The 118,036-nt window shown below is 40.7% G+C and overlaps 1 protein-coding gene across 2 annotated transcripts; it reads left to right on the forward strand.

Annotated features, from left to right (window-relative positions):
• The first annotated feature begins 40,807 nt into the window (after window positions 1–40,807).
• On the forward strand, window positions 40,808–103,062 carry SH3BGRL2 (SH3 domain binding glutamate rich protein like 2). Of its 2 annotated transcripts, none has more exons than XM_047733886.1 (4): window positions 40,808–41,091; window positions 80,565–80,750; window positions 95,684–95,764; window positions 98,538–103,062. In XM_047733886.1, exons 1-4 carry the CDS (start codon window positions 41,047–41,049, stop codon window positions 98,547–98,549), a joined length of 324 nt encoding a protein of 107 aa, XP_047589842.1. In that variant the 5' UTR covers window positions 40,808–41,046; the 3' UTR covers window positions 98,550–103,062. The 2 variants fall into 2 exon arrangements, with proteins under 2 accessions (XP_047589842.1, XP_047589843.1); XM_047733887.1 differs by lacking the exon at window positions 40,808–41,091 and adding an exon at window positions 79,953–80,003.
• Window positions 103,063–118,036: the final 14,974 nt, after the last annotated feature.

Genomic DNA, 118,036 nt, shown 5'->3' on the forward strand with positions numbered 1-118,036 from the left:
AGAACAAATAATCCAATCAAGAAATGAGAAGAAGATATGAACAGACATTTCTGCAAAGAATACATCCAGATGGCCAACAGACACATGGCAAATGCTCCAACTGCACTATTAGATATTTACCCAAAGGATATAAAAATAGTGATTCAGTGGGGGCACATGGAATCCAATGTTTATAGCAACATTAAATATGAAAGACTAACTATTGAAAGAGCCCCAATATCCATCAAGTAAGGAATGGATAAGGAAGATGTGGTATACTAGTACAATGGAATATTATCCTGCCATCTAAAAGAATAAATGAAATCTTGCTGTTTGCAAGATAGAACTAGAAAGTATATGCTAACTGAAATAAGTCAGTCAATGAAAAATACCATATGATTTCACTCATATGTGGAATTAAGAAACAAAACAGATAAACTAGGGGAAGGGAAAAAAAGAGGGAGGCAAACCATGAGGGACTCAACTGTAGAGAACGCACTGAAGATTTCTGGAGAGGAGGTGGGCAGAGGATGGGCTAAATGGGTGATGGATATTAAGGAGGGACTTGTTGTGATGAACATTGAGTGTTCTATGTAAGGGATGAATTATGTCCTGAAGCCAATATTACACTACGTGTCAACTACCTAGAAATTAAATAAAAAATTTTGTTTAAAAAAAAAAAGTGCTCCACATCACTCAGCATCAGGGAAATACAAATCAAAACCACAATGAGATACCACCTCACACCAGTTAGAATGGCTAAAATTAACAAATCAGGAAATGATAGATGTTGGAGAGGACGCGGAGAAAGGGGAACCCTCCTACACTGTTGGTGGGAATGCAAGCTGCACTCTGGAAAACAACATGGAGGTTCCTCAAAAAGTTGAAAATAGAGCTACCCTATGACCCAAGCAATTGCACTACTGGGTATTTACCCTAAAGATACAAATGTAGTGATCTGAAGGGGCACATGCACCCAAATGTTTATAGCAGCAATGTCCCCAATAGCCAAACTATGAAAGAACCTAGATGTCCATCAACAGATGAATGGATAATGAAGATGTTGTGTATATATATATATATATATATACACACACACACACACATACACAATGGAATACTATGCAGCCATCAAAAGAAATGAAATCTTGTCATTAGCAATAATGTGGATGGAACTAGAGGGTATTATGCTGAGCAAAATAAGTCAAGCAGAGAAAGACAATTATCACATGATCTCTCTGATATGAGGAATTTGAGAGGCAGGGTGGGGGATTGTAGGCGGTAGGGAAGGAAAAAGTGAAACAAAATGGAATCAGGAGGGAGACAAACCTTAAGAGACTCAATCTCACAAAACAAACTGAGAGGGTTGCTGGGGGTGTGGTGGGGTAGGGATAGGGTGGTTGGGTTTGGACACTGGGGAGGGTATGTGCTATGGTGAGTGCTATGAAATGTACAAGCCTGATGATTCACAGACCTGTACCCCTGGGGCAAATAATACGTTATATGTTAATAAAAAATTTAAAAAAAGAATAACTTAACAGAAGTGCAAAACTTATACTCTGAAAATTATAACATATTGTTGAAAGAAAATTAAAGAAGACCTAAAATAAATGGAAAGACATTCAGTGTTCACAGATCGAATGACTTAGTACTGTAAAGATGGCAATACTCTCCAAACTGATCTACACAAATAATGCAATCCCTATTAAAATCAAAGCTAGCTTCCTTGCAAAAATCAACAAGATGAACCTAAAATTCACCTGGAAATCCCAGGACCCAGAATAGCCAAAACAATCTTAAAAAAGAACAGACTTGGAAGGCTCATATTTCTCAAATACAGAATTTACTATGGTGTTGCAGTAATCAAAAAAATGTGGTACTGACATAAGAAAAGACATAGAATCATTAGAATAGAATCGAATTTATTTCTAGCCCTCACATTTAGGGCCATCTGATTGTCAACAAGACAATTTAACAGGGGAAAGAAAAGTCTTTCAAGAAATGGTGCCAGGACAAGTGGATAGCCAAATGCAAAACAATGAAGTTAGACCCATACCTTCCACCATTTACAAAATTTAACTCAAAGTGGATCAATCTAAATGTGAGATCTAAACTCTAAAAGAACGTACAGACAGAAATTGAAATCTTTATGACCTTGAACTAGTCAAATGGTTTTAGATATGATAACAAAAGCAAAAGAAACAACTAGAAAAACATGATAAAATGGACATCATTAAAATGGAAAAGTTTTGTGTTTCAAGAGACACCGTGAAGAAAGTGAAAAGACAAAAGTTGTTGTTGAAAAGACAACAACTAAAATTGGTTGAAGATTTTTGCTATTTCTCTATCTGATGATGGACTTATTTATGAAACATGTAATGACCTCTTACTACTCGATAATAAAAAGACTGTTAAACCGATTTTTAAAATAAGCAAATACTCTGAATAGACATTTCTCCAAAGAAGATGCATACACAAATGGTCTGAGAGCAAATAAATAGATGTTCAACATCACTAGTTGTCAGGGAAATGTCAATCAACACCAAGCTGAGATACCACTTGGCATCAACTGGGATGACTATAATCAAAAGATAGATAATATATTGGTGAAGATATGGGGCAATTGGAACCCTCATACCCTACTGGTGGGAATGCAAAATGGTGCAGCTACTATGGAACTGCAGCCACTAGCATTTACTCAAAGGATTAGACATAAAGTTAACCATATGATCCATCAATTCCACTCCTGGGTGTATATGCCAAGAGAAATGCAAATATATATCCACATAAAATGTGTACACAATGTTCAAAAATGGAAACAACTCATATGTTGTATTTCTATACAACATTCAACGGGTAAATGGATAAATAAAATGTTGTATATGGCTAAAATGGACTAATATTACTTGGCAATAAAAAGGAATGAAATACTGATAATGGTACACACTACGATGTGGACGAAAGTTAAAATCTTTATGCTAAGTGGAGGAAGTTACTCACAAAGAATCAGACACTATATAATTTCACTTAATGGGAAATGTCCAGAGTAGGTAAATCAATAGAGGCAAAAAAAAAACTGCCTCTATTGATGGATTTGGGTGGGGGAAATGGGAAATGGCTGTTAATGGACACAGAATTTCTTTAGGCCATGATGAAAGTGTTCTAAAATTGCTTGCGGTGATGGTTGTACAACTCTGTATATGAACTAAAAAGTTTTGAATGTACACTTCAAGTGAGTGAATTGTAAGGTATGTGAATTACCTGTCAATGAAGTTGTTAAGAAGATTAAAAAGTGCTCCACCTCATTCAGTATCAGATAGATCCAAATTAAAACCACAGTGATCCATTATTCTATTTAAAACAAGTGGGGAAATTTTAAAGTTTGGAACGTGTCAAGTGTTAGCATGGCCAGAGAACAGTGAGAACTGCCATTTGCTGCTTATGAGGTTGCGAACTAGAAGCACCACTTTGGAAAATGCTTTGGCAATAACATGTACACACCCTATGACATAGCAAATCCATTCTTTTCACACAAACAAAGGGAGACCTGAGCAATAATGTTCATAGCAGCTTCTGTTGTGAGAACAAAAGACTGGTACAACCCAGACACGCAACTCTGAGATGGATTCAGTTGGCCAGGACCCAGCAGGCTCTTGATCAGTGGTCCCACAGAAATCACCCACAATGGGGGAGAAGATATTCTGTAAATGTCATTTGGGTACTATTACAAAGGGGGAATAGCCAAAAACAACAACCACCCTCACAAAACAAATACTCTTTAACACCAGGATTTGTTTGTTTGTTTGTTTTCCTTTTACAATTGGTTCAGAACCCACAGGGGATATGGGCGCGATTACCTAACTCCCTGAAACTCCTGAAAAGCAAAGCACCTTATTGTTAGCCAGGTGTGAGTGTGGAATCTTAGAAATGATATGAGGGTCGAGAAATGAGGGCTTGGCAACTAAATGTTTTCCAAGGTCCAAGATGGGACTTTGGGGTGACAGACCCTGTCTCTAGTTCTGAATAGAGGAAAAGTAACAGGCAGAAGGCAAATTACTCTCCATATGTCCCCTGGCCTAGAGAATCAGGAACAGGGACAGAGCAATCCCGTGGACCCTTCATTCCTGAGCTGGTTCAAAAGTTGCATTACCCACATTAACCATTCCTCCACTCTCCACCCACTCACGGGGGGCCAGGGAGAAAATCAAACTGATGCTCCTTGTTTCCCTTCCTGCCCCCTCAGGCACAGAGGTAGATACTTATTGCTGGACAAAAGTACTTCTTTCTTTCATCTGAAGTGGGTTCCCAGCTTCTCTTGCCACTAATCATTTCCTTTCTGAGTGTGACATTTTCCCATACTTGTCCTTTCTGTTAATAAATCCTCACTAATCATTTATTTTCTAAGCATGACATTTTCCCACATTGTCCTTTCTATTAATAAATCCTCACTTGTCGTACCATCTTCCCAGGTAACACCGATGTCATTGATTTGCTCCCCCCGCACAGCTTCCTTTTCTGGCCACAGATTCTTAAAAGCATCTCAGGAGTCCCTCCTCAGGTTCCCTCTCCTCCCCCTCCACCATAGGTAAACAAATCTCAGTGTCAGCTGAAGGATTTCATGCCCTGAATCTGCAAACCAGGGTCATCTGTCAACACCATTTACTGAAGGTGGTAAAACCTGTGCATTATGATTTTTAGACAGGTTTTGTTTCTGTAGAAAAAACAGAAAGAAAAAAAGCAGGGAATCTTACAGGCCCCAGAGGGAGAGTTTTAAGTGGATCTGCAAGGACATATACGTATCTGCACATTTTTTTATGTCTATACATACTATATATATAAATATAATACATATAAATAATGCAGTAATGTTTCAGCAATTCAAGTGGATTTTACCTTTTAAAAGTTCAGCTATTTTGCTGATAAATATGACAAGATTCACATATAATGTTTGCTTGTTTTCACCTAATACCTAATAACATAACTAAAGAGTAAAAAGGCCTTTTCAATTTTCTATTTAAAATTTCCTTAGTTAGGAGCACCTGGGTGGCTCAGTCAGCTAAGCCTTCGACTGTTGATTTTAACTCAACTGTCATTAGATTGAGCCCTACGTTGGGCTCTGTGCTTAGCAGAGTCTGCTTGAAATTCTCTCTCTACCTATCCTTCTGCCTCTTCTCCCCTCTAAAATAAACAAATCTTTAAAAAATATATAAAGTTTCGTTGGTTATGGTCCATGTCATTACTTAACAGAGTTAACCATTCACAGTACACATCATTCTCTCTAGGAGATTCTTGGAAAATCCTTTTATTACAAAGTATATTACATTTACTGTATCTATTATTATTATATGATTCTTGCTTTCAAGAAGTATTTGAGGGGATGCCTGGGTGTCTCAGTTGGCTGAGCGTCTGCCTTCGGCTTGGCTCATGGTCCCAGGGCCCTGGGATTGAGCCCTGCATGGGGCTCCTTGCCGAGCAGGGAGTCTGCTTCTTCTTCCGCCTCTCTCCCCTGGTTTGTGCTCTCTCTCTCTCAAAAAAAATCTTTTTTTTTTGAAGGAAGTATTTGAGGTGAATCATAATAAAAAAAAAACTTTAAAATAATAAAACTATAATAGTAGAAAATAAATGCCATGCAAAAGAAAGAAGGAAAATATGCTTAGCTCATTAGCAAATAAAACTATGATTGAACATTAACCTGAGCTTTCTAGCAGCCAAAGTAAAGGGGGAAACAGAAAATATACCAGCTCTTCAAATTTGACAAACAGGTTTGGATTTGTTCTGCAACCAGATCTAATAGGCGTATTCAAAAGGAAACATTGATTCCTTCATTCATTTGAAAAGGATTTACTTAATACTTCCAAGGAACCAAATCCTATATAACATACTGGGAATACAATGTTAAACATTTCAAAAATGGTCTCTGATCTATAGAGTTTAGAGTCTATTGTGAAGGACAATAAACAACTAATCCAGAAAATAAATATAAATCAGAATTGAAGTGTACAGGGACTAGGAAAATAGCCAAAGTTCAGGAAAGCCTTCCTGAGGGGGTGATGTTTAAAAAACAAAAAGAGAGGAGATGTAATTTCTGCCCAGAGATGTTTCTGGGAAGTTCAGAGCCCTGAAATAATCCTACAGATTTGATTTTTGAGGTGTAGAAACTCAACGTGTATTTGCCTAAACTCCAAGGATTAAAAACACCCTTATTTTGCTAACTTGTGGTCATGTCATTGCATTCCCTTCCCTTTTTTTTTTTAGGCAGATTTTTAAAAAGATTTTATTTATTTATTTGACAGAGAAAGAGACAGTGAGAGAGGGAACACAAGGAGGGAGAGAGGAAGAGGAAGAAGCAGGCTTCCTACCAAGCAGGGAGCCGGATGGAATGGGATCCAGCTCAGGACCTGAGCTGAAGAAGGCAGTCGCTTAAGCACTGAACCACCCAGGGGCCCCTGCATTCCCCTCCATATCTCCTATTCAAGTAAAAGAGAGACAAATAAGAAATGTAGTTTATGATGGGAACATTTTAATTCAAACTCGTATCTGAGGTTGAATAATTTAGTGATTGAATAAACAGGAGGAAGTTCTATGAAACTGTTTTGTTCTTTTTCAGTTTGCCAAGAGTGAGTGGTCAGAGGAGAGTGCAAGGAAAGAGGGGGAAAGGAGGAAGGAATGCAGAGAGGGGGAGAGAAGGAGAAAGAGTCAGAGGAAGTGAGCGTGAATGAAAGAGAGAGCCTCTGCTTTAAAAGGAATATGATGTTGAAAAAGGCTGACAGGCAGAAAACAAGCCAAAGTGTTGTTGCTATGGTTACTGGACCATCTGTGTTCTGGCCTACCATACACCAAAGGGTTATATAACCTTGTAGCCAGCTAAATATTAAAACGGACCTGACAGTGACATGAGTTATTTTTGTCATTTTTTAAGAGGGTGATTCTAAATCAAATTGCAACATTACACAACTGCTCTTCATGTCTACTCCCACGTGAAGCGCTCTAGAATACTAGTAAAATTCCCCTTGAGGGCATCAAGAAATATCTGAAGTATTGCAATGGCTCTGATTTTCAATCCTTCAGAGACCATTGTTCCTATTAATTTTTTCGTTTAAAGTAGGCTCCGCGTGGAGCCCAGTGCCCAGCTTGAACTCACATCCCTGAGATCAAGACCTGAGCGGACATCAGGAATCGGACGCTTAACCAACAGAGCCACCCCGGCGCCCCTTATTAAATTTATACTTAGGCAATGTCTCAGCAATTGATACATTCATATGTTACATTCATATGTTTTCAATTGCAATTGATTTAAAATTAGACCAGAAGTAGACTAAAACACAAGAACTATCCTCTACAAGGAAATGAGACTCTCCATTGACCAAAACTCGAATTTTCCTCAAATGTGGGGCATGCAAAGAATATATTCTCCCCAGGAGAGAGAGAAATGAATATTCTAAATCCATCTCTCACTAGAAATAGAGCTTTCTTGTGCAAGTTCAAGGGAACTGTGGTGAGAATTCTATCACTACTGGCAGAAAAACCAGCCCTGAACCATCCCACCTACCCAAGCCCCCACAGCATGATTTATAAGAAATGCCAGCCACATAGAAGCCACTTTTAGCCCTAACAAGCTTGCATTGAGCAGGTGTTAGATTTTACCACTGTTGTCACCAGCTGTATCCCCAAATTGCTTTCCCCTCCATACCTCTCATTTAAGTAAAGGAGAGACAAGTAAGAAATGCAGTTTTATGCTGGAAACACCGTAACTCAGACTTGTATTGAAGGTTTTAATAAGTTTGAATAAGAGGTGGAGACATCTCTAAAGAAGGCCAGTCACTGCTAAGCGTGTATTTCCGGCCCTTAGTTCTTCCCCGCGGGTATCTTGCAGGCACCTCAAAATCCACATGTCCAAAGATTAATTTAACTTTTCCACTTGCCTATCCCAGTTAATATCCAAGCTAGAAAGTTCAAAGCTACCTTCAGTCTTCCCACCTCCAGCCACATTAGCCACGGGGATTAGGTGACTTAGTTCACTAACCGTGTCCGAGCCCGGGTTTTCCTCAACTGCCAGATGGATTCCTTTCTTCTCAAATTAGTGATGAACGTTAAATGAGAAAGTGTGTGGAGAATGCTCAGAACAGTGTCTGGTATAGTAAATGTTCAGGAAATTATGGTGATTCCATGATTATCTCTCATCAGAGGACTGCGAGGGCTCCTCATCCATCTTTCCGAGGGCGGTCAGCAACTTCCCACTTTTTCCATGCTCACCTCTGCTTCCTTTAGGATCCCCATGGTGCACCACATATAATCATTTGTCTGTGGCAGTTTCCCTGTCCTTGTGTCATCATTGGGTGTTGGGTGTGTGGGGAGCAGAAACTTGCCTTTTGGTTCACAAGTTTTCAGTTGGAGAGAAGCATGTCTGAGCAACTGCCCATGAGGGAGCTCACCCTTCTGCATTTGAACCTGATGGAGATGAATAAATCCCAAACTGGAAGCAGGAGCCATCATGGTTTGAGCCATGGGGGTGGTGGTGATTAGCGCATTGATTTAGTCAGGTGGGGTATAGTAAAGGGTTTTGCAGAAATGGCTTGCCTCCATATGTCCCATCCCACAAGCTTGTTGTAACGTGGCTTTGCCACTTGAATCGGGGCTGGTTTTGTGACTGGTTTTGACCAATAAAATGTGGCAGAGTTGACACAAGTCTTATAGCTTCTGTTTAAATGGTTTTCTAACTCTCTCCTCACACTCTGGGGATGCTCCTTCTGAGAACTCCGCCGTGAGACCACTATGCTGTTAAGAAAGCTCAGGGTGGTTCTATGGGAAGCCTACATGATGTAAGATCAATGTGCCGTGGCCAACAGCCCCTCTCTGAGTTCCCCCCACCGCAACCCCCGACCCCAACTGCCACATGGTTCAGCCCCAGAAAGGATGCCAGGAGAGATCAGCCAAACAGTCAGGCAGGCGACCCACAGAATTTTGGGAGAAAAATAAGTTGTTGAACTATACTAATCATATGAACGAATACCTTCATAATCTTGTTCCAATCTTCCATTACAGTTTAATTTCCCATTCTCTGCCCTTAAAGTAGCATGAGGAATCCTTCAGACAAGTATTAAGATCATAACTTTCTTCACAAACCACCTTGAATGTTCGATGTTGTGGTATAAAGCTACAATATTCAGTCAATTTTAAGATGCGGGAAATTAGTTCAATGAGTGCCTCAGTTCAAATGTTAGTACGAATATGAAACGTGTGGCACAGGAATTCGAGCAGCTGAACAAGCATTGTTATTATCTAGCAACTGCCGGTGCAGCCAAAATGCAAGTTTTGTGAAGAGAACTTGGAAGATGTGTGGTTATTATAGTCAGTTTGTTTAAACACATTCAAAAGAGAAATCATTCCTGCTGAGCAAATCAGGAAATGAAAACAGTGTCTGAAAGCATTATAATAGAGTTGGTCACTCGGAAGCAAATCTCATCTGGAAATAGAATCGTGGTGGGAAATTTTTGCTATGGTTAATTCTCCTGGATATTAGATTACCGCCTTAATCATATTAATCCCCAAAGGAACAAGCCAGAGGCTGCTCGTTTAAAAGAAGCAGTAAGGTAATGAAACTTTAGAGTGCCATTAGATTAGTCTTCCAAACCTAACTTTGCAAATTGGGAAACTGAGGCAGAGGGCTAGAAAGGGCCTTTCCAGCGGTGAGAGATGGTTGGGTAGAGCAGCTGGCTGCGGGAAGCTCACAAACCCACCTGGCATCCTATTGATCCCAAGTGGGGATTGCAAAGAGTCCTTTCTCCTGAAGGAAAGGTCGAGTGTGCCTGTTTACGTCATGGGGTCAGCTTGAAATCTCAGGAGGATCCATACACACAATGTTTCAGTGTTAGGTGGTGGGGCTTCTATTTTGTTTTTTCCAACTCCTTCTAGTCATATACACATCTACAGCTATATTTGTATTCATAGGTCTCTGAAAACTTGTTCATGCCCAGCATTAGCTACCCTTGCTGGAAGAGTTCAGAAGTTTCCGCTTTCACGATTCTGGTTACACCGCATTATACATGCATACAACTACACAGCCTAGTTATAACAAACCGACATTGGCGGGTCACAGAAAAACCCTCTGACCCTTAGTACCTGGCTTGCTGGCAGACCCTTCAGAAGCCATTTGCTTTTTGTTTAAAATGTCACAGGTTACCTTGTCAAGGAAATTGGATATTTGGCTTTTTAGAAATCAGAAACCCACCTTCCTCCTTCTTTTTACCAAATACCGTACTTTTTTTGTTGTTTAGAACTAGAATAATTTCCTTATTCAGATGAGTTTATATAAATTAACAATTTTTGTCATTTATTTGTGCAATTAAATCTGAATGGAAAGTTCTACCAGTTGTACACATCGTATGAGTAACGCCACTGTTACCTACAACCACACTTTTCTTTTTCTTTATTTTTTTTTTAAAGAAAACTATTTTGGTTTTGGATGTTCATTATTTTCAGAACTCCACTTCGGGCTCCAGTTTTGAGATAGACATAAGTATTTTTTTTTCTAGTTGTTTAAAAGGAAAACACACTTGGCTTCTTTATCAGAGTAGAGGAGATACCCCTCTATGGTACATTTTTAGAATTCTTGAGACATTTAAAAGGGACTTCATGGCTGGCTTTACTACCAGAACCATCCATCTTTTCCCCCAGCACTCTTTTTTTAGAACGTAAATAACTTCATTTCACAACATACCCATACACACACAGGCCTTGATTGCTCCCAGTCTCAGTGTGATCTCTGTTGATGTTGTTCGGTTCAGCTGGTCTTAAAATTTTCTGTAGTGTGGAGCTTCCTACCCCAGCTGATTCCCTGTAGCTTCCAAACCACAACAGGGGAACTCTAGCCTTGCAAGAGAGCATGCGTAAGTGAGAAAGCCCACAGTCTGGCGGACAAATCCAGAGATGGAGAGCAGAGCACTGGAATATGAGGCTCAGAATGCACAGCTGGAAAAAAAAGCACCTGCTGGCCTCCCAGTGTACCCGGCAGAAGGAAGAATTCCTGGCTCTTCTTATCTCTTCTTATCTTCATTATCATCGTTTACCTCCCTTCTTTAAATCCACAGTCCTGTTGAGTACTTACCCCATAGATCTACAGCCTTCCTGGATGTTCCAGCCTTTCCTGAGTTCTTCCCTTAGAAGCTGGGAGGTGCTTCTCTACTGCTTGGTCCTCCCCTACTGGTCCAGTCGGATTCAGCCCAGATGCACAGCAACTGTGGGTGTTTCATCAATCACAAGAGAAGTAATGTGGGACTGGATGAGGGTACCCATGGCCTCCTAGGAGGACAGTTACCAACATCACCCGGATCAAGGTGTATCAGACTCATCCCTTCAGTACCTCCTACTCTTTTAGTCTCCAGATTCTCATCTGATTTTTCATGTATGACAGGCTTATTCTCCCCAGTCTAGACTCAGTGTTAGCTTCCAGCAGATAGGAAACATGTTTAACCTATTTTGTTGCCCGAAGGTTTTGGCACATAGTAACTGCTCGAGAGGCTCTGACTTAAGAGGATCCAGAACCTCCTCCAAAAAGATTACAATTCAAGCCGAGGAACACTAACGTAGTAACATGGGGGCACTATGACAATGGTTTTGTAAAGATCCCAAGAGTGTCTCAGCATATCTGAGCATATACAGTGGGAAAATTCTGTCCACGACCTACAAAATCTCCCCCAAATTCAATCTCAGAATCTGGCTTCCTATCTCAGATCAGAGATCTGTAGATCAGAGCTTCCTGGAGTCCTTGCTGAAACCCACCCCCACTCGCCTTACCTTCAGTTTTGATTCATTGGATATGGGGAACAATTGAAAAACATCTATTTATTTTAAGTTGCCTAGGTGATTGTCTGATGCCTAGCAAGGTTGGGGTACTCTGCCCCCGGGGAAGGTTGAAATGCAGAGTCCTGTGCTAAGAGACTAATCTTCCATACCCTGCAAAATTTCTGGGGAAACTGAGGGTGTAGCACTCCATGGACCTAACAATCTGCTTCTTATCAGGGTTAGAACAGGGAGGAGTGGAGAGTCAAGTTGATCATTTACACCAAAACATACATTCATGGTTGGTAGGAGAGGTGCCTTCTTATTGGCAAGCAATAGGATTTCCCATTGTGTGATAAGCTCCTTTTCATTCATGACATTGGACTTTGGGATATGAATTTGAGATCGGTGTGCTGATAGTAAGGAGGTAGCATTGTTTTATAAGGGGCAAATGTATATAGAGGGCAGAAAGCATGTACTGTTTGAAAAATCTATTTGTCTACCAAGGACATTGCTTAGACACATCCAGACGAGTTTGACTAGTTGAGAAGGAATGGCCATACCTGATACTGGCTTTGATTCAAGAATGGGCCCTGCCCCTCCAGGTTCAGGGTTCCACCTACACCACCCCTGTTCTCCTCCCTCTGACAGCTTTCCCAAGGGGAGAATTCTCTTTCTTTCATTCCTCATGTTTCTGTCCAGGCTTATCCATTTCCAGGCCTACCATATGGTTAAGTCAACAGAGCCAAATGAGTTGGCACAATCCTTTTTTTCTATGGCAATTATTAAGAATTCATTCTTACACAATTGATCTAATAGCCACATTGATCCAAGCAGTCAGTCACATAGCTATATTTCCATTAGTTTTCAGGATTCCAAAACACTGAATCAGCCATGTTTCAGCCTGGCTGCCTTTATTATAAAGACGGTCTTAATATCCACTAATGGAGCAAATATGCCTGTTGACACAGAATTAAAAGAGACTGGCTAGAATCTTCTCATCCATTTATCTGACCAAAGAAGGCAAGCTATTCAAGTCTCATTTCTCGTGTAACCCAGCAAATGGAATTATTATTACATTTATGCACACAGAAGGCACATTTCCAGTGTCAAATTAGAGAATTTTAGAAATGTCATTATGCAACTTGTTACAGGTTTTAGAGATATGCCGCCTGAGATAATGTCTGCCTTTCCATACATTAACTTTACACTTACTTGTTCAAAGATTGCAAGACATTTTGCTGACATTCTTACTCTAGAGCAAAAGAAGGCACAATATTACCATTCTTCTTCCTTTTTTTTTGATAGTGTTGAAAGATTCCAAAGAAGCAAATTGGAAGAGTGAAATACAAATTAGATGGAGGCTTCAAGTCCAAGATTGATGTTAATTAGTTATATAACCTTGGATTGTCACTTAACTCGTGGAGCTCACTTTTTATTTATTTTTATTTTATTTTATTTTATTTATTATTTATATACATTTGTATATATTATATATAATATATATTATTTTATATTTATAAATAAATATTTATTTATTTTGTTTATTTCTTTTTCTGTCACACATTTTTATCATTCAACATACATTTCTTAAATTATATGTAAATATTTAGAGTAAAAAGCGTCTCATAAACAAAGTGCTTCAGGAGTTCATGTTTTCAGCTTAGAGAGACAGAGACAGAGTCATGCCCTTGAAGCCAATGGGGAAGCTGTGCCCTATGTTGCCTTGTGCACAGTAGAGCCACTCTTATCTTCATAAATGCCCTCACAGTTCACAAGTTGTGAACTTGATGAATATGGCCTTTGTTACCGAAACAGATGTTTTCCGTAATTCTTATTAACTGTATTAAAAGAAATCATCCGGTGAGGATCTAATCAAAAGTCTTGGCTTTTATTTCATGCTAGACAAGTTATTTCGAAAGTAACTCAGAGCAGTATTTTTTTGACATTCACGTTTAGGATCACGTTGTGACTGATGCTCCAGCTCTGATCCCTCCCCTCTGCCTTCAGGGAAGGTTGAAAGTTTTTCTCACTAATTGTTGTCAGTCCCATGACTAAGATCTCAGGTCCTGGACACATGACCTTCTACGCAAGGTCTGACACATCCTAACTTCTACACGAGGTCCAACAGCGTCGAGGAATTTCATGCGTGTCTGTCATATTTCACAGCGGTGCCTGGCACACAAATAGACCCTCACTAGAGGTGTATCATATGAATGGGCAGGAAGCAAAGGAACGGATACAGCTCCCTCATCAAGCCCTGTCACACCTATTTTCTTTACTCTTCAGGCCCCAGGCTCATCCCCTGCAGAACTAGGGGTGAGCTGCATGATCTCAGGCCTTATTTTGCCTTCTACATGAAGTCTGAAGAAAAAAGTCCTTGATCCTGAAGATAGGAGACCTGGTCATGTGAGGCACAGAGGAGGCACTCAAATCAAAATTAATTAATTGAATTGAATCTGTATCCTAGTCTTGGATTTACAACTAGATGATGTGGAATTTTTTTTTTTTTTTTTGGTAAGGTTCTAAACCTAGGTTTTCTCACATACAAAATAAAGGAATTAGACTAGGCCACCTTGACTATCTCTCTCAGCTCCAAGTTTCTGTGATTTTATAATTTTATATCCTAGCTTTACTTACAACTTGGGTCCATAGCCTAATCCTTCTGCATGGAGCCTGAGAGACCCTGAACTGATCCTTAAAAGGTTGCTAGGTAACCAGGTAACCTCTTTATCATTATCTTCACCTACAAAGGTGGGTAACAATCCTAGAGTTATTTTGTGGCTTAAATAAAATAAGGGATATGAGATACAGGGAAACATTCCTGACACACAGAAGGTACCAACATCCATTTTGCATTTATTTTTGTGTATGGTGTAAGTAGGTGGTCTGGTTTCATTCTTCTGGATGTGGCTGTCCAGTTTTCCCAATACCAATTGTTGAAGACACTGTCTTTTTTCCATTGAATATTCTTTCTTACTTTGTCAAAGACTAGCTGACCATAGTGTTGAGGGTCCATTTCTGAGTTTTCTGTGATGAACAGTTAAAGAAGATATGGAAGATAGATGTATGATATATATATAATAATCTATAAGCATTATAAAATATACAAATGGAGTATTACTTGGCCATCAAAAAGAAGGAAATCTTTCCATTTACAATGACATGGACAGAAATAATAGAGGGTATTATGCTAAGTGAAATAAGTCAGTCAGAGAAAGACAAATATCATATGATTTCACTCATACAAGGAATTTAAGAAACAAAATAAATGAACATAGGGGAACGGAAGGAAAAATAAAATAAGATGAAAATTGAGAGAGAGGCAAACCGTAAGAGATGCTGAACTCTAGGAAACAAACTGAAGGTTGTGGAGGGGAGGAAGGTGGGGAGAAGGGATAATTGGGAGATGGGCATTAAGGAGAGCCTTCGATGTAATGAGCACTGGTTGTTATATGCAACTGATGAAACACTAAATTCTACCTCTGAAACTAACAAAAAATAAATCAAATAAATAAATAAGAAGGTGCCCAAAAAATGATAGTGGTAGCTGCTTTTATTATCAAATAACAGCTTTTTCTTTTTTTAGCTAATAGAGCTTTGCTAAATCAATTGGCCTTAATTAACTACAGTGTATAACTCAAGTCTCCAGTTTGAAAATATTCAGTCATGGACTCCAGTGTTGGGCAAATCCAGATTCTAATTATAGCTGAGCCAGTTAATAGCTGTGTAACCTCAGACAAGTGATTCAACCACTCACAGCTTCAATCTCTTCATCTATAAAATATGAATCATTATGCTTCTTTTGCTGATTTTCTGGGAGGATTCATTGCTTGTGAAGAATCTGGTATGGGGAGGCGCCTGGGTGGTTCAATGGGTTAAGCATCTGTCTTTGGCTCAGGTCATGATCCCAGGGTTCTGGGATCCAGCCTGAGAGGGTCTCCCTACTCAGTGGAGAGTCTGCGTATCCCTCTCCCTGTGCCCCTCCCCCTGCTCATGCTTGTTCACTCGCTCTCTTTCTCAAATAAATAAATAAAATCTTAAAAAAAAAAAACACAAAAAAAAGAGAAACTGGCATGGGAATTGTTCCCAAAATATCAGCTATAAGCAAGTCCATGTTGTTAAGCAAGGTTGGGCTCTGGGTTTTTTATAACTTCTCCATCCACGCAAGAGAACAGGTATATGCAGTCTGTTACAAATTCCACTGCCCAGTTGCAGCCTATAATAATTTCTGGCAGCATTCCCCATGATTGTTTTTGTTCCCCTAACCCTACCTTGTCTAGGAATTTCTAGATGATTATCAAGGATCTTTTTTTTTTAAAAGATTTTATTTATTTATTTGACAGACAGAGATCACAAGTAGGCAGAGAGGCAGGCGGGGGGGGGGGGGGGGGGAGGAAACAGGCTCCCTGCTGAGCAGAGAGCCCATGCCGGGCTCCATCCCAGGGTCCTGGGATCATGACCTGAGCTGAAGGCAGAGGCTTTAACCCACTGAGCCACCCAGGCACTCCAATTATCAAGGATCTGATATTAAGTGAGTGAAAAAATTTAACTGATTTCAAACTGCAACCTGTTGTCTGTTACAGTGCTGCTGTAATATCTAAGTACTAGTGCTGCTGAAATATCTAAGTAATACAGTGCTGCTTGGAATATCTAAGTAATCTGAACCATGGAATAATACAAAAATAATTTTGATTTGACTTTGAAATGAAGCTTGGGATGTTGCAGAAACGAAATGTCCTCTCTCATTACGTTCTACCTAGGATAAAATCAATTCCCATTTCCTGAGCTCTCCTCAACTGAAAGCAGGAAGAGACAGCTCAAAACCTACCTGGTTTCAGAGAAGCCCAACTTGCTCAATGTTAAATATTTGCGACAGAAGTCCTCTAGCAATCCACAAAATCCATAGAACCAAATTTGTGTACTCATCAAGTTGGAAACGTCCATTGATTCTATGAATTCAGCTGGCACAGGCCAGTCCCTCTCACATCTATCTGTGTCCTTCCTGGCCATCTAAGGGCCTGGGGATGGCCAGCAAGGACATCCCGCCACTGATCCTGCTGTCAGTGGCTATGTCCAGGGGACCTCAGGCTCCCCACTGAGGAGGGCCAGTCTTACTGGAACTATTATCACCTGAGTCTTACAGGAACTTTCATTACCCAAGGGTCAGGCGTGAAGATACCTCTGGGAGGCCCTGTTAACCTCGAAGGCAAACAGCACTCTGTTTATACCATGGCTAATAAAGTAATCCACCAGCCTATCCTTCTCAGAATCAGAAATGAAAACAATCTGTAACCTAGGGAAGGAAAGCGCAACATTCACTCCAGTGAAATGGACTAATTTTTGAACATTTTATTTCAATTTATAGTATACTGTACTATTATCTATAGTTTCTGGGGTCTTTGGGGGAAAATAAGAGAGGAGTAGAGAAGGAGAGAAGGAGTTATAGTCTTCCTAGACACCTGAGAGCATTTGTGCTTAGAGATAAGGCTCTGTATAAATGTTACCAACAGTGTATGAACTTTGGAATTCCTACCTGTCAGATAACTCACTGATCAGAAGTAATAATAGATGGGACTCTTCTCTATTTTTTGTATTTTATTAAAAAAAAATAAAAAGCCACTTTCATCTGGAGCCAGTGCCCATGGAACAAAGGGATTGCTTTCCTGCTTTCTGCTCTGCCTCTTGAGGTCAGGGAGTTTATTCGACCTCCTTCACCTGCAGTTTTCATCTGCAATATGGAGAAGGCACTCACTGAGTTGACAAGAGCTATGCACAAAACAAGGTATTGATAGTCTCTGGCTGGTCCACTTTTGGTCTCCGTGGTTGTGCTACCCACGAATTAGGGTTTTTACCCATGTCTAAGCAATGCTGGGTGAACAGTGGGTACTTGGCAAGCAAATGATGATGAAGAAACTGCGTGTGAATAATAATGGCCCTGGACATAGGTCAACTGTTGGTGGTTCACAAGGCAGGGCCAAATATTTAATACGATTTGCTACTTTTAGCAATTCCATCAAGTAGGTATTGTTATGCCCCTTTTGCAGATAAAGAAACCCAGAGAGGTCAAGGTGAAGGCGTCCAGCTCATTACCTGTGATGGCAGGAGCTCCATCAGAGTCTGGGCTGTTCTTAGGTTGACACAGACTCTAGCCCCTATCTTCATACTCTAAGTCCTGCCTCTTTCCTTGATGACAAAGCCACACTTTTAAATAAGAATGGAAGATGTGTCATTTTCCTCATTTTGCTTCATAATAGACACCATGTAATGTGTCTGGTTCCTCCACTCTCTCACTAAGGCTAATGATGGAAAACACTAAAATACAGAATATTTGTATTCAGCATCTCCAGGCTTCCTCCTCAGTTCATTTCCTGCTCTCTGTCCAGTCTTCCCACTTCCCTCTTCTCTTGTGCTCCTTTAGTTTCTTTTATTGACCTGAGAGACTGGTTGGTGCGGTTGTCCCAGGTGGGGAGAGTGGAGCCATGTTGCCTAGTCTATGGCTCTGCCACTCACTAACTTCATGACCAGGTCAAGTTCTTCAACTCAGACATCTCCCTTTTAAGTACGGATAGCACTCGATTCATAATGTGACTGTCATTCAATACGAGTTCACAGAAGGAAGCTCACATAGTGCTTGGCTGCTAGAAAGTGTGCTGTGAATATGAGGTGCTGCTGTGGTTACTCAGAAAAGTCATCTACCTCATCAACTCATCCTGAATCAAGTGTGGGGAGTAGAGGGGGAGGTGGGGGGGGGGGTCCTAAGCTCTTTTACATCTTTGTTTAGTGCTGTGGTCCTCAAGCTTTGGGACTCACCAGAATCATCTGAGAGGCTATCAACCTTACTATGAGTCAGTAAGCTTGGGTAAGGCAAGGGCCACTGCCCCCAAGCAGGTGTGAGAGGACCAATGTTTAAAAACCACTAGTATATAAAAGGCTTCAGAGGCAAAGACCATAGTTGGCTTCTAGTCACATGACCTGGGACCTGTCACTTAACCCTCCACACCACATCCAAAAACTGGGAATAAAAATAACTGTCGCAAGGTTATTGGGAGAAAAAAGTAAAAAGTTTATAAAGGCATCAGAGTGAGATCCACTCACTTGAGTCCTGGATATGAAAGGAAACTCAGAAAAGTTATAATTAATTGTCTTTGCATTAGAAAAGGGAAAAAAATGGGACTTAACAAGATTAAATTTATAGGTGCTCAAAAAACATTCATTGAAAGCTGACCTAGACCTTGAACTTCAGAGCTGGGACTTGAACTTGTGTTTCCTGTGACTCAAACTCAGGATCTCAACAGAATTCCAGGCTCTAACACTTTCCTGTACAGCTCACTCTCATATGTTACCTTATTAGGGTGGAGTCCTCTCAGAATCTTTAGGAGGAATCGTGCTTACCACACAGCACTAGATGGGTAATGGTGGCATTTTACGAATCAGGGAGAGAAACACTACATCATTGTCCTGTGATTTGGGAGAAGGAAGTATTAACTTCTCTTCTTCCTCTTCCTCCTCCTTTTGGCTCTTCCTTCTTCTCCCTCTCATCCTTTGGCAGATACACTGTGTTCATTCTGTAACTGCCACCAAAGGAAAGCCTGATTCTGAAGGCCCCAGAGGGCTTCCTCCCACTCCCACCCCTCCGTGAGAAACTTTGAGCTAGATACTCTGTTACCGCAGAAATCTGGTACCTGTCACTGAGCTATCATGAAAAATTTCTCGAATTAAAGAAACATAGGATAACTGCCTCATTAGCACAACCTGAAGTTGTTGGTTGTTGGCATGAGTAATTTTTCCTTAAAAACACATATTTCCCCCTGCTCATTTCCACCTTCAGAGTTGCAAAGAAAAGTTGGAACTATTCTATACATCTTAAATTTTAAAGCCAGAAGGATCTAAAGAGGAGTGTTTTCAATCTTTTTTTTACCATCATTCATAGTAAGAAATGTATTTACATATGGCCCAGCATATACATACACACATGCACACATTCTATCTAATATATATTCTATTTTATTTCATATTACTGTCTGTTTTTTGTTCTATTTCCTATGTTAATGTTTGGCTCATTAAATCAGTTTCTTGATCCATTAATGAGTTTTGACTTGAAGTTTTAAAAATACTGCTGTAGAGATTACAGTTCTACTTTTCTATGTTATATCAGAAAATGCAAAAGCCCAGAAAATAAAGCTGACTCGTCCAAGGTCACATAGCAAATACTGATACAGATCAGCATTCCAAAGCAAGGAGGACTGAAATATGATAGAGTGGAGACGGGCAGAGATGAGGGAGTGGAAGGTAGTGAGATCAGTAGGGCCAAAACATGAAGCTCTCTGTGTGCTAACATACCCATACACTTGTGTTCACACATACAAACTACAAGCTAGGAAAGCCAGGGAAGGGTGTTGAATAAGCAATTAACCAACAAAATTTATGTTTTCAACATAAAGGATATAATGGGAATGGAGAACAGGAGAGAGGCAATCTCTCCTCTTCTCAGTGCCATGCTTCCTCTCCTCTGTTGCAGCAACATCTTCCAACTCTTGCAAGCATCACATCCCATCTGACACAAGCATCACATCCCTGGATTTCCTGTTTTCCCAGGATATCCCTGTACTTCCTTTATCCAGCCTTGTTGATCAAAAAACCCATCTGAATAATCCCTCTGACATCAGGATGCATCAGTCCATGCTTCCTCACCTCTGATGACCTCCATTCTACCTTCATCACATGACACCAAGTTATGCCTTAGACCATGCCAAGTGCTATTCTCTGGTCTTATCCTGTGGACCTGCCCACATTCATCTTACTTCTCTACCCACCACCCCCAATTCCAGCAAGTATGTATTAAATGCTATTATGTGCTGGGAAATGTATGAAGCGTAGAAGATACCAAGTTGCATAACACACAGTCCTTGTGCTCAAGAAGATCTTGTCATAGTATCAAACAGACAAAAAATTGCAATCCAGAATGACATATGCTATGCTGCTGCTGGTGGCACTAATAGTAGTAGAATGTTCTTGGTGATTTCTGTAACTGGACACTATTCTAAGTACTCTGTGGGGATGAATTCAGTCCTCTTAACAAGTAAAGGTAATTTAGCTGATAGATGTCAGAGCCATGATTCACAGACAGACATTCTGGCTCTAGAAGCCTTGCTAATAATCACCCCATACTACCAAGGACAGAGAGACACATGTTGCTATGAAAGTCCATTAGGGGTTCCCACATAGAAAGCATTCTGGAGAAGGTGACGTGTGCCATGAGTCTTGGGGAGGTAATTTAGATTTAGCCAATTGGAGACCGTGGGTTAAAAGGAAGCTATTCAGGGAGAAAGAGCCAAGTTGAAGGTAAAAAGTGGTAGAGAACATTACGGATAGAACAAATTATTTAGCCTGGGTGGAATCTAGAATGCTTACATAGGACGGCAAGAGCTAAGATGGGCAAGAGAGGAATTTTATTTGTTTTTTTTTTTTTTAAGATTTTATTTATTTATTTGACAGACAGAGATCACAAGTAGGCAGAGAGGCAGGCAGAGAGAGGGAGGAAGCAGGCTCCCCGCTGAGCAGAGAGCCCGATGCGGGGCTCGATCCCAGGACCCCGGGATCATGACCCGAGCCGAAAGCAGAGGCTTTAACCCACTGAGCCACCCAGGCGCCCCTTATTTGTCTTTTCCCCCTGACATATAATACTTAGGGCTCAAAAATGTTGTAAAATGCCATGGCCTCCTTGAAATTTTTCTTTATCTCTGATGACCAGAGATTCTCCTTCTTTTTAAAATTTTATTATTTTTTAAAATTTAAATTCTAGTTAGCATACAGTGTAGTATTGGTTTCTGGAGTAGAATTCAGTGATTTGTCACTTACATGCATTACCCAGTGCTCATCATAACCAGTGCCCTCTTTAATACCCATCACCCATCTAGCCCACCCACCACCTTTTCCCCCTCCATCAACCCTCAATTTGCTCTCTATCCTTAATAGTCTTTTATGGCTTGTTTCCCTCTCTCCTTTTCTTCTTCACCCTCTCCTCCTCCTCTTTATTCTTCTTCTTTAATTCTTTTTTTTACTTTTAATTTTCTTTTTGGTGGGCAACAAAACATTTATTGAGTGATGGTAGTAAAGTGATAGTACAGTGCTCCCAAAGAGGAAGGGGACCCAAGAGGGTTGCCCTATTCTTCCTCTTCTTTTTAAAACCCAAATAACATTTTGATTGGTTTTTGTTTGTTTGTTTGTTTTTTGGTATTGTTCTTATCATTTGCTTTGGGCCTCATACCACAACTACCTCTGCCTTTGTCTTACCCTCCGCTGGAATTTAGGCATCCCTCTCTCAACCTAGAGCAAAGCTTTGCACATAGTAGACACACATTTATTTACTTACCCAACTAGTTCCAGGAAGTATTCAAGGGAACTTATGAGTACGGATTTGGCACATTGTAGAAACTGCTGTTATTCAAACAGACTATTCCTGAATCAGGTCTTTTGGTGGAAACAAAGTATGCATTTTGTGGGTCATGGAGGTCAGTGGCCACAGGAGAGGAAAAGAGTAGTTTTTGGTTTGTTTGTTTTTTAAGATTTTATTTATTTACTTGAGAGAGAGAGAAAGCATGAGAGAGTGAGCGAGAGCACAGTCAGGGGGAGGGGCAGAGGGAGAAGCCGGCTCCCCACTGAGCAAGGAGCCTGATCCCTCTACCCTGGGGTCATGACTAGAGAGAAAGCAGATGTTTAACTGACTGAGCCATCCAGGTGACCCATGGAAAGGGGTAGTTTTATGAAGGACTGGGACAGTAACCCAGGACAGACAACAGCACAGAAGATGAAAAGGGCTGAAAACCACTTTCTGATTTGGTGGGTTTCTGGGAGCAGAAACAGAAAGAACCGTAGACATGAAGGAAGGTGGCTTGGTAGGAGATTCTTCTCCAAGTAAGCCACTTCTGGCTCCCCTCCAGGGCTCAACCCAGAGGCTACTTCCATTAAGGACTGACGTAGGTAGACACTGCCAGAGGCAGCCCAGAGGACTCACTGTTAACCTCTGCAGTGGACAGTGGCCTAAAGCGCCAGCACTCAGACCCTCTTGCATTGGTTAGGGACCATCCTTCTACTTGGGAGCCCATAAGACCCCCTGATTGCTTGAAGTTTGGAAATCCCACAGCAGGGACCACACGCTGCTGGAATAAAAGCCAGAGGCTCAAATAGAGCTTGGGTTTCAGTCAGTCAGCAGGCGATATCATGAGTTTACACCTTGACTCTAATTTCTGGCTGATGTCCAGCTGAATGGACATTCCCAAGTGACCTCTGTGAGGCCACATCTGTGCACATAACTCTACAGCCTGGTACACCTTATGGGGTCATAAAAATGCAGACTTTAGAACGGGACCCAGTTGTAAACATGGCTCTGCTGCTTCATAGACAAGTGGCTTCATCTCCCTGAGGCTTGGCTCCCTCATCTGTAAGGGGAGGAATATCTCCTTCAAAGAGCTGCTCTGAGGACTGAGAGTGACAGCACCTGTTGAGTACCTAAGGCAACACCTGATCGAACTGAACACTCCACGGTCATGCTCGTTTATCTTTCAGGCGCTGCTAGCCCCTCCTGTGTGTGACTTATAGCACACAGTGAACTGTGCCAATCTCAATGACAAATGATTTCTGGATTTATAACTCTATTAATATTTTGTATTTCTTCTTAAAAAAAAAAAAAAGTCTTCTTTTTTTAAACCACCCCTGATTTCTTCCAGGTTTCATTCCGAAAGAACATGGGCTGAAGCCACCTTCTTCTGTCAGGCTGGGGAGACAGAAGGCCCTGAACTGCTCTGAAGGACTTCCCTCAGCAGGAAGACACAGCACAGCTCACATCAGATGGCTGGGCTGCAACACCCCCAAGGAGAAGCAGGAACCCCTTTGAATTATGATCCTGCAGCCAGCCTTCCCCTGAAAGCCCAAGCGACATGGCCGCTCAATGGGGCAACTGTAGGAAAAGCTGGGGGCAGCAGAAAACTGGAGGGTGGGGAGCAGCTGTAGGCAGAAGTAATAATACCAGCATTTACTGGGATTCTGAGCTATGTGGCACTTTTGTTCTAGGCTCTTCTTGCCTATTTTTCTGCTACATCCTCTTAGTGACTATCCTGTTAGGAGGATATAGGAAGAAGATACATTGCAGCTATGTTAAGTGACTTACCTGAGATCACACAGGTACTTTGCGTGCATGTCTTCCTGATTCCAGAGCACATTCTCTTACCGGGAAAAACCACATAGCCTCAAGGAGGCTAGTCCTGAATCTGCACCAGCCACTGTGTTCAAAGACCAGACCTCCTCTTCCTATGATTACATGAGGGGGTGGTGCACAGATGACCTCCGGGGTCCTGTCCACCTCTTTCATCCTGTTCCTGTCATATTGGGAAGCTCTGTTTACTGCAAATGCACAGAGTACCTATTTACTAAGTGCCAGATATTTTGTCTTACTCTATTTAATTCATATTTGAATTCTCAGCCAATTTTTTTTAAAGATGTTATTTTTAAGTAATCTCTATACCCAACGTGCGGCTCGAACTTCTAATCCCGAGATCAAGAATCCCATTCTCTACCAACTGTGCCAGCTGAGCACCCCTCAGCCAACTTTCGATTATGAAAAACATCAAAAACCTTGATTCGACAACTGTTAAAGTTTCACCATATTTAATACTTCCATGTCTTTCTCTGTATCTATCTGTTTTATGCCATCTATTTGAATTTTTGAGATTAAGTAGTGGACATCTTGAGATTTCACCCCTAACTACTTAGTCCTGCATCTCCTAAGAATAAGGATATTTTCTTGCATAACCACAAATCATGTTCATACTTAAGCAAATTAATAATAGTTCCCCATTTATATCCTAGTTTAACAGCCAATCCAGATAAAAATTTCCTTCTCTCCAAAAGCTGTCACAGTTTTCTTTGTTTTCTGCATTATGATCCTGCACCCAGCCTTAGTCCTGAAAGCCCAAGCGATATGGCTGCTCATTGGAGCAACTGGTGTTTTGGAACCAAGAGCCAATCAAGTTTTACTCCTTATATTTGGTTAAGCAAGGTAAACAAAGAGTCCCTTGAGCTTTGGTATGTTTGTTTTGTTTCATGATGTTGACTTTAAGAGGAGCCCAGACCAAAGTTTGGTAGAATAACCCATACTCTGGATTTGTCTGTTTTCCTTGTGGTATTCATGTAAATACCCACCCCCATTATTCCTGTAAACTAGAAGATGGGTCTAAAGGTTGGATTGGAATGAGGTTAAGCATTTTTGGCCTGAGTACCAAGTGAGTACACACTGAGTAGGTGATTTGTACTTCATATCATTCAATCAGGAGACAGAACACCAGGTTGTCCAACAACAGTGATACCATATACTATCACTTGACTAAAGTGACAATCCACATGTCATTCTGATGTGGGAAACAAGGGCAAAAGAAAAATTAAATTTCCTACTACTTACAGCTCATTCATAAGTCCTTAAAACAGGCAGAGTGACATTCCTCTAGGAACTCAGCTGCCTCGATGTTAATACTTTGCTGAGGGCAAAAGGCAATCTTAGCCTGAATGCCCGGGATGCTGTGAGTCTGCTTTAACATATAATAATTCCTTTGGAAACTTCCTTATCTGTAACCCTCAGGATACATGCTGGCAATTCATCCCTTAAGCGTCTGACCCACCGATATACATCTGGAGGGTCTCATGACTGAGGTTTTATTAGACAGTAATAAATGACTTTTCCCAACAATAGTAGCTCCCTCAAGGTCCTGGAAACCTTGCTTCCAAAATTCCTTAGGGACCTATGCTATCTCTAATCCCCTCCCAGCTTGAAAGTATATAATCAGCCACTCCTCATGACCACAGTGCAGCTCTTTCTGTCCACAGGCCCTGACCCCATGCTTTAATAAAACCACCTTTATGCACCAAAGACTTCTCAAGAATTCTCTCTTGGCCGTGGGGTTCAAACCCTAACATTTTTGCTACATCACTACAATTGCAAAGGTGTGGGAATTCCTTGAAAATCTGTTTTACAAGGTATGGATAATCTGTTCCACAACATCTTTGTACTTAAGGCATAAACATCATTGATTGATTGATTGATTGATTTTTAGATTTTATTCATTTATTTGAGAGAGAGGGCAAACATGAGCGGGGGGTAGGGGCAGAGGGAGGGGGAGAAGCAAATTTCCCACTGAGCAGGGAGCTCAACATGGGACTTGATCCCAGGACTCTGGGATCATGACCTGAGTTGAAGGCAGACACTTAACTCTGAGCCGCCCAGGCATCCCAACATCATCGATACTTGCTTAATTGTATATATTATCTAACTAGTGATTGCAAAATGGTGACTTCTGATTGTCATTTCTTATTCATTTATTTGCAGACATGCATTTGTAAACAAGAGCTTTTCTTTACGTATGGAGGTGAATTATATCATTCCTTTCAAAGGCAGGGTAAATGTCTCTTTCTCTCGTATTGCTAACTTTCAGAGTAAGGAATTGCTACAAGTTGTTTTCAGTGGTGGCAAATTGGTTTTTCCCTCTTCTTTAAACAGGTCAATGGACTTGTGGCTTTTTATTTCTCTAACTTTTATGATCAGTTGCAGTCATTTTGGGTGCTCAAATTGCCTCAAATTTGGATAGAGGGAGCGCTTTCAAGCTGGCTGGCTCCTGTGACCTTTGAGATGTCCGCGTTATTCTTTGGGCACTTCCCTGGTTTTTGGCACAAGAAAATGTCCTGGGCTCACCTTGTACTTTCCATGCTCCAGATTCAGAATCAGCCATTTCTCCAAGGACCCCGGAAACTCTTATTGAGAATAGTGTTTAAAACCCAAGATTTCGGGGCGCCTGGGTGGCTCGGTGGGTTGGGCCGCTGCCTTCGGCTCAGGTCATGATCCCAGGTCCTGGGTTCGAGCCCCACATCGGGCTTTCTGCTCAGCAGGGAGCCTGCTTCCTCCTCTCTCTCTGCCTGCCTCTCTGTTTACTTGTGATTTCTCTCTGTCAAATAAATAAATAAAAATCTTTAAAAAAAAAAAAAACCCAAGATTTCTCTACTTGGTGAGCTCATTGTCATTGGAGTGTCATTGCTTCTAAACTGTTTCAGTGGCTAAAACAGAAGTGTATTTATCGAGATCATGAGTTCATATTGATATTTCCAATTCAAATTAAGTATTACACATGTTTTTAATTTTCCTTTTATTTTATATTTGTACCTCTTTTCTTTTACTTAGAAAATCTCAGTTCCTAATACCCTAACTTATTTACTTACTTGCCATAGTCTACAATATATATAAAGTAGATTTAAAGTAGAAATACCAAAAAAATTACATGGCAAATTTTGGATTTTTCTCGGAGGGAATTTCTTATTTGTCCTTAGAATACATTCAGTTAAAGACGGACAGCAAGTGTTGTGTTCCAAAGTCACTTGGATGAATTTTCTGTGTATGTCACCCATATGATATATAGTAACTTTGTTTCAGTTTGATTCCCAATTTGGTTTGCTTTTACTTTTCTTTGTCATTAAATTTTATTTTTGAATAGGTAAAAACATGTTTGAGCATTTATATGGCTCAAATTAAAAATTATATAAAAGCATAGAGAAATCAGCTATGTTCATCCAAATAGCCCCTCTACGCTGCCTCCTTTCCTCCCCACTTCTTGGCCTCTTTCAGTAACCAATTATTTTATTTTTGTTGGTTTGATATTTTATGTCTGTGTCTGTAATTTCGTCTACTTCTTTTTTTTTTTTTTAAAGATTGTTTATTTATTTATTTGACAGAGAGAGACTGAGAGAGGAACACAAGCAGGGGGATTGGGGATTAGCAGAGGGAGAAGCTGATTCCCTGAAGAGCAGAGAGCCAGATGAGGGGCTCCATCCCAGAGCATGGGACCATGATCTGAGCCAAAGGCAGATGCCCAGTGACTTTGGGCCACACAGGAGCCCCAAAGTAAATGATATTCACTGCTCTGTACTTTGGTTTTTTTCCTTTTCTCACAATATTAACATACATCCTGGAGAATCCATATAAGTACATATATATCTTCCTCATTCTTTTTATATTACTGCATACCTTATTCAACAATCCTACATTATTGTTGTTGCTATGTAATCCAAAACAAGCAGTTCAGCTTATATTATCTTAATTGTGGCTCTTTTTGCCTTTGTTTATACCCTTCTGGTTCTCATTGGCATCTGAGGTTTTGACCTCTACTAAGGTTTTCCAGCTGGGTGGAGGCAGGGAACACCAGGTACAGCAGACTCCCGAAGATTCCTCCCCTCGGTCCACTTGCCTTTGCTGGAGAGGAGGGTAAATAGGAACCAAAGCGCTGGTGTTTTCCCACAGATCCTGCCACAGGCTTCTTCCTGTTTGGATGGAGAGCTAGGGAGCGATGAGTGAGGAAAGGGAGTGGCTTTAGAGCAGTTTGGTTTTAACTTCTCCATCTATTCCCTCTCCCTTCTCTAGAAGGCACAAACGGGAACCATCACCCTCTTGTGCTAATTTAAAGGCAATTTAAAAAAACAAAGAAACACAGGATTTTACTAAGATTCAGAAGTCCTATTAATCAGTTGAAGAAAGATTGTATTGCACACTGAAGCTGGAACTTCCATTTTCAAAAATGAATGTTTTGGATTTCTCAGAATAGTTTAATTTTATTTTTTTAGTGTTCCAAGATTCATTGTTTATACCCCACACCCAGTGCTCCATGCAATAGGTGTCCTCCTTTAATACCCACCACCAGGCTCACCTAACTCCCCAACCTCCCCTCCAAAACCCTGTTTGCTTCTCAGTGTCCACAGTCTCTCATGGTTCCTCTCCCCCTCCGATTTCCCCCAATTCACTTTTCCTTTCTTTCTCCTAATGTCCTCCATGTTATTCCTTATGCTCCAGAAATAAGTGAAACCATATGATAATTGACTCTCTCTGCTTGACTTACTTCACTCAGCATAATCTCTTCCAGTCCCATCATGTTGATACAAAAGTTGGGTATTCATCCTTTCTGATGGAGGCATAATACTCCATAGTATACATGGACCATATCTTCTTTATGTTTGGGGTAAAGAGCCATGAAAAAGTGTTCAACATCATTAGCCATCAGGGAAATTCAAATCAAAACCACACTGAGATACCACCTTACACCAGTTAGAATGGCCAAAATTAACAAGAGAGGAAACAACAAGTGTTGGAGAGGATGTGGAGAAAGGGGAGCCCACTTAGACTGTTGGTGGGAATGCAAGTTGGCTCAGCCACTTTGGAAAACAGTGTGGAGATTCCTTAAGAAATTAAATATAGAGCTAACCTGCGACCCAACAATTGCTCTCAGAGTATTTTTAAATAGATAGTTTCATGCTGGTGTCCCCCCCCACACCACTGGTCTCCAAAGCTCGCAACACCCACATTTATTTAGTTTTCTTTTATTCCTGCGGTATCACACTCATCATTCTTATAGAATCAGGTTCTGTTTTTTTGTTTTTGTTTTGTTTTTGAAATGAGAAACAAAAAAATTTTTTTCTTGCTGGGTAGTTCTTTTTGCAAATTTGTTCTTTCAAAGTTCACTTCTTAAGTTATTTGTCCTATTTCTGCCCTACTCTTTTAGAAAAAGGTGAGTAGACCAATTTGGTTAAATTAAAAAGGTCTTGCCTCTTCCTAAGATTTTCTTCTGGCCTTTAGGAGTGTGATACGGCAAAAAGAAACTCATGCAGTGAAGTGTAGTTTGCATGAGTCCCCCATACCAGATGCATGACTGTCACCCGGCCTGTGAGTTACTTATGCTTTACATACGCAGAATGAATTAACTCAGCTCCGAATATATCACCTGTTAGAGGATAACAGTGTCAGGACTCAGAAGAGCCCTGCATGAGGGTCAGCATTTTTTTTAGCCTTGAAGCCAGGAGCAGGGTGAAGCCCTGATCATTTCCTGGTCTGAAAGATGGGGGTGGGGTGGGGTGGGGGGGATCATGAGAGAGAAAAGGAGCATGTGTGGGAAGAGAAGATGGAAGAGTAGATGTGAGAGAGCAGAAAGGGAGAGAAGGGAAGGAAAGAAAGAAGAATGAGCGACATTATAGGGAAAGCAGAGAAAGGGTCCAAACTATATACCACAGACATAGGTCTTATGGGAAGAACTCTCCCTGGAGGGTTGAAATGTTCATGTTCTCCAGATCTATATCTTCTGCACACGGTGCTATGCAGGAAATTTGAGGAATTTGGTTGTAAATCAAGTACCTTGGAAAATACAGTGCCTCTTTCTTTTAGTAACCAATATTTACGAGTGCTTACCATGTTCTAGCACTTATTTAAGCATTTGGCATGGATTAGGTCATTTAACCCTCACCCCAAGGCTAGGAATTAGGTCTTACTATTATCTCCATTGTGGAGTGGATGTGGAAACTAAGGTGATGTGGAAACTGAGGCACGGATGCTCAATAATTTACTCAAGGTCCCACTAAGCAAATGTCTGTAGCAGTCACTGTTGTGCTCAGCCCCCATTGTCTTCCTTGCCAGCAGAATCTCAGTAGTTTGGCGTTTAGTATGCCCACCCTGCATCTTACCCCCACTGGATGAATGATAACAGACCTAAGCCCATCTTAGCTCTCACATTCTCCTTACTCACACACATTTCCCTGGCTTCCTTAGCAGGTGACTCCATGACCGAGTTCTGACCAATGAGGCTGAAGGAGAAGTCCACTAGGGGACTTCTGGGAAAGCTTTTCTTCTGTGAGAAGAGGAAAGCATATTTTCTGCTTGCCTTCTTTCTTTCTACTTGATGATGGTATGAAGATTCTCTACTTGCAGCTGTGGCAGCCACTGGCAACACGAAGCCCCAAGCCCAAGGAAGAATGTCATTGTGCTAAGGATGGCGAAATGAAAAGGGAAAAGGGTCCTGGATTTTGAGGACATTGTTACAAGAAATCTAGGTTCACCTCCCAGTATTCTTCTTGTTAAGTGAAATAATTAAATGTCACTCGGGTTCCCGAAAATTTGTCAGGTTTAGCCAAGCATACAGCTGCATGTATGTCAACTCAGATGGGAACAGAAGTAGATTTTGGACATGGGAAGCCCATCTCTGTTTTAGGCTCCCAGGCTTCTATTCAGGACGGCAGAGTTGTTTTCTCCAGCATCTCCCCGCTTCAACCTCGATTCCCAGTATACAGTTGTTACTCTTCCCCCAGGAACAAAGGTAAAATGTAGCAAATCACAGGAAAATAGACACTGATGAGATTTTAACTACCTAAGATGTTACTCTACTATCTAAAACAGGAACAAAAGTGATACACATGGCAAATAAACTTCAGATCACACTACAAAGATTCCATTCAAAGGACCCACCATATTCCATGTGTCTGCATTGTTCTCACACAACCACTCACTGACCTTTGTTTGTGTTTCTACCCAGAACTTCAGTTTGGGCAAAAACATTTCACCCTACCCCCAACACACACTCTCTGTTTTATGAATCTTCATATTCTCAGCATCCAGTAGTGCCTAATGCCCAGTGCCTAGTGCCTAGTAGGACCTTGATAAATGGTCATGGTATGGATGGAATTAGAATTGCTTAGTACCCCTCCTGTTATAAGCTATAAGTATCGGTTATAAGAATTATGAGACATGTTAATATTTTTCTGGTTTTGAGAGATGATTTATCAATAATTACTAAATTTTAAAGAAATGCAAATTGCTGAAGAGGTGAAGTTTAGTAAGTTACTCAGAGAGCAGATATTCAACAAGTAAGTTGAACTGAATGGATTGTGCTTTTAAAAAGCTGTATGTTTGGGGCAAATGTAAACTGTGGTTAAAGTAAAATAAGACTTTCCATTACATTGTTCTCAGAGCAAGAAAAATTTAATGAATTTTTTCAAATAAGTCTGGTTTACAACCAGGAAGCAAGGAAGGAGCAGAATTCCATTATTAAGTACTTTGTTTTGTCACAAACTTAGTAATATCTGGCCAGATCATGGCTTCTGAGTTATAGTGAGTTGGCTTCATAGGGAAGTCTCGCTCCCTGAATGTCAGTGTTAAAAGGAATTCTGCTTAATGCAAAAATGCCTTCCTTCTGGAAAAATGGTATTGAGACCCACAGGCTCTTACGGTAGGTCGAGACCAAAGTAGAGTGATATCCACAATTGAAGTTGTTCCTAAAGGAACGAGATAGGGATGGCTGCGAGGAAATGAGGAAACAAAGTGGCAACCTGACGTTAAAGTGTTCTGTATATTTTATACTCACCCTTTGGTTTTACTTTTAAGGAAAGAGTCAAGAAATTTAAAGGTAAAGTCCTCATTTTTCTTTTGGAAATCATTATGCCTCAAGGTATTAAAATGTACTAAAAGCGAATGTTCATAATTTCCATTCAGCAAGCCCTTCAAAAATCACAGGAAACAAACACTAAAAATAATTGCTACAACAATAATAACACTTTATGTTTGTTTAACCTCACTTTTCCATTTTCTTTAATTGTAGCTATATATAAACATTTTCTTATACTTCCTCCATTGCAATTATTCTAAACGGCCTTTATGCCTAGAATAAGAAATTATAATGAACTGAAATCTCATTAGCAATATATTCATGAAGAATCAAAGTAATTTCAGAATTCAACAATAACCTAAATGTAAATTTTTGTTTATTATAATATGGTAATCATTTATAAAGGCAGTGAACTAACAACCAAAATATTGTAGAGTATTGGAAGTTCTCCTACCTTGCGTTGCCTACAACTATCTAAGTAATATCCACTTTTAATCTTTATTTTGTTATGGTGATATCATCTTCTGACCTGCAATGTAATCTTGGAGTGGTGGAGAGAATTTTATAGATATCTCTCTCCAAAAATAGTTGATTAGGAAAGGTCTTCAAGATGAAGAAAACAACAGCAAAAAGCAACACAATTGTTGTGTTGTCATTTCCTTCAAGTAGATACATTCTTGTTCATCTTTCATCCTCTGGATTAGCCATAATTTCCGTGAGGGTAGGGACTGGGTTTGATTTCCCAGCACCTAGCATAGCATCTGGCACATACGGAATGAATATAGCTGAAAGAAATCAACTGCACATAGGGTTTTGAGTTCTTCCTGTGGTGACCAGCAGATCTCAAATCCTCCTTGTTACAGTTCCAAGATGGTGGCTTATGCCATTTGCTTTTCTTCCCATACCTTTTTCCAATTTCTAGGGGAATCAAGGCATTGAAGAGATGAACGTGTTTTCTCCTGAAAGACAAGATAGTGAACCCTCTGGGGAATATGTACAGATTCAAGAATATGTTGGTTTCAAGGCTTATTCCTTACTTTATGATTTTCCTTCATTCCTTAAACATGAGCGCGGGAAATTCCATCCAATTCAGGGACTGGTAGTGTATTCCTGTTTACTAAGATTTTATTTTATTAAAAATAGAATGAGCCTGATGAGGCAACATAAAAGCAGAGGGTGAATTCTCTTCTGGAATTCAAGCTCCTGTTCTTTGACTTTATTACTGCTTCATTTCACCAATATCCCTTTTATCTTAAGTACAGCCTCCTCTAAACTTCATTAACATCAAAAAGATTTTGTTAAGTACTTTAACTGAACATGGCACTGTACAAAGAGGCTCATACAAACTGTATCTTTGTTATTTAGATAGTTAAACTCACAGACATAAAACAGAAATATTTATGAAATCTAGGGGCACCTGGGTGGCTCTGTCAGTTGAGAATCAGACTCTTGATTTACCAGCTCAGGTCATGATCTCAGGTTGTGAGATCAAGTCCCTTATCAAGTTCGTGCTCAGCACAGAAGCTGCTTGTCCCTCTCCCTCGACTCCTCCCTCCCAACACCCAAACCCTCCAGCCCCGCTGGCACTTTCTCTAAGATAAATAAAATCTTTTTTTTTTTTTTTAAGATTTTATTTGGTTATTTGACAGACAGAGATCACAAGTAGGCAGAGAGGCAGGCAGAGAGAGAGAGGAAGGGAAGCAGGCTCCCTGCTGAGCAGAGAGCCCGATGTGGGGCTCCATCCCAGGACCCTGAGACCATGACCTGAGCCGAAGGCAGAGGCTTAACCCACTGAGCCACCCAGGCGCCCCAAAGATAAATAAAATCTTAAGAAAAGGAAATATTTATGAAATTTATATTCTTTATGCAAATGAAGGCCGTTCTCTGATTTACTTTACATGATTAGTAATAGCTAATACTTACTGAGTCCTAACTATGTCCAAGGCACTGTGTAATAAAGCACTTAACATGCATCTTCTCCATTAAGCCCCCAACAACGAGGAAGGTGAGGTGTCCCAAGTTAAGTAAATTACCTAAAGACGGTGCATACAGCTGTGACAGGTCTCGCCCTGAGACCAGTTCCCTTACCACTCTGATCTACCCCTGCCCTCTGGCTTCTAACCTCCTCTCCCACAGATCTGTCACCCACTAACAGCCAAATGTGCCAACTCAGCTTTCAGAGGAGCAACTGCCTGAAGCAGGGCAGGGATTTGTGATGGGCACGGTGTGGTGACTGAAGTGCCTTGAGTGAACTCCTTGGGGAGCTAGGTAGTGTTGGATTAAGTGCTGTTAAAAAGAGGGCAGCTCTGACAGTGAAGAATTATCAATCAGATTCAATTCCATTCTAAAAATAAAATCTGGACAATTGAGTCACCTGACTGTTTAAAAGAGCTCTTTAGGGGCGCCTGGGTGGCTCAGTGGGTTAAAGCCTCTGCCTTCGCTCGGGTCATGATCTCGGGGTCCTAGGATCAAGCCCTGCATCAGGCTCTCTGCTCATCGGGGAGCCTGCTCTCCCCAGCCCCCCTCCCCACCTACTTGTGATCTTTCTCTCTCTGTCAAATAAATAAATAAAATCTTAAATAAAATAAAAATAAAATAAAATAAAAGAGCTCTTTATTTAGTCGTTACATAAACCTTCCTGAAGAATGTTTATGCTCCCTGATGCCCCTTCAAGTTTCTGTCATCATTCCCCAACTTTTAATCAGAAAAGACTAAAACAGTTGTTTCTAGGGCCCCATCCATCCTCAAGCCACTGCTGTCAGGGGAATGCCTCCATCCTCTGCTGGGAGTGCCCTCGCAAAGGCCAGCAATGATAACAAACCATCATTATAATAACATCTAGTGCTACTTGTGGCTTTAGTGGGCACCAACCCTGGCCTCAGAGTTGTACTGACATTGGAGGGAGAAACTTGGAGAACCACAGGATTGCACAGGACTTGCAGAAGTTTTGGCTTAGTTGACTCAAAAAATTGAGTCGACATTGAAATATCAGAATATTTCAGACAAAACCCCAAAGTTTTTGAGCAGGGTGGTCCCATTTGCTATAGTCTGCATGGTGAAGCCTGTGTCCCTGGACCTTCCTCATGACTGCTGTGGGCACGTGATTCACTACCCACATGTCACATGGAGGTTCTGGTCAGGATTTTAGAGGTGTCAGGAAAAGACCCCCACTTACACAAGCCCAAGATAAAAGTTGGAGGTGTTTTTTTGTTTGTTTGTTTGTTTTTAAAGATTTATTTATTTATTTATTTGACAGACAGAGATCACAAGTAGGCAGAGAGGCAGGCAGAGAGAGAGAGGAGGAAGCGGGCTCCCTGCTTGAGCAGAGAGCCCGATGCAGGGCTTGATCCCAGGACCCTGAGATCATGACCTGAGCCAAAGGCAGAGTCTTTAACCCACTCAGCCACCCAGGCGCCCCAAAAAGATGGAGGTGTTTAAACAGCAACCCAAGGCAGGAATTGTGGCACGGTTGGATTTGTGGAAACTGAGTCTGGATGTAGGACAGCCGCCAGCCTCTTCATTAGTGTTTGTTTTTCAGTCCACGGGGGCTCCACTCTCCTGTCACAGACTTCCTCTTAGTCTTCATTTTTGTTTCCTCATTCCTTCACTTGCTCAAAGTGTCTCAACCCCACTCCATGCTCCCTTGCAGCATCCTCCTTTATGCTCCTACTGCTAATTGCCTTAGTCTTTCGATTTTCCAACTGTGAATTCCGGAGAGAGGACTGGCATGTATTTTCAAGCCTGGTCATAATTGTCATAAATTGCTTTCAGGCTGCAATGGGTCCCACTGAGGGAAATACACAGATTTGGTCCAAACATCTGCAGCCAGGTGGAGCAAACAGATACCCTCAGGCATAATTTAGAGATTATCCTAAGCATAATAAACACTCATAACAATTGTGAATGAGAGTCATTATTTATACTTACTTTATTGATGTGAAAGCGGAGGCTTAGAGAGGTGGCAAAATTTGTCCATGAAATTAAGTGGCAAAGCTGGAATGTGAACACAGCCTGCCCAACTAACAGACTTCAAGCCTCCTTTTTTATTATCTTCCCCGACTTCCATGCTGAGCAGTGTTCTTGCTATTCTCTACTTCTTAAAGCTTAGAACACGTCTCGTGGGTTCTGTGACACTGTAGTCTTTTCGTTTTGTATTTTTCTGATAGTTCCTCCATTCCTTTTAATTCTTTGTTCTCTTTCCAACTTTTGAACGGAAGAGTTCTCCAAGGGATTCTTCATGGCTCCTTCTTGTTTCTTTCTGTACTTTCTTTTTAGGTAAATTCCTAGGCTTTTACACAGTTGGATACTGTCAGACTATGGTTTCTTAAACTGGGGTTCTTGGACACAACTGCCTACCCACCCTACCCAAGGGACTTGTGGATAGAAGTTACAGAGTTCATGAGCTTGAATTGAGAAAAAATTAACATATTTATACTTTCATTAAACTGTAACAGAAATTTACTTTACTAATCCTGAGGCGCCTAGCTGGCTCATTCAGTTAGGCATCCGACTCTTGATTTTGGCTCAGGTCATGATCTCAGGGTTGTGACATCCAGCCCAGTGTTGGGCTCTGAGCTCAATGGGGAGTCTGCTTGAGATTCTTTCTCCCTCTCCCTCTGCCCCCTCCACCCTCACGTGCCCAAGTGCCTTCTCTCTCTCTCTTTCTAAAATGAACAGATAAATCTTTTCAAAAAATTTACTAATTCCTTCAATTATGAATGCAGGCAACAAGCCGCTGTAATAGCAGCAAACATCTACGACTTTGTTAACAATAGAAATCATAGGTATTTTAATATTTTCCAACAGTTGCAAATATTTAAAAATTTTATTTTTTTCCCTTTATACTTCAAAATCATAGTGGCTCACTCACACCTGTCAGGATGGCTGAAATCCAAAACACAAGAAATAACAAGTGTTGGCAAGGATGTGGAGAAAAAGGAACCATCTTGCTCTGTTGGTGAGAATGAAAACTGGTGCAGCCACCATGGAAAACAGTCTGGAGGTTACTCAGAATGTTAAAAGTAGAACTACCATATGATCCAGTAATCAAGTTACTGGATATTTAGCCCCAAAATATAAAAACACTAATTCAAAGACATGTGTACCCCTATGTTTATAGCAGTATTAGTTACATTAGCCAAATTATGGAAGCAGCCCAAGTGTCACTGATAGATGAATGGATAAAGAAGATGTGGTGTATACATACAGTGGATTATTATTCAGCCATAAAAGAGTGAAATCTTGTCATTTGTAACAGCATAGATGGAGCTAGAGAGTATAGCGCCAAATGAAATAAGTCAGTCAGAGAAAGACAAATACCCTATGATTCCACTCATATGTGGAATTTAAGAAACAAAACAAATGAGCAAGGGAAGAAAAAAGAGAAAGCTAAGCCAAGAAAACAGTCCCTTAACTACTGTGAACAAATTAATGATTATCAGAAAGGAGGTGGGTGGGGAAATGGGTGAAATAGGTAATTTATACAATTATATCTCAATAAAGCTAAGAAAAAACCTATCCTAAACCTATCCTAAAAAACCTAACCTAAGAAACTCTATCGTGACTTCTGAAGGGGCTCAAGTCTTAGGTAATGCAAGAGCAGCTTTCCTGAAGCCTTACTGACCTACTCAATTTTTGGAGTTCTGTCTTTCAGTTTTGGCTGCCTGCCTTATCTGCAGACTTTACTTGTCAGATGGGTGTGGTATGATACCCTGTGGAGTTGATCTTGGACCTCTAGTTTATATTCCAGATTGCTTTCTACTCTCATTCGCTCTTCCATGTTGTTTATTAACTCTGGGTCTCAACTCCACACGTGCTATTGTGGGTTCCTGGACTTCTAACACTTTGTCCTGCATACAAGTTCTAGAGATAAACTTTTTCACCAGCAGAGAATAAAAATTACCCCACGCCAGAATGATCTTAATTTATAGCTCCGATCATAACCTTGTCTTCCTTGGAAAGCTTAACAAATTCACTGTAAACTTCTTGGTGATTGCGTGAAACAGAAACCTATTTCAGGTTGCTTAAGTAAAATGAGGTATTTATGATATGGATACAGGGATGTTATGTAGGCCTTAAAAGTAGGGATGTAGGAACATTTTGAGCCATAAACAAGGACTGGCAAACTTTCTATAAAGGGCCAAATAATAAATGTATTAGGTTTTGCAAGCCATATGGTTTCTGTCACTCTGCCGTAGACAATATGAAAATTAATGTGTTCCAATAAAACTTTATTTATAAAACACACAATTTGCTACACAGGTCATAGTTTTAGGACCCCCGGACAAAAACATTATCAGGATTCTCTGAAATTAATTTCCTTTTGTGTGCTTCGTTGTTCTCTTCCTACTGACTAGCTTCTTCAGCTTTTCTGGTTCTCATGTTGAAACATGGCTTCTGAAAAGCTCCCAGCTTCCATGTCACAAGTTAAAGCTTTTACTCTCTATTTCTTTCCCAGTGCTAATTCCAAATCTTTAGGGTACGGGTGTTGCCTAGCCAAGCTTGGGTCAGGTGTTCACCCCTAGACCAATTAGTTGTGGCTAACTGAGCTCTGGTCTTGCTGTACGAACAGGGATTTGGTATGCCACCCCTACAACCTCTTAGATCGGAGCTGAGGAACAGATTTCACAAAAGAGCGAGGAGCTAGGCAGACAACCAGGGAGAGTCTCCTGCTGCATCCATTCAAACCTACATTTTCCACACTGTTCCTATTAGTCCCCTCATAACCCTTTCTTTCTTTCTTTTTTTTTTTTTTAAAGATTTTATTTATTTATTTGACAGAGAGAGATCACAAGTAGATGGAGAGGCAGGCAGAGAGAGAGGGAAGCAGGCTCCCCGCTGAGCAGAGAGCCCGATGCGGGACTCGATCCCAGGACCCTGAGATCATGACCTGAGCCGAAGGCAGCGGCTTAACCCACTGAGCCACCCAGGCGCCCCTCATAACCCTTTCTTGAAGCAAAACCAACTGCTTGTTGATCTCATAAACTCTGCATAGACTCACCCAGCATTCCCCTCATCTGCCAGCAGATATTCTACTCATCTTCAAAGTCTCTTCTAAAAAGCCACCCTTTCTTTTTATACCCACACAACAATCTATTGGTACAGTGTGTCTTGTTCTGTTGCTATTTCTGTACCTGTCTTTTTGTTTTGCAGACAATAGGTGCTCCGCTGAGTGAGGAAATGACTTATTCAACTTTTCATCCACTTTGGTACCTTTCAGAGAATAGGCTCTAAGTTTCTATTAGCCATATCGTCACAGCTCAATAATTCCAAACTGAAGAAAATGTTGACTTTTAACAGTGGCAGTTATATAGGAAATGTAGTACCTACTGTTAAGAAATTATTTTAAATTTTATAAATATTCATTTCCACATGTATGGTAGGCAAATTAACGTGCCTATGCAGAGAGATATTAATTACAGCAAAGGTCACATTTAGCTATTGTTTATAAGAAGAAATAAAGTCATATAAGGATTGAATCTTCTGTTAACATGCTAAATTAAAAAAGAGTACTACAGGAATGACATAAGATAATAGAAAAGGTTATAAACTTAAAATATTAAAAACTGCTTTAAAAAGCAAATGTTCCGGGACGCCTGGGTGGCTCAGTTGGTTGAGCCGCTGCCTTCGGCTCGGGTCGTGATCCCAGAGTCCTGGGATTGAGTCCCGCATTGGGCTCCTTGCTCGGTGGGGAGCCTGCTTCTCTCTCTGCCTCTGCCTGCCGCTCTGCCTGCTTGTGTTCTCCCGTGCTCTCTCTCTCTGACAAATAAATAAGTAAAATCTTAAAAAAAAAAAAAAAAAAAAAAGCAAATGCTCCAAGATGGTTAGTATCTGTGCAAGAAATTAACCAAAGAGCTAGAGGCTTCATTATCTAATTTCTTTCTTTCTAGAACTATTAATTAACATTGTTCCCAGAACTCTGCTAAACTCCCCTGCTGAAACGCAGAAAGTAAATACAGTAACTGCAGAGAAAACTGGTTCCTTTCCACCAAACTGTAAGAGGCTTGGGCTTTTGTGAAACAGAAAACTCTTGCTAAATAACTATTCCTAAACTATTAGCAACTACCTAAAAGCTTCTTATCTAACAGCATCCTCCTGGGAGATTGCGCTTGGAATGTGCATCGGTTCTGAAAAAAGGCCAGATCTGGCTCCGTTGTAAATATAAGGGGCACAGAGGCGAAGCCATTGTGTTGAGCAGCGGGTGGGGCGGGTGGGGTCCTGATGCCCAACGTTGATAGGAGGATTCTAATTTCGCTTGGTATTTATTTTTTCTACTACAATTACAGTTTTGCAAAGAAAAATAAAATATTGGTTGTGCTCTCAGCTGGCTTCTAATTTGAAGTGTTTACAGAAGAAAGAGACGTCTCATTTAACTAGAAGAATCACCTTTCTGCAATCTCGAGAGCCGCTGGGAGCACACAGGAGCGCCCAGCCCCACAGCACCTACCACCGCCCGGCCGCTGAGAGCCCCACCCCGCCCCACCCGCCCGCCGCAGGTTCGGGCTTGCCCCGCACGCCAGCGGCCTCAAGACCTCAGGTCGCGGAGGCTCGATCCCTCCTGTCGGCGTTTCTGGGTGGGGATGCTCCAAATCAGTAAACCACAACATACAACCCAAGGTTGGACTCTGAACCAAGCCCTCTTGCCTAGTTTTCTTTTTCTCGTTCTCGCCGGGATCCTCGCTACCCCTTGTCACAGCGTCTGCCTAGCCTCTCCCCTCCAACCACCTGCGCGGGTAAGCGATTATCACGCAGTAAGGAGGGGCTGGAAAGAGCTCAGTCCACTAGGCACTCCAGACAGAGAACGAAACTACAACTCCCATCACGCCCCGCAGCCTGTTCCCTCCTCCTTCTCCCCTCCCCATCCTTCCTCGGCCAGCGGCCGGGAGGCTCTGGGCTTTTATCTGCTGACCCGCGGGAGAGAGTCAGGTCCCTGCGATCTTTCCCCACCCGAGCGCTCTGCCCCGCGGCGGCGGCGGCTCTTAGCTGAGTTTTGCCTCCGCGTCCCCGCCAGCCCTGAGCCCGCGGGGGCAGACTGCCCGTCCCGGCGTGCGAGAGGATGGTGGTCCGCGTGTTCATCGCCTCCTCCTCGGGTTTCGTGGCGGTGAGCACTGCGGGGGCTGGCAGCGGGCCGGGATCGGGTCTCCGGGGGTCGTGGGCACTAGGCGCGGGTCCTGCGGGAGGCGCGCCCCGCTCGCCCCTGCGCGTCTCGGTGCGCAGCGCGTCCGGACGCGGGAACCCGCACCGGGCAGGTGATCCTTCACACTTGCACAACAATGAAAAGGGCGGGGAGCAAAGGTGGGTGGGGGACCCCAGCTCACCCACAGGCCCTGAGAGGGAGACAGCGCTGCGGGAAAATGGAGTCCGCGGGCAGCCCCCAGCTCCAGTAGTGTGGCTCGGGAATTTGGGGAAGGGGGAGTCTGAGAGCCCCGGGGGTCCCGTTTCCCTTAGTGTTAGTTCTTCCCGATTTGGGACGTTCAGCCTGGTTATATTTTGTATAAACAGCTTTTATCTAGGCTGCTTAGCTACCTAGCTCCTGAATGAAACAAGTTTAAGTAGTAATTGCTCTCCCCCCTCCCTTCCTCGCCACCCAGTACATTTCTTTAGTTTTATACCTGCGCAAATAGAACTGTGGACGGGGTTTGTCCTGTCGTGCTAGGATTTTGTTTTGTCTTTTTTTTTTTTCCTGCCTTGGATGCTATGAATATTTTTACATCTTTATGTAAATGTGTGTGTTTGGTTTCTTTACCCTTGTAGTGCCATGGTCAATTTCATCTTGAGGATGTATAAATTGTGGTCTCTCTAATTATTTTAAGCTGTTTTGCTTAGTCGATATTGTTGATTTTTTTTTTTTTTTGAAGGAGTGAAGTTAAATAGCGAGGTGTCCGACTGTAAGGGAAAAATCAGTAATATATACTTGATAGCCCACAGAGGAAGACATGTTTTACGTGATTATTAAGACTTGGTTTCCTTAGAGTTAAACTATAGATTTAAGGGGTTCCTTGGTGAGATACATAATCAAATACATCAAAAGTGCCATATTGATTGTTTAAATTTGATCTGGTTAGTTGTCTGCCCAGCAACAACCAGATTGTCCCCAAGTTTGTTTCTGAAGCAGGTGGGATGGAGGATGGAATAAAATATTATTTGTAAATCCTTAAAAACCACTTTTTATTTAAAAAGAAGAGACTTTTTATTTAAAAAGAAGTCAACACTGTAGTACAAAAAAGACCTATTTTTCATTAGGAACAATAGATGGGAAACTCCACCTTATCTTTATATGCAGGCATGTGGTGTCCCCATACTCCTGATAGTTTTGGTATTTCTGGTTATTTGTGGTTGCTTAGTCATACCTGTCCTTTACAGATTTCTCCATTGAACTACACTTCATGTGTCAGGAAACCCATATTACTTTGTGGATAGATTTTTTTCAAATGCACTTCTTCATAGGAATGCTCCAAAGCTTTTGGTTTCACCACCAACTTGTACGCTTCAATAATTGTTGTAATAGCATTTTATTGATTATGGAAGGGCTGATCTGTAGTATTAAGAAGCCTAGGTTATGATGGACAAGTCAAAGTCAAAACTTTAGGTAATTACTTGGCTTATCCTGTGAGCAGGTAATATACCAAGATAGTTCTGGAATTGTGGATCTCTATTTCCTCAAATCCATTAACAAGTGTTTATTGTCTGCCTATGACCTTTTTTAATTTTTAAATTTACCGTTACGTGTTTTGCACATGAATCTGGAGTTCAGAGACCTAAGTTTGGAGAAGGGGCTCCATCCCTGCCTGAGTTTCTCTTCTGTAGAATGAAGGGTTATGATGTAAACTCAGAATTACATTCTAGCTTTAACCTGTTCTGATTTAATCAGTTGCGTAAATATGGATAAATCCTTGTAACAGCGTTTGTTTGTTTTTTTTTTTTTTTCCACTTTAAATGTATTCATATTAGCCTCAAAATGAGTTTATTCTTGTCCTTTGGTGTTTTACTGTGATGTCTCAGCTTCCCTCACTGCCCTGCCTGGTAGTGTGTGTTCTGACAGGGTTTGATTTGAGCTGGAAGACATAATTTGTTCTGTCCATAAATAGTAATTGTCTATTTTAATGGGCCTCACTTTTTTAGTTCTCAATCCTCTGTCAGTAAGTCCCTCCAATTACCATATTATCTCTTACCTTAATACATAGTTTTTCTGTAACAGTGTAATGTTGATACTTTTGGTGGTGATAAGTATATGCTTATATGCAAGAGTAATGCTTTCTAAGAGATAATGAAGTTGTTTAGGTTAAGTGTTGGCCTGGGGACGTTGATGGGGCTTATAGAATTAAGCTACATTAAGCTTTGATGGCATAGCCATAATGTTTTCCCTCCAGCAGAGTTGTGTTGACCATTGGTGCTGTTTTATTTGGTGACCAACTGTGACTAGCAAGTGCATAGGAGAACAAATAATTTGATTTCCAAATCAGTTTGGTTCTAGCTGAAGTTTATTAAACCACAAGGAAGGAACATAACTAGAAATTGACTTTGCTAAGTGAGTTGATGGTATTTCCAAAAAGGTGTTCTGCCCCAATCAGCAGGAGATTTAAACAACGTATTTAGAGAAAAATCCTCATATCTTGTCTGACTTCCCTGAATTTTCCAGCTTCAACACATAACAGTGATATTTGGAATAATTAACACCAAGGGATTATCCTCCCCCCCCCCCCCCCCCCCCCCCCCGCTCCAGGTAAAATCTGCTTTTACTAGGAAATAAGAGACATGCCACATTATTATGCTATGGATACCTAAAAAGCAGATTTCTTATACAGCTGATAATGTTTGCTCTTGTTCATATTGTAGTGAAGGACATTTATTTCAGTCCTCAGAAAATAGTATATTTCTAAAGTGCCATTTTAAAATTTTATTTATTCTGTAGTTGCGGTTGTATACCCGGAAAGGGGTGTCCTGGTAACTTTATTCAGGAAGTATATTAATATGACTTTAAATTTGAAAAATTGAAGTCCATCAATGATTTCATTCATTCATTATTTTATTTATGCAACAAGTATTTTCTAGGGATCTGCTGCTTGCCCAGCTCTGTCCTTGTTCTTGTGGGGAACTGGAGCAGAATAGAGGATGTGGCCTCTGCCCTCAAGAAATTTAGGTGAGGACCGAGTGGGGAGATAAGATAGGAAAGCCAAAACCACCAGTAATAAAGTACACCTCAAGGACACTTGCCTCTTTCAGAAATAGAAATAATATAGGGGCAGAGGGATATATTGCAGGATGTTAGATAAGGAGGAAATGTGCCAGAAATCATAAAATATGCATGTGGGAGCCTTAGGCAGATGGCAGAGAAAGGACTTGAGTTAGATTTGGAGCCCGGAAGCGAGTGCAGGGCCCACCTTGTTCAGGCTGGAAAGGGAGGAGTTTTGGGTAGAAGAGGGCAGGCCACCAATGTCCCTGTGGACCTCATTTGAGGACAGGGTAGACTTTCAGTTCCTGCAAGAAGCCCATGATAACAAACTCTGCAGTGCTCAGCATCTCAGAGATGTCTTCAGTATCTGCAGCCTGTATGCTGTCTGGAGCCTTTTTTTTTTTTTAATAAAGATTTTTATTTATTTATTTGACAGAGATCACAAGTAGGCAGAGAGGCAGGCAGAGAGAGAGGAAGGGAAGCAGGCTCCCCGCTGAGCAGAGAACCCGATGTGGGGCTCAATCCCAGGACCCCGGGATCATGACCTGAGCCGAAGGCAGAGGCTTAACCCACTGAGCCACCCAGGCGCCCCTGTCTGGAGCCTTTTGTCCCCAGGTAACAAGGGACTCTCTGGCAGGGAGGGATCCCTGGTATGTGATTTTAGAAAAATCTTTACCCCTGTGCTTGCCTTGACTAAAATGTCTCAGAAAAAGAAATAACAATCTTTCACTCTTTGTTAAAGTTTCTGTGCTCAGTTGAGCTGGAAGAAAACCTAAAGTGGTTTTCTTGCGACATCCAACCACCTAAAAATCACAGAGATGGAAATCTGGGCATAGAGATCAAGTGGCTTACCCTGGAGTCATTTATGTTAGTCGCTGTAGAGCTAAGGAAGGGTTAAATGGACACCAGACCTCCTGACTCCTGAACGTATTCATTCCTCTGTTCATTCAGCAATGCATTCATTTATCCCCTGATTGACTCTTGTACTCATTAGTCACTGAAAACCTGCTATGTACCAGGCTCTGTGTTAGGTGCTATCAGGTGGTAGGTGTATGTAAGGGCTGGGGAAAGACTTAAACGCCAGCCTTATGGAACAAATCAGTGCTACTCGCTACAGATCAAAGACCTGGGACACAAACCATTTAAAAAGGAGAATGAAGGGCTTATATGAGCTTGGGCAGTGTTAACATGGAGCACGGTGAAATGAATGGTATATCCTTGGTTATTAGAGAGGGACCATCACTGGGAGGAAAAGATACAAAGAAATTGGAAGCAAAGTTGGAAAACGTAGAGCTTTGCCCAGGGCTGCTGCTCTATTTTCAAGTGGGGATGAGAGTAGCCAGTGGAACTCATAGAGACTATGCCCAAAGTTGTCTGGATCTTTGCAGCTGTAGAAGGCATACCCTACTAGTTGGCATGATGCAACTATTTTAAACATGTAATAACCAGTGAAGCTGTTACAGCTTCACAGAATGTACTCAGTGAAGCTTCGCTGTGTGAGGAGGCCCTGGCAAGGAGTTCCACGGCAGCTAAAGTCAGGATATGACCATGTAGAATGGAGTAATAGGCAGTAATTCCCTATGTGATTCTAATGCCAGAAGAAGCTGGTGAGGGTAAGCCTGCGTCATCAGCCTGTTTATTTATTTATTAAGATTTTATTTATTTGAGAGAGTGCACAGGCATGTGCATGAGTCAGCAAGCATGAGCCAAGGGGAGGGGCAGAGGGCAAGGGAGCTGGACAAGCAGACTTGCTACTGGGCACAGCCTGGGCTCCATCCCAGGACACCAAGATCATGACCCAAGCCGGCATTTAATGAGCCACCTAGGCGTACCTGCTTAGCCTCTTTAACTTACTGAAGCTTCAGAGTCACAGGGCAAGGTGGTTATTTGTTCCCATTTTACAGATGGAGAAGCTGAAGTTAACTGCCCTGTAGAGATCAGACACAGTAGATGGTGGGAGACTGAGTCAGACTCCAGCTGGCAGGTTCCAGAGCAGTTCTCTGTGGGCACCGTGATACCCTGGGGGAATGAGAGTACCAGGGATGCTTGACATCCTGTAGTGTGCTGGACAGTTCCCCATGAGAATGGCGGAGGTACCCTTGATGAGAAACGATGCTGAAGAGCATTGGCGAGTGAGGGTGTGAAGTGAGGTTTAGGGAGGTGAGAGCATATAAGAAATCACCAGGAGAAGCAAGAGTAAGTTGGGGGTGTAAGAACAAGGATGTGATCGTAAGGGAAGGCAAGTGCATTAATTTCCTAAGGCTGCATTAACAAAGTTCCAAAATTGGGGGGTTAACTGGAATTTGTCTCACAGTTCTGGAAGCTAGATCAGGGTGTTGGCAGGGTTGCCTCCTCCTTAGGGCTGGGAGGGAGACTGTTCTATGCCTCCTACCTTCTGATAGTTTGGTGACAAGCTTTGACATTCCTTGCCATGTAGATACATCATTTTTGACATCTACCTTTATGTTCACATGGTGTTCTCCTTGGGTCTGTGTCTATCACAGTGCACAGATTTCTCCTTTTTATAAGGACACAGCCCTGTTGAAAAGAGCCTACCCTAATGACTTCATCTTGATTGATCATCTGCAAAGATCCTATTTCCAAATAAAGCCACATTCATAGGTACTGGGGATTAGGATTTCAACATTTTGGGGGACGCACAATTCAACTCATAACAACACGGAATATGAGGGTTGAAATAGAAACACTAATTAATGGAATTTCCCCCTTTAATTGGAAAGACTGCAGGCACATTTTTTGAATCTCAAAGTTAGCTCCTGGATATGGAATTGTATGGAATTGCAGTTAATGTGTAAGTTCTGTTGTTAGGAAGGGAGATTTAGCACTATCCCAACTGAAGACCTGACCTCAGTTTTTCTAGTTCATTTTATTATTTCCCAAATTTGATATTTTCTCATTCTACCATAATATTTTAAACTTAAAAATATTAATCAAGGGCATGGACTCTTACAAAACTAAGGGCTTTTTATCCATTTGTATTGGGATACTTTTAGTAAACATTTCTGTTTATTTGAGAAAATGAAATTTTGGTAAGTATTTATAATATGGAATATAATGTGGTTTCCACATTGCAGGAATTTAAGACTATTTGAATCTCGTCTTTTTTTGTGTTTTTCATTTTTTTTTGTCAAAACAAAAGGAAAACAACTATAGTGAAGAAAAAAAAAACAGTCTAATATGCAGCAGTATGAGATACCAAATTAAATAAGACTTCTTTAGATTTTTTCATGATTTATTTATTTATTTAAGATTTTAATTTATTTGAGAGAGATTGCACAGGAGCGGGGGAGGGAAAAAAGGAGAGGGAGCAGCAGACTCCTTGCTCCGCAGGGAGCCACATGGGGCTCTATTCCAGGACAAGGGCCAGAGGCAGGCAACTAACCCTAACCAACTGAGCCACCTAGGTGCCCTTTTGTGTTTAATTTATAAAAAATTCTGAAATGAATTGTGGTTGGTTGTTTGTTTTCTCAGTGAAGTTAGAAGTAGATGACAGAATAGAAAAAGTCTAGCTTCTTAGTGAGTGTTTCACTTTTAAAATGTTTCATTTTTAATGTTATACTTTAAAATGTTTCACTTATGGGGCGCCTGGGTGGCTCCGTGGGTTAAGCCGCTGCCTTCGACTCAGGTCATGATCTCAGGGTCCTGGGATTGAGCCCCGCATTGGGCTCTCTGCTCAGCGGGGAGACTGCTTCCCTTCCTCTCTCTCTGCCTGCCTCTCTGCCTACTTGTGATCTCTGTCTGTCAAATAAATAAATAAAATCTTCAAAAAAAAAAAAATGTTTCACTTTTAAAAATAAAAATTAGTGTGAATTATGGTCATTATACATGAAAGTTTAAAATACTTTATTTTGAAATGCAGATTTAAAAAATGGGATCAAGAAGTTATTACTTTAATTGCTAATTCAGTTTTTTTAAAAGTCACCCTCTAAACTCTAACTTCAAAAGGAGACCCTTTCGGGTTTCAGCAAATTTTCAGTAGGAATTGCTTTAATGGGGGCTACAGTAGCTGCATAGTTAGCTAGCAGCAGGTTATTCTGATTCAAATTACATTCCTATATACTTTCTTTTTCTGTGATTAGCTTTCGTTACGCTGTCTAATTCAGTATGTGAAAAAGGACCTTAGCTTTCCAAATTAGAAACTTAATGAAAAGAACTTTTTTCCCTATGAAATAGGGACATGGCAAATGCTTATTAATATTTCATGGAAAAGATCCACTTCTGATTATATACAATTGTTTTTTTGGTGGTCCTTTTTCTAGTTGTTTAAAACCATGTCACTGAGGAGCACCTGAATGGCTCAGCTGGTTAAGTGTGGGACCGATTTCCTCTCAGTGTTCAGCAGGGTCTACTTGAGATTCTCTCACTCTCTGTCAAATAAATAAAATCTAAAAAAAAAAAAAAAAGAAAGAAAAGAAAGAAAGCATGTCATTGAGCCTTTCTGTTGAGTGATTGCCCAGTAGCAATCAATATTGCTTGGAATGGGGGGTGGTTGTGGGGCCGGGAGAAGTAGGTTTGGAGATCAGAAGTCAACAAGCAGCTGCAGCCCAGCAATGTCTTTTGAGGCCCTGCAGCCTCCCTTTTATCTGTCCTCTTTTAAAAATAGGCTTATCTGAGTTTATCTGCCAGCACTGACTAATTACTGAGGAACTGAACTATGGTGACTGAAAGTGTTGTTATTTGTTTTACGTTTGATTATTTTTTTCTGAACTCTAAAGAAAATCAACCTAGGAAAGTGCCTTCTGGGCTCTTGACGCAGCTTTGTGGTAGGACTGATAGCTGAACTAGATGCTGGCAGGTAGGCAGCCCCCTACCAACAAGCCCAGGTCCTTTCAGGCTGGGGCCGCCCCTGGAGACTAGAACAATGTGGTTGGTCCCCTGGGTCTGGTTCCCTCTGTTACCACTGACAGTTTATTTATTCCTGAAGGGATTGAACTCTTCTGGGCTGTTCAGTACTTGGAAAAACCCCAAAGGGTATTTCCTGGAACTGACCCCTGAAAGTGGAAGGGCAGGGTGTGGTGTGCATCAGGGTGTGCCTGCCTCCTTGCTGGACCTTTGGACCTTCGTGGGCTCTCTGCCAACATGGCTTCAGAGCTCCTGAAGCCGGAAATGAAATGCTGGCTGTGACTGAGGGCAAAGGGTTTTCGGTACTTCAAGATGTGTTTTCTGTTTCCTACCAGCGATAGCTCGGATCTGGAATTGGCATTTCGTCAGCTTGGGCCTAGTGGATTTGGGAGTAGAAGGCTGAGAAGAGAGACCCAATTAAGTGACTTGCTTAACAGGTCAGTGGGTGGTATTTGGTAAATGCAAGTATAGTTAAAGTCAGCAACTATTACTGCATACCAATCCTATGTTGAAAACAAAACCAAACAAAACAGAAAACCCAAAGCAACATAACCAATGTAAGCTCTTGAGTTCTTTTGTTTTCATTTTGGTGCTACAAAAGGAGTGGGAGTATGGTCTTCTTCATTCATGACATTCCCATGTGATTTGAAGCTTACTAGTTCTCTGCTTTAGTAATTACATTCATTAGGATAGTTCTTTGAATGGGAATTGGCCACTTCCACAAGCCTGGATCCCCTATTGATGAGAGTTTTGGGTTGCACTGACCTTTTATGATAAATAAACTACTTAGAAGCCAAAGTATTTGGGTTGAACATTTGCTGGTTTATTTAATTCTGGAGTTAGCTTATGTTGAAGCCAAGCACCTACTTTTGCCCCATCCGGGGATTATTTCTCACTGGAAGGCAGTATAGTCTCACATTTAAGGGAGGGGCTGTCCAGATTTTAGCTTTGCCCCTGCTGAAGGACATGGCCTTAGGCAAGTAACCTGAGACTCTTCATTTGTACAAATGGGATGGGAACAGTACCTTCTGTATGTGACTGCTTTGAGAACTGAATGAATAGGTCTTCCATACGAGGTATTAAGCAGAGTGCCAGGTACATAGTAAGAACTCAGTGCATATTACCTGTTGTTTCTGATATATCCTTATCAACAGCAGCAAGTAGTAATAACAGTAAAAAATATATATATATGTATAGTATATAGTACTTCCTAAGCCAAGGAAGCATGCTGACATAATTTTCAAATTTTTAGTAAATTTAAGGATAAAGAATTTTTTTTTTACTGAAGTTTGAAGTTTGAATTGAATAAATAATAAGAGCATTACAATTTGAGGTCATTCACCCAAACAAGTCACTTAGAGCTCTGTAACTCTAATTAATTAATTAATTATAATTAATTTTTGAACCTTTTATAGGTACACAGAATGTCATGCACGAGGCCCTAAGCCATATTTTATTCATTACGTACAGAATGCTTACTACCATGCAGTTAAATTGGTCACTATTCTTTGCTGTACCTAGTACATGAATTTAGAGTCCTGGTTTGATTTCAGGCTTCCTATGCTTAGCAAGTAGATTTCATCCCAAATGACAATTTTGACTGATGGATGGTGAAGCTGGGAGAGGGGTTTTGGAGCTCTGGCTGGGATGAGCTGGGAAACAAACAGTGTGATTGACTGTTGATGTCTGACCTGGCTCCAGAGCAGGGAGGACCAGGGTTTATGCCATGTATTTGCCAGCCCTGTAGTAGACTCTTTCAGAGTTGCATAACTAAACATAGAGTATTTTGAGTCTGGGAGCAAAAGGGAAAAGAAATGGGAGACACCAAGTTGAATTAATGGGTGGACAGTATCCTCTGCAAACATCTAACCCCAGATCTAGGGGGAGGGCGGTAGAGAAGGGCCAGGATCTCTGTGTTTAACGAAGGTGAGTGAAGAAAGTGATTATTGTGACTGTGAAGCTGAACACTGAATTTTGATGCTTGCTAAACATTTGTGGGAAGCTTTCCTAGGTGGCAAAAGAGGTTGGGGCTTTGTGGGAGAAGTTGGTAGAAAGAGAAGGGGAGAAAGATGCTGGGGTAGGTGGACTGTCAGGTATGACTGTCTCCCTTGCTGAGCCTTGAGCCTTGAGCCTGTCTACCTTGAGCCTTGCTCAGCCTTGCTGAGCTTTAGAGCCCTGGAAGGTCAGGTGAACAGTTAGTGTTTTGCTGTGCCCAGAATGTGGTAGGGTTTTTCCTACAAGTTATTAATCATAAGGAAGCCTCTACAAACTGTTTATTATATCCATTTTTCAGATGAGAATATTGAGGTACAGGGTGATTGAGTACCATGCCTAGGATCATTCAATTCAAAGACTCCAGATTTGAACTCCTCCCTGTCTTACTTAAAATTTTGTGTCCAGTACTTTTATCTCATGTTATTCACAAGAAAAGCCCCTGCTTGGAGGCCAGCGAGAAGCTGGGTCTTGCAGACTCAGAAACAGACTTGGATAACAGGGTGTGAGCTCAAGTGAAGGAGAGAGGAGCAGTTCCAGGGGTCCCCACTCAGTTGTTGAGCAGGTGACTGTAGCTGCAGTGTCCTTGGCATGTGAAAGCAATGCTTTGCTCCTGCAGAGACTGGTAAGAGATATAAGAAATATGGGTTGAAATGGAAAGCTAATATTTCATAAGGATTATGACAGTAATGGAAACGACAACTCTCATTCACACTGTGTGCAGGACATACTCAAGGCTTTATGTTTGTTTTTTGTATTCCTCAAAGGAACTTGGCTTGGTAGCCATTCATATTCATTCCCACCCTCCTTTACTCTCTGTAGCAGAATAGGAAAATGAAACTCAGAAATTTCAAATACCTTGCCTTGTCATAGAATCCAGAAGGTATAGACACTACATCTGTGTCATCCATTTTCCCAATGGCCATGTCCCAGAAGGAGTCAGAGGTTAGAGAGAAACGGAGACGGTCTTTGAAGACACTGTCAAATGTTTTGTTGGGTGTCCTGAAACCAAATGTATGATTTACCTCAAATGCAGTTGTCTTGGTTTGTGTGATAGAGTAGAACTGACTTGATGTGTTGAGCTGGAGGGAGCAGGATGGGATGGGAAATTCATGGGGTAATATGGGAGAAGGAAAGGTTGGCCGGGATGAGGTCCAGGACAGATATTTAATCCCTTGGGATCTTTTGGTCAGCATGAGATCTACTGGGACAAATGGTGGTGGTAGTGGTAGAAGTGTGTTCTCTCATTCTTTCCATTCGGGATCCTCTGTTCTTGGGAGACATTTTCTCCACAGGCTCATCATTCCCTGTTTTCTACCCTGTAAAGAATGTGTCCTTTTGGGTGGAAAGAGTTTATCAGTATATTGCAGCCTACCGTGGGAGTTCAGTGCAAGAGTGGGTAGAAAATGGGAGACCAGAGGCAGGGCTGTTAGTGGTTTTAGGGGAGGGACAGAGGGCCTATAGTAGGAGTGCAGACTTTCACTGTGTGTAGAGGGAAAGATGCAGTCAACGTGCACAGGAAGGCAGGAGGGGCCCATAGAAGTAGGAGGACATTCATTCACCTCATCTGCCCTGTTTAATAATTGTAATTTTTGTGCTTTCCATATTATCAGCCATCTCTCTCTCTAAGATCAGATTCTTTACATGTAATTTACTGAGAGAGCCTTGTAGCTATGCTTTGTAGAAGACATTTATGTGATATGAATAAGATGATAAGTGGAAAGAAGGTGAACTTTAGGAATATAATGACCTGGGTTCAAATTATGGCTCCGGTGTTTTCAGTGGCAAGATGGCATAGCAAGTCTTTGAACTTCTCTGGATCTCAGTATCCCCATTTGTAAAGTTGTTGGAACTTAATGACAAGGCAGCCATTAATAGTATTATGAATTTCATTTATATTTAAGCCTCTACTAATTCTCTGATCTTTGTGAATTTTCAACTCTAAATAAGCTATTCAGATTTAATTAAGGAAAAAAAATTATTGTTCTAGTCAGAGAATGGGTCCCAAGTTAAATGGAACACATCTGTGTTTATTAGGGTCCGTGTAGGCTAGAGGTCATAGTCTAGTTGCAGAGGCTAGAACCCCTTCTTTTTTGAGTTAACACAGTGTTTTAAAATGTTTTGAGCAAAGATTTTAAATTCTGGAAATGTTTTTCTCACACATATACAATCTAGAATTCCTCCTCTTCTTGAGACATCTGTAAATCTCTTTGACCCCAGTGCCTTACTCCATCATGGCCTGGCTGCATCAGAGTCGATTAGTGGTGGTCCCTTCACCAGGGCATGTGCTCTTGGGGGTCTCCACACCCCCTACCATTCCCGCTGTCTTCCCATCTCTGAGCTTCTTGTTACTGAGCTTGTGCGTTCTTTTTCCTATAGTACGAAGTATTTCTTCGCCTGTATGTTTATCAAAAGTGGGAAACTACAAGATTATATTGAGAGGATTCTATGTGTTTCATGAAGAATGGAAGCCAGTGAAAGTTTCTTTGTGGAAAGGTGGAAATAATAGTCCTAAATAGTTATTCGGTGATTTTTTGCTTCATTACTTTATGTTAACTATCTGACTCCTACGGGCATTTGAATGATTCTGTGGAAACTAATTGTTATGGGAAGTAAAAAGTGTCTATTTCCTGTCTGTGCTTGGTGCTGGCCTCTCAGTCACTCTGATATCTGACCTGCTGCTTGGAGTCATTATACTCCAGGACAGAACTTCCTGGAAAACCTTAAAAATGAACTTGATCTTACCCTAAGCGAGGTTGCATCAGCAGCATCACTAGTCGATTTGGTGTGGATAAATCTTTATTGTGGGGTTGTCCTGTGCATTGCAGACGCTGAGCACCATGCCTGGTCTCTACTCACTGGGTGTTTGTAGTACGCTCTGCCCGCAGCTGTGGCAATGAAAAATGTCTCCAGATATTCCCAGATGTCTTTTAGGGGCCAAAATCGTACCTTGTTGGGAACCCCTGCTCTAATCTATAGTAGCAGAGAGGAAATGCTCACAAAGATTGCCTTAAAACCAGAAGGAACTAAAGAGATCATTTGATTCATCTTTCCCTTCTGATGAGGTGTGAGCTGTTAAATTACTAGTTCAAGTCTGCACTGACTGCCCTTGTATTTCTAGAACAGTGCATTGTGGACCTAGAATATTGCACTGGGAGTTGGGAGACTGAGTCTGGTTCTGGTGATGACATTTTTTTTTTCTTTTTTGTTAATTCTGTGCCTGACATGGGGTTTGAACTCATAACCCAGAGATGAAGGGTCATATGCTCTACCGACTGAGCCAGCCAGGTGCTCTCCCCCCACCCTTTTTGCTGCCATTTAATCAGCTTTCTGTTTTTAGACAAGAAACTAAGCTTTTCTGGGCTCCAGGTTTCTCCTCAGGCTATTATTGTTGTTTTTAATTGAGATATAATTCACGTACCATAAAATTCATCCCTTCCGGTTGTACCTTTCGTTGGGTTCTAATACACTTCCTCTGTTATCACCATATCTAATTCCAGAACCTTACCTCACTTCAAAAAGCTTATGTCCATTAGCAGTCACCCTCCATTCCCTCCTTCCCTCAGCCCCTGGCAACCACTGATCTCCTTTCTCTATGGATTTGCCTGTTCTGGACTTCTCACGTAAATGGAATCCCACAATATATAGCTTTTTGTGTCTGGCTTCTTTTATTTAGCATAATGTTTTCAGAGTCCGTGTACGTTATTGTATGTATCAGTACTTCATTTCTTTTTATGGTTGAATAATATTCCATTGTATCAATATACCACATTTTGTTCATTCATTCATCAGTTGATGGACTTTTAGATTGTGCCGACTTTGGGTCTATTATGAATAATGCTACTGTGAACATTAGTGTGATCATGTTTTCAATTCCCTGGGATATAGACCAGGAGAAGAATTGGTGGTTCATATGGTAACTCTGTGTCTAACTTTGTAAAGAATTGCCAAGCTGTCTTCCTGAATGGTTGTTCCATTTCTATAACAAAATGGTTCTTCCATTTTGTTAGCAGACCCATTTTGTTAGCAAGGTTTGAGGGTTCCAGTTCCTCCACATCCCCCCCAACACTTGTTATTGTCTGTCTTCTCGTTTCTAGGCATTTTAGTAGGTGTGAGGTGGTATTTCCGTGTAGCTTTGCTTTGCATCTCCCTAATGACTAATGTTGATGCTTTTTAAGAACCAGTTGAGAGCCATCCTTTGAAGAGCTCTTCTAGCTTTGAGTTTTTAAGTTTTTTCTTCTAGTCTACATATGAACCAATATGATTAACACAGAATTGGGTCTTTGGGGATATCTATTTTGGAAATTGATCGGGTTAATCTGTTTTCCCATGTTTACGAGTACTTTTTATTTCACAGTGTTTAGCCATATTCAGGATGCAGAATGGGTACATGGCATGATCCTTTCCCCTCCCACACAACTCCTATTCTGAGGAGAAACGGTAAACATGGAAAACAGAGGGTAATACAGAGTCCCATGGAATGTAATGCTAAAATGATCTATCTTGTAGGTAAGTCTCAGGGGCAGATGTGTTTATTTGAATGAGGACAAAGTCATACCAGAGCTAGATGGAAAAATAGCATCCTCTTGGGAAGGTGGCTGTTCTAGAAAATTTCACTAAAATACAAGTGGCCAGTGGAAGAGAGTTTATTTTTTTCCCCAAAATATTTTATATGAGCTTGTGGCCTGGAATAGATGTCACCCTTCCTATTATTTTTCATCAAAAGAATGAATTTGCTTTGTATGTCTGTGCTGCCCTTTGTTTTAGACTAGATGACTCCTTTTCTACGGATATGTAGTTCCCATAGTGTGAGAGCTAGACAAATGGAGGCTCTCTAGTTAGTTCCATGGGGCTGTTTTAATAGCGAGCTTGGTTTTTAAGAGATAATTAACAGGGAGGAGATGATTAATAATTGACTTTTTGAATTCCTTTTCTATTAAAGGGGAGAAAAAGGCTTCATCCTTTTAACAAGATTAAGTCTGTGTGTTCGGTTCAGGGAGCTTAGAAGAACTTCATTGGCTCCTAACGCTTACAGCTTCAAGGCCTAACTTTTTGGCCTGGCATTTGGGGCCCTCTGTGATCTGAATCTGACCTACCTTTGCAGTTTTCTCTCTTTCTGTTCCTTTGACTACTATATAAATACACCAGGCTTTTTTTTACCTTCTGCCTTCTATGCCTTTTCTCCTAACATCCCCTCTGCCTGTGCTCACCCTACATTGTGACCAGATTCCCCTCCTTTCTTTGAAGCCTGTACCATTTCCCAGTGAAGTCTTCCCCACGGCCCTCCCTTTCTCCTCTTCCCTCCAAACTGGGAGGACTCTGCTTCTCCAGGCCAACATGGTGCAGCCAATGGAACTGCTATCCTGGGGCCTCCACACATTCCACCCTTGGTTTTAATGATTTTGTACCCAGGTTGTTTGAACTGCAAGTTCTAAGTTCTTTGAGGTTACAGCTGTTGCATTCATCTTTCTATACCTCTACATTTCCTTTAAAGAACTTGGCATGTAGCATTTGCTGAATGAATGAAAAAGAGATATTGTTTCTACAGCTTCCACATCACAAATATTGAGCTTATCAAGAGTTCAGGACCATGCCAGAGTGGGACCGGCGTGGAGCCCATACACGGAAGTCTGCCCTGGAAAGCATAAAAGGCTGCGAGGGACATGATTTATAGGTTTCCCCTGCTACCCAGAAGTAGAACATTCCTATGAAACTTTTCATAAGCCAAAATGCCATCAAGCAAAGAAGCAATTACCGTTCATTTATATGAAAACAATGTTGAGTGTTCCCAAACCCAAGAAGATAACCTCTCTTAGGCTTTTTTGATACCTGAAGACACATCTTGCTAACAGATGCCTACAATGAATAGAGATAAAGCACAGATGCTCAGAGACACAGTTCAAAGCTACGGAGGCTTGAAGCTGAGCTGCTGAGTGTAGTTCCGGGGAAGGAGCTTGGGGGCGCCACTCCCGCTGCTGGGGAGCGCTCTACTTCCATTAAGGCTTGCTGCCAAACAAATGCTGAATGCTATTTTTGCTTTTTGCCTTTTACATCAAGGTGAAAATCCTCTTTGGATTTTTTTCAGTTAGTGAAAATAGGTACTAATGTAGGCCTTTTATATAAAAGTGAAGCGGCATACTGTGAACTTTGAAAAAGCGGCAATACCTGTATTTTCCTGCTTCTTAAATAAGTTGCATGAAGAATGCATGTTATGAGAGGTGATTGTATTATACTATTCCTTCTCTTGCGCAGATATAAGAATTCTAGAACGCCTGTGTGGAATGACGCTGGAGACCTGGAAGGAAGCAGAGGGGCCTCTGAGGGGCAGTTGGCTATTCCACGTACTGGGGGGCTGGGCGGGGGGCTGGCCTTCAGAGCCTTACCTCAGACAGCTGAGTGAAACTGGCCACAGTCGTCTTCTGCTCCACTGAGGGCAAAGGGAAGCTCTGAGAAGTACCAGCTTTCTCCTGGAGGCAGAACGAGAGACTTCCAGAAGCCAGTTTGAGGCTGTAGTTGGTATAGGGTAAAACAGCAGACTTTTACACATAAGTGACTCTGAGAATGCCAGTGCACCACATCAAAGTACAAAAATGGATTATAATGATGATTCTTCATCCAGAACAGATTGAATCAGGTTGGGCATGTTTTGCTCTGATGTGCTCTGCTGAACAATGCAGGAACACATGGAGTGCATTTTAGAAAGATTTCTAAACTAAAATTAGTTTAAAATAAAGTAAAAATATATTTGTGTTTGAAGGGATGTGCTTCAGTTATACAGAAAACCACAATCTCCAGTTCCAGGAGAAGGTAACTTACTTGCTCCTGCCTCTGTCCCCCTTGTTACAACTCCTCTTTTGCCTTCCATCTTCTTTCTCCCTACCGTAAGGTATAATACCTACCTGTAGGCGCCTTTCCCCCATTATCCTCAGAGCTGTTTGATTTATTATATTCCTTCTTTTTATATTTCTGGCATTGTGCTTTTGTTCTTTGCTTACACGTCCCTGAGCTTCATAGCCCCCCTCCTCCCACACTTCCCCACAGAGTCCTGCCTAGCCCTATAGGCACCCCTCTGTGACTGCCAGTTTCATATGGAAGTTCATGGTTGGCAAGCCCTGTCTCTCTCCCCCCCACCCCGTTAGACTATGCACTGCATCAAATTAGAGGCCTTGTTTTGTCACCTGTGTTCCTGTAGTTCCTAGGACAGCCTAGCACATTGCAAGGTCTCCACAAGGTCTCATAAAAACCTGTGAGTAAACAATTACTCCTTGACCTTTTAAAGAGACTTTAATTTTTCTTTGTGCTGGCTCCCAGTGTATTCTCTCTCTCTCTCTCTCCTTTGTTAATTTCTCCACTTAACTCTTGAATCTAGATGGAATGGAGAATTATATGGCTGAAAATACAGAGAGATTTGAGGTGGAAGCACCAGAAGTTGGAGGTATTCCTCAAGGTTTCATTTTATCTGACAGTTGTGTGAGACTCAAACAGAACCAAGTGTCTAGCTGAAGCTGGGTGAGAGTTTTTAGCAGACAAGGCACGTAGATTTGCTCAGAAGCCCAAGGTCGGAAGATTAAGCTGATGATGTGGCCAGGCCAAGACAGAATGGGTCCATAGAATGCTGGTAAGGGCATCCAGACTTTCAGGGGCACCTGGTGGCTCAGTCGATTATGTGTTTGCCGTCGGCTCAGGTCATGACCCCCGAGCCCTGGAATTGAGCCCCCACATCAGGCTCCTTGCAGGTAGTCTGCTTTCCCTCTGCCTGCCGCTCCCCCTACTTGTGCTCAATCTCTCTGACAGATGAATGAATGGATGAATGAATGAAATCTTAAAAAATAAATAAATAAAAGAGCATCCAGACTTTCTCTTAGAGATATCAGTTTGTCCCTACAAAGGAAATGTGTACTAATTATATGATGCCTCATAAAATGTAATTGTGAAAATGATCTGCTGTCCCTCAAATTACTTTTCAAATGTAAGTAGAAGTAGTTTCCAGATCATCTCTTAGGATCACTTTCCACACAATTGAGGATTAACTGATGCAGAAATGGGAACAACATATTCAAAAACACACTATGTACAGAGTAGCATCTCCAGCCATTGTTAAAGGCATGGCCTTTGGATGAAGGCCAGTAATTCTTGCCTGTGGAAAATACTGTCCTCAGCAGGATTTTCTCCTTACTGCAGAGGATTTTGACTATTACAGAAAGTTTTGCTAGACCAGCTTTTCTGCAAAGTATTATCTCATTAACAGGCGGCACGTGTATGAGCCATTGTGTAAAACTTTCATTTATAGTCTTGTAAAATCGTGGCATCCTAAATTCATATTTTATACTTGACTGACTTTTTTCTTTAAGGAAGTAAACATGTAGTCTTGACAAAAAATGTAAAAACAATAAAATCAAATCAACCACATCTTTCATTCCATTTGCTAATGTTTTATTATGGCCTCACATTGGTTAAGTAATACAAGTTGTTGTTTTTTAAATTAAATTAATTAATTAGTTAATTAATTTTTATTTTTATTTTATTTATTTATTTTTTAAAGATTTTATTTATTTATTTGACAGAGAGAAATCACAAGTAGGCAGAGAGGCAGGCAGAGAGAGAGGAGGAAGCAGGCTCCCTGCTGAGCAGAAAGCCCGATGTGGGGCTCGAACCCAGGACCTGGGATCATGACCTGAGCCGAAGGCAGCGGCTTAACCCACTGAGCCACCCAGGCGCCCCAGTTAATTAATTTTTAAAGTAAGCTCTATGCCCAACGTGGGGCTTGAACTCATGACCCTGAGATCAAGAATTGCATGTGTATTGGCTGAAGCAATCAGGTGCTCCTGTTCTTTTTTTGTTGTTGTTTTTAATGCAAACAAGTTTTTTTTAAATGCAGATGAAAAGTAGTTTAATACTTGTGTTGGTGGTGAAAAGAGCCGTTTACCTTGCATCAGGCAGGTGGGGAAGGAGACAGATAAGCTGACAGGTCTGTGAGGAGCAGCTCCCCCGAAGAGACCCCACCAAATCCCACTGGGAATGCAGATGTGATGCTCTCTCGCGGGTCTTCAGCCTTCAGAGGAATTATGGTTGCGTTGGGGAACATGGCAGATACGTGCAACTGTTACGAAACCGTGCCAGGCTGTGTGTCTTTCTTTGCTGGGTTGGCAGTGACTAGGAGTATGGTGGGACTCTGATGAAGGAGATGCTCCGGGAAGGCAGTGGTTGGTGCAAGTCAGGCTTGCTCAGCCTTGGTACTGTTGACTGTTGCGCACGGCTTTCTGTGCCTTGTAGGATGATTCACAGCATCTCTGGCCACTGCCCACTAAATGCCAGTAATACCATCCGGTGGTGAGAACCGAAAATGTCTGTAGACATTAACGAATGTCCCTGATGGGAGACAAAGTTATTCCCCCTTGAGAACCACTGGGTGGGCATGGTTGAGCACAGTGTGCATTTGGAGCTAGGCTGTGAAGAATAAATAGAACTTGTATAGGAAGTGTGGATAGTGTGGGAGTGGAGGAAGCGTTTACATAAAGACCCAGTCAGTTTCTCCAAATGCCAGTCTTGGAGTAGAGCTACTCAGAGTATGACTTATGGACCAAACTTTGTTGCTGATATTAGCGCTGCAATTGAAGGTAAACATTTAGGAACTTTTATAGTAAGTTTACACAGTAATTTATGAGTTTGGGGTTTTTTTTATGTTATAGTAATAAAAACTTTAGGCTTCTCTCTCTTTTTTCTTTTTTTAAAGTAAACTCTACACCCAGTCTGGGGCTTGAACTCATGACCCTTAGATCAAGAGTCCCATGTTCTACTGAGTGAGGCAGCCAGGCACCCCTAACCTTCTCTTTCTATGTCTTTGTTAATTTGTTTCTCTAGAAATTTATTTTCTGCAAGTATCAGTCTGTGACAGATTGGAACATTAACATGAGAACAACAGCAAACTGATCCTTTACCACTGATGCTTGAAGAAGCACCAAGGCTGTGATTAGACTGAATTTAGTGTGCGTGGTGGGGAAGTAGATGGACTAGGCATGGTTCAGATGGAATGTGAAGGCAGACTGGTTTGTGAGATCTTGCAGGGAGTCTGACACATCTTGGACCTCATTCTCAAATCTTTTCACGATGCATGCATGAATGAAAGTCTCCAGGTAGAGCAGAATGGACTGGGAAGTCAGGAGAGGAGAGGCGGTCCAGTGGATATTTTTGAGATGGGAGCAACTTTCAGAGGAGGTGTTAATGTCATTTAGCTTGTTTCTATACTTTTTGTCTTTCAGTTGCCTGTTTATCTCCAGTTAGAAACCTTTTCTAGTTACTTGCCCTTGAGCCATGATTTTGAACTGGTTAATTGCCCCTTTGAAACTTTAATTTAATGTATACATTTTAAACCTCGAGTGTCAGATTGTGGATGTCCTTTCCTTTTGGGGTTTGTAAACACTTCAGTGTTTTTGGCCCAAAGTAGCTTTTGTGATAATCAGGCAGTGCCTATACCTGTACCTGAAGGAAAGGAAGGAGAGTACATATGGTCCCTTTGCATTTTCTGTGAGTGGAAAAGGTCTGTCTCCTTTGTGGTTTTGTCCTGGTGTTGGTGACCTTATAATATGGAGTCTTATTTGGACTTTGGACAGCATTGATGTGTGGTTATGGAGGCTGACTCATGCCCTCTCTAGAAGCCTTGGAAAGTGTTAGTTGGCTGAGACTCCCATCTGCCACTAACTTTTCTTTTATTGGACTTACTAAATATACTTATTTTATAATTTATATCCGATGATTTCGATATCTGAAGTGTTCATGGTTTTTTTTTTTTTCCCCCTCCCTTTTGTTTTTGTAGCTCTGGTTCATGATTGTATTGTGTTTCTTGGTATGCTTAATTCTTGAATTTTAGCTGTTGCCTTGCTAATACCTTAAAACTAATTGCTGGAAATAATATGTAGAGCTTAAAGCTTTGTAATTTCACTCAGGATGATATAATGGGACAAGAGTTCTTGGTGTCTCAAATCCTAAATGTCGGTCATTTAGCAGAATGGAGAAGTGGGTGGTGAGCTGCTCGTTGGGAAATCCGGGTTCCAGCCCTGACTTGTGCTACTTACATAGTGAATTATTTTGGGTTAGTTACTTAACTGACTTCTCTGTGGCCAGTTTTACCATTTTGCAAAAGACTAGATTGACAGGCCATTGAATGATTGTAGGACAAATGACTGATTCCAGGATCATGGTCCAGGCATCGGCAATTTCACATCGTTGTTTCTACAACTTCATTGTTTGCTGACATAGTATGCAAGGTCCTTGAACGTCAAAGAGGTGTAGCGTATGTTCCTGCCCTCCAGAATTTAAAATTATGTCTAAAATTCTTGTCTACTCGACTAGGCAAACAAAATCCACTAGCTCTTAGAAACAGAAGGAATTTGAGTAGCATGTTCTCCCCAAGTTCAGAGGAAGTGGAAGATACTCCGGACGTGGGATGGGACTGTGAGTAGTGGGCTCTAAGTTGGGCCTTGTTAGGAAGAGTAGGACTTACATGTTTTTTGTTGTTGTTGAGTTTTTTGTTTGTTTGTTTAGGACTTAAATGTTGAGAAGGCAAGAGGACATTCCTGGTGAGGGAAACAGGTTCGGTCGCTGTGGGGAGGAAGTAAATGTAGGCAAAGGAGAGGTGGGAGATGGCATGAGGAAGTTGGGACCTCAGATGCCAATCCCATACACCTTAGCCCTTCCCCGTGCCTCCCGCCCACCTCACTCCAGCAGTAGGCACCCACTTGTACTTTCTGTCTATAGAATGGCCCATTCTAGACATTTTATATAAAGGGAATCAGGTAGTATATGCTCCTTTATGACTAGCTTCTTTCACTGAACATGTTTTCAAGGTTGGGCCATGTTGTGGCCTGTATCAGTACTTCATTCATATTTATAGCCGGATAATGCTCAATTCTATGGATATATAATGCAAATTCTTGAGCCCCACCAAGCCTTACTGACTGAGAAACTTTGAGGTTGACCTCCTTTCTACAGTCTGTTTTGATTAGCCCTCTAGGTGATCTGGCTGTATTGTGGGTGGAGAGCCATTGCTTCAGGGTGAGTGGGGGAGGGGCAGGAGGCTGGGCAAGGATTTTTTTTTTTTTTTATCTGAAGGATAATGGGAAGTTACTGAGAGGTTTTTTTTTTTTTTTTTTTGAAGAGAGGTTTTTAAACAGACAAATGAAGCCATTAGGTTTATGCTTTAATAAAAATATTTTAGCTGCTCAGTGAAAAGTAGTTTGGGGGAATCTGGTTAGAAGAAGACACAGAAAAACTGTAGACGAGAGACAATGGCTTGGCAAAGGCTAATGGGAGTGAAAATGGAGAAATGTGAATGGGTTTAAGAAAAATTTGAAAAGCAGAAAGGCCATGACTTGATTAATTGTACCATCTGGGAGAGTCAAAAAGATGAAGCCCAGGTTTCTGGGTTGGGCAAGTAAGTGGGTGGTAGTACCATTTCGAAGATCTGAATTTTCTGGTTTTCTTATATGTGACTAAAATTTTTTTAAAAATATTTTATTTATTAGAGAGGGAGAAAGACTGCATGTGCACGTGCACAAGGGAGTGAGGGGTAGGGGGAGGGAGAAGCAGACTCCCTGCTGAGCAGGGAACACCATATGGGGCTGGATCTCAGGATCCTGGGACCATTACCTGAGCAGGGCAGACACTTAACCTACTAAGCCACCCAAGTGCAGCCGATGACCAAGAAAGAATTCTTGAGACATCTTTGGTGCAAAATGGTGGTTTATTAAAGCACGCGGACAAGACCTGTAGGCAGAAAGAGTTGCCGCCCCGGGGCTGTGAGGCGTGGTCAATTATATACTTGCAAGTTGCGGAGGGGGTTAGGGATCGCTTAAGTCTCTAAGGAATTTTGGAAGCAAGGTTTCCAGGACTTTGAGGGGCTATCTGTTGTTGGGAAAAAGGTTATTCATTACCAGTAATAAGACCTTTTCTTAAGACCTTTTCTTGAGATGTGTATCAGTGGGCCATATGTTATGGAATGATTGTCAACCTGTATCTTGGAGGGTTTAGAGATAGAGTTTCCAAAGGAATTGTTAAAATAGACTTAAGGATGGTTGGGGGTAGGGGTCCGTCAGGCTAGGATTGCCCTTTGCCCTTAGCAAAGACTCCAGGTGGAGGTAATTGAGTCCCTAGAGGAATGTCATTCTGCCTGTTTTAAGGGCTTTTCAGTGGGTAAGGAAATTTAATAATTTTTTTCTGCTTCTGTTTCCCACATCACAAATGCCCCATGTGTGAGTAAATCTTAAGCACTCATTCCTCTTCCAAGAATCTGTACTTTCTGACAAACTCCAGAGACAACAATGTGAGTATATACTATCTAGAAAATTCTCTTGGGATATGTGCCACATACATCTAGAACCCTAAGTGACATTAATATGTACCAATACTGTGTAAGCTCTACAAAAAATATAAAATGTCAGGGAATGTAAGTAAGTAAAGATGTAATCAAGGTGTTTGGGCTCCAGTGTGTGTAGAAGTCTAGCCAAACAAGGTAAATTTGCATAATTTAGAGAAAAGAGATGATGGGGTGTTCTGTTGAGAGGAGAGATGAGATTTTAAGCCTCATTCAGTTCTCAACAGGCCTAGGGTGTGAGCTGAGGTGCTCTGGCTGGATGGCGATGTGTGTGACAGTGTACATCAGGATTCCACAATTCCGGAAATCTAAGAACATGAGACCATGTAGCTGTCTTTCTACGATGTTTATGAAGCGTCAACGAGAAGTTGTAAACTTCTGAAAAGATCGTGATGTGTGCTTGAGAAGAACATTCTTGTCTGCCTTTAGAAGGGAGTGGGTAGGACAGTAAATTTCTGAGCGGTATGGCCAGCAGCACAATAGGGACTTTAGAAATGGGGAGAAATGGACAAGAGAGGAGAAGTAGCAGTTTCAGGACTTGGCAGCTGAAGGAAAGAAAGGAGGAGATGACCTCATGGTTACTAGGAAATTGGAGGAAGATCTGGCTGTTGGAACCTCTGATGGAGCAGTTGGGAGAGAGGGGGCTGCTGGGAGAGATGCTGGCCTTAGGTTTTCACATGAACAGGGAATCATGTGGGATCAAACATGTAAGTGTGGTTTTGAAAAATATAGTTACTAAGCTCGGGGCAGATTTTAGAGATTCTTCCATCTTTTAAATTTTAATTCAATTCTGGTACTGTCCTACTTAGTTATCTTTTAAAATTATGCCAAGAATTAGAAACAAATAATGTCTCACTAACCTATGATCTGGAATGTGAAAGGAGTTGACTAAGCTGCTCTGAAAATACTTGTTCCCAGTCAGGAAGTACATACAGGTAGCATTTTCATTAATGGTGGTTAGATCTGAGTTCATGGGAAGAATTGTTGGGCCAGTGGTGGGGCAGTAGCACCCTCTCTCTGATTGGTTCTGAATTATTTCTTTAAGCTCAAGAGCAATAGACCATAAACTCAGACACCTGCCCGAGTTTCAGTTAGGGAACTAAATGAACTGACTGGACCTAATTACATATAAAGCGTCTTGGTCTTAATCTGTATTTCCAAAAGAGAGACAGCTGTGACTCACAATAACAAAGGTGTTTAAATCGACATCGGCTCTGGGTGTTAAAATAAATACACCAGTAGTGACGTTAAGTCTGAGGGCAAAGCATGGGGACATTTGTTAATTCCTCTTTTCCTTGACTGATATCCCTTGTTCTCCCTGTTCCACTTTCTGGTTTTAACCTTTGCATTCCTTTTCTCAGTTCCTGTATGCGGCAGAGAATGGAGAGTCGAAAGGTTATTCTTGTGAACACACAGCAAGGACTAGTGTCTGTTTGCCCAACCCCGTTCTGCTCTGGACAAGCCTCGGTTCAGAGGTCGGCTCTGCTCGCTCTCCAGCTGCTTCAGCCCGATGCCCTGGGAAGACGGGAGCGTGTGCGGGAGCACTAGCCTGGGTGCAGAGTAACCCCTCAGGGAATAATATGTGCTCCTAGTGAGAAAGGGTTATGGTAGTATTTAAAGGGAAACTCAGTCTTACTAAAATGTACAGTCCCAAAAAGAGTGGGTCCTACGTTTAAGTCAAGTAGTAAAGTCTGGGCGCGGTCGGTGCTTGAATATTGGCTCCCCGTAACTCACTGCTCACTTGGGAAGTGAGCTGAAGTAAGGCAGAGGTGAGCGTTTACCCCTCTGCTGGGTACAGTGCCTGACACCTGCGAGACCTTCAGAATGTCCTGGCGGAATGAACGAATGAGTGAATCAAGGAGTGAATGGAGAAAGAGAAGCCAGGTGACTGGAATTGTACCGGGTCCGGGTATCCCCAGTGACTAGCAGAACACTCTTGCTAAAGAAAAGAACAGAGGATGAGGTTAGTGGCCTTAGGATAAAAATTATAGGGAGGTTCCTGGATGGCTTAGTCAGTTAAGCATCTGCCTTCAGCTCAGGTCATGTTTCCGGGGTCCTGGGATCGAGCCCCATGTTGGGCTGCCTGCCCAGTGGGGAGCCTGCTTCTCCCTCTTCCTTGCCTGCCACTCCCCCTGCTTATGCCTGTGCTCTCGTGCTCTTTCCCTCTGTCAAATAAATAAATAAAATCTTAAAAAAAAATACAATAAAATCAAAATTATAATAATAGTAAACGTGTATTGAGTTCTTTCATTGGGCCAGGTACAACTCTGGGAGCATTATGTCATTTAATTTTCATCACTGCCCTCTGAGCTGAATTATGATTTATAAATTCTCACAGATGGAGACACTGAGGCTTTGATGGAATAAGGAACTTGTCTGGGGTGATCCTGCTCTTTCTGCCTGGCCAGGACTAGAACATGACTCAGAGTTATGTGGCCCATATGAGGATCAGGCCATTGCCCCTAGCATCATTATCACAGTGTTCCAGCCAGCACAAGCAAAGTGCCACATGAACCAGGGCCCTGCACAGACCTCAAGGCCAGGCTTGCTGTGGTCAGGTTTACCTCCCCACCTTCTTTATTCTTTATACTGCCCCTGTTTTTAGTGCTCCCAAGCTGAGTATGAGAGGCGCCCTTCATCTAGTTTAATCACAAGTGTGTGGTTTTCATTTAGGTGTTATCTTTGTAACAATGGTGAGTTTTGGACTTGTAGGTGGTTCTCTTGTCATACTGGGTCATCAACAAAGTTGTATGTTGTTAATAGAAACAGGAAAGTTAGGGGAAGGAAGTGGATTGGTAGATTGACATTGTGACAGCATTGTTTTTGTTGTTTTGTTTTAGCCGCCAAGTTTGAGGTGATGTTGGGACATTCAAGCATAAATTTCCAGAAAGGCTTTGGAACCGTGGGATTGACCCTGTGCAAAAGGCCAGTTTTGAAATGCAGATTTTTAGATATCTTTTCATAAAGGTGATAGTTGAAGCTGTGGAAGTGTGTCTAATAAGAAGAGAAAACATTATAAAAGATGTTGCCCAGACCTTAAGATGTCTCTGTTTTGCCAGATTCAGGTGCTGTAAGTGTATGCTAATATTCCTGTCTTTTCTGACTCTAGTTTTAGTACTATGTCTCATTTATGTTAACCCATAGAAAATATATTAGCAGTATAACATGCTGCTATATTTACAGTGAAGCAAGATTAGATTTTTAGGATCTCTTTATCAGTCTGGTGGTAACTTTTCCACTCCCAGGCATGCTAGAATGCTTCTAGGCAAAGGATGTTAAGATTTAACCCATAGTTTTAGAAAATATGGTGGATTTTGTTCCTTCCATCTTTGCTGGTTTTGAAGGATAGGAATTTGCAAACTTAACTTTTAAAACCTAGTATAAGAAAAAAGGTACTAAAAAATTAGATTAATAGAATTTAATGTTTCTCATGTTTGGAGTAGAGATCTGCCTTCTGACTTGAAAATTATTTAGACTCAAGCATTATAAAGACTTAAACATTATAATCTTGTGTGCATGCACACGCGTGTTTCCTCTGGTCCCCATGGCTTTTTTAGTGTAGTCATCTCTGGAGTTTTTTGATCACATACTCTAATCCTAATAATAATTTAAAAATTCCTTGAGCACATATCCCCAATATGTGTATGCTTTAAATAAGTGCAGTCTATATACTACCATGCTAATAAAAGGTGTGCGTCATAAAATGTCCACAGAATAGCAGTAAAAGTCATGGGATGCAGTTCAAACAATATTGTTGATTGTGTTTTTTAATGATCAAAATTTTCTCTCATCAAAAACAGTTTTTCTTAGTGAGAATAGTGTGAGCTAACAATACTACAATTTGAAGGTTGCCTTTAACAGTTGTCATTGTTGAAAAGGTAATTCCCCAAGAATCCATAGATTTAGATGGAGGATGAACATCATTAAAGAACAGAGGTAATCATTTGTCTGATCCCATTCATTAGTCATGCAAAAGCTGTTAAACTTTGATAGCTGAAATTATACTGTCTTCCCTGATGTCAGTAAGTTCCTGAAAACCAGTTGAAGAATTTTACATTTTTACACTGAGAAATTTAAAAATTCTTGTGAAATTTTCCATTTGAAACACTTTAAATTAGAAAGTTTTGTTTATAGGTTTTCATACTGACAGTTTTTATAGATGTCAAGCATTGTTTCTAGTAACAAAATAATAATATCAAACATTTCCTCAAATCCATTCTGTAAAATAGTTACTTGATAAAGTATATTTACCTTGAATGGATGAGTCAAGAAAGAAGAGGGTGTGTGTCTGTATGTGTGAGAAAGGGTCTGATATATGTTAGTATGTTAGGTAGCTTACTGCTGATACACTTGTCATCATGAAAAAGTCCGCACATTTGGAGGAGTTTTCTTTCTTAATTAAAAAAAAATAATCCTTAGAACATACTTAAGTTTCTAATGGTAGAATAAAGTTCTAAACATTAGTACTTAATAGAATTCATGCATGCAATAAGATAACTCTGAAGATTATAAAAACAAAATTTTTGATATAACCAAAATAATCCTACCTCAAATGTGTATGTTAAGACAACTGTATTAAATATGTTTCTAAATCTTGTATCCTTGGAAGATAGTATAAAATCTTGTATCCTTGGAAGAGAGTATAAAAAATACTTGCTTCAGGCTGAAATCATGGGAGTTATTTAAAATAAAAAATTATTAAATTGCGAAGATGACTTACAAAAATGGAAAAAAGAAACCAATACAAATTGTTTAAGAAAACAGGACAAAAAATGTGGACTGATTCAAAAGAAAACATTAAAAGTATTTATTCAAACTGAGTAATATTTATATGGTTAACATAAACATATTGAGTGCCTGTTAAATAGTAGGGACCGTGCTAATAAAACACAGATGAAAAAGCACAATTTTTTCCATTATTAAAATTTTATTGCTTTAATTTATACCATATAATACTGGCTGTTTCAGAAATCGTCATGTATTTCATAATCCATCTCTATCTGACACTCTGATTCCTTAAAACTCAAGTTTCAATCTCTTGCTAGACAGCCTCTCTCATTGTTATCTTTGACTTGGTAGCCTGGTATTTGCTTTCTGGTAAGATAACGTGCAACAGACACCAGACACTTTGAACTTGGTGTGTGACCTCATGTTTAGTTAAACAGTGTGAGAACGGTGACAGCCGATGGCTTCTAGGGGTTTAGTCTCCAGCCTGCCCTACTCCCCAGCAATGAAGCTTATTGGTGAGTGTCTGAGTGAGGAGTGTGTTCACCTGGCGCTAAGGGAGAACCTGGCTAACGCGAGCTTAAAAGAACGGAAGTGTTGGTCTCTCACTAAGTCTGCAGGCTGATTTGTTCAGGGCCTGTGTTTCTAGGATTCTCTTGGTCTTTTCCTGATGTTTACCGGCTTAGGGTGGAAAAGTTGCCTCCATACCTCTCGCCCTCACATTGAGGTTCCAAGCAGGAGGGAGGAGGAAGGGCGAGGATGAAGGGCCTGGCAGCTGAATCCCTCTGCTTGATCAGGAGAGCAAAGCCTTGTTCAGAAGCTCAGCAGACGTGGGCTCACACCTCAGGGGCCAGAGCTGGGTCATAGGGCTACCCAGGTGCCAGGGTGCCTGGGCAAACTGGAACTTTGGTTTTCCAGTCTTCACAGACTGAAAGAAGGTAACTAGTCTAGTGTCTGCCACTACTTCCTGCCGTCTGCATCCTCTTTCTGACAGTATAGTGCCTAGTGAGTCCACCAGAGAGGTATTAGTTAAAGAATTTGCCATGTGGGGTGCCTGGGTGGCTCAGTCAGTTAAGCATCTGACTTTGGCTCAGGCCATGATTCCCCAGTCCTGGGATCAAGTCCCATGTTGCTCTCTGCTCAGCGGGGAGTCTGCTTTGCCGGCTCCCTTGGCCAGAAGCTTTTGCCTGCTTGTTCTCTCTCTGTCAAATAAACAAAATCTTCAGAAAAAAATAATTTGCCATGAAATTATGTTTCTTCGAGATACTTTGCTCAATTGCTGGGAAGTTCCTAGGGCCTTTGACAAGGGAAAGATCACGGGTCCTTTCCTCCCTTTGTGGTGGAAAGTTGTCTTAGGGCCCTCTCCTTCTCCTTAGTTCAGTCCAGCCCCTCCATGGTAAGTTTTGTCAAGTTACTAGAAAATACATACTTTGTGTTTTCTTTCCTCTGCCTTTCACTTTTTCCATGGGAGGTATATAAAAGGTCTTAATCAGTCCTACATCTACCTCAAGTCAGAAAAAAGAAAACTGTATTTGAAGTGTGAAAGTAAGTGAAATAAAGAACTGTTACATCAAATACCTAAAGCCTTTGAAAGTACCCAGAAGGCACTTTGTATATATTTTTGCAGAGGGTCCCATCTAGGGCAAAGAAAGGAAAATTCATGCTTTTGAAGGAATGAGACAGTTGAGCAAGATCCTGGTATTGCTCAGCTCTTTTTGTATTTAATCCTCTCAGTGAATCTATGAAAAAAAAAAAATGGGTCCATTTCACACAAAAGTGGCAACCAATGTTGAGAGAGAAGCTTTGTAATTGCCCCAAGGCTACCCAGGTGACAGGGCCAGGATTACACTCAAGAGAGTCTCACTCAAAAATACACACTCCCCGTCTTCCCTGCAGTTTTCCTTGTTGTCTCCCATCATTTCTCTTTAAACTTGCTCTCCCACAATTATGCACATTAAATCTCTATTAAAAACAACAACAACAACTATCTTATTTAAATTGATTATTTCTCTTTATTTGCTAGTGGCTCCCAAAGTCCAGAGGTGCAGCATCAGCTGTGTGTACCCCAGAGTTGACACATGACTAGACATGTCTAGAAGCCTATGGAAGGATTCTAGCAGGGGCTCCTTAATTACTTAACATAACCGTCAGCCTTCTGGGAAAGAACTAATCCTGGGAGAAGAGAGAGTGGAGGAGTGCAAGTTTACTTAAAAGTGCCTCCGAGTAGGGGTTAATCTGACTCAAGTGCAGTGTAATTTATTTAGCCGGTCCTCTCATCCAATCCCGAGGGACTCCTGGAGCCAGGAGGTTGCCCAGCGAAAGAGCTACAGACATCTTCACTGCGATTTTCACGGGTCGTTGAGTGTTCATGCCAGGTCAGCCCATTCAGCAGCACCAGCCCAGACAGTTTATCGCCCAGGCGCCGGTGGGGGTGGGTCACCAGGGCTTGGGTAGGTCTTGCTTGACAGGGTATGGAGTTGTAAGGGTAAACATTCTTTGTCTTTGGGCTGTGATAACAAAATTGGGTATCTTAGAAACAGTATAAATTTATTTCGTACAGTTTGAAGGCTGGACATTCAAGATCAGGGTGCCAGCATGGTTAGGTTCTGGAAAAAGCCCTTTGCTGCTTGCAGACAGCCGACTCCTGGCTGTGTCCTCATATGGTGGAAGGGGGCAGGGATGCTCTTAGGTCTCTTTCATAAGGACACTAATCCCATTCATGAGGGTCTGTCCTCATAAAATAATCACCTTCCATAGGCCCCCACCTTCTAAGATCACCACCTTGGGGGTTAGGTTTCAACATATGAATTTTGAGGGGAATACAGATCATTTATTGATACAGGGCCTCTTAAAAGCTTGGCTCAGAGCTTTGGAAATACTGGGGGAAGTGGATGGGAGTGTGAGAACCCCATGGTAGCTGTTGGAAGCGGAGACAGGGAAATATTGGTATATTTATTTGCTTCTTTCGCAATTTCCATCAATTTGCAGATATACCAACAATTAAAACATTTGGGCCAAACAAAATACGACATTATACACTTGCAGTTTTTAAAATTAACTGACAATAGCATTTATTCAAATATATAGTCACGTACAACTTTCTTCTTCAGTATCATTGTCAGTGTTAAAAGCAAAGCCTTTTTCACATTCAGGGTCTACAGACCGTTATGAATTATTTAGGTAATTTACAGTTAAATGTAGCGTCCTAGACACACTGCTTTTAAAAATCATACAGCTTTAGCATTAATTGAGAAATACTGACGTTTGATCTACATTCCTTTTTGGCTAAACTTCAGTTACATTTGTTCCTAAATTAAATTACCAACTCCGTTTGATCTCTAGAACATCACCTGGAAATCTTTGATGTTCAGGGCTGGAGTGATAATTCTTTAATCATCCGTTCAGTTAATATTTACTGAGGGCCTCCTTTTTTTTTTTTTTTTTTTTGTCAGCATAGTGTCTGTGCTGACAGAAGTGATGTTGTGGAGAGAGGTGAGCCTAAAGTCAAGTACAGAGGCTAATAAATAAAATTTTAATAAATTTAGACAATAGAACTTGAGCAAAGGTGGTTAGGGAGGACTCTCCGTGGTAGAGCATCCTAAAGGACAAGAGAACCAACACTGCTGAGAGTCAGGATGAAGCCTTTCTGTCACCTTGGCCCTTTCATGTGTGAAAATCCTGTCTGTTCGTTAACAACCATGTAGTGAGTGTTTGCCACATGCCAGACGTGCTTCGAGGCCCTGGGGGTACAGCATTGAACAAAACAGGAGACAAAATCCCTGGCCTGGTGGAATTTATATTCTATTAGGGGAGATAGGGAAATAAATATGGAAAACGTACAGTATGTCAGATGCTAAGTGCTGTGGTAACAAATGGAGCCTTGAAGGAAGTAGGGAGTTGGGGGGTGGGGTGCTGGAAAAATGTAAAACCTGGTTGTCAGGGAAGGCCTCATTAAGAAATTGAACTTTGAACCAGAAATGGGGATCTTTGGTCTAGTTCAGGGCTGGCAAACTTTGTAAAGGACAGACTTTTTCTTCAGGTTTTGGGAGCCCTGTGCCTCCGTTGCAGCCCTCAGCTTTGCCACAGATAGTGTGGAAATGAGTGGTTGCAGCCATCTTCCAATACAACTTTATTTATGGACACTGAAATTTTTATCTCATATGATTTTTACGTGTCATCAAGTACTATTTTTTTTTTGACCCCATTAAAAATTATCCCATTTTTGACCGTGGGCTATCCAAAAACTGTTATGAGCTAAATTTAGCCTGTGGGCCATAGTTTGCCTTCCCATAATCTAGCCTAAGAGATTTTGGATTATCTGTGCCTTTTAATTGCTGTGGATGATGTGTAATGGTGTATGTTTGAATAATAAAATCTAAATCTCATGCTTTTCTTTCTTTTTCTGTTTGGGGTCCAACACCTTTTTTTTTTTTTTTTTATCCTTTTTTGGCAGTCATTTTGTGAAAATAATGAAAATTCATCTGTTCATTCAGTGACATATTCATTTCACTTAAATTTATGTCTTACGACTTTTATTTCTAGGCTCTGCTATGCAGTAATAGCTTTTATTTTCAATCCATCATACTTGTATTTCTGAAGACATTTTAAGTAGCAGTTAAGAATTTTCTTCCGATAAAGCTATGGAAAAACTGGACAGAGTGGCTTAAGCAATTCAGGGTTAATTTGTCTAATACAGAAAGGTTTAGAGCTGGCTGCACAACATCAAGGACCCAAGCTCCTGTCTTTCTGCTTGGCCATTCTTAGCATATGGTGTTTGTTTTCACAGTTGCAGAATGGTTTCTGCACCTCCAGGCACCACTTCTGTATTCCTTCAAGAGAGGAGGGAGAAGGACATAATGGACTTCGTGTTTTCATTAATTAAGTGAAGCCCTCCGGAGAACGTCTGCCTTGTCTCTCTCATTGGCCAGAACTGTGTCATGTGACGACCCTCTGGTTCCAGAGGAGTCTGGGTAAAACAGGGTTTTGTAGTGGAGCGCATTGCTTTTCCAAACAAAACCAGGCTTCTGGTACTAAGAAAGGAAGGGAGATGGGCTACTGGGTAAAAACTAGCATTATCTGCCGAGGCGTCTTAGTGTGTTAAAAACAAAACAACAACAACAACAACAAAAAACGCGAGTTATGTAGGTCCTTGATCACAGCTGAATTTTCATGCGTGACAGCGACGGTAATCCCACTGTTGCCCCACAGTTTACTTCTCTTCCACTTTCACTTCATGTGTCTTTTGATACTGATTGTTACATCAATATCATTTACATTTTGTACATTTTGTTTCAGGATAGTTGAAATGGGAGGATAAAGCTCCTTGGGACAGGGAGGTACCAAGGTGGTATATGTTGGTGTTATTTGAATTCTGGATTTATGCCAGCACATGCAGCGGGCAGCTTCCTGTTGTCACGTGGGAATCCTTTTGTATTACCTGGGGCCCCACCCAGCAAGCCGTCCCTTCTTCCAAGTCCCCGCTGCCCAAGCTGGCCTGTCCCCCTGCCACATAAGCCTGGGCTTCTGCAGTTCCAGGCCCCATTCACCCCAGCAGGTCTTAAAAATAGCCAGTAGTGGCAGCTTGTGACTCATCTTCCTTCCTGATGCTAATGTCACAGATATCCACTCCAAAACTTCTTGCTCTGGGTTAAATTTCTGCCCTTTGTTTATTTGAATGATTTGCTGTAGTATTAATTTTCTGTGGCCTTAGCGCTTTCTTTTCTTTTCTTTTTTTTTTTTTTTAAGATTTTATTCATTTCATTTGACAGACAGAGATCACAAGCAGGCAGAGAGGCAGGCAGAGAGAGAGAGGAGGAAGCAGGCTCCCTGCCGAGCAGAGAGCCCGATGCGGGGCTCGATCCCAGGACCCTGGGATCATGACCTGAGCCGAAAGCAGAGGCTTTAACCCACTGAGCCACCCAGGCGCCCCGCCTTAGCTCTTTCTTAAGAAAAATTGATTTTTATTTTATTATTTTTTAAAGATTTTATTTATTTATTTGACAGAGACAGACACAGTGAGAGAGGGAACACAAGTAGGGGGAATGGAAGAGGGTGAAGCAGGACCCTGGGATCATGACCCCAGCCAAAGGCAGACACTTAACGACTGAGTCACCCAGGCACCCCCAAGAAAAATTTCTTTTTAATCATCTGGCTTTTCTTAGAAGTTTGAATAAACATGGAGGCCAGTGAGAACAACATGCTTTGACTCCTGGTGCTTCATGTCCTGTTGGAAAACCTGATTTATATAAAACACCGCATCTTGGGATGCCTGGAAGGCTCAGTTGGTTAAGCCACCGCGTTTGGCTCAGGTCATGATCTCAGAGTCCCTGAATCGAGTCCCGCATCAGCTCCCAGCTCTGTCGGGGAGCCTGTTTTTCCCTCTGACCTTCTCCTGTCTCATGCTCTCTCTTTCTCTCAAATAAATAAATAAAATCTTTAAAAAACAAAAACAACCAACCCCACAAAAAAACACCACCACATCTCTATGGCTATATACTACTGCTCCCTTCTATATGAAGCTCTCTTTCTCAACATAACTTTCTTCTATTTTATCTTTTGGATATTGACATATTCACACTGTTCAAAAACGTTTAAAGTTCTCACTCCTACTTTGTTCCTGTCGCCCAGTTCCCAGCGCCCTAGCCTCTAGACATCTATTTCTGTTAGATTTTTATATAACTCTCAAGAATTCATTTTTTAATTTATTTTTAATTTTTTAAAAATTTCTCTTCAGTGTACCAGAATTCATTGTTTATGCATCACACCCGGTGCTCCATGCAATACGTGCCCTCCATAATACCCACCACCAGGCTCACCCAACCTTCCACCCCCCGCCCTTTCAAAACCCTCAGATTGTTTTTCAGAGTCCATAGTCTCTCATGGTTCGTCTCCTCCTCCAATTTCCCCCAACTCCCTTCTTCTCTCCTTCTCCCCATGTCCTCTGTGTTATTTCTTATGCTCCACAAATAAGTGAAACAATGTGATAATTGACTCTCTCTGCTTGACTTATTTCACTCAGCATAATCTCTTCCAGTCCCGTCCATGTTTCTACAAAAGTTGGGTATTCATCCTTTCGGATGGAGGCATAATACTCAATAGTGTATAAACATCACATCTTCCTTATCCATTTGTCCGTCAAAGGGCATCGTGGTTCTTTCTACAGTTTGTAGACTGTGGCCATTGCTGCTACGAACATTGGGGTACAGATAGCCCTTCTTTTGACTACATCTGTATCTTTGGGGTAAATACCCAGTAGTGCAATGGCAGGGTCATAGGGAAGCTCTATTTTTAATTTCTTAAGGAATCTCCACACTGTTTTCCAAAGTGGCTGCACCAGCTTGCATTCCCACCAACAGTGTAGGAGGGTTCCCCTCTCTCCACATCCTCTCCAACGCACGTTGTTTACTATCTTGTTAATTGTGGCCGTTCTAACTGGTGTAAGGTGGTATCTCGATATGGTTTTGATTTGAATCTCCCTGATGGCTAGTGATGATGAACATTTTTTCATGTGTCTAATAGCCATTTGTATGTCATTGTATGACACAGAAGTGTCTGTTCATGTCATCCGCCCATTTTTTGGACATGCTTATCTGTTTTTGTGTGTGTTGAGTTTGAGAAGTTCTTTATAGATCTAGATATCAGCCTTTTGTACTGTCATTTGTGAATATCTTCTCCCATTCCGTGGGTTGCCTCTTTGTTTTGTTGATTGTTTCCTTTGCTGTGCAGAAGCTTTTGATCTTGATGAAGTCCCAAAAATTCGTTTTCGCTTTTGTTTCCTTTGCCTTTGGAGACATATCTTGAAAGAAGTTGCTGTGGTTGATATTGAAGAGGTTACTGCCTATGTTCTCCTCTAGGATTCTGATGGATTCCTGCCTCAACCATACACAAAGATAAACTCAAGAGTTCATTTTTAACATAAATAAAAGCAAATACAAATGTGTTCCTTTATTTTTTCTATTTTTAAAAAGTGTTCCTAGTCTATGCACAGTTCTCTTCCTTGTTTTTTCTTACCCCCCCCCCCCCCCACTTACTAATGTCCTCTGGAGATCTTTCATGGCAGTGTTAACGGTACATACAGAGCTTCTCCTTTTTTGTTTTTTAGTTGTGCAGTATTAAGTGATCTCTTTGAAACACAAACCTACTCCTGCCTTCTCTGCTTCCCTCTTTTAATCCAGAGATATATTATTTACATTTTACTTCCTGTACTACTGTCAGTTATCACCTTTGTCAGTAACTATCCTTTGCTTCTTGAGCATTGTTAGTGTGTAATGATGCGTTTGAATTTCTTTTTTTTTTTTAAGATTTTATTTATTTATTTGACAGAGAGAGAGATCACAAGTAGGCAGAGAGGCAGTCAGAGAGAGAGGAGGAAGCAGGCTCCCTGCTGAGCAGAGAGCCTGATGTAGGCTTTGATCCCAGGACCCTGGGACCATGACCTGAGCTGAAGGCAGAGGCTTTAACCCACTGAGCCACCCAGGCGCCCTGAATTTCTTTCTTTCTTTTTTTTTTTTTTTAAAGATTTTTATTTATTTATTTGACAGAGATCACAAGTAGGCAGAGCGGCAGGCAGAAAGAGAGGAGGAAGTAGGCTCCTCGCTGAGCAGGGAGCCCAATGCGGGGCTTGATCCCAGGACCCTGGGATCATGACCTGAGCCGAAGGCAGAGGCTTTAACCCACCGAGCCACCCAGGTGCCCCCTGAATTTCTTTTTTAAACAGCAGCCAGTTTGTTCCTTTCCCTCAGTTTTATTACAATATGACTGACATATAATATTGCATAAGTGTAAGGTATACAACACAATGATTTGATATATGTATATATTGTGAAATGATTACCACAGTTAACACATCCATCACTCACATCATTTGAACTTTAATATTGTGTGATACATCTTTCAAATATTGGCTGTAAGGAGGGAGGGGTGTTGAGCCGTGAACCCTTTCACACATTGCTAATGGGAACATATATTGACATGGACTTTTTGAAAAGCAGTTTAGCATGTGGTCATCAGGAGCCTGAAAAATGTCTCTACCCTTTGATTTGAGTTTCATTCATAGGGCTTTGTCACTAAAACAGTGTTGAAAGTTACAGTCAAAGATTTCTAAATAAAGATGTTCACTACATGATACTTCTAGTGGTGGAAGTTACAAGTATTCTAAATACCAAAAATTGAAAATAAGTTAACAAAAAACATGTACATGATGGATTGCTAAGCACATATTTCATGCTTTTGAAAAATTTTTAATGACAGGACAGTACACAGGGTGTACTTTTGAGTTAAAGGGGCAAGATGCACTATTTTTGTTGAGGGTGATCCTGTGAAAGGAACGGCCAGTTGAGATATAGGGGATTATAGTCTACTAATAAATGTGTGTATGTGGTGGGGGGAGCTAGGGAACTGGGTATTAAAGAAGCTATGTATGTATCTTTTATATATCCTAGCATTGAGAGTATCTGAGTTTTTAGTCACTCACATTTTGGGGAAGATGTAGAGGTGGGATGGATAGTATGTTGTATATACATTATATGGAAAACTCAAGTGTGACTGTGTGTCAGTTTCATTTTTGATCACTCATGAACATTTGAAATGTATTGCATATGTAAAGCTCTACATATGGACGTTAAATCCAAACCCCTTCCTCCAATTAGATTTTGAGAGGATTGCAGGTAACTTCTTGTTAGGTTGTTTTACAATTTCTAAACTTATAAAAATGCAAATACATTGCTTTCATAGTCAAAGGAACTGGATCATGAAGGACATTGTGCTATGCTAAGAAATGCGTGTGTTCTTCCAAGGGCAATGGGGACCCACTAAATAAACAGGACAACGACATGATTGTCTTAACAAGAACACATACTAAGACCTTGATCAAAATAGGTGACCACGGGGTGCCTGGGTGGCTCAGTGGGTTAAATCCTCTCCCTTTGGCTTAGGTCATGATCCCAGAGTCCTGGGATTGAGCTCCGCATTGGGCTCTCTGCTCGGCGGGGGACCTGCTTCTCTCTCTCTCTGACTGCCTGTCTTCCTACTTGTGATCTCTGTCAAATAAATAAATAAAAATCTTAAAAAAAAAATAGATGACCACTTTGACCTCAGCGTCAGCCTTGTTTATCTTAAGCCTTATAGGACTATAAAGGGAAATGAAGCAGGATAAAAAATACTTTGTTTTGCAAGCCAAAGTTTCAGAATAATACAACTACATTTCTGAAATTGTATACCAGTGAGGGAAAAAAGGTAACTTTTTCAGCAATTAGAAAGAGCTTAATTCAAGAAACTAAGATAATACATCAAACTACCATACGTAGTTCCCTTGTTTTCTGATACCACTGAGTGTAAAGATTCCTATTTGGCTAGCTTTGTATTTCTGTCCATACTAACTATGCAATCTTGTTAGTTATTCATAGGCTTCAACTCAGTGATCAAAAACTGTGTGCTCATGGCATACAACAGATTTCCATCTCAGAAGCACATGTCATTGAGGCTTTTGGGGGGAAGGTGGAGGAAATTGGTAGGGCAATCAGTATATGAATGTTTGTTCTTCAGACATTCTGTTTTTTGGATGAGAGGTCTTTCTGGTGACTTGATCTCTCAAAAAGATTTTTTTCTATGGCCATTATAAAATTACTTCACTGCTTAAGTTTGTTCTCCATGTACATTTCCCAGATTCACTTTAGAAAAAGCAAGCCTCTTGAATCATGTTCTACATGCTGTGTTTAAGATACTAACTATTGTCACCCTGTCTGAATTATTTAATATGTGCCCTTAAACAAGAAGATTGATAAGATTTTGAAAACCTACAGATGTGTTTGCTGCTCTTCAAGAGCATACCTGACTCCTGGTGACTGAAGAAGGAAACATGAAGATGAGAGGAACAAAAAGGGTTAAGTTCAAAGTAAGATGATGCTTGTTTATTTTCACCTTCGAGGCAGAGAACATTTTTCTCTTGTGAACTGATGAAAAGATGCTTTCATGACAGTGGCTACAGCTGTGGAATATCTGAAAGAGACTGCTGAGGGGAATAAAAATGTTGCTGCTCCCGGGAATCGGTGAAATGTTGACATCTCAGATGGGCTATACGTGGTTTTCAAATGGTTTTGGCAGAGGGAGCTTTCGTGATTGTAAATGTCAACTTCTGTAAGTGGGAGGGAGAATGGTTATGGCCTGCTGAGAACTGAGTCCCTCACCTCATACATAATCTGATCCTTCCAGGTTGTGCCCCAGAGTTCTGGGGCGTCTAGGTGAAGAAATCATCATGTCAGGATTTGCCTAGACTTCTGCTGGATATCCAGTGAGAGGATGGTGCTTGGTGCCTATGGATATTGCCTTTTTTTTTAAACTTTTTTTTTTATCAGTGATCTCTGACAATAAGAAATCAAATCTAGTTCAATTTGGAAATCTTTACATATTGTTTCAGATGAGCCTGTCTCCTTATTTGTTTGTCTTCCCTCTTTAGATAAAGAAGAAGCAGCAGGATGTGGTTAGATTTCTGGAAGCCAACAAGATAGAGTTTGAGGAGGTGGATATCACGATGTCAGAAGAACAAAGACAATGGATGTACAAAAACATCCCCCCAGAAAAGAAGCCTGCTCAGGGCAACCCTCTGCCACCTCAGATATTTAATGGTGACCGATACTGTGGAGTAAGTAGCAGATTGTTATCACACTGTTATTCGGGTGATTCGAAACACGTTACCTAGAGTGAAGTCGGGTTTTTTCAGGGAGGACTGTGACCTCTTCACCCTGTACCATTCAGGTTCACAGTGTAAAAGAGGGTATATGAGTCCCAGGACACAGACGATGTGTGAATGTGAGTGCATGCTTGTCTGTCTTCCTGTCTCTCTGCTTGAGGAAAGTGGTGGGAAGGGAAGGGGAGTGTTTGTGTTTAATGTGTTCTAAATTTTAAAGCAGATTTTTTTTTTTAAAGATTTTATTTATTTATTTGACACAGAGAGAGATCACAAGCAGGCAGAGAGGCAGGCAGAGAGAGAAGAGGAAGCAGGCTCCCTGCTGAGCAGAGAGCCCGATGCAGGGCTCGATCCCAGGACCCTGAGATCATGACCTGAGCCGAAGGCAGCGGCCTAACCCACTGAGCCACCCAGGCGCCCCTAAAGCAGATTTTTTGATTAATACATTTTGGGGGCAGAATGGAAGGGATAGTTGTTCTTGAATCTTTACTCCTCTATGTTGTAAAAAACTGCTAATAGCCAATTATAAACCAGAATTGTTTTTTGTTCATTTTTTTTTATGGCAGTGAGTCAGATGGGTTATTATGAACACCTGAGATACATTAGGTGCCTTCTTTCTGTATGTAGCATATGAGAAGATGAAGTCACATTTGTCTAATTATCTATTTTCCTTCTCCCTGGGTTAAGGAAAAAAAAACCAAGCAACTTCTTCCTAATGAGTAGTTAGGATTTGCCCTTGTCATACTCCAAGTGTATAATTAAGTGTTTATTTTAGAACCTTTACTACAGTTCTTTAAGGGTGGCCTGGAGAAGGGGAAGGGGCTCTAGTACTGAGGTGCTTAAGGTGAAATAAGTAGCTGGGTTATATTGGAGTAGAGAAAACGGATAATGATGCTTTAGATACCTTGAAAGGAAACAGTTTCCCTATGCATAAGAGAGAAAGAGATGTTGAAACGTAAAGCCATAAAGATTGTGCACAGACTTCTTGAATTCATGTCAGGTTAAAATCCTGAACATGGCGCTAGATTTAGATAGTTCTCGCATGACTTTATGTTTGTGTTGACACCTTTGGGAAGTCATTTCCCTTAAAGTATCAGTTTTCTCATCTTTATTTTTTTTTATTTTTTATTTTTTTAAAGATTTTATTTATTTATTTGACAGAGAGAGATCACAAGCAGGCAGAGAGGCAGGCAGAGAGACAGGAGGAAGCAGGCTCCCTGCCGAGCAGAGAGCCCGATGCGGGGCTCGATCCCAGGACCCTGAGATCATGACCCGAGCCGAAGGCAGCGGCCTAACCCACTGAGCCACCCAGGCGCCCCGAGTTTTCTCATCTTTAAGCAAAGGATGATAATACCTGTCTTACTTCCCAGGATATTTTGTGACTATAAAGTACTTTTTAAGAATAAAGCTTATTGTTTTAACTGTGGAATTTTTTACATTGTGATCTCGTATTTTGTTAGGGGAGTATGTGGTAATTGAAGGTATATCCCATTCATGTTTACAAACCCTAGAAAATGAACTCTCATGTCTGCAAACTGAAATGAGGTATAGCTGAAACTGTATATAAACTGTACAGTTCAGAACAAAGCAAAACTCTTAGTCAAATAGTGCTATAAGACTTTAAAATCTAGCCGTTTTCTGTCCCTCAGAGTTCTCAGGTATGCGAATTCCTTTGTTCTGGTTTTGTAGTTGATTCATAATTCTGCTGGGTATAGAATTCTAGGTTGGGAAGAGTGTTGGTGGTTTTGCTTCATTATCATCTGGTGCCTAGTGCTGCAGTAGAGAAGTTTAATGCCCTTTTCCTTGATCTTTTGCATGCTTTTACCAGTTTCTTCTTCCCAGGTTTTTAATGTCTCTTATTCATAAGTGTATCCTAAAATTTTTTGGTGAATTACCATAATGTAATCTATGTTATATGTACACTATGTTACTCAATTCACTGTGCTGTGTGTTCAGTAGGTCCCTATTATCCAAGAATTACATGATTATTAAATATGTTTTTATATTATTTTCTTTGAAAAATTTCTCCCTGCTTTTTCCCCCTGTTCTTTTTATCTAGAATACGTATAAATTTACATGTGAACTTCTTATACTGATTTTCTTATATTCTTATCCTTTTATTTTGTATTGTCCTCTTTAACTTTTTGTTCTACTTTGTGGAAGATTTCTTTAACTTAATCTCTGAATTTTTTCATTGAACTTTTATGTCATCTTTTTTTTCCTTTCTTACATCCTGATTTTTTCTTTTTAATAATGTGCTTTTATAAGATGAGTATAAGATCTTAGCTCAGTGTAGATGTTAAATATGATTTCTTTAGATTTTCTTCTCTTAGTAGTACTGTTCTTGTTCTACTAATTCACTTTTTTTTCACATGCTTATTTTGGTCTTTTCTATCCTCAGATATCTGGTGATCCTTGTCTTTTGTTTAAGAGTTGAGGCACTAGAAAGCTAATTAGAAGCTGTGTATGTGCTCATATATATGTGTGGGGGCTTGTTTTCTATCAGACTTCTCTGTAGTTTGACTGGGTAACTTGTTATATTCTTGTGGTAGATACGGATAATAAAATCTGCAGGTCTTTTCTCAGTGATGATTTAATTTTTCTGGAGAATGGCTCTTCGGTCTCTTGCTTTGGGGATATCAGCCAGGCTACTAGAGTTCTGGACCTATAGGCTGAGAGAGCTGGAGGGTTTTGCTCACTGCTATTCACCTTCACATCACTGTTTTCACCCCCCTACCCTTCCATGCTGCTTGTTTGTAAGTTTATTGCTTCCCAGAAGCCATATTTATGAATAGTATACCTTCTAGTTCCTTTGGAGAGAGTGAGGTACCCTGGAAATCTAACTGCTGTGTATGTAGATTTTCAGTCTCCCTGTTTTCTGCCTTTGCCCACTCACCACACCTTCACAATAGCTAATGCCTCCATTCCTGACGTCTCAGGGGGGGCCGCCCCCTGCAGCTTGTTCAGACACCGAGGTTGGATCTCTTCTGCTCTCTCATGCCCCTCACCATTTCTCTCTTCACTGCCTGCATAGGTGGTGGTTCAGAGCTATAGCAGTCTCCTAGTTTTATTTTTTTTAAATGGTATTTCTGGTTTTTTTAAAAAAATTCTTGTTTTGTTGATTTTTCAAGATAAAGGAGGAAGAGACATCTTTGTCTGTCATGAAAATAGAAGTCTATTTTTCAGAGCCCTTTTAATACAGGAATGTATTGAATGAATAAAAGAATATAATGTGAAAGAAAGTTAATTCCTTACCCTTGCTTTCACTTCTTTATGACTTTCTAAATTTCTGTGTATCTTTGGCTTACAGAGTCTATGGACATTTTTTTCAGATGGACTGTCTGGGAGCTGGCCAGAGGCTTACCCATTGATTAAACTGTGCTGGATAAATGGCATCCTCTCTGACTAAGCAGTGTTAGTCCCGTGGGGATGGTGACAGCAGCACTTTACACACTCTGTCTTTATAGTTTGTGCTGGTGGAGTTTGGAAGACAGTGTCTGCTCTTATCACCATCAAGTCAATTCAACTTTGACAGAAGCAAAAGCATTAGAGGGCAACTAGCCATGGTCTCATTCATCCTGCCTGCTCCTGTGTGCCTTGCTTTACCTAGTGACAGTTTAGGAGTGGTCTTATCTGGTTGGGTAGCTTGTGGAAACCTGCTGCGTTGCAAGGGACAGAATCCAGTGAGCGTGAAGATTCTCCTGTTCCCCAGAATTGGCTGGAAACTTACTACTTTATTTTAAACTGGGTGAGCTAGCCATGGGAGACATAAACAGCTGCTAAGCTACTTGGTAATCAGTGTAGACCATTTCCTTCTCTCTGCCCTTTAGTATTTGAATAATCTGCCTGGGGACGCCTGGGTGGCTCAGTTGGTTGAGCAGCTGCCTTCGGCTCAGGTCGTGATCCCAGCGTCCTGGGATCGAGTCCCACATCCGGCTCCTTGCTTGGCGGGGAGCCTGCTTCTTCCTCTGCCTCTGCCTGCCATTCTGTCTGCCTGTGCTTGCTCTCTCTCCCTCTCTCTCTGACAAATAAATTTAAAAAAAAAAAAAAAAATCTAAAAAAAAAAAAAAATTTGTGAATAATCTGCCTGTAGGGAAGAATTCCGCCACTGAATGGGAGCTCATTGGCATGTTCAGTCACTTCTTCTCACCCCAGATTTTGAACATTGAGGGGATAGGGCAGCAACACAGGAGCGGTTGGACAGGGGTCTTGGGGTCAGGAATAGCCATGGCAGGTATCCTAATGGGGCAAATCCCTGGTGTGGCCGGGGTGTGTTCTTGGCCACCCAGACATAGAAGTTCATCTTATAAATTGGTTCTCCAGCTTTAATGTGGATTCACAACTTCCCGCTCTACTGCCATAAGTTCCTGTCCTGTTAAATTGCTAATGTCCATTTTAGTTGTTTATAGTCAAGAACCCAAATTGCACAGACTGGTTGTTCTTGCTATTTCCTGGGAGTATCCCTACCATGAGCAAGATTCTTCTCTGGCAATGGGTAACCTAAAGGTAAACCATTTCTAGACTTTTCTGATGGGTTTTACAGTATCTGATTTGGTTTTTGGAAAGCCTGTGGTCCTCATTGTTCAAGGTTTAAGCTTTGTCCTCTCTGTGTGTGGAACTGGCATGTGTGGAGTGCACCAGAAGTGAAAATGGCACACATCTGCACTAAAGGAAAGTATCTTCTCCCTTTTCATTTCTTTTCTCCCTCCCTATTCGGTGGAGGGTGGGGAAGATTTGGATTTTTAAAAATACATTTAAATTAAATTAAATAAATATTAAAAATATTTGATTAAAATCATACATTGTAAAAGTTAACTATCTTACTTTTGGGTGTACAGTTTAGTAGTGTTAAGTATATTCATTGCTGTAATACAGATACCCGGAGCTTTTTCATCTTGCAGAACTGAAACTCTGTACCCATTAAACAACTCCCATTTGTCCTCTCCCCCGAGACCTTGATAATAGTCGTTCTGCTTTCTACCTATGAATTTGACTATGTTAGATACCTCATAGAAGTGAAATCATGCAATGTTTGTCCTTTTGTGACTAGTTTATTTCACTTAGCAAAGGTTCATCCATGTTGTTGAATGTCTTAGTCCATCAAGACTGCTGTAACAAAATGCCACAGACTGGGTATCTTGCAAACAACAGAAATTTATTTCTTACAGTTCTGGAAGCTGGAAGTCTAAGATCAGGGTGATAGTTGGGTTCTGATGAAGATGCTGTTCTGGATTGTAGACTTCCAACTTCTGGAAATGTCCTTACATGGTGGAAGGGGACAGGGGACCTCTTTTATAAGGGTTTTAATCCTATCCTTGATTAAGATACCCTCTACTCTCATGGCCTGATCACCTCCTAAAGGCGTTTAAGCATCAGGATTTCAGCATGAATTTCGGGGGATAAAAACATTTAGCCTATAGCATTGAAGCAGGTGACAAGATTTCAGTTCTTTTTAAGGCTTCTGTTGTGTGTATATATATCCATTTTTTTAATCCATTCATTCATTGACGGATTGGGCTGCTTCCACCTCCTTGCTGTTGTGAATGGTACTGCTTTGAACATGGGTTTGCAAATATCTCTTTGAGATTTTACTTTCAGTTGTTTTAGATATATACATAGAAGTGGGATTGTTGCATCACATAGTAGTTCTATTTTTAATTTTATGAAGAAACATCATACGGTTTTCCATAATGGTTGTGCCATTTTACAGTCCCATCAGCAGTACCCAAGGATTCCAACTGCTCCACATCCCCATGCATACTTGTTTTCTTTTTTCAGTTTCATCTTGTTTTGAGAGCAGCCATCCTAATAGGTGTGAAGTGGTATCTCATTGTGATTTTGATTTGCATTTCTCTGATGATTAGTGACATTGAGCATTCCATACACTTAATGGTACAATTGTATATCATTTTTGAAACAATGTCTATTCAAGTCCATTGCCCATTTTAAAATCAGGTTATTTGATTTTTTGTTGTTGAGACTTAAGAGATCTTGGTATATTCTGGATATTAACCCCTTACCACATATCTGATTTGCAAATATCTTCTCCCATTCTTAGGTTGACTTTTACACTGTTGATTGTATTCTTTGATAAACAAAGTTTTAAAATTTGATGTAGTCCAATTTGTCTATTTTTGCTTTCATTGACTGTGCTTTTGGAGTCATACCTACGATCATTACTTGCCAAATAGTTTCGGGTTTTATATTTAGTCTTCAATTCATTTTTTAGTTAATTTTTATATATGGTATAAGATAAGGGTTCAACTTCATTCATTTGCATGTGCATTTGTTTTCCTAGCACTGTGTGTTGAAGAAACTGTCCTATCCCCATTGAGAGTGGTCTTGGGGCACCTTTGTTGAAGATCATTTGATCATATAAATGTGGGTTTATTTTTTGGACTCCATCAGTAACAGTGGTCCATGTGTCTGTCTTTATGCCAGTACCACACTGTTTTGATTACTGTAGCTTTGTAATCTGTTTTGAAATCAGGAAATGCAAGTCCTCCAACTTTCTCCATTTAATTGGAGCCTAGAAGTAGACTAGAGATGGGTTAGAATAATCTCAAGGAGGTGCAGAAAGGCTGAATGACCCGCAGTGGTTCCTCATGGCCTCTCCTCTCCTTTCTTTCCCATCAAGGGAGACAAGGAGATATGTTAGTGTCTTCTAACCATTGGTGGAGGCTCAGAAGCACAGCACAGAACACCTAAATGTATGTAGTTGTATTGTTTCTACCTTTTAAGTGTGTTTGGGCATCTTTTTGAAGTATGCAGAACCAACTCCCTGATCATTAATGATCAGTTTTAAAATCCCTGATTCAAGGTGCCTCCTTAGCGCAGTAGGCAGCGCGTCAGTCTCATAAAATCCCTGATTCATGCATATGATCTTATTTTCTAAAAATCGTATATTTGAATTTGAATATATTGAATTTGAACATATAAATATATATCTCCACACATAAATGTAAGAAATGATTTTCAGCCAGAAATCTTGTAAGAAGTTGTTGGAAAGAGATATTTAAAGAGATTTTCTTATTGAATTGGTTATCCAACATTATTATTGTTGTTACCTTTTTCTCCCAGCACTAAAATGAATATGGAAATAGAGAATATTTGAAAAACAAGAATAAGAAAGGGGGAACAATAAATACTACCTTTCAAATACAACTGCAAACATTTGACCTATACATGTTCTCTTTTTTTACCAGTTGATTTAAATTTTTAAAGTCACATTTTTTTATCATACTGTGTATACCATTTTGTGCCCTGCTTTGTTCTCGAACAGAAGTAGTTTCCATGTCATTATAAGCTTGTTTTTTAGAGGTTGCATCTTATTCCCTTGGGTGGATTATTATAATTAACTTAGTCATTCCCTCCCTGGGGGCTGTTTAGTTTGTTTCTAGTCACTTGAGATAATAGTTTGCAACTGGCAAGCTCTTTTGAAGAATGCATTAAATTGAATGTTATTTTGTAAAGTACATTCTCATTCAAGCTATTCTACTGTTTTTCTTTTCCTTAGAGTCATTTTTCCTTCTTTCTTCAGGAGTCTTCTGTCAAACAACAAAAATATTTTGGGATGTACTGTTATCAAGAAATGAAGGGTTATTGTTGGTGGCCCTAGAATCTGGGTTCAAGGTGAAGAAGAAATCACTTGGCAAAATGAAAACTAGTAAAAGTTAAAACAAGTTGAGTCTCTCAGGGCTCAGGGGTGCCCAAAGTCATAGAATAAACACTGCCTGTCTGCCCAAAACAGCATTTCGCTTGAGTATTTTGAGTACGTTACAAAACATATTTTTTAATGGCAAAAGAAACACAGATACGTTATGGGGCAGGATGCCTGATTTCCATGGATTTTTAAGATTGAACAAGGCTTCAAAAGAAATTTCACTTTTATAGGGGCTGCCTCCAAATATATCCTCCAGTATTCTAGATCAAGTGCTGGGCCAACTGATAAATTAGTCTTTTCAGACCACCAATTCTCTGCCATATCTTCTTTTTCATTTGGTTTTCTTTGTCTTATTTTCTAGTCATTTAAAAATGTCAAACCATGCTTAGCTCAGAGGAGGGGCCGTCTAGAAGGTCTGTTGTTTCTTCTGCCTCCTGGGGTTCTTTAGAGGCCACTTTGAGAAACACAAGATTAGCTGTTTCCCAGTCTCCTCTGAAAATGAAGTATATCGTCTGGCAGAATGGAGTAGAACGTAGTGATAGAATTTTGACCCAGGCTGAATTACTGGCAGTAATTGTGTGTTACTGCAACTCTGATTGTTGGAGTCAATAAGGAAAAGTAAAAAAGAAAAGCTGAAGTCTAAAATTTTCGTTATTCATGGGAGATTGTGCTCTGTCTCTAAAATATGGATGTTATTTACATAGGCTTAATGACTACATCATCTACATGGTATGTAAGGCAAAGCCCTGAAAGTTATCCCAGACTCATTTTCCTCACCTCAATCCCACTTCGTTACCAAATCCTGTAATTTTTATCTCCTATGGAATTCCACCCTCTTTTCTCTCCCAGCAAACCTGTGCCTCATTCCTGTTAGGATCTTTATCTCAGAATTTTTTTTCATGTAGTTCCATTCAGCCATTCCGTGAGGTTCCTTGTGTTCACTTCAGCAGGCTCTGTGGCATATTTACCTTAGTATCTGCATGATGCTAGGAATCCAGAACATACTTAACCAAAAATTGGTTGTGTGAATGGGTGAATAGCTACACAGATGTTTTCAGCTGAGCAGGTAGCTAACCAGTTCTGTTGGGTCCTGCCTTGTCGAAGTTCTGAGCATTCGCATTCCCATTTTATTAAATACAGTCAAGTCTCAAGAGGAAGCTCACTGAGGTATCTTCTAAATTTTACAATTAAATCTATTTAGAAAATCACCTCTGTTGGACACTCGCCTCTCCTACATGTAGAATTTTCTTAAGAAACTTAATCTGAATTAAATTCAAATTAAAGATAACTTATCGAATCAAGAACAATCTTCAGATGTTTTACTGTAAATATTCTTATTTGACATCCTCACAGATACTAGGAAAGAGAAAAGTCGGGTGGTGGGGAAGGGGTGATAGAAATTCCTCTCTATCTCTTGCTGATCAGCTGTATGCCCAGAAGCATAACAATTTAATTAGATATTCTTTGCGGTTTTATCTCTTATATAACCGTAGTTTTTATTCTTCTATCTATAAATGTTTAATCTCCCACTTTCACCTCAGTGAGATGTTTGCTGCAGTATTCTACAATGATGAATCCCTGGGACGTGTCTTTCATGAAAACAATGGTTTATGCCGTGAATATTGAAAACCTTCATCTAGATAGGTTCTGGCTGCTCCAGCTGCATGTTTAACGGTGTATCTTTTTTTTTTTTTTTTTAAAGATTTTATTTATTTGTCAGAGAGAGAGGAGAGCGAGCGAGCACAGGCAGACAGAATGGCAGGCAGAGGGAGAAGCAGGCTCCCCGCCAAACAAGGAGCCCGATGCGGGACTCGATCCCAGGACGCTGGGATCATGACCTGAGCCGAAGGCAGCTGCTTAACCAACTGAGCCACCCAGGCGTCCCTTAACGGTGTATCTTAAACAGGATCACGTTGGAGGTTTTCTTTTGGTTAAAACGTTTCTCTTTCTGAGCCTCATGCAGTTAGAGTTAATGAAAAGAAAACAAAACTGTTGAAGACACGAAGGCCGTGTTAATACTATCAACATGAAGACAATAAAGGAGGGTCAGAAGTGAAAAGTCAGTTTTCCTCTGCCCTGCTTCCTAGGTGCCCCCCACCCCGAACTCCCAAGAGATAGCCTCTCCTGTGAGGTTCGGCTTTGCAATTTTCTTGGTTATCACCATTCTGTGCCTGTATTCCTTGATATAAAACTTTAGAGGGCACGTTTTTCTTTGAAAGATGAAGAGAAGTCTGCATTCTTAATAGCTTCTCTCATTTCTCCCCCACGTTGATTCCCCCCGACACAACGTGCACAGCATTGCTAAAGCTTATACGTCACATGCTCCTCTCTGACTGGAATAACTATTCTAAAATATAATATAAAAACATATTTAATATTTATTTTGGTATGAACCTACCTATAAATGCTAATCTCTATAGAGCTGTTGTGTCCACAGTCATAGAGGAGGGTATATTATCCTATTTTATGAAATCCCTGTGGCTTAAAGGAGAATGACATAAATGTCATTATCTAAGAGATTCTCTTAATTAATTTTAGCCTCTTCACTTAACTCCTCTGGGTATTTCTTAAAATGTTATTGCTGGTTCCTTTTCCTATGTTTAACACACAAATTTTTTTTTCCATTCAGTTTCAGTTAGTGCTTGGGTCGCTATATTTGCTCGTTCTGCCATCTTGTACCAGCATGGTCAGAAATGTTAAACATGAATTAGGAATTTAAAATCCTCAGCTTTGGCCTTACCCATATTTTTGGTGTTTGGTATAGAAATTGCTGAATGAAGCTGTTTCAGACAAATCTTACATACCCTACCAGGATTGGAATTGTCTACTATTTTTTCCTTCTATATCAAGATTTTATAAAATACAATATAGCATTCATAGTCCTTAACCACTAAATCAAGATATTCTGCTCAGAGGCTACCCTCAGGCTTGAAAAATTTTAAGAAGGAGCCTCTGCTCATTTTCAGCTGCAGCAGCAATAACGTTGGTTGTCTTAGAATTTAAAAATTTTTTTTTCTTCTTTTGCTTTGGTTCAGTTAGAACTGACTGCTGCCACCATTTCCTCATAAGCCATGTAATTTTTATTCCGCACAGCCTCCTGTTTGGATATGCCCTTGGCATGTGGAAATAATATGGGTCTGTCACTTAATTGTCATTGAGCTAGCGTGGGAAGCGATACAGCCTAGCAGTGTGGCTGCTGTGGGTTTTCCTCACTGTTCTCCTAGGGAACACTAAAAGGGCAAAGAACTTTAAGGTCTTTGTTTCAAATGCTTGTCTAGTTCTTAATAGTCTAATCGTGGTGTACAGGTAATGTACTTAAGTGAGCTCTGTGGAAGAAGGAGGCTGTTGTGCACTCTACCTGTTGTAGATTTTATCATGAACTTATAAATTTTCTGACATTGGTTTTCACTTGAATGCACACAGAAGTTTAGGTGACAGAAGCTTCCCCCCCCTTTTTAACAGCTGTTTAGCCTTCTTTATTTTTCTTAAAATTGCAGCATTTAGATAGATGTTCCATTAGTAATAGTGCTCAGTTATGTTGATACCTGTATAGTCCAGAAATTTCTCTTTTCTTGCACTAGAAACAAAGAGAGTTTTCTTCTTTTGTCTTACGTGTAATGAAAATATACTAGCTTCTGAAACTGGGCAATTTTATCTTGAATATGCTTTGTATATTTGTACCCTTCTCCAAAGGTAATATTAACTGATCATTATATTGTACAGTTCCAGAAGGTTGGTTTTGCTGAAATATATAACTTGTAGATGTGTATTTATAGACATTTCAGAAAGTGTCTTTGACTATATGGAATTCAGCAAGTCTACTTTGAGACTTTATAGTGAGTTTTTAAAATACAGTGCTTTTAACTTTTGCAGTACAAACCTTAATACATCTTTAAAAATAGAAGCCTGATAAATGAGATGAATCTGATAAGAAAGCAGAACTTTCTCTTTTATTGGGGAATGCCTAAGGCCATAAGAACTTACGTCTTAATAGGAGGTGATTTAAAATTTTCTAATACTATTTTACTCTTAAATTATTTCAGTCATACTGTTTAATTTATTATCTCTAAAAGGAGGTATTAACTAGTAAGAAATCCTAGATTTTAAATTATCAACCACCTGTCTGCCTAAATATGACAAAAAAAAACCTGAAAACCTTTTACATTTTGAGATTCATCAGACTTTTAAATATCAGAAAATAAATTTTTTACATAATTTTTAAGAACCCATAGTAGGGTAGGATTCACTCCAATTATGTTACTAGCATAAGATTACCTAAAACATGACCCATCAGTCATTAATTAGCAAACACAACTCATTCATCCGCTTGACAAATATTGGTAACCTGGTGTGTATCAGGTACTATTCTAACACGCGCTTTTAAGAATTACTGCCCTTAAATTATTCTGCTTTTAAAGTTAATTACCAAATCTTATATTTGTTGCTTTGAAAGGAGTTAATTACCTAAAGTGACAATTTCTAAGCTATTGGGAGGATCCAATTCAATATTCAGGTAAGAAGCCCCCTAGCCATAGTGATGTTAAAGCCAGAGAAAGTACGCATTGAACAGGATTTGAACCCAGATCAGTAAAATGGTATTCAACTATTTGGAAATACCTTTGTTACAAAGAATATTTGTAACAATATTTTCAGTTCATGGGATTTTGCCTAAGTTCTGTTAGACCTGTATTATTTGTGACATAGTTTTCCTTATAAAAATAATTAAATTTTCCATGAACTACGAAATCTGTAATATCCTAGAGTCACTAGAAACCTCCAGCTGCCTAGATGATATCTTCTTCCCTTGGATGTCCCATACATTTGCTCAAACTGAACATTTTGAAACCACTTCAGCCTTATTCTCACATCTGCTTTTTCTCGGGTCTTTTCTGTCAAATCACAAAGGTCAGAGCTGCTTTAAGTCTTAATTCTCTCTAACCCCCTCCCCCGCAGTTCTACAGGTGAGTATGGTCAGTTCTTCCTCCAAAATCTATCTCCAGTCTGTCCACTTTTCTCTCTCTCCATTATCGTTGGTTGGGTTCAGGCTGCCACCTTCTTACCTGATTACCACAGTACTCCCTTGACTTTTCTCCCTGCTTTCCTTCTTGTAGGCCTGTCTCTGAGCCATTCTCCACACAGTGGACTTAAAGATTTCATCTCCATTTATTCAGAGTATGCATGTGAGCGGGAAGAGGCACAGAGGGCAAGAGAGAGAATCTCCAGCAGACTCCCCACTGGGTACGGTGCAGTGTGGGGCTGATCCCAGTACCCTGAGATCATGACCTGAGCCGACATTGAGAGTCAGGTGCTTAACGGACTGAGCCACCCAGGGGCCCCTAACTTAGCTACTTTCTTAAAGGAAACTAAATAATTCTGCTCCTTGCCCAGAACCCATACATGATTTCCTTTTGTACTTAAGATAAAATTGAAAATCTTTTTCTTGGTGTTACACAGTCTGGCATATGCTCCTCCCTGTCAGACTTGCCAGCTTCACTCTTCACCAGTGCTGTTCCCTGTCCCAACCCTTCACTTGGTCAGCTCTTTTCCTCCTTCATATTTCAGCTTAAAATGCCACTTATTTATTTATTTATTTATTTATTTATTTGACAGAGGGATCACAAGTAGGCAGAGAGGCAGGCAGAGAGAGAGGGGAAAGCAGGCTCCACGCCAAGGAGAGGGCACATCAGGCTCTATCCCAGGACCCTGGGATCACGACCTGAGCCGAAGGCAGAGGCTTAACCCACTGAGCCACCCAGGTGCCCCTTAAAATGCCACTTTTGACGTAGGTTTTTTTTGCTGACCCTCCCTTTTTAGATATATTGCTCCTTGTCAGGTCAAGGAAGGCTCTCTTCGGCGGTGCACTGTACTAGGCCTGTCCTAACTTGCAGGGGGAGCTACCACCTGAAGATCTACGGAAGGAAGAGTGAGTGGAGGGCCTGAGGCTGAGAGGATCGTGAATTCAAATCAAGCTGCCTTCAAAACCACATGACACTCAACTTGCTAAAGCATTTGAACAAGAGAGTCTCTATACAGAGTGAAATAATTCAAAGATTTTTTTCATCATTGAGGCATCCTTTGCAGGAAGCAAATCTCCATTCTCCAAGTGATGGACTCTCATTCAGATTCCTAGACGGGTTTCAGAAATACTTGTGATGCCATTGGCTCGGCTCAGCAGCGAATTCATTAGGACTCAGTGACTGAAATACAGGGTGCCCCATACGTGGTTTCCTTTTGGCCAGGAAGCATCAGAGTCCAAAAAGCATTGATTTTAACGTCAGTGAGAATTGGCCCCAAATCTCAGCTCTTTCACGGATTGCCTGTCAAACTTGGGCAGAATATTTCTTGACTCTGAGCCAGTCTCCAACCTGGTGGTCTGTGGTGGGGATTAAATGAAGTACTGATTTTAAAGTCCCCGGCACAGAGCAAATGACTCCAGTGATTCTGATCACTGTCTGCTTACATTGAACCTTCGGAAAAAGTTATCCAAGGAACTTCTACTGAATTTTGAGACTGCTTTACCTGGACTTAGAAACCATATAGTTACATCTGTGCAAACGTTTGAAAAGAAACAATTGATGAACACATTGACCAGAATTCCTTCTTAGTTTCTCTTGTGAAAGTAGGAAGAGAAAAATGATTCTGTGTTTGAGGCAAAAATAAATGTTACAGAGGATATAGTTTCCTCTAGGTTTTATTTGATCTTTTTATTCTCTCTGAAGACACAGTCTGAAAGAATGTGGAAAACTTCAAAAGCAGAGTAGAAGCACTTGCACTGACACATGGAGACCTTTATGGCTTTCTGTTTACCCAGTGATTTTTTTTTTTTAAAGCCCTAGATAACAAAATTTAAGAATGGAATTGGGAAAAGGGAGTCAGCCTTTCATATTGAAGCACCCGAAGTAAAATCTTTTATCAGAGTGATTTCACACAAATAAATGTTAGTTTGGCACAAGAGGGAGAGGGAACGTGTTCTGATTTCACTTGTCTTGTCAGTGTTTTACATTTTAATCCTGTCACAGGCCTTGTGTTAAAAACATGGTACACCCATTGTCATACTCAGAAATTTTTATGCTCAAGCAGAGCCAATCCAGTAGATTTACGTAGGCCTTCCCTGGCCTGCATGAAGCAGTGGTGCATTTTTTCGTTTCCATAAAGAATTTTTTAGAAGCACCAAATACTGATATTGTTTGCTTTTTTTTTTCTTTTCTCTTCCTCTTTTTTCTAGGATTATGACAGTTTTTTTGAAGCAAAGGAAAGCAACACGGTCTATTCATTTTTAGGCCTGAAACCACGGTTGGCATCAAAGGTAGGGAAATCTTTTCTTGTTTTAAAATTATCTTTTTTGAATTGTCTCTAGGGGTTGAGATTGAAGGTATTAAAGGAATGCGTATGTAGTCTCCTAAATTTTTAAATTTTGCTTGCTCAAGTGCATGGTCAGGGACTCCCTGGTGTAAAAACACAAAGAAGTCCAGCTTTTTCCCTCCAATTTTCAATTGTTGTATATTAGAGTTTAATTTTATCTATCATTTATTTATAATCTATATCCTCTTCTTCCAAGAAGAATTTAGGTAGTAAGTGCTTTCTATTTTAAAGTGCAAGTTTACATTATTTTACCTTTTTTTTTGAAATAGCAGAATCAAAGCCATATTTTAACATTTTTTGCACATTTAACTCCTGTACTTTGGAAGGGAGATGGTCTGTAATAATAAATGATCAACTTTGAAAAAAACACTAAAATTCCTAAACTAAATCAGAAAGCTTTTTGAAGCTACTTTATTACATCATATGTCTTTGAAGGAACATAAAAGGCTCAAGCTTTTCTAGTAGTAAGACCAGAAGTTAGATATATTATTAAAGTTTGTGAAATGTATAGATTCACTTCCAAAATAAAAAATAGGGTTTCCTTATTAAATAAGGTAATATTTTATTTCCCCCTTTAAAAAATACCATTTTCTTCTGATTATGAAAGTAGCCTCATTTAGGAAAGGTTCATTTAAGAAAATACAAAAGTATAGAGTAGAAAATAAAAATCACCTATTATCCCACCACCCAGAGATAAGCATGTAAACTTTTTTGGGTGTATTTCCTTGCAGTCTTTTTATACAAACCAGTTGAGGTTTTGATTCTATTTCAAATTGAGACTGAATTCTAAAGTATCTATTTTTAACACTAAATTGAAATGAAAGTGCAGTACTGGGTACTTTGATGTCTGCAAGCAATAGGTCTCTTGAGGCTACCCAGGATCTGTACCATTTCTGGAACACCCTATGGGAGGAAAGCAGAAATTATCAATAATATAAATTTTATACCAACACCTGCAGTTCATAGCCGATGTGAAATCTTGCTTTGTTTTTACATTACTAAGTCCACAGATGGTTGTGGGTGGTTTCCATGCATATGTTTTAAACAGTGGCAAAACCCACACATATAATATTTAAAGGTTCTTAAAACTATTTTTATAAAGATGGAACATTGGAATACTTGTTAGGAAAATTATAGTGTTTTTACAACATATTTCATCCAAAAATATTAAACAATCCAGATTTATCTTTAAAGACCTGGAAAAAACACGGGTGGGAGTAATCTAAAGGATGTATAAATCTAGTGGACATCATTATCTCTGCAAAAAAAAACCTTTAAAAAAAAATACCATGTGCCTGCCATCTTTGTTCTCATTTTTCCCTGAAGAGGTAGATTCCTTAGAGACTCTGAAGACTGACTTTTTTTACTCTTTAAAAATATATATTTTCATAAATTTCCCAGAAGTCTATAATCTATAAGTATGCATTTTCACATGACCTGTGGTCACAGTATTAAAGTTGGTCTTCCGATGCCATTGACAACTGCTTGATTTCAGTCGACCATTCCAAAGGCATTAAAGGCCCTGGGCAACCCCACCCATTCAGCCCACCACATTACAGCCCCTCAGTGGGTCATATGAGCAGGAGCACATGGAACCAACATGCAAGTCCATGGTGCAGTGTTTGTGCAGTCTTCTCTTGTGAATCATTCAGGGCCTTAAGGGCTAATGGCAACTCACACTTGGCATAGGAGAGAGGTGAAAATATGTTTAAGAGCAATTCAGCTTTTACCACCTTCCTACTCACATATTTTTTTTACTGTGGTAGTAAAACACACTCAATCCACAATCCGCACTCAAAGGCCTAGACAGAGCATTCATGGGTATAATGTACTAAAAGATGGATGCCCCCTTTTCTCCTTTCCTTTCCCTCCCTCTCTGCAGTATATGTACATAAACAATAGGGCTATCTTTGTACTATATACATATATGCCAAGGAACATATAAAAACACCACTAGCATCTGTAATTGCTCTTACACAGTGAGGAGAGAATAGAGAGATGGTAGGAAGAAAACGTTCACAAGCCCAACAGGCCCAGGTATAAGGTAGACTCTGGGCAGTTCTTAGAAATGGACAGGGCAGAGAAAGGTGAGAGGTCACAAAATGGTGGCGTGTAGGACACACTGGGTCTGGATGCATCTGTCCTACACAGAACTTTGAAAAGAATTTAAATGTGTTGCTCATATTTAAAATACAGGTTTCTCACTTCTCTTCTTTCAAAAAATTGAAAGGACAGAAACCCTAGGGGAGCCCACTTCCTCTTTGGCTAGTTGGAGCCAGTAGAAGCCAACCCATCCCGGGTACCTACCTAAGAGAAAAGGAGGCCTTTTCGCCAATAATTTTCAGGTGGAAAACCATCAGGTTTGTTGTTTAATTAGACCTAAAGCAGAGCCTGGAGTAGAAGTTTCTGCTTTGGGATCCCTGCCATTCAGAGGTTATATTCAAAATACATAACAGCTAGTAAAGCATGGTCAGTCAGTGCAGTCATTGGAAACAGGTGGCTTCCTTTCTCCTTTCATACTTGGCAGGTCAGGTGGGTATGACTGCAATCTATGCTGATCCCGAAACCTAGGATTTGCTTTCATCAATCACATGGGGGTGATTTCTTATGATTTCCAACATCTCCATTCCTGACATCATTAAAAATCATTGCCGGGGTGAATTTTCTTATGAACCCAATGCAACAAGTGACCTTTTTTTCTTTTTTTAAATAAATAGGCAGAACCTTAGAGAAGACGAGTGGAAGATAACGGAGATGCATTTTGGAGAGCCCCCTGGTACTCAGCACACACCTGCTTACCTAATGCATCACTGTGACTAAAGCCACGTGCATCATCAGTAACTTTGCTTGCCACGGAAAAGGTGTTTTTAGAAGACATGGGTATAATGGGGTTGCATGATTGCTTAGAACCAAATCAGGACTGTGGTGGTTTTTCCCTTATTTTCAAAATTGCCTGCAGTTGGCTCATTCACCTGGAGGTACTCTAACCTGTTACAGGTGTGCTTCCTTAATGACTGAAAGATAAAGTGGGTGGCACCATTGGAGAGAAGATGTTGGATCTGCCCTAGGTTGTAGTTGATGCCAGTATTGCTCAGACCCGCCTCTCTTTAAGCAGCCTGGATCATATCCTTGGTATTTGGTAGAATCTTTTGATCAAAGAGGAACAAAGCAATGCTGGCTGACAAAGGGCTGCAGATTTTTGCTGCAAAAGTCACAACTGTCACTACTCCTGGGCTTCATAATAGCACCTATAGATAAAGATGTTCTAGCCTCCTTTGGTAATGGACACTCTTATTTCCATAAATCCTCCAAACTCCTACAGATGTTTCCAGAAATCACAGTTGCAACAATGTGTGATCAGGACCAAGTTACAGGGATAAAAATAGTTGGTATTTTGGAAAATATAGGCTTCTTCATCTCCTGCAAGGGAAAAGTTTTATTTAAATGTAAAAGACAGCTTAGAAAAGATATATTTTAGGAGGTGTCCTAATTAGATAGTAAATTTATAGGGAAATGATCTGACTCCTATCTGAAGGGATTTTCAGCTCTAGCAACTTCTTTATGCACAAGTAACATATTTTTAAATGCAGCTTCCCTAACTAACAGCTGCTTATTCTATTTTGTGAATGGATTATATTTTTTTTGAGAAAGGAAGATCTTGGCTAGATATATTTTGTGAGCCCTTAATGAGGCATACTAAAAGATAGTAATATTGGGGTACAATTTCATTTTTTTTCCTCGGTTGCTTTTCACCAGACCTTTAACTGCTTGCTACTATTTCTGGCCAGTGTACAGTCCCAGATTTTTCAGGGTAATGTAGATACGTGTTCTCATTCCGTGTGTGGATACCAGTGAGCTTTCAGAGAAAGGGGCTGTCAGAGAATAGCTCTGAATTGTAGTGGGCATGTAGAATCTCTCTACTCCCTTCGGAATGGATGCTGAACATGTCTACTTCCTTCAGGCAAAGGTTCCTTTTCTCCATCCTTGTCCCTGCTTATGGTCTTCAGAGTTTTTGGTTGCCAAACATAAACAGCCTCGAATAGGATAAATTCTTAGAGGGTTGCCTAAAATATTCTGCTTTCCTCAGCATCGTGCTGCTGGACCTGTCATTCAGATTCTGAGCAGGATGTAAGAAATTCAAAGTACATAAGAACGAAAGCCCTGTCACCTGTGTTCTCTCACCCTCCAACTAACTAAATGTGGACCACTCTAAAGGACCTGAATGCTGACACGGAAACCCCAGCCTGAGATCTGCAGCCCAGGACTACGTTTACGACCCGAAGAAGAGCATGACCGTAGATTTCGACTTGACTGGAACAAATACACGATCCACAATTTTCTCTCCAAGGAAAGCTGTTGTGAAATCATGGGTATTACTGCTTAGGTGGCATTAAAGAAGATCCACGTCACATTCCATCTGATAAATCCCAGGGACTATCCAGGAATCTTTTATTTTGAACTGGATATTGTGTTTGAGTCAGTGCGTCTTCTGACAAGGCTTAGAATTTCGTTTGCAGATACAACAGTTTTAAAAAGCTTAATGCCACAGTGGTCCAACTTCATTTAGTCTGCTCTTGCCAATGAGCGCCAAGAACCAACTTGGTAAAATCCAGGCCTTGCAAGTTAGATTCTGGGGTTGTGGGATCAACAAGAGACTTGCTAGACAAAGACAGCTCCTCAGATCTATTCATCTTAAAACTTTTGCTTTACTGTGGTTATGGCAGGACCCGAATGGGTCTCCTAAAACAGACTAGTTGGATGGCATTGCTGAATTGTTACCGGTCGCACATCGTCTTCTCCTCACCTCATTATTTTAATAATAATTATTATTATTTTAAAATCAGCATAGAAATAAGAGAGCCCAGCCCTGGCTGGTGCTGTACTTGTTACGAGGGAGGTGGAAGCACCCTGTGTGGCATTTGCCGCAATACCCAGGCTCCGCCGGGCACTGCCCTCTGGGACCATGTTGTGTTCAGAGAAGCTTGTCTCTTTCCTTGTACTGTTTTACCAGCTAAATTCCAAACATGTAATGATTTCCTGTTCCCTTCTTTAACTAGCTGCCTTTAGATTTGAATAGTCACACACTTAAAAACCTAGGAAAGAACTAGGTGGGAGTTGCAGACGTAGATGTAATATCAAAGGCATTTCAGAATTTTTATTTCCTGGAGTAGGCTCTTTGGGACAAAGGAAATGTGCTGCTAAAAATAAAATTATGACAGTTTAAAATTAGATAAAATACAGAGTGCCATCCTGCTAGGTATATGCAGACCAAAAGAAAATTTAGTTGGGGAAATACTGATTTTTTCCAAATTCCAGTGTTCTGTTAAAATCAAAGAGAAGAAAAGGAAAAATTTTTTTTCTCTATCAGATCCTGATATATTTTAGATTTGTTTCTGTTTTATAGATTGTTTTAAATACCTGTTTTGTATTCCATGAATTTAAAAATGAACTAAACTTGTTTTTGTCTTCTGTTATTGAAAGGTACCAAAGCCTCTTTCTGTTTTGCTTTGTTTTTTTAATTTGATTTTGCTATATAGGGTTTTGCTTTTTCTAGAAATACTTTTAACAGCGTTTCTTAAGTGTCAGGGCCCTCTTTGATCTGCATAATTATTATTTTTAGGTTTCAGTGTGTATGCATTTGTCTTTAAGGGCCCTGGTAAAACCTCAGATTTTATATTCAGCATTAAAGAGAAATAAATTCCAGAAAACACATATTCTGAAAATGGAGTGTTTGTCCCCTACCATTTCTTATATATGCCTTTTCTAATGTCAGTTCTGTGTTTGCTTGAAACCTTCCTGTTCAGTTGGGATGTTATACTTCTACTCCTGTTCCTGAATCTCATACCTGAATGCTGCAGATTTGTTGTAAAAATGCGGACAGAGCATTTGACCATTGGAGGAAACCAACAGGATGTGGTTCTGTGTGTATGTGTGATGGGAAGTGATCACAGAATCCTCTTAGTGACCAGGACCAAGGACGCATTAGATCTCTTGTTCCCTTGGTTGGTTCCAGTAGATGATAGTGCTTTCCTGCATACACTGAAGCCACAGGCTGGTGGATTTGTTCCCTTAACTGGGTGCAAAAAACCAAGTACAGTGTAGCCGCCACCCTTAGCCAGGCCTCCCTTGAGGCAGCCCTCTCCAAAAGCGGGAGAAAACATTTCTGAAGGCAGAGTCTGAGGCTGATCTCATCACTGAACTATCTCAGACCTTAACCACCGAGACAGAAGGAGGGTGAAGGAGGAGAGAAAAGAGAACAGACTAAGCTTGAAGGAAATGTGCCAAATCGTGAAGCCAAATAAGCCAGGTCATTACTGCCCACTTATACCCCAGATTTTCAGTGTTCCTAGTTCTTCTAGAAGTGCGGGTCATCCTTTCAGTCAGCATGTGTTGAGCCCCTGGACTGGAGTGGGTACTGTCTGAGCAGGGCAGGAGTCTCCACCGTGAAGGAGAACACAGTCAAGGGCGGCCATTACAGCCGAGTGATGAACAATAGGGTCGAGGTCAGCTCCTGGCACTCCGTTCGTCGTGAAATGTTATGTGTAATCTCCTTTGCTTGTTATAGCCCTTCCAGGTTTTAAGATTCTTTCTTGCAATGGAATGTATACACGTACACACACTCAAATATAAAGAGAACAAGCGCCTGTGTGCCTGCCACCAGCTCAGTGCCTTTCCTTTGAGGCGCTGTGTGCTCTTCTCGGGCCCTATCCCATCCCTGTTTGAGAGTGGGAGCCCCTCTCCTGATGTCTGCAGATCATAGCCTTTCTCCCCTTTACCGTTTTACCTCCTTTATCCTCTGTACCTTTAAGTAATAATAAATGGCATGAAACTGTATTCTTCTGTCACTTTACGTTCTTTGCAATTGGGCGTTATCATTTTGGAACAAGTATCCTGGTTTCTTTTCACTGCTAGGTACTACTTCATTGTATGACTGTATCACAGTTTTTCCCTTCTTCTGTCGCGGGATATTGAACTGCATCTTTCTTTGAAATAGAAAAAGGCAGTGTTGCTCGAACATTCTTTTATATGACTTTCAGTGCACATAGCCAAGACTGGATGTATACCTTGAATAGAATTGCTGTGTGGTACGGTAAAGCACATTATCAATAGATATGTTCTCCAAATTGTTCTCCAAAGTCATGGTACCAGCTCACACTTTCACTGGTATCCTAGAATTTTCAGTACTCTAGATCCTGCCCACATTCGGGATCATCGGAAATGAAATGGAGTTTTTGCCAAGCCGAAAAATATAACATGGTATCTCATTGCAATTTCATTTTGCACATATTTGATTACTAATAGGTTGAATGTGTTTTATTATGGTAATTCCTAAGTAGGAATTTGGAAATTCTTCTTTGTGTCTCCCACCTTTTTTCCTACCGTGTTCTGTTTTTTAATTATCAATTTGTAAAAGTTCTTTATAACTTACCTTTTATCAGTTAATGCTTATTTAACTATTTAAAGAGAAATTATATTTAGAGTAGAAAAATCTTCTGAAGCAATTACCAGAAGTATGAAAAGCATGTGAAGCTTTCTTCTATCTGGAGAAAATAAAGTTAAGTGCATATATTGTGTGTTTTTATTGTGTGCTAATTTTCAGCTTGTCCATATATTCGCCCAGAGAAGCCCCTCTGTGCTCTAGCAGGGTTCTTTCTTTGAAGCTTATCATAAGGCTCATCAATTCTAGTTATTTGGCAGGAAATTAATATCATTTGGTTTTCTGCTACAAAATTTTATTGAAAGGAAATCTTTATATAGACTGCATATTTATATATGAACATTTCCTTAGTTTACCAAAATGTAAGATTACGCTAGGCCAAAATGATACTATACTTAAAAGGACATCAAAAAAGTTACTTTAAGTCATAGATTGTTTTGAACCTATACTCATAGTTAAATAATCCTTAAGCTGAATGACATAGATCTGTAGCCTATGAATATAACCCAGTGTGTTGTGCTCATAGCATGTTTTCATGTGTGTGAACTGACTGGTGGGTATAAGAATGAGAAACTACCATGCAGCCTTATCTTCTGAGGCTCTTGCTGCCCAGGGACAGCATTTTTAATAGATTTTTAATAGGATCCTGGCATACTAGAAGATGTAGTATGAAGGAAATAATGTAAAATAACTTACTGATAATTCTTATATTGACTGCATTTTTAAATTATCATATTTGGGGCATATTGGGTTAAATTAAATATTAAAATGAATTTCACTTTTTTAAAGGTAGCCACTATGAAATGTTAAATTACATGTATAGCTTGTGTTATAGTCCTCTTGGATGGTACTATTCTGTACCAACCTCTGCCTGAATTTACAATAGAATTTACAAAACCTTTAAAGGGTTTTTGGGGTTTTTGGCATAATGCTGCTTCTTTCATTTGTAAAATGAAAGTGTGAACATCTTTTGGAATATAATTTTCTAATACTGCCAAGAAAGATGTTTTTCTCATTTTGCTTTTTTGTCCTTATAGCTTGAAGCACTTTTGTAGTGAAGAGGGAGGTTCTTTTTTTTCCTGGGATAAAGAGTAATCTGTGTGTGTGTGGTAATATGGGGCATCTCTCTGTGTATCTAACCTCTTGTTCCTTTATTGCCTTACAGAGTGGTATCTCCTCTCTAATTGGTCCACATCTGTGAACAGTCATGGTGGTGTGTGTGTGTGTGTGTGTGTGTTTTCTTTCTTTTTTTTTCTTTTTAAAGATTTTTATTTATTTATTTGACAGACAGAGATCACAAGTAGGCAGAGAGGCAAGCAGAGAGAGAGGAAGGGAAGCAGGCTCCCTGCCGAGCAGAGAGCCCGATGTGGAACTTGATCCCAGGACCCTGGGATTATGACCTGAGTGCAAGGCAGAGGCTTTAACCCACTGAGCCACCCAGTCGCCCCCTCTTTTTAAAGAGGGAATTTAATGAACCATACAGATGCATCTATAATCTGCAAAACAGTGATAAATATCAATAGGATTTTATCCTAGATTTCCTAAAATGTTGTATCTGTATTTGTAAAACTCATTTGAGCTCATAGGAATATATGGATAATCTACTTTTTACATATTTCTCTCTGGTCTCATTGCCAAAGATTAAAACAGAATGTGAGTATTAAGGGAAAATATCTTCCCTTTTTGCTCAGGGTTTTAAGCCATTTTCTTGTTGCTACTCTCAGCGAAACGGTTTTGGGGGAAAACCTATATTTTGTCATTAAAAAAAATGGACGGTGACAGTAGTTAAGTAGGAGAATGGGTTTTGTTTTGTTTCTTAAAATTTTTATTTATTTACTTGTCAGAGAGAGCAGCAGCAGGCAGAAGGAGAAGCGGGCTCCCCACTGAGCAAGGAGCCCAATCGGGACTGAATCCCAGGACCCTGGGATCATGACCTGAGCCGAAGACAGATGTGTAACTGACTGAGCCACCCAGGTGCCCTGGGTTTTGTTGTTGTTGTTGTTTGACTTTTTTGTTGTTGTTGTTTACTTATTTTGTTTGGGACCCTTCCCTGAAATGAGAGTGATTGTATTATAGTCCTCGTACGCCAACAGATGCCAACTATCTGTGTTTCACATAGCTGTTTTGTATTTGCTTTGGGGCTCATTATTTGTCATTCTCATGAACTGCCATAGGTATGTAGGATTTATCTTTTCAGAATGGATCGAATAACCCCACAGAATCTGTCTGAGATAAATTATAGATGAACATTTCTCATGTTCATTTGATGTAGCTTACTGATATTATCCCAATGGGGTAGTATTTTTCTTCATATCAATCCATTTCATGCCACATATTAATAACATCCCTAGACTGAAATACAGATTCTGGGCTCTGGATTCAAAGCCAGATTCAAAGATGACTCAGATTAATAGTTGGGGCAAAAAGACCCGTAATTTGGCATTGACTCTGTTATCCTAGACCGGATTTACCTTCTCTGTCTTTACCTGATTTACCTGCCTGTCTTTAATGGTAAACCACTCCTAAACAATCTGCTCCTAGCCACATCCTACCCAACTAGTACAGGTAGTAGAAGTGACGACAGCAGTGATATTTTTACTCTCCAGATTGGCAGGCAGAAGGAATGCCTCCAGCTGCAGCTTCCCTTGCTCTACCATTTTACATGCCTAGTAAGTATTTATTATTACACCATCAGAATCAAAATGAGAAACTGAATCCTGACAAGTTTCCCATTCTAGTCATGAGGTGACCGGGCAAACAGAATTTTAGCAGTTACATATCTGGCAGGTGAAATGATTACAACATTCAGACTTGTGGGTGGCTTCCGAATGACAGCAGGAAACCTGTTCCCTATCATTGACTCATTTAGAGACCAGGCTGCCTCTGAGACAATTCCAGAGGGGTTCTGTCCTCTAGAACCCCAGCACATAAACCGGTACATCTGCAGTAAGGGTGGACAGACCTACTGCTGGAATCAGACGGATATGCAGGCAAAAATGACAGGTTGTGATAGGGGAATTTGGGTGGGAGTGGTGTCTACCTCAAGAGATGGCCATCTTCCTGAAAATGGGTAATTTCAGGAGAGAATAGATTTTAGATGATGGGGAAGATCTGTTTTCTCCAGTGTTTTCACCATTACTGAAAACGTTATTGCATTTTCATTGCAAATAGCTCTTTATTGAATAGTATTTTCAATAGAGTTAAAATATACATTCTAATTTTTTGCTAATTGGAAGAGCATCCTTCTCATAATTTGTGGTAGAACTAAGAGTCACCAAATAAGCTGTCCAGCCAAAGCTCAAGAACTCTGTGCTAGTAAGTCATACTTTTTTTTCTTTGTATCTCAGCTTATATATATATATCTTTAACCTAGTAAACATCTGAGAAAGAGAATAGCATTTTCCCATTTTAGTGAGGGTATAACCACCAGTCACCAGTTAAACCCAAATTTGTTGTTATAAAAACCAGAACCATTATCTCTTCTGTATTAAGACCATTATGTGAGTTTGTTGACACCCAGTGTTGATATTATGTTTGTGTGATGTTGGTGAAAGTGCAGTACTCTTTGTAATTTACCTGTGAGCATAAATGTTCACTGCTTAGTATCTCAGAAGCTAACTTCTGTTTTGTTTTTTTTTTATTTTATACCATTTGTTTGGGTCAGCTTTATATTAAGAAAGACGAATTACTAGTACGTCCTTTTTTAACTTGCATACGATAGATAAATTTCTTACATAAAAGCTGACCCTACAGCCAAATAAAATACATGGATTATTAGTATGTGTTCAACAGTCTAATTGATAATTAAAAGTATGGCCATGAACTGAGAAGTCTAGTTTTTTTCTTACTGTATCACTAGTAACACCTATTCCTTGGGTTCTTTCTGCTGACAATTACCAGTTGCTAAGTGAAGTGTGTTTTTATCAGTCTGTAACCAAGCAAGAGGTAAACACCACATGGTTATTTGCACAGGAAATTAAATATAAAGAATTCCCAAGCACTGAGAAAGGAGTGACTATCAGATGTAAGAACACTATGTTTTACTGCAGGGGTAAGGGAGAATACCCAAGGAGGGACAAACTTGGGAGGGAAGTGGGGCTTCAGAGCTCCTGGTGGGGGATGGGTGTCAAGGTTGCAGCTAACTGGATGATGGCACCGAGGTTAGCTGGCTGGTCTCCAGTCACGTGCAACAGCAAGCAACCTCAAGTGCGGTCAGGGGCCCGGGACCTCTGGCCAGGCATGTAGGCTTGCAGAGGGAGTCAAAATGCAGGACAGACAGGAGACTAGAAGCGTGTGTCCATGTCAAGGGGGCTGAGGGAGGTTATGGCTGGGCCAGAGCTCCAGGTCTCTGTGGGACCCTATGCTCTGTGACACACCCCCCACCACCACCACAAGAGAGGGCAGCACCATCAGACCCACACGACTGACCCACGTGCTCTCACGCAGGAGAGCCTCCAGCTGAGAAAGCTTAACATCAGACTCATGTGAGGGAGACATGCTTAAAGGGATTCTGTCCACGATTACAGAATGTTTGAGGGTTAATTTGGAGCTAAGACATGATAAACCAATAGCTGGCATGTATCATAAATTAATTTCCTTAGTGATTTCTCTTAGGGAAATAGGCATGTTTATTAAGAGCAAAAGGATTTTCAGTGTTTTGTGAAATTTAGGCAGTTTAAGTGAAAATTTGTATTACAAGCAACACTGATGCCTTGCTGTCAAGTATCCAAAACTTCATTGTATGAAGTTGGAAACTCAGTCGTTACCTAAGCTGGTGAGCTTCATGTCACAAACACAAACATTACAGAAAGATGCAAATCTTAGGATGTGACATGACTTCATGACTTCTAGTCTTCCTTACTTTGTGGTTCTCAGTTTCACGTTGAAAACGAAGTATTATTTAAATGAAAAAGCATGATGCTGAAGTATATGTTTAAAGCTTCTAGAAAGGACTCTTCATGTAATCAGTTATCAGAGGATACACACCAACCTATTTTTAGAACATTGGTCTTAGCCTTGCACTAGAATCTCTAATTCCTCAACAATAAATACCAAGAACCCAGTACTTCCATGAAGGACATAACTATTGGCTCTTAAATCTTCTTGTTTTTAATTTACTCCTATGGCAAACAGAAAATTGAAAAACTTCTCTGTAAAGTCTGACCTATCCACTCACCCTAAAAGATTTTACCTCTAATGGAAGACAAGGAAGAAGGTTATTAGGAAATAGAATGTGCCAGATCCAATTAAATCCAATGATTATGTGCATTCCCAGACTCTCAGTTCATGGTGGCTAGTGATTAAGCGAGTGGGTAGATGGAGAGATAGATGATCCTGCCAGATATTCTTCCTTTTATTAACTTTTAAGTGAACCTGAAGTGAAAGAGAAATTAATTTTGCTGAGAAAGTAATTGGCTTCCAAGGACGACCACTCCAGAACAGTCCGTTTCTTACCTGTGGCTCTCTCCAGCCTTGCTACTGGAATGCTTGCTGTGCCCGTTTTCTGTTTTGATTTTTCTCACCGGTACTTGAGGCTTTTGTGTGACACTGAGACACGTTTACTAAATCAAGAGTAACAAATAGATATTCAGAATACCAACACCGTTCTGGACTTGATTGGGAATATAAAAATAGCTTCTAGGGGCACCTGGGTGGCTCAGTGGGTTAAAGCCTCTGCCTTGGGCTCAGGTCATGACCCCAGGGTCCTGGATCGAGTCCCACATCGGGCTCTCTGCTTGGCAGGGAGCCTACTTCCCTTCCTCTCTCTCTGCCTGCCTCTCTGCCTACTGTGATCTCTGTCAAACAAATAAATAAAAATTTAAAAGAAACTTAAAAAGAAAATAGCTTCTAGTATTACCTCCGTCATAGGATCTCCCATTGTTGTTGTGATGGCGGTGCCGCCAAGCCCACCTGTAAAAAGGATTTCTGCAGTGGTGGGTGAGGAGCCTCACTAGAGATACTCTGCGCCATTTTAATTCTTGGGCTCTATGATATGGATTTTACAGGTGTCTATAAATCAGTAGTAACATTAGTCTTGGTTCCAGGAATGAATTACTCTTACTCCACAAACCCAGAGTTTGCCATCTAATAACACACAGGCCAGGGAGGTATTATTTTACAGAACGATTAGCTCACAAAACATTCTACTTCCTCTAATAGGCAAATGGAAGGGTCACTGCTGGCTTACAATAAAAAGAGACCAAAATCTGAAATTAACTTTTATTATATAACTGCCCATTTTTTCAATGTGATTGATAGTCTTTAATATGTTCTCTCTCTCTCTTTTTTTTAACCCTTAACTAGCACAGCAAATTCAGTCACTAACATAACCTTTGGGTTTTTTCTCTGTTCAAGGAAAACCCCTGGCCTTCCTGGGCTCCTTATTAATTTTAGCCCTAAAGTCAGAAATCAATATGAATCGCTTTTAGAAGCCCGACAGAAGTCTGCCAGTTTAGCAGTAACTAGATATAGCCCTTAAAATGAGCTAACTGCTGTTCAGTATTTTTCTTGGGGAGAGCAAGTGGGTGGATGATAAAAACAGCATGTTCTCTTGTCTTACAATAACCTTCATTATAGTCAAAGTTCTTTGCCTAACAGTAGCTTTGGTTATATTGAAAGCTTTCAGAAAATGACTGTATAAATATTAAATGCAAGATTTGGAAAGTTCTCATTTTCTTTATGTGTGTGTGTGTGTGTGTGTGTGTGGTTTTGTGTGTGTACACATAGGTCTGCTAAATCTTAGTTTAAAGAAAAACGAGGCAAGAAGTATCTTTCAACAGAAAGTTCTTCCCAGTTATTCAATGTAAATCTTGCCATAGCCTACAAAATGTGACCTATAGCAGCCATCAGAAGCAAGCTGCTGTGATTACAAGGTCAGGGACAAGAATTCCAGGGAGAGGATGAAAGCAGAGTAGCAGAAGGTGGGGGCAGAGCCACAGCACAAACAAGGACACATGAATAGAGGAGGCCGTTCTAGTGTAAGGAGAGAAAGGGAAGCAATGGAACTGATTTTTGTAGTCTGTCACACGTTTTGAAGTTAAAGCAGACAACTCTTCTGGATTTGGCAAGGTGGAGAAAAATGATGAAATCAGAAAGGAGCAGTCCTGGAGGGCAGGGTTTTCATCTTTATGAGCCCTTCTGAATTCTCCCACCCAGATTTTGAAATACCATATATTTCCATTTATTTATTTATTTTTAAAGATTTTATTTATTTGTGAGAGACAGCGAAAGAGCAGGGGGAGTGGCAGAGGGAGAAGCAGACTCCCCACTGAGCTGGGAGTCTGATGTGGGACTGGATCCCAGGACCTTGAGATCATGACCTGAGCCGAAGGCAGACGTTCAACTGACTGAGCCACCCAGGAGCCCCATATATTTACATTTATAAGTTGTAAAATTTCAAAATGGGGAAGAACCGAGTATTAGTGACTAGTGAACTTTTAGAGTATTTCTAATACTCTGTATTGGAATATATATATATATATATATATATATATATATATATATAGTATTTCCATTTCTAAATGTATCCACTCTTCAATGTTTGCTGCTTTCCACCTGGTTTGAAAATCAAATCAACTCTATAGCCTCCAAAACTGTATGCAGATCTAAAGCAAGGGAAAATATTAAAATGGTATTATACAAGAAAAACAATTTTTTGTGAATTTATGGAACTGAATGCCTCTTTAATGAATATTCTGAGAGCCCAACAAAATCCCCCATGTTCCAGTGCTGATGTAGAAAATAAAACAAAAGAATAAAATTAAAAAGTCACTACATCTATCATTTATTCTCTTAGTTTGAATTTTGCACAGCAAACTAGAGCTAAAATGGAATATATAAACATATATGTAACAGAGGAAAACCATATTTTTTTTCTTTTTTTTTTTTTCCTGGATAATTTGAAAAAAAACTACCTGCTCTGCCTATATATATGGGGCCAGACACCCTTCAACAGGACTTGGCAGGTGGCGACACCTAGAGGCCTGGCAGCTTAGCACAGTCAAAGAGCTGTTGGCATTTCACTTGTCACCATAGTGATTAAAAAGCCCTGTGAGGATAATGGTGAAAAGGAAATTTACCTTTTAAAAAGTCTTTTTCAGCACACATTTATGTACGTTAAACTGGAAATGAAGGTCTGGGGAAAGGAAAACTGCACTATTTCAGAAAATTACCTAAGTGGGTCAGGAAACACGTGTTCTCAAAGGAGGTGGGCATTCCGGCACCTCGGGCAGGCAGGGAACAAGGGGTTGGGGGGAGGGGGAGGCTGGGGGCAGGACGCAGGGGCTGATCGCCAGGTTTGAATTTACTGTAATGCAGTGCTTATTCTCAAAGAGTTCTAGGGAATTCAAAAGTAAACTATAGACCAAATAAGTTTTCCCACAGCACCAACCACAGGATCTTGCACCAAGAGTTGATAGAAAATATTTAATGAAGTGTGACTTTGTATTTTGGTGGAGTGATGTAGTGGGAAGCCCCCCACCTCCCTGCCCAGCCCTGACCCAGCTGGACCAAGCAGATCTCCTAGAGCCATTGCCTGCAGCTTCCCTCACAGCTCAGGGAGAAAGAGCAGATAGAGAGAACAGGAGGACAGAGAAGATGACCCTGAGGCATTTTTTTAATTCAGGCGTTCTGTAAAAGAACATTAATTGAGCACCATATTAGTTTCCTACTGCTGCTGTTGCTGCAGATTACCCAAATTTAGCGTCTTGAAACAATGTATCTTGGGGTTCAGGATGTCAGAAATCCAAAATGGGTTCTTATAGGCTAAAACCAAGGTGTTGGCAGGGATGTATTCTTTTCTGCTGGTTCTAGGAGAAAACCCATTTCCTTGCCTTTTCCAGCTTCTGGAAGCTACCTGCCTGCTTTAGCTCAGGACTGCATCCCTTGGCCTCTCTTTTCACTTGACATCTCCTTTGATTCTGGCTCTTCTTCCATCTCAATAGGATCCACGTGATGACATTGGGCCCACTCATGATAATCCAGGATAAACTCTCCATTTCAAGATCATTAATTCCATCTGCAAATTCCCTTTGGCCAATGTAAAGTAACACATCCACAGGTTTAGGGGATTAAGATGTGGCCATCTTCAAGAGGGGGACAGCATTATTCTGCCTACCACAAGCATCTTACAGGTGAACACTGTGCCAGCCAGGCACAGGAGCTGGAAGGTCCCTGCCTCTAACGGGGTGGGGATGGGGGTTGTGCAAAAAAACAGATCTTCCAGCAGGACCAGCCTGTTTACGTAGGGAACTCAGTAAGAAGCTAGCTCCGCTGAGGCAATCCGTTTGGGCGTCCTAATCCCAGGTGCCATTCGACCTAGATCTGAAACATCAAGGAGAGTTAGCTACGGGGGTGAGGAAGGGAGTTTTAAGCAAAGCAAACAGCATATGCAAAAGTACAGAAAGGTGTAAAATAGCGCAGCAGCTTCCATGATTAATAAGATGTTGGCTTGTGCTGCTGGAAGTGGCAGGAGATGGGGGCAAACCTAATGGCTCAGCTTCGTTAGGAGAGACTGTTCTTCCTATGATGAGATCTGTTCTGGGCTCAGAGAAAGGGGAGGTAGATCTTCTCTCACATAAACATTACTTTCCAGTGTCTGTGGTGTAGGAAATTATGTTCAACCCTGATTAAACAGCCAAATGTATTTTAATCTACCCTTTTATTAGCCACTTCTAATGATAAAAGAAAAAGGAGTCATAAAGCTGGAATGAAGATAAGCAATTGATAATCCAATGAAAATATTAAAAGACAATATCTAGAGAAGGATGCATAATATATTTTTCATAAGACTCTTAATATAGTTCTGTTCCCTCACTGCTGGCCTCATGAAAATTTTAGTGAGATTTTCATTAAGAAAAAAAGATTGCCATGGTAAAGACCCAAAGGTGAATTGTTAAGAAATGTGAAACAAATGTGATATTATTGAACCATTTCACACTAAAGAGCTTGTAAAACATGTATTCCTCTGTTATTATGGAAATTTTATTTGATTTTTCTCTTTTGAATATAGACTAATCCCCAGCTGGTACTTCCTGAAATTGGCCTACAAATGAAATGAGAAATGTGGCTAGAAAACCGTGAAGATCAGTGGATCAAGGTGGAATGAAGGGTTGGAATGACTGAGGCATCACAGGTGTTTTCTCAACAATGTCAAGGACTGCAGCTATCACAGTAAGCAGGGAGCAGACTATAAGGGGCTATGGGATTCGGACATGAATCTAGAACCCTTGCTACTCCAAATGTGGTCCAAGGAGCAGCAGCAGCAGCACATGGAGACTGCCACACCCCAGCCCCAGTCAAAATCACGTTTTAACAAGCGACTACTGATTCAGAGTCAGGCTGAGGTTCAGAAGCACTGTGGGAGATGGTGGAATGTATTGGAAGATTTCACGCAAGCGTGCCCAAGAATCATGTTTGCATTTGTAGAAAACCACAGAGTTGGCAGTGAGAGAAGATGGGCTGTGGGGAAGGGTGATCTGTGGAAGAATAAAGGCGAAGATCAATTAGAAAGTGAATTCAGGGTTGACAGGGTTGGAACTAGAGTCATGGCCTTGGAGATGCCTCATTAGCTGTTAAGGAGAGGGAGGAGTGAAGGGTGATCCCGTATTTTCTGGTTTCATTGATGGATACAATTAACCAAGATAGGGGAAATAGTGAGGCTGCTTTCAGACAGAGTTTGAGACGCAGGTGAAACACCCAGATGGTGGAATTCTCCATTGGACAGCACAGTGGCTGGGCTGAGTTAGTTCAGGAAGGGAAAATGAATGACCACCCTGAGAAGTAGGAAAAAAAAACAAAACAAAACAGTGAAAATACTGTATGGAAGGCTGAGAGAGAGAAGAGTCTCAAAGAAAGGTCAAACAAGCACTAAAACACATCCTTTGGATAGGACATTCTGGAACTTTGGGGTGAGCTCCTTAGTATTTATATGCCCAAAAAATGTGAGAAAGAATTGTTGAAATTGAGAGACAGTCAGTAGAAATGGAATAGGACCAGTGAATGCATAAAGAAACTTACTAAGGAAAAAAATCTAAGTTGGGGCAAGTGGACATATAATAGCAGGTGTGATTTTAAGGACTCTTACGGCAGCAAGCAAGCCACTGAAGGAGAATCCTTCAGCCAAAATCTTATAAAAGCCAACTGAAGCACAGGAAGCCCAGAAAAAAAGAAATAAAAGTGATAAAATGGATATCAGAGGTATTAGAGGCTCTATGGAGATTTTTACAGAAGGAACAGAGAAGGAACAGAGAGAAGAATTAAACAGAGAAGGAAGTTGGAAATAAGTGATCAAGACAGGGGCGACTCTAAACTGTAGCTGTTGAGAGTGTCTTCAGTTTTGTGCTGTCTCATTCAGTGTATGAAGTGAACCTTGTCTATTGTCTTGCAGCACTAGTATCTTCTCAGCTGGCTGTATGCGCTACACAGTGCGTTGGAAACTCTCCAGCCACTAGGCCCCCTATTAATCTCACTGTATTTTCAGTCTCGGTGTAATTCTTTAGTGCATTAAAAACTGGGTGGGCTTCAAGTTATTGTACTTTCTTAATGTTTCACAGTCCATGAGCTACAGGGATGTTTTTATCATGGCAATTAATTTAGTGTCTTCAAAAAATGTACACTTTGGGGATCTGTTCGACTCAGGAAGCAAAACCCACAGCAAGGCTTCTATAGAGGTCAAAGGCAGAGCCTCACAGACACCTGGGTGACTAAATAGAGATACACAGATTTTGCCTTCTGGTCTAGTCTAACTCACTAAAACCTGATTTTGAAGCTATACCTTTGTTCCCCTAATTTTTATGGTTTTTTTAAAAAAGTAAAACTAAAAATGACAGAGTAATTACTATCTTTGTAGGAGTCTCTCTTTTTACTCAATCATTACATACAATAATTTACTCCTGTAAACAAAACATCATAAATCTGAAAGGTTTAAAACTGCCGGCTAATTGGTTTAATTCTGTTGTTGGCCAAACAGGCAGAACTCTAGTACATGATCTTCATTCATTTAACACTCTTTGTTTACAGTCATCTTTCCTAGTTAACACATCTCCTTTCCGCTTACATAGTATACATAATTGATTTCACCCAGTACCTAACCCAGATTCTATCATCTTTCCTTAAACCCTCCTTTATCAACACACCAGTACTTCTCATTGGGTAGCCTGGTGTTTATTATCAGCCCACATAAGCAGCACTTTTAGCCAACTCTAACCCAACGATAACATGGATGTGAAGCAAATAGAACCCACCCGTCTTGTTAAATTCAAGCAGGGACAACAGAATACTGATTTGAGGACTGAAGTTAAGCCGTTAGGCACGGCTGGGTCATGGGCCTCCAGCCACGTTGCCAGAGTTCTTTCTCTCCAACTCTCTGCTCGAGTCTGGGTCTGGCCTCATTCCACAGTGTGTACACCATGCTGAAGGAAAAACAGCTCTGGGTTCCCATAGTCCTTAAAACTAAGAACCATATGTCAAATATCAGGGAAGACCTTGACCAGTTTGGGTCACATACCCACCGTACAGAACAGCTTTCCAGAACCACATGGAGTATGGAGAGGTTCCCCAAAAGAAAAGCTGGAAGGCTATTGCCATTTGTCAGTATCCTTGCTGGTCATATAAAAATGACAGATATCTGCTACATCTCCCCAAAATGAAGGAAGTTAGCTGTTTGGAGATGTTCTGAAAATGATCAGAAGCCACACAAATCAAGAAGCAGTTAAGACCCTGTGAATAGCAGGATTGGATTTAAGGTAGAGTTAGGGACATGACAGTATAAAAGAAGATCATACCCTAAGTGATCACAACATGATACCAGAAGTAATGTAAAGAGGAAGAGAGAGGTCCTTACAGGGAAAGACAGTTAAGAGCAGAAATGTCATTGAGCCCCAGATGGGGCCCTGACACAATGATGCAAGTTATTATTTAGCAAACACATTGAGCGCCTACTATATTGTAAGTCAGTAGCTCTCAAACTTTTTGACCATGAGTCATGTTGAGAAATACATCACAGATATCAATTTCCCAACACATACATACCATATACTTATAATAATAAGACCATATTAAACAATATTTATTCTTTTAATATACAGGGCTCCCTGACATTTTTCATTCAGCCTATTGCATATTTCTAAAATTCCTGTGTGTTAGTTTGCCAAGGCCGCCATAACAAAGGATAACAGAGTGGCTTGAACAACAGAAATGTGTTTTGTCACAGTTCTGAGGCCGAAAGTCTCAAATCAAGGTGTCAGCAAGGCTGGTTTCTTCTGACACCTTTGCCCCTGGCTTATAGACAGCTGTCTTCTCCCTGTGTCTTCCCATGGTCTTTCCTCTGTATGTGTCTGTATCCAAATTTCCTCTTCTTATAGGACACCAACCATATTGAATTGGGACCCACCATCATAGCCTCATATTAACTTAATTATCTCTTTGAAAGTCCTGTCTCCAAATACAATCACATTCTGATATACTGGGGATTAGGACTTTAACAAATGCATATTAGAGGACACAACTGGGCCCCTAACATACTGATTTCTACCCAGTAACTTAGTTTCACAGCCCTCTATTGGGTGTAACATGCAGTTTGTAAACACTGTTCTAGGAGAAACAGAGAATACCTTCTGTCAAGTAACTTGCTGTCTGGCTCAGGGCTCCGTATGCTTTCTTCTGTAAAAGTCCAGATAGTAAATATCTTAAGCTTTCCTAATCACATATGGTCTCTGTTGTATATTTCTTTGTTCTTCTTTATAACACTGTCATTCTTAGCTTAAAGGTTGTACACAAACAGACTACAGATTTGATTTAGCCAGGGTACCAGTAGTCTAACTGACTGCCCACTTGGCAGGCACTTCCTTTAGCCTCATAGAAGAGGACACCACATTAAGATAATCTAATTCCTCCATTCTGATTCTAATTTTCCTTAAGCGACATCCAGAAATAATTTGGCTTTCCAAGTAGATTGCCCAAATTCTACGAAAAGATATACAGATCAGAAAACAATATTCTGGATTACTTAGCTATTTTTCCAGTTTCAAATTAATAAACTGACAATCCGATTGTCATGTGTGTGTGCATATCTGTGTGTAATGTGTTTGCTTCAGTGAATCAGTTCAGTTCGGCATACACTGAAAAACTAGTGTAGGGACTTGTACTCCGAAAGCTAAATCTTAGAACATGGTCACCACAGTTTGTGCCATTCTAGGTGGCCCAGTCTAGGAAAACGTGCATCATCCCTTTTCCCAGCAGTATCAACTTTCTACAGGGTCAAGTGATTAAATAGTGACTGACTAGAAAGAAAGGCCAAGATCTGACTGAGACAATGCGTTTTATGTGCCAGAAGAGCGAGCATCTGGGTTCTACTCCATCTTACTTTTTTTTTTTTTTTGTCCTTTTAGGAACATCCATCTCTTTGCATATAGACCATCTACAAAAATGGCTGCCAACACATTTTCCATCCTTCTACCTGTAGCAGACCACTTACCCCATCAAGAGAGAGAGTCTGTTTCTCTTGCCTTTAAATCTGGGCTGGCCTAGTGACTGGCTTCATCCTGCACAGCATGATGGAGGGTGAGGGGTGAGGCTGCTCTAACTCCAGGCCTGGGCTCTATGACGAGGCCTGGCGATTTCTGCTTTGCTGTGGTGGGCGCTAGCTACTGTGTAAAGAAACTTAGGCTACATTACTGAATAATGGCAGACCACATGGGGAGACCTCGTCAGCACCTGGCTGAGGTGTGGGACATGGGAGTGAGGACGTCTTGGGTGTTCTTCAGTGTTCCCCAGCCCCAG

Source organism: Lutra lutra, chromosome 6, assembly GCF_902655055.1.
Source record: "Lutra lutra chromosome 6, mLutLut1.2, whole genome shotgun sequence".
Classification (NCBI taxonomy): Eukaryota; Metazoa; Chordata; class Mammalia; order Carnivora; family Mustelidae; genus Lutra; species Lutra lutra.

Coding starts and splice junctions, on each gene's coding strand:
- SH3BGRL2 (XM_047733886.1), top strand. CDS start 41,047: ATGGTGGTCCGCGTGTTCATCGCCTCCTCCTCGGGTTTCGTGGCG. Junction 41,092..80,564: donor CCTCCTCGGGTTTCGTGGCG/GTGAGCACTGCG, acceptor TTCCCTCTTTAG/ATAAAGAAGAAGCAGCAGGA. Junction 80,751..95,683: donor ATGGTGACCGATACTGTGGA/GTAAGTAGCAGA, acceptor TCTTTTTTCTAG/GATTATGACAGTTTTTTTGA.